The sequence below is a fragment of the Astyanax mexicanus genome, chromosome 1 (assembly GCF_023375975.1).
Source record: "Astyanax mexicanus isolate ESR-SI-001 chromosome 1, AstMex3_surface, whole genome shotgun sequence".
NCBI classification, from domain to species: Eukaryota; Metazoa; Chordata; class Actinopteri; order Characiformes; family Acestrorhamphidae; genus Astyanax; species Astyanax mexicanus.
In genome coordinates this window covers 115,426,127-115,567,415 of record NC_064408.1, presented here as the reverse complement: position 1 = coordinate 115,567,415, position 141,289 = coordinate 115,426,127, and the positions used below count along the sequence as shown (strand labels likewise).

General features: G+C 38.0%; 2 protein-coding genes across 3 annotated transcripts; both read right to left on the bottom strand.

The window, feature by feature from the left end:
* Positions 1-60,290: 60,290 nt before the first annotated feature.
* On the bottom strand, positions 60,291-64,714 carry bola1 (bolA family member 1). The gene is made up of 2 exons (XM_022668695.2): positions 64,636-64,714; positions 60,291-61,668 (listed from the first exon to the last, which is right to left on the bottom strand). The coding sequence occupies exon 2, from the start codon at positions 61,643-61,645 to the stop codon at positions 61,205-61,207; it is 441 nt and encodes a 146-aa protein (XP_022524416.2). The 5' UTR covers positions 61,646-61,668; positions 64,636-64,714; the 3' UTR covers positions 60,291-61,204.
* A 1,719-nt stretch (positions 64,715-66,433) lies between these two features.
* On the bottom strand, positions 66,434-129,708 carry sv2a (synaptic vesicle glycoprotein 2A). Of its 2 annotated transcripts, none has more exons than XM_007242151.3 (13): positions 129,475-129,708; positions 104,639-105,384; positions 88,973-89,153; positions 88,558-88,709; positions 87,122-87,255; positions 85,596-85,685; positions 83,459-83,569; positions 83,219-83,307; positions 82,309-82,473; positions 81,518-81,651; positions 77,874-78,077; positions 76,112-76,271; positions 66,434-72,786 (listed from the first exon to the last, which is right to left on the bottom strand). In XM_007242151.3, the coding sequence occupies exons 2-13, from the start codon at positions 105,234-105,236 to the stop codon at positions 72,603-72,605; spliced, it is 2,202 nt and encodes a 733-aa protein (XP_007242213.1). In that variant the 5' UTR covers positions 105,237-105,384; positions 129,475-129,708; the 3' UTR covers positions 66,434-72,602. The 2 variants fall into 2 exon arrangements, with proteins under 2 accessions (XP_007242213.1, XP_022524469.1); XM_022668748.2 differs by lacking the exon at positions 129,475-129,708 and adding an exon at positions 128,550-128,805.
* Positions 129,709-141,289: the final 11,581 nt, after the last annotated feature.

Sequence of the window (141,289 nt, the reverse complement as noted above, 5' to 3'; positions counted from 1 at the left end):
GAGAGAGAGCTCAGTGTGAAGCTCATTTAACCATCTAGGAATCATCTTAGTGCTAAAAACTTTTTAAGAAACCCACTCCTGATCTTATGATTTTATCTACCTTATTGTATCTCTTGTCTTCTCTTGTGTTTAAGTGGGTGGGGCTAATAAATAAGATTACTTTTATGACATAATCTAAACTGTGAGGTTAAAAACAAGCCATATTTGCAGCTTAATTGCCAGTTTAAATAGGTTCATCAAGCTCTGCCTGTTTTTCCAAACGGGAAATTTCAGTTTTACATGATATTAACCCTTTAACACCCATTAGCATTAAAAACTTTATTGATTTTTACGACTTATGATGTTTATCAATTAAGACAGCTTGCTACAAAAGGCTTAATATGCAATTTTCTCAATGGCAAATATCGTTTGCAAGCCTCTACAAGAGAAATGAACAACTGACTCGTTCAATATGTTTCTGTTTAGTAATGAAACTTTATAATATCATTGGTTTCACAAGTCTAGTGACTGAAAAGCACATGTGAAAAGAGATCAGACCACCAGACCAGACCAGTGTGTACCTGAAGATTTCATGGAACTTTAAGAACACATAGATTGGTACCACTTTAAAGTAAGTCACCTTTATAAAGGCTTTATGAATTGTTTATAAAGGAGTTCATTAATGTTATTAATTTGGTTGTAAATACGTAATAAGCTGTTACAACACATAAATAGAAAGGGTAACAATAGCCTGTTTTTTTTACCAAATAGTTCATTAATACTGTTAAACCTCATAATGAAACAGATCATAATGAAAGCTTAACTTATTTTGTCTTTTGCATCATTTAGAATTAACTTATCTGTTAATAACAGATGTTTATTTATTTTATATTATTTATTTATTTATTTTATATTATATTTATATATTTTATATTTTATATAATTAATATATATTAATTATGTTATTTCGTGTATATACTAACATTTAAAAGGACAATATAAAATGACTTTCTACGTTATTTTATACACAACTTTTGAAAAAAATAAGAGACCACTTAAAAATTATGAGTTTCTTTGATTTTACCAAATTAAAAACCTCTGGAATATAATCAAGAGGAAGATGGATGTGCGCAAGCCATCAAACCAAACTGAACTGCTTGATTTTTTACACCAGGAGGGGCATAAAGTTATCCAAAAGCAGTGTGTAAGACTGGTGGAGAAGAACATGCCAACATGCATAAAAACTGTGATTAAAAGCCAGGGTTATTCTACAAAATATTGATTTCTGAACTCTTAAACTTTATGAATATGAACTTGTTCTCTTTGCATTATTTGAGGTCTGCTTTAAATAATATATATATATATATATATATATATATATATATATATATATATATATATATATATATATATATATATATATATATTTGGAATTTGGGAAAAAAATGATTCAGAAACTGAAGTGGTCTCTTAATATTTTCCAGAGTTAATAGATATGTTAATAGATATAGCCACTGTTGCTCTTTATATGGATGTGTTGTAGCTGTTTATTCATGTTTTTGTTTTAAATATTTACAACCTTATTGATAAGCATTATTAAACTCCTTTATAAACCATTTATAAACACTTTATAAAGGAGCACTATTTTAAAGTGGTTTGTATGGATGAATATTGAATTGAATATTGAATTGTGTTGTATTTGTATTTTTAGATTGTTTTTTTTATTTAATTTAATTAAGTTTATGTACTGATAAACCTTTTTTTAATAACATTGACTGACTTTTCATTTTGGGAGATACTATTAAAACAGCCCTAATATCCATTTTGGAAGTCAGAAATAGAAATAGAGAACTGATTAATTTGATTAGTTTCTGTTTCATAATGAAACTTTCTATTTAACTTTAGTTTCACCAGCTCAGTGTCTGAAAGCGCTGGTAACATGTGTTGTCGTAAACGTACACATCCACGGCTCGGGCATAGGCGTGGAGTCAGGCACTTTTCAGAGCTAAACAGGGAACGGTACAGCATGTGGCTAGCATGACCTGACATGTCTCTGAAGCTGGAGGGGGTCTTGACCTTTGATCCCAGGCTCCAAAACTAGGAAGATGATAAAAAGGGCTTTGGATGGGGAGGGTGGCTCCTAAACAAGAGCCTCTGTTTCGGCCGGCCCAGGAATGTCAGCTCCATAAAAAGATGCCTACAGAGACAGCTAACCCAGAGACAGAGAGAGAGAGAGAGAAAGAATAGATCGATACAGAGAGAGATAGAGAGAGAGAGAAAGAAAGAGAGAGATGCATAGGTTGAACTAATCAGTGTTACTTATGTGTCCACTTAAATCATTAAGATTCATGATTAATTCTGAAGTTTTGGACAGTTGTTGGTGGACACGGCTATCAAGAATGTGAATCTTCTTGTAGACCACTAATATAAACATATGTCTTCCCTAGAAGAACCTCAAAACTCTTTATAACTTTATGTGGTTACTGATTTAATGCACCATTTGAAGAAAGAAACTGCTGTCCTTTATGTTGTAATAGAAGTAAACATGAGCTCTGTTCTGATTGGCTATATATATATATATATATATATAGAGAGAGAGAGAGAGAGAGAGAGAGCTCTTCAAAGAGCACTTACTCTCCTAACACCTCTAACAAACTAATTCTAACCTCATCTCCTTCTTCCTCTTCTCTACTCCTCTATCCCATTATTTCCCTCTGACCTCCTTAAGGCCCTATCTATAGATGTTTTATTTTTAACTTCTATTATTTTTGTACTTAACCTCTTCTATTATTTGCACTTCAATATTGTAAGTCGCTTTGGACAAAAGCGTCTGCCAAATGTAATGTAATGTAATGTAAAAAAAAATTAATGATAAAGACTATATGATACAACATAACAAGTGCATTTTAAGCTAAATTGTCATATTGTCACTGTCACATACATACAGTGTGTCTTTAAATTTGCAACTTTTTAAATTTGCTCCATTTATTGTGATTTTTTTACTCACTGTATTGAACAACTGCCAGGTTCATGAAAGTGCCCAAAGTGAATGACTAAAAAAGGGATTTTTGTGGGATAACAGCAATACACAGACAGTATAGATTCAAAGACTGTCTAGTCTGAAAACCTAAAGAACCTAAAGAAACCTAAAGAAATACTACATGGAACAATGACTAAATACCATATCATCGCTGTCCAATGAAAAACACTTATCTCCAAAACAGCAACTTTACAGGAGAGAGAAAAAACCTTGTAAACTTTCAATGAAAGTCAATGGAAAAAAAGAGTTTATTTCAGGTCATTTTAAATAATTTCTATTGGTCCGTTCATCAAGAAATTTTGGCACAGTGTAAGGGAGCGTTTGTCTGTTCAAATTATGTAGTAAACTAAAAATCGACAAAAATGGAGATAAGTGTTTTTCATAGGACAGCGACGATATGTCCCTTTACTGGAAGCCATGGACCTGAAGAGGAATTTAGCATACTTCTGCTGGGAGCTCCTCCATCAACCACACACACACACACACAAACACACACACACACACAGTGACATATATTGAACACATGTGCCAGCCACCACTGCAAAACCTGGGGAAAAGTGAGGGTTAAGGGCCTTGCTCAAGACCCAACAGTAGAGCCCAGGTATCAAACCCAATACCATGTATTTAAAAGCCCAGTGCTGTAAACACTCACCACTGACTGTATGGACTGAAGACTTTTACATCACTGTCTGGACTGAAGACTGTATGAACTAAAAAACATATGGACCAGAAGAATGTATCCTATTGTATGAAAGACCATGTGGACTGAAGACCTTAGAGAGTGAATGCAGCATGGACTGGGAACCATATGGAGACTGCATCTCACTGTATGGACTAAACATTGTATGGACTAAAGACTATGGACTGAATATTGTTTGAATGCATGGACTAAAGAGAATAGAGACTGAAGAAAGTATGGATTAAAGACCTTAGGGATTTGAAGTCTGTATGGACTAAAGACCATAGTGACTAAAGACAGTATGGACTGAAAACCTTAGGGACTGAAGACAGCATTAACTATAGACCTTAGGGATTAAAGACTGTATGGACTGAAGACCATAGAGATTAAAGACAGAATGGACGGAAGATCTTAGGGAATGAAGACCTTGGGGACAGAAGGCTGCATGGACTAAAGACCTTAAAGATTGAATGCAGCATGGACTGGGGACCATATGGAGACTGCATCTCACTGTATGGACTAAACATTGTATGGACTAAAGACTGAATATTGTATGAATTTATGGACTGAAGACCATAGGAACTGTAGAAAGCATGGACTAAAAACCATAGGGACTAAAGACAGCATGGACTATAGACCTTAGGGACTGATAACTGTATGGCACTTCGGACTAAGGTCCATATGGTCCTGATCACCATACATTAATGTATGGACTGAAGACCAAAGTGACTGAAGACAGCATAGACTATAGACCTTAGGGATTAAAGACTGTATAGACTGAGGATCATACACACCTGATGACTTTGTCATACTTTGGACTAAGGTCCATATGGTCCTGATCACTGTACATCACAGTATGGACTGAAGACCATATGGACCTAAAGACAACATTGATTGGAAAGTGTTTATGAATATTCAGTGGTATGTTTTGAACATATTATCAGTATTTACCCAACAACAGGATTTTATCCCATGATATTTCCAATTCCATTATTTTATCTTTATTAACTAACATTTCAGACTCATGAGATTTTGTTACAGCAGCAGTGGCTCAAATCCATTTGGTACAAGTCCACTCTTCCCTGTGCTCAAACGCAGCTTTCGCAAACCGCAAGCAGGCCGCAAGAAGGAAAACACAACATTATAAATCATCAGGCAAGGAGACTGTGACCAATGAGCTTAACAAGGCAGAATACTGGGCTGTAACAGATTTGCTTTGTCCCTCCTTCGCTCCCCCCGAACGCCTCCATCACTATAATGCAATGTTTATGGGCATTTTTACCCAAGGACTTAAGTCATGCGATCGGGCCGTAAATTTCTCCAGCAGGTCGGCCCGAGGGGGAAGCCTTGTGACTGCGTGTTACGGCGGTGGTGGAACAGGCGTGACACCAGGGGTCACGTCTGCTGATAACCTTGTGTTTTCTCCTCGCTGCTTTTTCCCCGCAGTGACAGCGGCCCGTGGAAGCGCCCCTGCCGCCCACGCAGCCAGGGCAGGAGCGGCGCTGACACATAGAAGGATACATCTTGAGGAGCGAGGCTTTGTCCGTGTCATCTCCGTGTCCACCAGCAGATAACAAGGCCTGGAGGAAGAGGAAATGAAGAGGAACTGAAAACAACGGAGAGAAATGGGTTTTAATCCAGATCTTTGGAAAAGATCAGGGATTCAGCTGCAGCTTTCCGCTGGGTCAACGTTTTATCGCATCCCGGTGTTACAAGCTCAGTGATGGAAGACCACAGGGGCATTACTGTGAGAGAATCAGTTTTGTCTCCAGTGACGACTTCTATGAATAGATCCATGTGTTAAAAAAATTAACAAAAGTTGAACTGAAGAGTTCTGAACTGAAGTGAAGGAACCTTGCGTTCGTTAATGTTAATGTTTTTCACACTAGAGGCTTCTTACGAAAGAAGCGTATTGGTGTTTTTCTTCAGCCGAACTGGACTTAACTTGCCCGGAGAGAAATAAAGAGGGGGTTGACCAAATTCCCTGCAGTTAAAATCTCAGACGGTGGTCTTTAACGCATTCTCCCTCCGTCTTTCCCTCTCCCTCTCAATCCCAATAAAAATCTTCTGACCACCAGTTGACCTTTTGCTGTTCTCCCCCTTCTTTCCAGTGCTCTCCCTGCTCTCTATTTCTCTCCCTGCTCTCTATTTCTCTCTCTCTCTCTCTTTCTGTCTCCTACTGCCTGCCGTTCACTGGAGGCCGGTGGGGGCCAGCAGCTGTGGGGAGGGGAGTGGAGGGGAGGGGGGTACTAGGTCAAAGAGGTCACGGTACTGGTAAAGTCATCATTGAGGCTCCAATGTGGGGCATCATTTCCCCCCTTCAAAGGCAGCTCCTGACGTCCGTGGGGGCCGCCCCGATGGCCCCGCTGTTCCCTGGGCGTTCGGGGGTCGCGACGGACGAGGGTTAATAAAGTGATACCAGGTGTTGGCCAGAGAAAATCCACCAAACTGGGGCCTCCTTTCCCACTAAGCAGCCCCTGTCCAGCCGGATGAGCAATGGCAGTCCGGCAGATACGGCCTGCAGCCACTTACGAAAACAACCACCACCACACCCTTGGTGTTCTGCTTAGTTGGTTCTGGACCTGCAGTGCAAATAACTAAAAGCACGCTTCCGAGTTGCGAAGCAGCTTTGGCGTCATGTGACATCGGCAAACAGCATCAAAGCCGGACAGCCCTTGAAGACAATGGAGGCGTTATCCAAACCAACAAAGTGTCGGATTATGGAGCACAAGATTTCAGACAAACGCAGAATGCAGAAGCCTTCCAAAATCCCACCGCAGCTTAGTGGGGGAGGAAACACAAACACTGATGATGAGTAGGACAAGCCAGGGGGGCGATCCAGGCCCTAAACGACTACCGAAAACAAAATGGCTTAAATGGCTGTAAAGATCAAGCCTGATGAATAATGGGAATCAGTGCAGCGAAAGCAAATTAGCTCTGACAACGAGAGACGAGCGAAAACAGAAGGACGTGGTCAAGAGGACGAGCCACTGCTGGCCCCGTGTTAAGCGGGGTGACCGCTTTGAAAGCTCCACCGTGCGCAGGTCTCACCAGGCCTCCGACCCCCGAAAACACTCCATCCCACAAAAAAAATGAGGAGAAATACAGAGAAGGGGGCCCCAATTAACGCTAATTAACGTCAATGACAAGCAAAAGGCCATTAGTCCAGCTAATCCGTGGTTTACATTTTCCCCCTGGAACCCTGCTGGCCAATTCTCACCCCAATCACCGAAAGAACACGTTGTTAAAAAGACCGGCATCAAAGCCTTAGCCTCTCTCAAAGTGCCCCATTAGTCAGAGAGCTGGACCCAAACATGGTTGGGCTCAAAGCTCGCAGAGCTTTCTGGTGGCAGGCCAAAGCGCCGGGGACTTGGAGCCCAGTCCGGTTCTCCAAATGTTCTGTTTGTTTGGGTCTTTTAACGACCCAAAGCCATGTAAAGAGCAGATGGCCAATGAGGCGAAAGATGTGATACTGTAAAATGTACTGCTCATTATACACTGCGCCCTGGCAGTATGTATCTGTGAGTGTGTACGGGTGTGTGTTGGGGGGGTGACTGCTCTCACACTTGACGCTAAGGGTACAGGGTCTGAATGTGGAGTAAAAGGGACGGAGGGAGAGGGAGGGAGGGAGGGAGTTGTAGCTGGTTCGAGGCAGAGTGACCTTTGTGAGATCAGTATGCAATAATGCCCTTTTCCCCTACTGAGTTGTGAAACTTCTGTTTTTGTGGAAAACTTGGACACACTGGAGCTGTGCTTCCCAGTTAGAGCAGTTAAGCGTAACAAAGGATGATGAAACGATGGTGGTTAAGAAATGTTCTTCTGGAACTTCTACTACTAAATTGCAGACACTGCTTTTTCTTGTGTACTGTAATAATCCAAAAGAGACATCGAGGAAGAACCTAGAAGCCTTTATAATGAAACGCATCTTTTAAGCAAAAATGGGTTCTGTATAGTACTGAAAAAGGGTTCCTACATTTGTAATACGTGTGAAACACTTTTAAAGATCAATGTACAAGAGCTTTTTTTATTCAGGGAAAGGTGTGTTCTATGTAGAACCAATGCCTACATGAACAAACCACTGAAGAACCCAATAGATTCAACTTTATAATGGGTCTAAGTTTGTAGTCCTAATAAGGTATTTTTATAATTTGTGACAATAGTAGAACCATTTTAGTGTTTCATGTGATATCTAAGATCTCCATCATAAATAATAATGATGATTTAACCAACCAAATGGCCATTTATTGCCATTCAGTGTTTTCCTTAATTTGTCATGGTTCTACATAAACTAATGCCTTAACTAAAAGAAATAGACACTATTGTTTTTAAGAGTGTGCAAATAACAACTTTAAAATGGTTCATAGGTTTGAAAAGATAGACAGATAGATTGAAAGATAGATAGATTTCAAATTGTAGAACTATTTTATTTTATATAGATCCATCTACATAGAACAGCTTTTAATGGTTCTATAAAATCAGTTCTACACAGTACTGAATGTGAGTTCTTTTACTTTTAGGAATAGCAATATCTGAGATTAAGGCTGGGTGGGTTTTTGGGTGGTTACTTTTTAAAATGTTTATTTTATGCACATCCTTCCTTTTTTATAGTTTGGATGAATTCTTAGTAATTCTGCAAAAAAAAAATAATGTTTTAGTATAATGACTTTTGTAGCTGTAAGTCTGCTATTGTTGCCGTCACACAAAAATCTAAAAAAAATAAACTTTACAGAAGAAGTTGAAATCTATCAAAAACTCTTTGAGTCAATGTATAAAGAATTTAATTCCAAATCATTTGAAGCATTTCTACTGGTCCATTTACCATTAAATTCTGACACACTATATTAAAGAACTATTAAATTATGCATTATGTCAAAAAGTGAAATATTACATTTTATTAAAACACAATGAGCATATAAATCAATACATTAAGAGACAGCAGTAAAAGCATTAGACAAAACATTTTCAAGACATTCAGAAATATTTTTTTTGTAACAAAAAGTAATTTAAATCTTTCTCATTATAATTAGTTGGCAAATTTAGTTTAATTTCAGTCCATTAGTCCTGTTAAATCAACCGGACCTGTTTACTCTGGTAATTTATGTGTTTGCCGTCATTTTTACCACAATTTATCATCTATAATTTAAAATAATTAAACATTGTTTTAATCTTCCATCCATATGTTGTTTGAACTCAAATGATTTAAGTCTGTTTTACATAAAATTGGATATTTCTAAACATTACTCAACTATTGTGAGTTAGTTGAACATTTGTGGGCACATATACTGTACTATTCAAACTGAGATCTTTGAGTTGAACCAACTTATAATAAGTTTAGTCTGTTGCCATTGGCTTCTGTCATAATCTATTTGCATACTGGGTGTGTCCAATAGTTTCTGACAGACACTCACCATCAGTGTGTTGTGACTCCCCCCGGGCTACCTAAAAATAAATCAAGTTCCACTTTAGTTGTAATAACTTGATGTTTTAAGTTATGCTAATTCAATTTTTATTTAGTTTTAGTTTTTATTTCCCATTACTTAACATTTTAAGGCAACAGGTTTCCTCAACTCAAAATATTTGAGCAAACCAGCTGCTTTGAACAATAAAGTAAACTCAACTTATCCGGTCTTACAGTATAACATCAATAAAAAGTTTAATTTACTTCCCCTTTAGTTGTAATAACTTGGTGTTTTAATTTATGCTAACTCAAGTTTTCATTCCCTATTACTTAAACTTTTTTTAAGGCAACCGGTTTCCTCAATTGCATTAAGTTAATTTAACTCCAAAAAACTGGCTGCCTTAAAAAATTAAGTAAATTCAACTCATCTGGTCTTACAGTATAACAAAAATAAAAATGTTAAATCAACTTCCTCTTTAGTTGTAATAACTTGATGTTTTAAGTTATGCTAACTTAAGTTTTCTGTACCCATTACTTAAACTTTTTTTAAAGCAACTGGTTTCCTTAATTTTTTTTAAGTAAATTCAGATTATCTGGGTTTACAGTGTACATCACTATGTATCGGTGGGCGGGGCAAAAAAAAACTATTAAACATTATCTCATTTCATCTCAGAACATATTCATAATAATTTCACATTAGAGTTTTCTGTAAGGAAGTTTTCAAATATCAGTTTTATTCACCACCACTGTGAACAATTCAGAGCTTTCAGAATAGAGCATTTCACACCAACCTCTCTGAAAGACTCGATTTACATATTAATGAGTGAAAGTGGAAAACGTGTGGAAATCTCTCACTGTATTCTCTCTGCATTATAAAAGATTATAAAAGTTTTTTTTTTTACACTTTTTGACATAATGTGGATCTAGCAATTGTTTTTTTTAATAGTGTATCAGAATTGTATGATGATTTAGCAGTAGAAATGCTCTAAATGACTTGGAATAAAACCTTTTTACATTGACTGAAAGTAAAAAAAAAAAAAGGGTTTTGACTTCTTCTGTAAAGTTGACATTTTTGAGATTTTTGTGTGACAGCAACTATATGAGACTTAAGAGAAAAAGTTAATCATAGTAAAACTTGAATCTGAATGAACATCTCAGTGTCTGTGAAGTACAGATAACCTGAGAATGAGAAAAAAAACATGTTATATAAATCATGCATATTAAATATAGAGTAAATGTAAAGTACACATAGAGTACATACAGGGAACATGTAGTGAAAAATAATGCAAATTCAGAAAAACTGATTCAGAATAAGCATAGAGTAAATATAGTGTATATAAAGAATACATGTAGAGTAAGTATAGTGTATATGTAAGGAAAATGTGTAAGTACAGAGTATAGAGTAAATGAAGAATGCACAAAACTAAAACTATAAAATATTAAGCAAATATAGTGTACATATAGAATAAATGTAGAGTACATGTAGAGTAAGTATAGAGTAAATGTAGAGTACACAATACATACATATAGAGTAAATGTAGAGTACACAATACATACATACAAAGTAAATGTAAAGTAAATATTAAGTAAATATAGTGTAAATATAGGATACATATAGAGTAAATGTAGAGTAAATATTAAGTAAATATTAAGTAAATATAGGATACATATAGAGTAAATGTAGAGTAAATATTAAGTAAATATTAAGTAAATATAGGATACATATAGAGTAAATGTAGAGTAAATATTAAGTAAATATTAAGTAAATATAGGATACATATAGAGTAAATGTAGAGTAAATATTAAGTAAATATTAAGTAAATATAGGATACATATAGAGTAAATGTAGAGTAAATATTAAGTAAATATTAAGTAAATATAGGATACATATAGAGTAAATGTAGAGTAAATATTAAGTAAATATTAAGTAAATATAGGATACATATAGAGTAAATGTAGAGTAAATATTAAGTAAATATTAAGTAAATATAGGATACATATAGAGTAAATGTAGAGTAAATATTAAGTAAATATTAAGTAAATATAGGATACATATAGAGTGAATGTAGAGTAAATGTAAATATTGAGGAGATATAGTGTGATAGAGTAAATGTTGAGTAAATGTAGAGTAAATTCAAATATTGAGTAGATATAGTGTGATAGTAGAGTAAATATTGAGTAAATGTAGAGTTACTATAGAGTAAATATAGAGTAAATGTAGAGTTACTGTAGAGTAAATATAGAGTAAATGTAGAGTAAATGTAAATATTAAGGAAATATTATGTGACAGTAGAGTAAATATAGAGTAAATGTAGAGTAAATATAAATATTGAGGGCATATAGTGTGACAGTATAGTAAATATAGAGTAAATGTAGAGTAAATGTAAATATTAAGGAAATATTTTGTGAACGTAGAGTAAATATAGAGCTACTGAAGAGTAAATATAGAGTAAATGTAGAGTAAATCCAAATATTGAGTAGATATAGTGTGATAGTAGAGTAAATATTGAGTAAATGTAGAGTTACTGTAGAGTAAATATTGAGTAAATGTAGAGTTACTGTAGAGTAAATATAGAGTAAATGTAGAGTAAATGTAAATATTAAGGAAATATCATGTGACAGTAGAGTAAATATAGAGTAAATGTAGAGTAAATATAAATATTAAGGAAATATTTTGTGAACGTAGAGTAAATATAGAGCTACTGAAGAGTAAATATAGAGTAAATGTAGAGTAAATCCAAATATTGAGGAGATATAGTGTGATAGTAGAGTAAATACTGAGTAAATGTAGAGTTACTGTAGAGTAAATATTGAGTAAATGTAGAGTAAATGTAAATATTAAGGAAATATAGTGTGACAGTATAGTTAATATAGAGTAAATGTAGAGTAAATATAAATATTGAGGACATATAGTGTGACAGAAAATGTAGAGCATATGTAGATTAATTACTATCTGTTGAATTGAATAGTAAATGTAGAGTGAATGTTGGCTTTATGTAGTGCACATATAGAGTACATATAGATTTAAATGTAGAGTAAATATAGAGTTAACGTCTCCCTCCTGGTTAAACGAGTGGAGCATGTGGTTCAGAAACACAGCTTTTAGCATTTGTGTGTCACAGCTAATCCTAAACAGATACACATTCCTGAAGCCAGAAGATCTCCTGAACTTTATTCCCAGTTTTATGTGGAGCTAAAGTTTAAAATTAGTCTTAAATCTGATTTTCCGTGGGGGGAAATGGAGAGCTGCGGGCGGCGGCGGTGGAGGAGTCGTGGGAGCCAGTAAAAGGTAGCGAGGGCCCGGAGAGAACGTGTTTGGCTCTGAGTGAAACCTCAGAAGCCTCCGGAGCTAAAAGGCAACCGGGAGATGTCTTAAACAAAAAGCTGTTGGGACAAGCTCACACATACACAGCCACCTTTCCCTTTAGGGCAGATCCCTCCCCTCCCCTCCCCTCCCCCGGCTCCGAAACCCGATCTGTCGGCATGCAGCTCGGAATTCTTCAATCGCCCTGACATTTGACCTCTGGCCTTTTTGGCAGCACAGAGAAGAGAAGATGAAGTGTCCAAGCCTCTCTTTCTCCAACACAAAAAATCTCCTGTTCTTGCAAAGCCTCCCTCCCACACACACGCACTCTCACACACACACACACACACACACACAAAACCTCTCTCTGGACTGCTTCTACCCATGTACTCCCCGGTTCCTGTGAGACCCCACTATAATTACTCATAATATCTGGGTAATAGTCTGTGACATCAAGGGGACACTTTAAAAGCATTGTGTCCTCCTCGTCTCCATTCAGCCGCCCGCAGCCCGCCGCAACTTAAAAGCCCCCTAAAAACCGCTTCATGAAGCATCGCACTATTACTGGCGCATGTAGCCACTCTGTCATTTCGCTCTCGGATTGAACGATTACAATGTCATCTGTGTTCCTCGGCCTGAAAGGGTCTGTTGTACGAGCTCGCGCCGGTTCCTGCTCAACCGCGCCGTGCTGCGTTTTTAATTCCAGCCATGAGCTCCACAACACCGCGCCTGTTCAGGAAGTGTCAGGACACTTGATATATTGCGTCATTGCATCACGGTGGCCTTTTCTCGCTTCTCGCGCCGTTCCGTAGTTTCAGTGTCGCTTCAGATTGTTCTGGTCGGGACCTTCCAGTGTCTTGGGGCCATAGCTTGGCACCAGCTAGTTTTATAGCATTTTACTGGCTGTCAGTGCTCTAAACAGTCTTCTGAGAATCAGTGTTGATCAATCAAATCCTCATTGTATATGGCCACCATCATGTCTACATATCAATCTTGGTTAAATGCTAAAAATACGTTATTATATGATTACTGTATATTTGTATGTCTGAATATAAGAATGTTTGCTGCGTTGTGTTTTGTGTACTATTCATTTTTTACTCTATAGTTACTCTACATGTACTCTATGTTTACTTTTTGTGTACCCTTCACATACTCTATATGTACTCTATGCTTTTTCAACAGGTACTCTACATTTACTTGTGTTTACCATATGTATACTCAATATTGTCCTGCATGTACTCTATGTGTACTTATTTCGTACGTTAGGCTGCACCCATTGTTCACCTGATATATGACAAATATATTTGTTTTATTGATTTATTTAGCCTTTATTTAACCATTTTTAAAATTTAAAAAATCTAAATCTCTTAAGAAAATAAATCTCTTGTTTGAAGGAGACCTGGCCAAGACGGCACACTATTAGTTGGTTGGTTGGTTTGTTGGTTGGTTGGTTTGTTGGTCAGTTTGTCGGTTGATTGGTTGGTTGGTTGGTTGGTTGGTTGGTTGGTTGGTTGGTTGGTTGGTCGGTCGGTTTGTTGGTTGGATGGTTGGTCAGTTTGTTGGTTGGTTGGTTGATTGGTGGGTTTGTTTGGTTGGTTGGTTTGTTGGTTAGTTTGTTATTTGGTTGGTTGGTTGGTTGGTTGGTTGGTTTGTTGGTCAGTTTGTCAGTTGATTGGTTGGTTGGTTTGTTGGTTTGTTGGTTAGACAGTTTGTTGGTTGGTTGGTTGGTTTGTTTGTTGGTTGGTTGTTTTTTTGTTTGAAACTATGATTAGTAAAATGTGGCAACACTTTTGTTCAAATAATGTATACACTGCATATGAACATGATGCTAGCAGGTCTCAAATCTACTAGATTTAAGACAAATGGTCTTTAAGACAAAGGGTTCTTCAGTTTCATACCTACAGCCTGCAGATAAAAGACCAGTTGAATCACATGAGTTCAAGCAGGGGAGTCACTGAACTGCTCCAGGCTCTGTCCCTCCAGGACCTGAACTGAAGAACCTTTAGACTCCAAACAGTCAGTTCTGAATTAACCGGGATCAGTTAAAGTCCTTAAAATTTCACTGTTGATGCATACACAGCAAGTCTTACTTTCTCTTTCGTAAACATATCTATATATCTATAGAAAATCACTTATTTACTTTCCTAAGGTGAAGAAACTTAATTTTAACAGTGTATTAAAAGTAAAGACAGTAAAAGTGAATTTTACTGATATTTTTTTGAGGACTTTCCACAACTTTCCACAACCTAAAAACACTTGAAATTGTTAGATATTAAATTTCAAGTGGAAGATGGCAAAAATGCTGTTATGTTAAAAGTTAACATAACATTAAAAGTAAACATTTTAATACTTTGACTTGTTCAAGATTTGTTTATTGCCTTTCTAATCTGCAGTGTTTTTAAATGTTTCATATTAGAGAATTCTACTTTAGGTAGAGCATAAAACAGTATGTGCTGTAAAACATAATTAATTAACTAGGTCTATTTCGACGAGGCGTATGTTTAAAACAGTTTAAAGCAGTGTAAAAAGTGGGATTAAAAAAAAAAGCTGAGGCATGTACCGTTTGTATTAACCAATAAAACTCAACATTAAAATATTAATATATTCATTCATTCATTTATTCGTTTTGGAGAATTTCTATTGGTCCATTTACCATTCAATTTTGATATAACTGTCAGATTCACAATGTCAGAAAGTGAAACACTAAGATATAAGGTTTTTTAGTAGTCTTGAACTTATATTCCTCTATTGCTAAATGTACATCATTATTTGTAGCTTTGGTCAAAAGCATCCGCTGAATGTAATGTAATGCAATGTAATGTAATGTAATGTTATAAAGTACAGAAACATAAAAAAGGGAAAGCTGAGTGGTGGAGTACATCTTCTTCTGCCTCTCATGTCCACTGAAACAAGAGAGTCATGAATTAATTCTTAAATATTCATAAGATGTATTCCACCAATTTATGTTCAATCCCTGAAATCCCAAACTATATCTTTTAGCAACATCTTAAACCTGTTCTCCAGTCTTAGCTCTAATGTATCTTCATGAGACGGGTATAAATAAGACTGTAAGACCTCCGGGGACCACCATGTGGTTTGACTTATTCTGTTATTTAGGGGCGTCCTTTCAAGCCAGGTACCACAGTGGTACCATGGTGGATCCTTAACTGTGGCAAATCAATGAAGGAAAAGCCTCCTGATCCTCTTCCCTAAAACCCTGAGCGTGTCTGATTGAATGGAGGCGATTTCTACGCCTGCGCCCGCGGAGCCGCCGCCTGAATGGAGGCTCTGAGGGAAGCCGCGGTGCTCCGTCACCCCTGCTGCCCCCGGGGCAGATAGAGAAATAACCTGTAAACTGGTTATTACGGCTTTCCCCTGAAAATAACACACAGCGGCTTTCCACCTCAGCACCCGTGCTGACGTGCTGAATGTTCTCTACCTGCGGCGGGGTCATCGCCAGACTGACGGGAACAAAGTATGGTGTTACTGGGCGGTGGGATCCCACCGTGTGACCCTGCGTTCCCCACCACAAAAGGGACATCAGGTCCTGTCCTAACACTGTCCCCGGGGATTCCTGGGAACGTTTCAGGCAAAGGCGAACACCACGCATCTGTCCAGCGCCTGCGGGGACAGCGCTGAGGCATTCCTCCACTGGACTTCCCGCCCCAGAGAAAAAGAGAGGGAGCAGGGCAGTTTTATGAAGCCATCCATCACCGCATCAATGGTGTGGCAGCCCCAAACAGCCACCCCAGGAGCAGCTGAATGGGAGTGGGCGGAGCGGTGGGCCGCGTTAGCTGGGCCTGCCGCTACTGCTGTGATCTTTCACTCTGGCTTGTGTGAGGAGGCAGCGGGGAAAGTGATTAGACTCCCACCCCTCAGCCCTCCTCTCACAGCCGGCGGAGAACCCCGCCGCTCTTTACAGCCTTTACTCCTTACTGTTTACTCTTTACTGTTTACTCTTCTATTAGAGACAAACACACAAAACTACTACTACTACTCAATCAGATTCAACACGTCTAAACTCTAAACTCTGAGCGCTGAATTAAATTTACTCAAAATCTATGGGAATGGAAAATGCAATGGGAAATTAATTACCTAATTTTCTGAAAGTAAATTTAAAAAAACTTTAGACTTCAGTGAACTAAAAAGAGATTTGCACTTTAATGATACACAGCTCTGGAAGGAAAAACAGACCACTTCAGTTTTTGAATCAGTTTCTCTGATTTTGCTATTTATAAGTATATGTTTGAGTAAAATGAAAAGAGTAAAATTGTTGTTTTATGCTATAAACTACAGACAACATTTCTCCCAAATTCCAAATAAAAATATTGTCATTTAAAATAACAAAAAACAGATGCAGAGCTTTCAGACCTCAAATAATGCAAATAAAACAAGTTCATATTTATAAAGCATTTCTTAAAAAGTTCAGAAATCAATATTTGGTGGAATAACCCTGGTTTTTAATCATGTTTTATGCATCTTGGCATGTTCTCCTCCACCAGTCTTACACACTGCTTTTGGATAACTTTATGACTAGAGACTAAATGTGTGTGTTTTATCAAATTAAGTATGTATTATAATAGGATTGTAACAGTTTTTGTCTAAATAAAGACCTTTGTATACAAGTCTATGTATTTTATTAAATTAAGTATGTATTGTAATAGTATTGTAAGAGATTTTGTCTAAGTAAAGACTTTTTTTTATTAAAGTCTATGTATTTTATGCAATTAAGTATGTAGTTTTAATAGAACTGTAACAGATTTTGTCTAAATAAAGACTAAATGTGTGCCTTTATCAAATTAAATATGTATTGTCTATGTAATTATAACAGATTTTGGTAAATTATAACTTTTCTTGAGATTTCAACCTTTTTTGACAAAATTATGGCCTTCTTTTTCAAGAATCTTACTTACAGTGACGACTTCAGTCTTAGAAAAATCGCTTCACACTTTCTAATGATTAAAGAACTGTAAATGTGTGAGAACTAGATGTCTAAGATACACTGAGAGGAGTTTTTAGATTTTATAGGTAATTTATGGGGAATGCTGATGGGAATTTTTTATCATGGGAAGTACAGAGGTTTATTTATTCATGCTCATACTGATTAACCAGGCCTGTCCGGGTCTAACGCTTACTTAGTCCTCAATTTGTCATCTAGTTACTGATCAACCGCAGGTTCCCATTAACGATAAGAGCGGAGGAGCACGAGACCGGGCTCAGCCTTTATTCAGAGCGAGTTACGCCTCTCTGAAACAGGCTCTGGGTGACCTCAGCCTCTCCTTTACAGAAGAACACAGGTCCCGGGTCGCTGTCGGGACGTGACTCGGCCTGGCCTTTATTGTGCTCTAAACTCATCAGAGCTCCGGCACTGGGAGAAAGACTTCTAATGGAGTCACTAATTGGCCAAATAGGTTTATGGGGCATTCAGGTAGGGCTGGAGAGTGTTAAGTTGTCACAAACCCCTGCGAGATGCAGAGATTCCCAGCTGAGGCAGATTAGGAGACCTCATCTTGACCTCACTATCTGCTTTTGAAGCTCAAAGACACTGTGCTCAGGCTGAGTGTGTGCTAATGTAACGCCGGATAACCTGCAGGAGTACAAACATTACACAGCTTCACATCTCACTGAAGATCACCTTCAGCGCACAGCTCACGCATGCAGCGCTACAGCGGGAACCAATGTTGGAATCAAGATGTTAAAAAAATATATAGAGAAAAAAAATTCTGGCTGCAGATAAAAGTTTTTAAAAAGTTCTGTTAGATCAACAGGAAATGTTAGATGTGCCAATTATAATGAATGAAAAAAACAAAAATGACCATTAGAGTACTACATCAGTGATGGTTTGGAGAGTCATGTGATCTGCTGGTGTTGATCCACTGTGTTTTATTATCAAGTCTAAAGTCAGTGCAGTTTTGTTTTCCCACAAAATCTTACAGAACTTCATGCTTCCCTCTGCTGACAACTTTAATGGAGATGCGGATTTCATTTTCCAGCAGGACTTGGCACACTGCTCACACTGCCAAAAGTACCAATTGGTCTTATTTAATATTCTAATTTCTATTCTAATTAATATTCATGTTACGAACTCTGGTGTAACATGAACTTTTGTTGTAGTAAAACATGGTAAAAAGTATTTACCTTTGATGAATAGCACACCTCCGTTCTCCCACATCGTTCCGAAATCCAGAAATTTTAACAGTTTGTCCAAACTCCCTTCAGACTTGGTGACACAGAGCATAATCTGAAAAAGAAAACACACATATGTATATATATATATATATATATATATATATATATATATATATATATATATATATATATATACACATAGACTCTGCATAGTGTAGCAGCTGGCACCAGGAGGCAAGCTATGCGGAGTCTATGTATAAATATATATGTCTGTCACTATCAGTACAGTGATGGCGGTGCTCGGAGCTGAAGCTACTGTTATAGGATTTTTTTTAAGTTAAGTTTTTAAATGTCAGGGCTCTCCGGATTCTAGCAAAGAGTTTTGGAGCTACTTTGAGCTGGATAACAGTGCAAAAAGTGATTTATCTGGGCAAATTATGCTCTGTGTCACCCAGTCTGAAGGGTGTTTAAACAAACTGTTAAAATTTCTGAATCTCTGAACGCTGTAGGAGAACGGAGGTGTGCTATTCATCAAAGATAAGAACTTTTTTTTATCATGTTTTACTACAACAAAAGTACATTTTACACCGGAGTTCTCCTCTAAGATTTGTTCTTTTAAATTGAAAGTAGAAGTGTTCTTGAGTTAGAAGAGGGCAAAATATTATAATAAATGGGACCACTGTGCTTCTGCAAACATCTCAGCAATGTCTCATACATTCATATTAAAAACAGGGTGTCTGGTAGGTACTGGGACCCTTTTCTAGCCATAACAGCTTTTGATGGTTACCTGAGCAACCACAATGCTGCTGATGGTGCTGATACAAGAGCTACTGCAGACACAGAGATATCAGAGCAGCAAATTCAGCTTTCGCCAGCTCATTTACACATCGTAAATCCAAAGAAATGCAGAAATAGAACTGAAAAGAGCTGTCGAGATAAAAGAGAGCACTACAGACTGCTCCGCTGACTAACATTACCAGATTTATCTGCTCTGAAAAGAGACCACACCACAATGCACATGTTAAGAGTATTTTTTTAAGCATGCTCTGTGTAATTACAAATTACACATACAAGCTGTCACTTTAATCAGTCATTATCAGTGATGGGAATAACGACGTTGAAATAAACGGCGTTAACTTACGGGGGCGAGTAACACAACAGTAACGCAATAGTAACTTTTACTGGTAACTATTTACTTTTATAGTGGAGTAACTCCGTTAGTAACTCAGTTACTTTTTTGGAGAAGTAACGAGTAACTATAACTAATTACTTTTTCAAAGTAAATATTTTATAAGGTTCTCCTTGTACGTACATTTATTCAAACCTCACATCACCAAACACAATACAGATGAGCAGACATATATTTATATTGTAAAAAATGATTTGATTGCTTTTAGTAACCATAGTGTTAGTGAGGTCATTCTTCCATTTTTTATTTCCATCACTGGAGACACTTCAGATCTGAAAGGGTTAAAATATTGCAATAAATAACTAATTTTAAATAATGTTGTCTGTGCAAAAATAATGTAATGTTAATTATGTAAATGTTTTTATCTCCACTGTGTTCAACTTAGCAAAATAACAGAAATTGTATCTAATACATTAATATATAAGTTTGAAAATCAGCTGATCACGCAGCATTTGACTGCGTCACCCATATGTGTGTATCTGTTGTTAAGGGACAATAGACGTCATTGTGCTTGTTGGTTGAAAGCATATGACCCCTGTCAGAACTAAACCCCATGTCTCTTAAATGGAAATGTTACAGAAGAGGAAAAACCCCTTTAACTTAACCCATCTTAACCCTTTAATGCTCTGCTCCACTGTTCTGTTAGAGCACATTCAGCTGCTATATGCTATTAGAGAAGGTGTTGAACTGAACCATCTGTATCAGTGAAGGTATGTTAGACTAATAAAATCTATTAGAGGTCAATAGAACGCCTTTAAGTTAGTAAATCGAGTAAATCACTCAACACACATGTGGACTGTTTTTGGTGCTATTTTCCAAGGTAAGCATATTTAATTCGGCATATTATAGTTAAAAACATATAAAAAGTCACAAATGTTAAGAAAGTTAACATGTTGTTGCACTTTTTAAATATATATATATATATATATATATATATATATATATATATATATATATATATATATATTTTTTTTTTTTTTTTTATATACACATACAAGCTGTCACTGATTAAATATATAATATTTATAATATAACTGATGAAAGTTATATATAACTGATTAAAGTGACAGCTTTAGTATGTTATTTATATATATAATCGAAATATATTTAAAAATATATATATTAAATATATATTAAATATATCATATATAAATATATAGTATATATATGATATATTTTACATATATATATATATTAAAATCGAAATGTATTTAAAAATATATATTAAATATATATATATTAAATATATATATATGATATATATTATATATATTAAAATTGAAATGTATTTAAAAAGTGCAACAACAATATGTACATGCTGCTTGCTTTTGTTAATGGCCCAAACAAATAAAAAATACACAAAAATCCACTGAAAAAATTTAGAGGATTAACTATTAGTGGAGGTCAATGTAAAAATATATATTTCAAGCAATTCTGGACAATTTGGGCCATAATCAGGAGCAGAAACAGTGCATTTTTTATTTTATCTTACATATCATATCTTTATTTCATATTGTGTCAGACTTTCAGAAAGAATGGACCAAAAGAAATTGGTACAAATTTGGCCAAAACTTGGAATCAAATATTTTTGCACTGAATTTCAATTTAAGTTAAGTTAAGCTTAAATATATACAGCTCTGGAAAAAATGAAGAGGCCACTTCAGTTTCTGAATCAGTTTCTCTGATTTTGCTATTTTTAGGTTTATGTTTGAGTAAAATGAACATTGTTGTTTTATTCTATAAACTACGGACAACATTCCTTCCAAATTCCAAACAGAAATATTGTCATTTAGAGCATTTATTTGCAGAAAATGAGAAATGGCTGAAATAACAAAAAAAAGATGCAAAACTTTCAGACCTCAAATAATGCAAAGAAAACAAGTTCATATTCATAAAGTTTTAAGAGTTCAGAAATCAATATTTGGTGGAATAACCCTGGTTTTTAATCACAGTTTTCATGCATTTCTTGGCATCATGTTCTCCTCCACCAGTCTTACACACTGCTTTTGGATAACTTTATGCCTTTACTCCTGATGCAAAAAGTCAAGTAGTTCAGTTTGGTTTGATGGCTTGTGATCATCCATCTTCCTCTTGATTAGATTCCCATTATTTTACAGAGCTGTATGATATATTCTAAGTCTTATTCTGTAGATATGCATGGTTAACTGTTGGTGCTGTTAAGAGTGTATATCTAAACATGTGAAATTCACAAACACAACCCATCCACTGCACACCCCAAACCCCCCCCCCCCCCCCCCCCACCCCCGGCTGGAGAACATCATGGTCTTATCAGTTCAGCTTTCTGAGTGAAAGTCAGTCGAGTAATTATTCAAAGATCAAAGTGGGAAAAGCACAGTGACCCAGAGGTCACGCACATCTGTTAAATGTACTATAGGGTTATCATTATCATTATCATTATTATCTATTAGAGTTTTTGTTGTTTTGTTAAGAAATGCCTCATAATTTAGGCCTATAATTTCTGTTATTTCTTTTGTTCTTATCTTAAACGCTGAATTGACCTTTCCAGCTCTTAGATTCGACACTTTATCCTTAAACAATGGGACGGGCTGAGGTCCCGAGCTTTCTGCCTCCAGGAGAAGCTTAAACATTGGAACTATTAGAACTATGCATTTCCTCCCGAAAGCACTTTTTTTTAAGACTAAAGAGCTGATCCCCCCCGCTCCCCGGGACGGCACGTCTCAGAGAGCTTTCTTAAACCCGGTTCTGGATGAGCTGTCGAGAAAGAAAGAACAACAAGAGGTGAAAATAAAATAAAATAAAGCCCCGAAAGGTTCCTGCCCCCCAGCTGAGGGCCCACCCCCGCCGAGCTCCTCCGCTGAGCGCCGCTTCAGCCGCACCTCCCCTTCCCTTTCAGGCCGGGACAATGCAGCAGGCCGTGTTATTTAAGGCCCTAAAGAGCGGGTCCTCCTCGCTGGCCCGGCACAATGGCCCCCCCGCCGAGGGCTTTCTTCATTTAACCTTCCTAATGACAGGTTTCATCCTCTCTCTCCACAGTTAAAGGAGGAGCAGGGCCTACCCACCATCTTTCCCCGACTCCCTCTTTCTTTTCACGCCCTCTTCTCCTCTCTATCTCTCTCCGTTCCTCAACATTCAGAGGAGGAAGAGAAGGAGAACTGTCCGCACTGACAGCTCCTTTACAGTAAATGACTGCGTCGTCACTTCCTGTCGGCCTCCGCATGCTGGAGGAGCCTGTTCAGCGCTCACGTCCAGCAGAGCCTGTGTTATGCAGAAGACACAAAGCTGCTGATCTAATTAAAAAAAAAAAATGCTGTGTGTGTGTTTTGGGTGTTTTGGCTGTGAGTGCTAAGCCTGTCACTTGGTCACCATTTTTTGGTCGATATACAGTACTGTGCAAAAGTTTTAGGCACCAAAGCAAATTACACTAATCCATTTATCTCAGCAATATGAGTGTTTTTACCTGAAAAAAGCACCAGACATGATTTAAACAGATGCAAATAAACATTGATACAGTAAAACGTAACAAGGAATTCTCATTATTAAGTTATATTCTGTGAGCCAAGCTGAAGAACAAAGTGTAGTTTCAGATTTCTGTATATGTGTATATGTTCAGTTCCGTTAGCAGCTTACCCGATTTACCACATTTAACAATTTACCAGGTGTTGATTAATATGATGAGAACTAAAAATAACTCTATTAAACTCAGATGAGGAGGAGAGATTAGGAGATGTTTTAAGGAAAACAGGGCTGTAAAAGTTTGCTGTTTGTATTTATTGTATTGCTTTAGTGTTTTACTGAGCTAATAAACACTTACTTCACAGATAAGAAGCTTTTTCTTTACTGAAATTCCCACAGGTGCCTAAAACATTTGCACAATACTGTATTGTCTCAGAAATAATGATAAGGAGGTAAATAATAATATTGTCAATTTAGGCCTCTTATTTAGTGATAATACAATTGCATAATAATCGTTAGATATGCATTCACCATGCATTATATCAGACACTGGGATGTAATTTAATGGAATGTAAAACTGGTTAAATATTGCAAGCAAATAACAATCAAATCAAATAAATGTGTTTTTGTCAAAACACTGGGTCATTAACCTTAATTGACTAAACACAATAAAACACAATGGGTAGTACTAAGGCAAAATAAAACAAAAACAATTAAGCTATTGTGATTTTACGTGTGAAGTTATGTTCATATATTTGAGCAATAATACACAAGAGGTTTGTGCTATAATGTGTAATATTGGCACCGCTGTGCTGCAGTTGTAGGCATGGGGCCGCAGGTTGTTTTTGCTGACCTCAGTACTGTCCATTCAAATTTATTGTGTTTAGTCCGTTATGGAGAGAGTAGAGCTGCACAAAACATATTATTTCAGCCTCTTTATTGCAATGCACAATGATACTACTGGATAGAAAAAAAAATTACACTCTTCTAATTTTCCATGATATACTTGTATTACATCATATATCATATTTATGCCTGTACTACAACACAAACTAAGCTACGCTTCAGCATTCTCACAATATAAAAATATATATTTTTCACTGCTGGAATTGATTTTTTTCCTAAAGAGTTTTTGTTTCAGAAAGATTTCGTTTAGCACAGTTCTTATTTTGTAAACTTTACATTTTGGAGAATCTTGTGATTTAGAAAGTGTTTAATATGTGCTGGAGAATATTAGATAAATGTACAATGCCTAAACTTTTTTTGGTTGGACCGTCTTTACCTTTGATTGCTGTATCCTGAATATGGCCGTGATCATCAGGGAAGAGATATAAAATCCATTGATGGAATAACCTGGTCTAAATTCAGTATATTCAGGTAGTCAGCTGACCTCATTCTTTCAGCACATACTGTTGCTGAACCTAAACCTGCAGAACAACTACAGCATCAACCCCACATCATTTACTTACTTAAATCCAAGTAGAGACTTTTATTTTGGGCCAGACAGTGTGTTAAGAGACCAAATATCAGATTTTCCAAAGAGGACTCCACATTTTGTCTGTGCAAATCTCTACAGAGCATCGTCTGCACTCCTCCTCCTGCAGATCCACCTTCTCCCAGACTTCACCTCCAATCCACATCCAGCACACCTCTCTCAGCCAGGTAATCACGCAGCTCTGAGGTAATAATTAAACGGATCAGACGGAGAATACTGAATTCTTTTGTGAACAACTGCTAAAGAAAACAGCTGATTCCTTCATTTAACACCACTTTGTCTTAAAGATCTGTGGATTCCCAGAATCAGCATTCCCAGAATCCTCACTCAGCACTTTCCCAGTGAAACCCGCACCCACTGAAGCAATTAAGCAAACACAGTTGACATCTGACATTCGGGGTCGACACCTCCAGCCACCCCATCGGGTGTACGAAGAACCCCCAGCCCCCCCAGCCCCACCACCACCCCTCCACCCGTCCACCAAACCCGAGACATGTGGTCCACGCAACAAGTCAAAAGATTATTTTTATAGTAATATATAACCAGTTTTGTAGCATTTACCTCTGTACAATATTATATATAGTTTACTAGAGATGCACCAAATATTTGGCCAACAAATTAATTTGGTTGAAAATAGAATAGGTGTTTGGCTTAATAAGTGAATCATTTAAGCGTGTTTTGTATTCTGTATATTGTCTTATGTGGTATATTGCTAAATGTTTTTGATTTTGGCCAATATTTCATTTTTTATGCACCCTACTGTGTTTACGTTCGAATATGATGCAGACACTGAATGAGTTCACAGCATTCAGTAATTAGTTATTTTCAGCAGATAAGAAGCTAAAACTGTTGGGTATTGGGTTTTATTAAACATTCCTGCTGCGGATGCATTTTTCATTATCTAGTCTATTTTAAAAAGCACAAAGCTACTCAAAACTCAGTATGGATTTTGCAGGGCATCTGCTTACATTGGCCAATTAAATTCCAATATTAGCTATTTTACAAAGTTTTTACTTTTTTTTTTTGCTTAGTTGAGACAAAGAAACAACAAAAACACAACTGTCTGCTTTCACTTTTAAGGGGACTAGGACATGTTTTAGGGATGCTTGAGCCCCCCCTAAGGAGGGGCTGGCTATAGACATGATGCTGGAAGTTGATTTCAACTATTTTAAGTTGTACATTTTTTAGCAGACAGTGGAACAGTTGATTTCTAATTGTTTCTATTTGTGAGATTTTATTTAAACTTCTGTACACTTCTTTCTGGTGCAGGTTTAATTCAGGCTAACGCAGGCAAATCCAGCTAACAGGTACAACACAAACTGATGCTGATTTAATTCAGGTTAACACAGGCTTACACAGTGAATTCACAAAACTGGGGTCACTAGCCTCGATGCTAAGGCCATTCTAATGATTTACTGAACTTTTTGTTTAACAGTTGTACTTTCAGTGTGTACTCAGATGGGTAGTCCAGATTAGCCAGGTGTTTTCTTTGTTGATCATTTGGAAAAGAAGACTTTTTATGGAGGCAGCATCACTGACATCATGTCCTGTGCTTTTTTTTTAGGTGACAGGGTTAAGTGACCAGTGTGTAAAACAAGTAAGATATAGGTTATAACCTATAATGGTTTAATAAAATATTGTTAAGAAAATAGTACCCCAGATATCACACAGAATCATCGGCTGAGATGTGGCATTGGCCATGTGGAACCTGACCAAATGTGGTTCCTACTCGGCAAGTGGGGTGTTGGCACATGCAGCATGAACTGATTCCCATATTATATATTTTAAATAGGTTGTTAATACATGAAGCTCAGGATGATTGCCATATTATACTCTGCAAAAGGGATCATTGGTGCAAGCGGCATAGTTTTGATTTTATACTCAGAAACCGAGGTGTTGGCACATGCATCAAGGGCCAATTCCCAAATTACACACGGCAACCGGGGTGTTGGCACAAATGGTTTGGCCAGATTGGTGTATTATACTCGGCAACCGGGGTGTTGGAACATGCAGCATGTGCTGAATCCCATATTATACTCAGCAGCCGGAGTATTGGCACAATTAGCTTGGGCATATTGGTGCATTATTATTACGACCCCTGGTCGTATTGGTTTTTCTTCGTGTGCTCTCTGTGCTGTTTGTGTTTAGTTTTTAGTTGCAGGACCGTGATTGGTACACTCTATAAAAGGGCAAGAGAAATCCTGACCTGAGAGAGACGTTCAGGGCTCCTCACCTTTTCTGACCTGGAACAACTTCCTGCTCAGACCAACCCTGCATCTATATTTTGTATTCTGTGTGTTGCTTTAGTTTTTGTTACAGTTAACATTAGTCTTTGGGTAAAGTAGGGGGTGAGTGCCATTTTGTTTTGCTACCGTTTTCTTCTGTTTTGGTGACAGGGAGTCAGGGTAGTTTATGTATTTAGTTTTCTTTATTTTGCAGGTTCAGTTAGTTGTCTTTGTTTGTTTGTTGGTTTCCTTTATTCCTTTTGGCCTATGCTCACTCCTGAAGTCATATTACCTTATTTTTTATCAATAAAATCATCCTGTTTTAATTCATTTTTTGTGCCTGGTGTTTGGTCTGGTGAGAGCCCACTCTCATTTTCTATTATGGCCTGACCCTACACTGGGTCGTAACACTTATACTCAGCAACTGGGGTGTTGGCACTTGCAGTATGGGCTGAATCCCATATTACACTTGGCAGCCGGAGTGTTGACACAATCAGCTTGGGCAGATTGGTGTATTATACTCAGCAACTGGGTTTGTTGACAGATGCAGAACTCAGCCTGGATGTTAGTCGAGCATTCGGGCCAGAATTGGGCCTAGATTCAAACCCTAGTTAAGCTTGGAAATGGCCTTTTTTTGGAGTATCTTTATATTTCAAGGGAAGGTGAGTTATAAAATACTTCAGAATATTTCATACTGTCATTCTAAAAAAAAACTCATATCTTCAACATAGTAACTTTACAGAATAAGAAAAAAAAAAAGTCCTTTTTGAAGCAGTTTGAGTGGTTCATTCATCATGATTTGTCAACAAGTGAAAAACTGCAACAGTAAGAGAGATACAAAACAAAGGAAAGTGAGTTATATTGTTTTACACAGTAACAACAATTACTAATACAGTGTCTGCTCACTTTTATACAGTATTACTCAGTACAGTGTTCTATGTAAAGGAGGTTACTGACAGGGCTAAAGATGCTGGGGATGCCACCGTGGTGCAGAGGGGGTGACAGGGGTTAGTAATTTTAGCACAGGAAGGTCAGACAGGATCACACAGAGCAGGGTGACATGGGCAGAAAGGGGCAAGAATCAGGGGAACCCAGCGAGTGTCCTGCTCTGAGGGGGTGTATGAGTGTGAGTGTGTGAGTGTGTGTGTGTGTGGGGGGGGGGGATTTTACGGTTGACCTTCTCCTCACGCTCTTGTGGGTCTCTTCACCTCGTGTCGATTCTCTTGACCTACTTGGCCGTCCAGAGCGAAGCACTTAAAGCAGAGAGACGTCACTCCACAGCAGCCTCACAGCTGCCCTGTGTTACTCAGTGCCAGTTCACTACGCTCATTCACACCGCCGACACGGGCACCAAACACCCGCCCCGCCGCACGGGGCCGAGGGTCAGGTTGCTACATGCTAAACCCAAACATTTTTTATCTCTGCAGTACAGAGAAATAACTGGCTCCTAGCCAACGGTCATTAGCACAGATAAGGCTTTCTAAAAATCAGAAATTCTGTGAATACTTTAATTTCAGACCTTTAAACTCAAGCTGATCCTGAGAAGTACAAAGTTAGTCAGGTCTAGGTTCAGCAACAGTATGTGCTGAAAGAATGAGGTCAGCTGACTACCTGAATATACTGAATATAGACCAGGTTATTCCATCAATGGATTTTATATTTCTTCCCTGGTGATCACGACCATATTCCAAGATGACAATGTCAGGATTCATGGGGCTGGAATTGTGAAAGAGTGATTCAGGGAGCATGAGATCATCATTTTCACACATGGATTGAGAGAAAGTTCACCACAGAGTCCAGATCTTAACCTCATTGAGAATCTTTGGGATGTGCTGGATGGAGAAGAGCTGCTTTGTGCAGCGGTCAGACTCTACCATCATCAATGCTGCTGCAAGATCCTGGTGAAAAATTAATGCAACACTGGATTTAAATAAATCTTGTGGCATTGCAGAAGCTTATTGAAACAATGCCACAGTGAATGCGTCCCGTAATCGAAGATAAAGGTGGTCCAACCAAATAAATCTCACCATCCATATAAACTCATACTTGCATGCTCATAGATTAGCTCTCCAGCTAATGCCTTCTTCAACAGCCTCACATCACCCAGCACAACTCTTTCACCAGAGCATTAACTGAGCTTTCCCACCACAGAATGGTAAAAGCAGGCGTTTGAAAGTTTGGCTTGAATGTTTATATGTAGCTCCTTCAACTACAGACCCAGCACCTCTACCTTGGAAGGCTATGTGGTTATCTCCACGGCACATTGATCTTTTTGTGTGGGAAAGCTGGTCAGCTATGTTGCAAATAGCTCTAAATAATATTGAATAGACTGTTGGAGTGTGGGTTTAGCATATAGCTAGCTACTGTGTGGTCAGTGTACACATCTGTGTCTACTTTAGATTAAATTGAATATACAGCTCTGGAAAGAATGAAGAGAGCACTTCAGTTTCTGAATCAGTTTCTCTGATTTAGCTATTTATAGGTTTATATTTGAGTAAAATGAACATTGTTGTTTTATTCTATAAACTACAGACAACATTTCTCCCAAATTCCAAATAAAAATATTGTTATTTAGAGCATTTATTTGCAGAAAATGAGAAATGGCTGAAATTACAAAAAAAAAAGATGCAGAGCTTTCAGACCTCAAATAGTGCAAAGAAGACAAGTTCATATTCATAAAGTTTTAAGAGTTCAGAAATCAATATTTGGTGGAATAAACCTGGTTTTTAATCACAGTTTTCATGCATTTTGACATGTTCTCCTCCACCAGTCTTACACACTGCTTTTGGATAACTTTAACTTTCACACATGGATTGACATCCTCTCAGTCCTGAGTCAATACCATCAGTGCCTGATGTAGTTCTCTAGGTGGACGGTTGTTTCCGGTTGAGAGTACGCTGTGCGTGATTGGCTGCTGTTGGCTCTCTGAGGTGTGTGTGTGGATGAATGCTAAGTGTAAATGCTTGAATGTAAAATGTGATTGGGTGTCTAAAAAGACGTTATAAAAGCGTAATTTAATTCTTTCATTCATTCATAAATATGATATGACACCATTTAATATGAACTGACCGCAAAATTTAACACAAATGTGACTTTTTGTGAACTCTTGAAAATGAACTTTGCAGAAAAATTGGATAATGGCACTAGGGTTTCTACCACCACTGTTCCACACCCTTTATTCCCTTGTTTCTCCAGCAGAGATTCATGGAATAATAAATGGCTCAGAGCTCAGGATGACCGGAGGGAAGAGCTCAAACTGGTGAAGGTCCACTCTCGCAAGATGCGTGACATTTTCTGCTCAGACGAGCCCAAACAAAGAGGAAGTGAGTGTGAGGAGGTGTGTGTGTGAGGAAGTGGTCGAGGTTGGGTGTGTGTGTGTGTGTTCGGGGTGTTGGAGCCTTTGAGAAAGCTTGTCGGTGTGTTTAGTAAACAGGGGCAGTTTGACCCCGGCCAGGTCTGGACAGGAGTGTGAATGGAGACGGCACGGTGATTTGGGGCGGCGGAGCGGCCGAGTGTGACGGCGAGGTGCTCGGTTACCTCACACTCAATACAGCACAGGAAGTTTACACTGCAGATTCTCACGCTCACACTCACCATCACCTGAACACCCAACACACCGGAGACCACCTCTACACCATCAGACCACTACAGACAGACACAGAGATCAGACGAGATAACAGAATGAGAGATACAGAGGAAGAGACAGAACGAGAGAGGAAAGCTAAAGAAAGTAAGAGACAAACGAAAGCAGAGTGGAGAAACAGAAAAAGAGAAAGAAAGACAATAAAAGAAAACAAAAAGAAATAGAAAAGAGTGAGAGAACAGGGCAGATATAGAGAGGTAACTAAATAATGAAGAGAAGTATAAAACAACAAATAATGGATAAAACAGAAAAAGAAAAAAGAGGATACACAATAGTTGAGTGAGGGATAATCTGTAGGCAAAGAGAGAGAGAGAGACAGAGGCAGAGACACAGAGAGAGACAGAAAGAGAGACAAAAAGAGAGAGAGAGAGACAGAGGCAGAGACAGAATGAGAGAGGAAAGCAAAAGAAAGTAAGAGACAAAACAGAGTGGAGAAACAGAAAAAGAGAGAGACAATAAAAGAAGACAGAAAGAAATAGAAAAGGTGAGAGAGAAAAGGGTAGATACAGAGAGGCAACTAAAAATGAAGAAAATTATTAAAAAAACAAAGAACAGATGAACAGAAAAGGAGAGAAAATAGGAGACACAATAGTTGAGTGAGGGATTTACTGTGGACAAAGAGAGAGAGTGAACGAGAAACAAAAGAGTAAAAGATAGATACAGAGGCAGAGACAGAACAAGAGAGGAAAGCAAAAGAAAGTACAAAAGCAGAGTGGAAAAACAGAAAAAGAGAAAGACAGATAATAAAAGAAAACAGAAAGAAATAGAAAAAGTGAGAGAACAAGGCAGATACAGAGAGGCAAATAAATAATGAAGAGAATGATAAAAAAAACAAATAATGGATGAACAGAGAAAGAAAAAAAGAGGCTACACAATAGTTGAGCGAGGGATAAACTGTGGACAAAAAGAGAAATAGAGAGACAGTACAAGAGAGAAAAGTAAAAGAAAGTAATAGACAAACAAAAGCAAAAAAGTGAGGGAAAAGGCCAGAAAAGGGTAACTAAAAAACGAAGAGAATGATAAAAAACAAAGAACAGATAAACAGAAAAAGAGAGAAAAGAGGATACACAAAGAGAGAGAGATAGGTAGATAGAGACAGAACAAGAGAGGAAAGCAAAAGAAAATAAGAGACAAACAAAAGCAGAGTGTAGAAACAGAAAAAGAGAAAGAGAGATAATAAAAGAAGACAGAAATAAACAGAAAAAAAGTGAAAGAGAAGAGGGCAGATACAGAGAGGTAACTAAATAATGAAGAGAATGATAAAAAAAATAATGGATAAACAGAAAAAGAGGATACACAATAGTTGAGTGAGGGATAAACTGTGGACAAAGAGAAACAAAAAAGTGAAGAGAGAGAGAGAGAGGCAGAGACAAAAACAGAAAAAGAAAGTGAGACCAATTCAAAGGCAAAAAGAGAAAAAAAAACAGGAGAGAAGGAAGTGAAAGGAAGAAATAGATAGAAAACAAATGTAAAACATATTCAAGCAGAAACCAGAAAACAAATAAGAAAAAAGCAGAGACAAGGGAGAGAGATAATAATAAGGAGAAGGTGAGAATAAAATTAAGAGTACAGAATATTGAGAAAGAAATATATAGAGACAGAGCAAAAGAGAGAAGAAAGAGAGAGTGAGAACAAAACGATGGCTGAGAGACATAAAGAGTGAAAAGAAAGTGAGAGGCAGAGCATTGGAAAACAGAAAGAAACGATTAAAAAAGAGAAAAATAAAGAGAAGAGGATGAAAAAATACGAAGTTAGAGAGATAAACAGCAAAAAAACAGACCATAGCTAAGAGGCAGAAAGAGAGGACAAAATAATAAAGGTAAGAATGAAAGAGTGAAGAATGAGAGGCAGAGACACAACAAGAAAAAGTGAGAGACAGACAAAGATAAGAGGAGAAAAAACAAATAAAGAGAAGGAGGAAACAGAAAAGGAAGAAACAGAAAGCCAAACATTTAAACATAAAATAAAAAGGCAAAGTGAGAATTGTAAAATAAAAAGAAAGAAAAAAAAAAGAGGAAGTTAACCTTTATAGTATGAACGAGCAGGTCAGTTTCCTCCCCTGAGGAGCACAGAAGCACTGCGCTGTTAAAATACCAATCCGCCAAAGTCAGTTTGGCTCTTAAAGGGGATGACAAGCTGTGCATTGCGCCTATAGATTGATAAATTGGAGCCCAACATGTTCAAATATATCTGGACTGAATTAATACTTTAAGTCACACCCATTGCTCACACAGGTGTGCCAATGCACACAAACAGCTTGTCCAGACCCTGTAGAGAAGTATTGTCAAATAGAATATTTAGGCATGTGTCCCAACACTTTTGTCTACATAGAAAATTGATTTAATTAATCTATAGCTTCTTTATTTTTTAGAGTGTAGAGGAAGAGAGGGAGTAGAGAGGGAAGAGAAGGAGAAACAGAGTCACAGCAGGGGCGAATAAACGTAAGAGAGTCACATGACCATACTGACCTTTATCATGTAAGCAAACAAACTGCTGGTCCGCTCAGTGTGGGGTCACTGCGCCCCCCTCGCCTCGGGTCACTCTGTTATTAGCAGACGGTTAGATGGTGCAGCGCAGTTTAGCACAGTTTTCAGGAATCCCCCTCATTAAAAATGTAAGGGGGATATGTTCTACACAGTGAAAGCTCTCAGCGTGTTGTGTTTGCAGTGGTGGAAGATGCTTTCAGTAGATTGAACACAGCCTTCAGCACAGGCAGAGGTCAGTGGCAGCGCTGCATTACCCTGGTGAAAAAAATATATATATACTTAATTGTACTTAAAACATATTGAGAAATGCTTAAGTATGCAGTAAATATAAAAATAGTACAAAAGTACTTACTTAAATAGTGCTAAGTGTCCTTAACTGTTTTAAAATTCATCAAATGTTTGAAAGTAAACTTCCAATATAGCGTATTTTGAATAAATAGACTACTATGCTACTATTAGTTTAATGTAATTCAATATACTTCTAAAATACTTATTTTCAAATATGCTTTTGTACATTTTCAGCAAAGTGTGTTAAGAACAACTGTTACAGTAGTTCACTTAAAGTACAATGTAGAATGTAACTTTTTAGAAAGTTAAAATAAAAAAAATGAAATTACTTGCTATTTACAAAAGACAGGAACAAGAAGCATAATTGTACTCTAATTTAAATAGATCACATTTATTTAACATTAATTCTTAGTACATTCCTAATATATATATATATATATATATATATATATATATATATATATATATATATATACAATAGTGTTGTTATACTCATTAAATGCATTATAATTTTACTGTAAGCATATTTAAAATACTGGATTACATACATGAAGTTGTCATGGTCAGAACAGAATAGCAGACAAGCGCAGATACTGATAAAAACAATAGATGTTTATTATAAGAATAAACAGATGTATTCAGGGTCGATACAGAAACAAGGGTGATCACCAGTAGACAGAGCAATGAAGACAAAACCATACCATAAACGAGAGACAGTCCAGAGTTCATACACAAGCAATCCAGTATCAGAGATAATCCAAGAGGCGGTGGTGAAAGCACAGTCCAGGTCATACACAAAACAATCCAATATCAAAGGCAGAGGCAAAAATCGGCGTCGGGAAACAAAAGGCAAGGTCATACACAAAGTAAACTGAGACAAGAGATAAGTAACGCTTTGTATGAGGATAACCTACAATACGCGGCGATGAAGTCTGTTTGGCGTGCACCTTTATAGTGCCAGTAATTAGTATTCGGGGCTTCCTGGTGGAAGCAGGTGAGGTGTCACGTGATCAGGTGAGTGCGTGATGTCAGCGGGTGGTGCATTCTGGGTAGTGTAGTTGTTAACCTGAGAACCTCCGTTAGAGCTGGGTGTGGAAGGGACAGAGGAGCTAACAGCACCAGACGTGACAGTACCTCCCCCCGAGGGAGTCGAGACGGAGACGGAACGGGGACGACCACGACGACGTCCACCCGACGGGCAGGGAGTACCGGCGGGAGGAGCAGGAGAAACCACAGAGGTGCCAGACAGGCGGGGGATGCGAGACTGGGAACCCCGACGCACCGGAACCGAGGAGGAGAGTGAGCGCTTGGGACGCCCACGGGGTCTAGGAGCAGGTTTACCAGGGTGACGGGCATGAAATTCGGCCAGAAGAGCAGGATCCAGCACATCCCCAGCGGCAACCCAGCAACGCTCCTCAGGGCCGTAACCCTCCCAGTCTATGAGATACTGGAGCACACCGCCACGCCTGCGGGAATCCAGCACCTCTCGAACCGCATAGGTAGACGAAGCCTCCCCCTCCACTGCCGCGGGCGGCACGTCGTCTGGAACACCCTCAGCCAGCGGACCTGGGACAAGAGGCTTGAGCAAGGAAACATGAAATGAGTTATGCACTCTGTACTGAGAAGGCAACTCAATCTTATAAGTAACGTCATTGACTTGTGAAAGAACTTTAAACGGGCCAATATACTTGGGTAGTAGTTTCCTACAGGACCCCTCAAACCTCAAGTCCCGGGTCGACAACCACACACGATCTCCGGGCTGGTATTGGGGGGTGGTACCTCGGTGTCTGTCAGACTGCTCCTTGTATTTGCGCAAGACCTCAGAAACCTGCTGATGTGTTTCCTCCCACACCTGCTCACTCCGCTTCATCCAGTCATCCACGGCGGGTACATCGGAAGACACAGCTGTCCACGGAGCTAACGGAGGCTGGTACCCCAGAACGCACTGAAAGGGTGTAAGACCAGATGTGGAGTTAGTGAGTGAGTTTTGGGCTATTTCCGCCCAAATGAGATACTGAGACCACTCTGTAGGATGTTTGAAACAGTACAATCTAAGAAATTTTCCTAATTCCTGGTTAACTCGTTCACATTGACCATTGCTAGTGGGGTGAAAACCAGAGGTGAGACTAACGTGCACTCCTAAGTGTTCAAAAAAGGATTTCCATACTCTGGAAGTAAATTGAGGACCCCTATCGGAGAGGATGTCCTCCGGAATACCAAAGTGTCTAAAGATGTGTGTGTATATAGCCTGAGCTGTCTGAAGAGCAGTGGGTAGTGCTGGAAAAGGGATAAACTTTACTCCCCTAGAAAATCTGTCAACAACAGTAAGAACAGTGGTGTAACCCTCAGATTCAGGTAGGTCTGTGACAAAGTCTACAGCAATGTGTGACCAGGGTCTGTCTGGGACGGGTAGAGGAACTAGCTTACCGGCTGGAAGGGTTTTGGGTGTTTTGCATTGTGCACAGACAGAACAGGAAGCTACGAATGAGTGTATGTCAGCTCGCATGGTTTCCCACCAATAGCGAGCTGAGATCAGTTGCAGCGTACGTGTAACCCCTGGGTGACCAGAAGTAAGGGCAGAATGTGCCCAGCCAATGAGTCGTTCGCGAAATTGCTCAGGTACAAAAATCTTGTGAGGAGGACAACCCTCCGGAGGTGGTGTGTTAACTGAACCTTGCTGAATAAGATCGTCAAGTTCCCATCTAATGGCAGCTATACGAACTGTGGGTGGTAGAATGCGTTCTGGTTCGGAAGGGTGGCTACCCTCATTTGACGAACTGAAAACCCGGGATAATGCGTCAGCTTTAGTATTACGGTGACCTGGACGAAATGAGATAGAAAAATCAAATCGCGAGAAAAACAAGGACCAACGAGCTTGACGGGGGTTTAGACGTTTAGCAGTGCGTAGATATTCCAAGTTTTTGTGATCAGTAAGTACGGTAAATGGGTGTGCAGCCCCCTCCAGCCAGTGACGCCACTCCTCTAGAGCCAATTTGACAGCCAATAACTCTCTATCCCCTATACCATAGTTGCGCTCAGCAGGTGACATTTTACGAGAGAAGAAGGCTATGGGATGTAGCTTAGGCGGTGAACCGCTGCGTTGGGAAAGAACAGCCCCAACGCCAGTATCAGATGCGTCGACCTCGACTGTAAACGGTAGTTCAGGTTTGGGGTGCATGAGAACTGGAGCTGAAACGAAAGCAGCTTTTAACTTATTAAATGCCTGGTCGGCTTCAGGAGACCATTTAAGGATCTTAGTGGCGTTCTTAGTGAGTGCGGTGAGTGGGGCAGCTATACTGCTGAAGTTACGAATAAAACGCCTATAAAAATTTGCAAATCCCAAAAAACGCTGGAGATCTTTGATGGACAGGGGAGTGGGCCAACTAGTGACGGCGTCTACTTTACAGTCATCCATAAGAACTCCCTGGGAGCTGATAACATAGCCGAGAAATGCGACTCTCTGAAGATGGAACTCGCATTTCTCGGCTTTAGCATAGAGATTGTTCTCCAATAAACGTTGGAGGACCGAACGAACATGCTGCACGTGAGAGTCAAAATCAGACGAATAGATCAGAATGTCGTCTATAAAAAGTGTGACGAACTTGCCAATCATGTCTCTAAAAATGTCATTCATAAATGACTGAAACACGGCGGGGGCGTTAGCGAGACCATAACTCATAACCATGTATTCATAGTGGCCATTAGTAGTAGTGAATGCAGTTTTCCACTCATCCCCCTCCTTAATGCGGATTAAATTGTACGCACTACGCAAATCGAGTTTGGTGAAGTAAGAGGCGTTGCGCAACTGTTCAAGTGCACACGGAATGAGAGGCAGGGTGTACGCAAATTTTTTAGTGATAGCGTTTAAACCTCGGTAATCTATACAGGGCCTCAGTCCACCGTCTTTTTTCTTCACAAAGAAGAAACCCGAACCAACAGGAGATTTTGACGGGCGAATGAAACCCTGAGCTAACGCTTCGGAAACGTAATCTGTCATAGCCTTCTCCTCATCGAGAGTAAGGGGGTAAACTCTAGCTTTGGGTAAGGTGGCACCCTCCACTAGGTCAATGGCACAATCACATGGGCGATGAGGAGGCAACTTAGTAGCATTGTCTTTACTGAAAACCTCAAGCAAATCAGAGTATTCGGGAGGAATAACAGGAGATTCAGAAACATGGGGACTTTCCACAGTAGTGGACTGAATAACTAAACTATCCAGAGCTAAACAATGTTCATGACAGTGAGCAGACCAAACCGTGATATCCCCATCGCGCCAGGAGACAGTGGGATCGTGAGTCTTCAGCCATGGCATGCCCAGGATAACAGGATGTTCGGTGCAGGGAAGCACGAAGAGTGGTAGTTCCTCATAATGGAGAGCGCTGGCTTGAAGAGTGATGGGCAGAGTCTGCAGGGTAACCGGCTTGGAGTGAACCGTCTTTCCATCAACAGCATGGATGGCTAATGGACGTAGAAGTTCTCTGGTGGGTACTCCATGCTCCTTAACTAGGTCCAGACTGATGAAGTTCCCCTCCGACCCGGAATCTACAAGCGCTGGGACAGAGAGCATACCAGTAGGTAACATAATATTTACAGGCAAAGAAAAACATTTAGAGCGAAGGATTGTGTTATGCTTACGTACCACGTTAGCGCGTGGAGAGCACTCCACGCGCTGTCCCAGGGCTGGAGCTTTCACAGGTCGGGTCAGGAGACCACACTCAGCCTTGAAATGCCCGGCCTCCCCACAATAAAGGCATAGGCGAAGCCGGATTCGACGCTGTCGCTCCTCTGGAGTTAGCCGGGTTTTCTGGATATCCATGGGCTCTGGGGCAGGCAGCGCAGCTTTCTCCGGAGTGAGAGCGCGGGTCAGAGACACAGGAGTGTGTTGAGTGCGAGGACTGATCTTGGGTCGGCGCGAGAGAAGTTGATCCAACCGGATCGACAGTGAGATGAGCTGATCCAGGGTCAGTGAATCATCTCTGCAGGCTAATTCCCTCTGTACATCTGGGTTAAGTCCGCATCTAAACACGTTGATCAAAGCAGCGTTATTCCACCCACTACCAGCTGCAAGAGTGCGAAACTCCAGAGCGTAGGAAGCCACCGGCTTCTGACCTTGCTTTAGAGCCAGCAAAAGTTCTCCATTAGATTGTCCATAACGCGAATGATCAAACACTGAGCGGAAAGTAGCTAAAAACTCAGTGTAACTAGCCCCAGAAAGTTCTTCCCAAATAGCTGTAGCCCACTCGAGTGCCTTACCAGAAAGCCGTGAGATAACAAAACCGATCTTAGCTTTATCGGTTGTAGGCGGTGAATTACTGAAAAACACGGAGCATTGTAAAAGAAAACCGCTGCATTTTTCCGGATCCCCATCAAACAACTCCGGTTTAGAGACAGAAAATCCAGGCACAGAAGAGTTAGCGTTAGGCATACTGGGGGTAGCTAACGGGCTAGGGCTAGGCTCAGTTACGCCTCTGAGGTGAGCTAGCAGCTCAGCTAGTTGTTGCTGCTGCGTGGTTTGCTGGCGGGCTAGCTCCGAAACAGCTTGGGTCACACCAGCGAGCGTTTGCTGGTGCTGACCGAGTAGCCTCCCCTGGTTGGCTAAACCAGATCTAATAGCCTCAGTATCTGCTATCTGATCTTGTACGGCCGCGTATTCTGTCATGGTCAGAACAGAATAGCAGACAAGCGCAGATACTGATAAAAACAATAGATGTTTATTATAAGAATAAACAGATGTATTCAGGGTCGATACAGAAACAAGGGTGATCACCAGTAGACAGAGCAATGAAGACAAAACCATACCATAAACGAGAGACAGTCCAGAGTTCATACACAAGCAATCCAGTATCAGAGATAATCCAAGAGGCGGTGGTGAAAGCACAGTCCAGGTCATACACAAAACAATCCAATATCAAAGGCAGAGGCAAAAATCGGCGTCGGGAAACAAAAGGCAAGGTCATACACAAAGTAAACTGAGACAAGAGATAAGTAACGCTTTGTATGAGGATAACCTACAATACGCGGCGATGAAGTCTGTTTGGCGTGCACCTTTATAGTGCCAGTAATTAGTATTCGGGGCTTCCTGGTGGAAGCAGGTGAGGTGTCACGTGATCAGGTGAGTGCGTGATGTCAGCGGGTGGTGCATTCTGGGTAGTGTAGTTGTTAACCTGAGAACCTCCGTTAGAGCTGGGTGTGGAAGGGACAGAGGAGCTAACAGCACCAGACGTGACAGAAGTAGTATGTTTAAATGTTACTTAGTACAGTTAAGTACACTTAGCACAATTTAAGTGAGACTTTTGTACTATTTTTATACAATTAAAATATAATAATAAAAAAAGTTCCATTTTAGCTCTCTTTAAATATACTGATTAATAATGTGCTACAAGAACACTTTAGTGCACTACAGCATAATAATGCTTAGTATACTTTAATACACTTTTTTCACTAGGGTATACAGGCTATGTTTGTTTAAAGCTGCACTGGAAAATTACTGTATTGAAGGTTTATACCCACCAGTTATTACTGTGCAAACATCTGGCACGTACACTAATTAACCATAACATTAAGGGTGAATTCACGCTAGGCAATCCATGCCATGCCTTGGCACGGTTACCTCCCAAAGCACAGCTTGACTGACTAGTGTGATCGCCACAACCGTGCCCTGGTTTGCTTGAAGAGGTGGCCAGAGCATGGTTCACTTGGATCTGAACACAGTACTTATGCATTGTACAAGCATGGAACAAGATGATGTCAGTGATGCAACATTCCTGTGAACAAACATGGCAATGTTGTGCCGAATTCAGCACCCCCGCCAGGAAAAGCACCCCCTCTCTGGAGCACACACTATGTCGCTATGTATGTTACCGTGAATGAGATAACCGTGATTTTGGCGCGTATTTCTAAGGAAGTTGAAGCAGATTATCAAGAAAACCTGCTCCCAAGAGAGAGGGTGCTTTTCATGGCAGGGGTATTGAATTCAGCACAACAACAGCAAGCCCACAGAGTGAGTGCTCCAGCACGATTCAACCGATACACCCTTTAACCACTACCTGTTTAATATTAGGTAGTTTCCACTCCGTGCCACCAAAACAGCCCTGAGCCACTGAGGCATGGACTTTACAAGACCTCTGGAGATTTCCTGTGGTACCATACACCAAGACACCAAGATGTTAGTAGCACAACCTTAGCAGTACGTTCTCTAAGCTGTGATGTGAGACCTACATTAGCATCAGTGTGCCCATGACTCTATCGCTTGTGTACCGATTGTCCTTTCTTGTAACACTTTTTCGTAGGTGATGATCACTGAACACTGGAAACACCCTTTTCTGGACTGCTTGATCACTTCAAAAAAAAAAATCTAATTTCAAGGCAATAAAGCTTTTTTATTCTTTATTTGTGTCCAAATTTAGGAAATAAAATATATGCATATAATTAGTTAATTAATTAATTAAGATATCAGTTTTTTGTTATTTGATTTAAGTCTTATTTTAAAGATTTAGAATTTTTTATACAGTGGTATAAAAAAGTTTGGGCACCACTGAGAATTTTCCTGATTTTCCTTTATAAATCATTGGTCGTTCTGATCAACAACTTCAGTTGAATATATCATATAGCAGATGAGCACAGTGATATTGGAGAAGTGAAATTAAGTTCATAGGATTTACAGAAAATGTGCAATAAGTTTTTATAATAAATTTGTTCACCCCAACAGAAAAATTACATCAATATTTAGTAGATCCTCTTTTTGCAAAAATAACAGCCTCTAAACTCTTCCTATAGCTTCCAATGAGAGTCTGGCTCTGATTGAAGGTATTTTGTATCATTCTTCTTTACAAATCATCTCCAGTTCAGTCAGATTTAATTTTTGTCCAAGCATGACCTGACTGTTCACTTGCGCTCACAAACTATAGTGCACTACCCCTCCCCCCAACCCCTCCTTCCCCAAAACACATTTTTCTAAAAGCCAAAATGACTATATGTTCTATGTTCTATTAAAATGTTAATGTTGATGATATAATTTAGGATGCACTAGGCTGTTTCCTGTTTCAGCTGTATATATGCTGATAGTAAATGAATGTATTTTAGTAGAATAAAGTAAATATATTAAAGAAGTTTAGTTGGACTGGAGTTTGTCTGGAGTTCTCTTGAGTCTCTGCACCGATCATCTTCATACTAGACTACATACGTCTGCTCTGTTCTTGCTGGAGTGTGTGGAGGGGGGATGGGGGGGGGGCGTGTGCAGGTGTGATGGATCACAGTATAAACCAATAGGGAGTCAGAATGGTATATGTTTATACTTCTCTACATCCAATCACAATCAGATTCACTCTATCTGGATGGAGAGATTTACCTGGATGGGGGTTTAATGGAAGGTTGAGAAGCCAGAATGAAAACAAGCTGAGATTAAATAGGAGTTACGAGGCTATTTTTTAAAATGTAAGGAGTAGAAAGTTCAGATAAGTGTGTGAAAATGTAAGAAGTAGAAGTAAAAAGTCGTCTGAAAAATAAAGAATTCCTTAAGTATAGATAATATAGATAACCATCACTTCTACCTTGGAAACACCTCTAAAATCAATCAAGTGCATTGACTGCATTAGTATATATGCACGTATCATTCCCAGCTATCTTTTTAATTGGCTTAAATTCATGATCCCTGCTTTAAATTCACCAGCACGCTTTTTAGCATCTGACCCATGCTGGACACGTTGACCAGCGGCACGCCCGATCATTAATTCCTCCAAGAAGAGCTAGGCGTAAAAATGCAGTAAACCCGAGCGTGACCTCTCCTCTCCTCCTCAAATGTTTTATTTGCCTCTTAATCACCGTATTAAGGCTTTCTTTCCTCTCGCCTTTGCTCTCTCAAAGGCCTCGTTTCAAAGGCCTAATGAAAATAAACTGGAGGGCCTCAGAGCCGGTCAGAAAACAAGAGGGCACCTGGAACAAAGGCCAGAAGAGCCCGGGGTCAAGCGGCCTGGTGTCCACACCGTCTCCAGCGGACGCCGCATGGGAGGACAGCGCCGCTCGTGCGATCGCAGATCCGTTTTTTGTTTCTGCGAAGATGGGATAGAATATATCAAACGGGCTGACAGGAGAACAATAGGACGCGCCTTTGTCCGGCCAAAGTGAGGAGCTTTGGAGGCTTTTCAGTGGAACACGCATCTGTCCTAAAGGAGATTAAGCTTTGGGGTTTTTGGCACTCTGGACCTCTGCCCCAATCCAACTGCGCCCATATGGTTGGACAAAGTGGTCATTTTACTTAGTGACTCTCACAAGATAGCACCTCACAACTTTTACAGGCATGACCTGCAAGAAGCCCCTTTTTATGATGGGATGTGCATAAGAGCTCTAAAATTCCTCAAAAGACTCACTCCCCAATTAGACTTACTAAAGTTGCTGCTTCATTGCACCACTTGGTGGCGCTAATCTAATAATAAATAGGGTAAAACTGTGATGAAGAATATTGGTGGTCAAATTCTGTGATACTGACATCAATAAACATCCTTAATTCCTGGTATTTGCTAATTTAGATTATTTTATCCCCTTCAGTAACACAGATGCTGTAATATATATATATATATATATATATAGATAGATAGATAGATAGATAGATAGATAGATAGATAGATAGATAGATAGATAGATAGATAGATAGATAGATAGTCTTGTGATATATCGAATACAATAGAATCACAGTATTGTGATATCATTGTTATCATGAGCAACATATTGTGATAATATCGCATAATGCAAAATGTGAGTTGGAGAGGTTCCTAATGGAGTCTTAAATCTTAAATATTCGGTAACACTTTATAATAACTTTCATTAATATACCATTAACTAATGATTAATAACTAATTAATTAAGAATCTAAAAAGTTGCTATCACAGTTGTAGATACAAATAAACGCATTGGCAACGTGAACTGCAATTGACAAACATTTGCCCGGTTTAAAATTCGCATTTACTATCAATTTATTAATGTTCTAATTCTGATGAGCTAATGATTTGCTATCATTTTAATATAAATATATCCATGCTGATAAATAATCAGTGTCACGAGTGAGCATTTGTTAATATTCAAATTCTGAAGAACTACTGCTTTGTTCACATCTACTGATCATTAGTTAAAAATATATTATATATATTATATTATATTATAAAGTGTTACCAAATATTCTCAAACAGTACCTACTGATTTTACGGTAGGAGAGGTTGGGAGTGTTGATAACTTGTATGTGCTAATAGACATTGTTAAGCTTTTGTCTACAAACCATTGTCAATTCTCTGTTTTGTATCTGACAGATTTTACACTCATCGTCACCCAGTATGAATCAACTGACAGGAATGAAACTTGGTGGGTAGTCATGCCAGACTGTCATGGAGTGACCCAGAATGTCAGCGGGTCATCTTCAGTGGTCAGTCCGTCTTTTGTCTCAATGGAAACAAAGCAACAAATCCATAGCAGAAACCCTGTGATTTATTGTCATTTGTCACACGCCCAGAAGGTCTGGTGTCATGGTGTGGGAAGCAATTTCACCCAATGCCACATTTGGTCTTCATTACAGGCATTTTGACAGCTCAAATTTAGGCTAATGAGTTCCTGCATGTTTTTTTTTAACACACACATTGGTAGGCCTTTTGCAAACAATATGTTGTCCCAGAAATTATTGTGATATACGATATTGTTGGCTATTAAATGGCACTAATACAATAATAGCATAATATAATAACAAAGAAATTACACCCTTTTAAAGGCAATGAACTTCCCATTCCTGTTAATGGACCTTATTTTGGAACCCGAAAAGTTCCCAGCTTAAACCAAAGCAGTTTATATAAGGTTTTCATGACTATTTACATTCTAGATTCTCACTGAAGGCATCAGAACTATGAATGAACACATGTGGAGTTTTATGTACTTAACAAAAAAAGTGAAATAACTAAAAAACATGTTTTATTTTCTGTTTTTTTTTTCTTTTTCAAAATAGCCACCCTTTGCTCTGATTACTGCTTTGCACACTCTTGGCATCATTCTCTCAATGAGCTTCAAGAGGTGGTCACCTGAAATGAAATGGTTTTCCAACAGTCTTGAAGGAAGGAGTTCCCAGAGGTGTTTAGTAGCACTGGTTGGCTCTTTGCCTTCTTCACTCTGTGCTCCAGCTCACCCCAAACCATCTGGATTGGGTTCAGGTCCGGTGACTGTGGAGGTTCAGCTCATTTTTTTGTTAAGTACATAAATCTCCACATGTGTTCCTTCATAGTTTTGATGCCTTCAGTGAGAATCTACAATGTAAATAATCATGAAAATAAAAATGAAAACGCATTGAATGAGAAGGTGTGTCCAAACTTTTGGGCTGTACTGTACTTTGGTTCAAGCTGGGAACATTTCAGATTCCAAAATTAGATAAGTGCCTCCCCGGTTTGTCCCAGCTGGCCCACATTGGACCAGCGTAAAAGCTTTGCCTCAGCCCTGACTCAAAATGATACGCTGACAGTGAGAGGAAAACTGAGGCAACATAAACCTAAGAGACACTAAAGTTAAGCGACTAGTGCTGCACAGAAACGTTACTATATTTCTTTCTATGTTAAGTTTGTTTTGGGTGTTGATGGAGGCCATTTTTCCTAATAAAGGTACGTTTTGAGATCATTCACTCTGTGAATGTCTGTGTCTCTCTGTGCTTTTGCACTACCAGGTCATGCCCACAGTCACAATATATGTAAGTGCATTTTGTAAGTGCAAACACAAAGGACGATATCACGATTATTAGAATGATTAAGGTCATGTTCATTTATTGAATAATAATTGATAAGTCGATAATGTAATTATTGTGACAGGCCTAAACATTGGCATACTGTTATTCCAACAGGACAATGCCCATCCACACACTGCTGCTGTTTCAAGAGCTTGTCTTGAAGACACTTGAAGATACTATGCCAACTATGGCCAACAGCATCGCCAGACCTATCCCTGAATCAATCAATTCCGATTGTGCGCACCAGAAAAATAAATTAAAATACCTTTAATAAACATACAAAAATAACCAAATGCACCATAAACTATGCTGGTTGAGAGCTGACAAACCAGCTAGATTCCCAGTACAGGGTATGGTTTCACCAGCAGTACCATTTTCAATCACATTGAACCTCAAAGACCAGATTAGACTGTCCAAAATGGGCTGAGAGGGTGAACTCTTACAATATATACAATATGTAGTATCTTCCTACAGGTATGTGTTTACTTTAGGCTACCTTTTACTGACATGCTGCAGACACTTTGGCTAGTTATAAAAAAAAATGCATTTACAACTCACAAATTGACTCGTTCCCTCAAAACCTGCCACTATGTAAGAATTAGTGATTTAATTTGTTGGGTTATGTTCATTTTGTTTAACATTAAGAAGGAAAAACTCCTTATTGTATATTTAAAAATAAAGATGCTTCAAATGGTGGAAACACTTTACAATAAGGTTTTACAAATATCAGCATTGACGGCAGTAATAAACATTGTTAAATGGTTCAAATGACAGTCCCTAAGTTGTTTATGTATATGTATAATTGCACTAAGGATGCAAAAAGGACTGTCAAAATGTGCATTGTGTCTCTTTTTAGAGTAAATGAATCTTGTGAAGAATCTGATGATGAACCTGGCAATGAATCTGGTGAATTCTGGTTCTCTTCAGCTCTAATTTTTCACGAATGAGAAGATAAAGACTGAGTTTGCTGTTCTGATATCTCCATGTTCACAGATTCACATTAATAGACTTGATAAGTTAAATTATTAAGGGTGTTTCCATTTATTTTATGATAGGATGATAATGTAATTATTGTGACAGGCCTATTTAAAACAATACATAGTGTTGAAATGAAATATAGTGAATAGTATGTGTAATTTGTTTTTTTCTTCTTTCAGTAGTTGATGACATAAAACACTGACAGAACTACTAGGCTTCTTCAGTATACAGTATATTGCTCTGAATCATAACAAGTTAAAAATGACAACGGTCCAGGACTGGACAGTACTGAATTCTAATTAAATACCCCTGCTCTAAAGGGTGATGTCGATCAGCACAAGGCATCTGTGTGCTGAAGTATATGAACAGAATCGCTGCGCTTTCCTCAGAGCACACTGTGATGCTACACGGCAAGACTGCATCAGCAGCAGTTTGAAAAGTGTCAGCGGCTGATTTCATATGTATCTGAGGAGGCATGTGTTAATCTTCACCCTCCTTGTGTTGGGAGGGTGACAATTGGCCTAGCTAATTTGGGAGAAAAAAATGGGAAAAAGGCTTTTGGAGATTCCCCTTGTCCAAAAGTGACCAAGACTTGCCTGTATCAATACTTTTTTAAAGAATTTATTATTCCTGGTAACTTGTATCCTCCTTCCAATAAGCACTGCAATCCTTTCTTCACTTTCTTCACTACCTTTCTTTACTGATGAGTGTAAATGAAAGTGTCTGCAGACAATTATCCCCACAATTACCAATCCTCCCACATCTCCACATCACCCAGCCTGGCCTGCTGGATCCCAAACAAGGTAATGTCCCGACATGTGAATCCCCCATCACCCACCTGTGCGGACTTTGCTCTAATCCCGGCTGATCCCCTCTCTGCTTTGAATACTTGGACTACTGAGTGTAACTAATTCTCCCACACAAGGATATTGTCTTCCCCCTTTCGCCTTTGTCTTCCTCTTCAGAGCCTCTTATTCACCGGCCTCATTCGTTAGGCCGGGCAGCCGGACCGAAAGAGAAAAAAAAAATCCCTCCAATCAAAAGGGCTTAATGAGCTGTTACCATCACCTTAAATCTAATTGTGTTCTTAGCCTGCAGAATGACAAAACAGATAAACAACCAGGCCAATGAATATCCCCCCCCCCTGAGTTTTCACTATGTGGTGACTCTTCGTTAGTATCTGCACTACGTGATTATTGTTCACGAAGCACAGAACAACAAACGGTACCACTTTAAAATAAGACTACCTTTACAATGGGCAGAGGTGGAAAGTAACTAACTACATTTACTCACATTACTGTAATTGATTAGATTTCATGAGTAATTTGTCATTTTTAAAGTGGTTTTTAAAATAGGTCATTTTACTTTTACTCAATTACATTTTGACACAAGTAATTCACTTCGCTACATTGGAAAACTCCCCATTACTGAGTAAAAAATAAAATGCTGGGAAAAAACAAATCGTCTGAATTAAAAAAATAATAAAGTTTTGTTCTCCATGGCAGCGCAGCTGAACTTCTCCATGCAGTGTTTATTATGGTTAGCGGGAGAGACGCTGTGTGGATCAGCTGGGGTCTGTGCATTAAAAAATCTGCTTGGATGTTAAAAAAAAACTTGTAAATAGCAGTTAAAGCATAAAACTATAAAAATACAGTTATTGTCACCTATAAGACCATAACTTTTTAGTAAAGAAAAAAATGGATCACAGAAACCTATGCCACTTGTTTTAAAAAAAAATGTTTTATGGGGTGGTCTTAACAAATACTGCCCAAATTATTTAATTTAATAATTATTTAATTTATGATTTGTACTTTTTACATCATATAAATAAAAGTAAGTATGTAACTTTTACTTAAAGTACATTTTAAATTGAGTACTTTTTCCACCTCTGACAATGGGTTTATTAATATTTATAAATTAGGATTCAAATACTTTAAAACTCATTAATAAGCAGTTAATACAAATATAACAAAAAAATGGCAACAGTGAGCTGATTTGCAACATATTGATTCCACACTAATTTTTATTGTTAAATCTCAGATCTTTCTAGATCCTGATCTTACTTTTTGTGTTTTCCATCAATCAGCGTTTAAACCCATCATATTTATATTAATAATTTGTAATTATGTTTACCTATTTACTATAAATTAAATGACTGAGTAAGCAAGGGATCACTGATGCCTTTCAATTGATGTGTTGTAACTGCTTATCAAAGGTTTTCAAGGCATTTACAATCTAATCATTAATAATGAATAATCTAATTTATAAACCATTTATAAACCCTTTATAATACGGGTAGTCTTATTTCAATATGGTACCCAACAAACTCTCACACATTTCACCTAAACACAGCGGGATGATCCAAATTACTCCTCTCAGAAAGAGACTTTTTAGAGATGCTCCTTGTTCAGATAGTCCCTGTCCAGCACACAGAGTACCGACTGCTTTTACACTTATCAGCCCAATCACGGTAATGGACGCTCAGCACCGTGAGCAAATGTTAAACCCATCACCCGAGAACGCCGCACAAACAGCACATGCGACCGGAGCAAAGCTGCAGACGCCGATTCCACAGAGACGGACAGACCCTGGAGGGGCTTTTTTTATTTTTTTTCAGACAACCATTTGGTGCTCACCCCCCCTATCCACCACACCCCATCTGTAACCTCTTGACCCCTGAACCGGGAAGGGTCAGCAGTGTTAGAGCAGCCCAGGTCCAGCAGCAGGCCTGTAAATCAAGGTGCTCACGGGAACCCTGTACCGGGCAGGATCCCAGAAGGCCCTGGCACCATCGCTCTCCCCGCTCTGACGCAGGGCCGCACGGGTTCCCACCGAGACCGCGTCCGAGTCGGGATGTCCCGCCGCGACCCCGCTGCCACCCAGATCCATCATGACTGAACCAAAAATGAGAAAACTGAAAAAAAAAAAAAATACACCAAAACTCATCAGCAAATGTAGCAAATCGTCGCTGTCCAGTGAAAAACAAGTATCTCCATTTTTGTCGATTTTTAGTTTACTACATAATTTGAACAGACAAACTGTCTCTTATACTGTGCCAAATGTATTAATAAACAGACCAATAGAAACTCTTCAAACTGACCTGGAATAAACTCTTTTTACATTGACTTTCATTAAAATTTTACAAGGTTTTTTCTCTCTCCTGTAAAGCTGCTTCTTTTGGAGATAAGTGTTTTTCATTGGACAGTGACAAAATCTGACCTGGACAAAAACATGGGGCCTTGGAAAGGCCTCCACCTGTATTTGTATCTATATGTTGTGAGGTGTTATCTTGTGTGTGAAGATGTACTGCTGTCATCATGCTCATAATTGCAAGGAACAGGAATTATTGGAGTTGGAAGGAGGTCTGATAGTGGGTACAGATCGACAAGACATTTAATTTCTGAATTTCAATTTACCGGGAATATGTTTTAGAAGGTTACTATTACCACCCACAGTGGGCAGCTCAGAAACAGCTTAATGTTTTATACTGACTGGCTAAAATTATCCATGTGAACAGCCCTGCACAAATCACATCCACTGTCCCATGAGTTTTGGCATGTCAGTGAATACCTCTGTTTGGATAATTTGGGTATAGTATAGTCAGTGGGCCCAGATTAAATCTAGTTTAATTAGTCATTTTAGTTTAAGACTAAGCTCTTTAAGTCTTATTTTGACACATAATTTGTAATAATTACCACATAATTATAATAATTAGCAATCACGCTAGCTAGCTAGTACATAGCTATTTGTTTTACAAAATACAGTTAATGTTAGCTTGCCCTAATCAATGAAAGCATAGCCTTTAACATTAGACACTGTTAATTGCAACAAACTGTAACAATATTGATACATATAAAGTAATAAAATGCTAGCCAACTCAGAATAAACCATTATAATCATTCATCCTGTAAAAATAACAGTTCTGAAATACACTCTTAGCATCCATTAGGCTAACATTGCCTTGTATTTAATTGCTAATTATCAAAGCAACACTAATGGCATCCATTATGTTTATATTAGTTAGTATTAGCTGGCTAATTATCAACATAATACACTCTAAGGACAAAAGTATTGGGTCGGTGGCTTATTTATTGTTTCTTCTGAAATCAAGGCGATTAAAGAGAGTTTATCCTGCTTTTGTTGGGGTAACTGTCTCTACTGTCCAGGGGAGATTTTCTGCTAGAGTTTAGAGCTATTGCTGTGAGGATTTGAGTGCTTTCAGTGACAAGAACTAGGGTTATTGAGGTCAGGATGTTGGATGATGATGACCACCTCACCTCATCCCCAAATCCCCAACCCCTACACAATTCATCCCAGCTAACATTATTGGATGGAGCACCATCATTGCGGAGAACACAGTTCTACTGCTCCACAGCTCAATACTAGGGGGTTTATATCCATCTAGGCCACACCTGGCATTAGGTATGGTGCCAACAACATGTTTATGTTTATGCTCCTTCCTCCAGAGTCCTATTCTATTGGAAATACTTCTCTTCTACATGGTTTATAGTAAGCTGTGTCAGCAGTGGGTGCAACTACCTTTTAAAGAGTGTCCACAGACATTTGGGAATTTAGTGTAATTAACCCATATTAAGCAATATTGGTGCCAAAATCATGTTTTTTTTTATTGTAGGTAATTGGCTATTAATATATTTAAAGGAGAACTCTGGTGTGAAATGGACTTGGGTTGTAGTGAAACATGATAACGAGTATGAACTTTTGTTGAATAGCCCACCTCCATACAACCCCAGCATTCTTAAATACAAAGCTTTTAGCCAATGCTCCCAACAGGCTTACAATGCGAGTGATAGGGGCACAGCGCTGCTCATGCAAATAAATCAACATTTTTACACAATTTACCAACCCACTGTTTGTCAGTGGACTTATCATGACTTAATTTCATGGTGGTGGTGCCCAGAGAACTACCTAAAGGAACTTTGCAAATAAACAGTGTTATTATAAACTATCTGTGCACTTTCAAAGTTCCCAGTGCCTCATTTTAAGGGTGCTTTCACACCTGCCTCGTTTGGTCCGAACCAAAGTAGCAGGTGTGAAAGGGGCCGCGAACCACGGTCCGGACCACAGGACCAGTTTTGGTCCGACCAAGAGAGGTGGTCTCGGTCCGGATCTTCTGAACCATGGTCCGGTTCGCCTGCAGTGTGAAAGCGCTTTTCTGGATGGTTCCAACTTTCGGACCAATTACAGGAAGCTGAGCAGGCGTTCCTCAACAAGGGCAGCAGAAGAAGAAAAATAATACAACTACTACTGACTGCAGCCTGCGGGAAGGCAGAGTTAGACGTCCAGCGCGTCCAGTCCCACCCACTTTGTCCACGCCACGCCTTGTCAGTCTCGCAAGCTTGTAATGTATACACAGTATTTAAGCCGGACGACGCGGCGCATTATATTTAAAGTCGGCTAAACTGCCCTGTACAATGTTTACTTCCGTTCAGAGGCGGAGCTAAGACATGATGCTGACAAAGTGGGCGGGACTGGACTGCATGACTCTAACAAAGTGGGCGGAGCTGGACTGCATGACTCTAACAAAGTGGGCGGAGCTGGACGCCCCAGACCTCCAACTCCACCTTCCTGCAGGCTGCAGTCAGTACCCTCTCAAAATAACCGGAAAAGCAGGAAAAATGAGCCGTGGATACAGCTGCTTCAGGACTAGCACGTTCGTTTGGTGAATTTGAACTAACATAGAGTTCTGTGCCTGAAGCTGCTGCTGCTGGTATAAAAAACACAATAGCAGCACTACTATGGAGACGAAATGAATCTGTTCATTAATTTTATCCTTATCCTGGAAAGGCTTCCCGCCGAATGAACCACCTGCTGAATTGTGAACACACCAACGTCAGACACATGTCCTTCTAAAACCAATCAGCGTCAGGTTAAGGAAAACGCATCGATACGTAAGTGATGATGAAAGGATGTAGGAGTATCACACAAAGGTCTTTGGTGCACTCCCTAAACTGCAGTGTGAAAACAAAAATAAGCGGACCAATTATATACAATGTAGCAAACACATGAACCTTGGTTACGGACCGGACTTTCAGGTGTGAAAGCACCCTAAATGTCTGGGCCGCTAAGAATTCTACCAATGAAGTGCAGAGCTAATTTGTTGTTAATGGTAGCTTGTTAATGGTTTAAAAAAAAAAAGGAATATCTTTGCATGGGTAACGCTATGCCCCTATCACCAGCATTGTAAGCCTGTTAGGAGCAATGGCTAAAAGCTCTGTATTTTACTTGTTATCATGTTTCACTACAACCGAAGTCCATTTTACCCCAGAGTTCTCCTTTAAGGTTTACAAACCTCATACACAGACATCCCAAGTTGCAAAAGTTGATTTCAGGGAGGTTACCCTCCGCCAAAAAAAATTGCACACACACCAAAGGATAACGAAACTTTACTTTTATATTAATTAATTAGGTACCACTTTAAAATAAGACTACCTTTATAAAGGGTTTATAAATGGTTTACAATTAGTTTATTAATAGTTACTAATTAGGTTGTAAATGCTTTAAAAATCATTAATAATCAGTTATGTGGCTGTGGATTCACTATTTGGCAAACAACAGGTCTACGTACCTTTCTACGTATGTGTTATAACTGATTATTAATGATTTTTAAGGCATTTACAACCTAAATAGTAACCCTTAATAAACTAAACCATCTATAAACCCTTTATAAAGGTAGTCTTATTTTAAAGTGGTACCAATTAATTTTACTTTTTTTTTATTAAATTTTGAGTATTCAGAGGTGAAATGAGTTTTATATTTTTTTCTTTTTGGAAGGCCCTGCCTCTGCTTTCCTTTTTTATTTTTTTGGAAAAAAAGCCTTTATTTGACAAAAATTGACAGTTACAATATCACAAAAAATTGCACAACATCAAAAACATTTCATATCATATTACAATAATTATTAATATTGCCTCCGCCATGATCTGCTTTCTCTCACTCGCTGAACAAATCCCGTCCGGGAGGGGGGAAAAACACTGCCCGCCCACACTAAAAACTGATTGGCTGTCTTACAGACTCTTTGCAGAGAACAGGCCAATCAGAACCCTCTCTGTTTTCTCTCTCTCCTTCCCACACGCGATTAGAGAATAAAAGTCTGTGGTCTGTGAGCGCGTTTGGGGCGCTCGTTCTGAATTCCGGGAGATTATATGTGACTCGCGGGCATCAGGGAGCCACTACCGAAATGCGGGAGACTCCCGCAGCTTCAGGGAGACTGGGTTTGTCTGCGTACATCATATATACTTAAAACATTTAAGTAAATTGTTTGAATTGTTAAATGTTTAAAACAGATCTTTACAAACAAAAATACACTTTTAAAAGTAGTACGTTTTATCTCCATTAATCCTACGTTCTGTAAATAATATGGTCAGATTAGCACAAAAACACATTCACGCACTGTCCTGTAGTGATGCTAGACTCAGGATGTTCAGTAAATGTCACTTATGGACTTCATGAGTTAAAGTGTAGGAACTTTTCTCTCACACACACACACACACACACACACACACATATCACCGTGGGCAGTAGTAATCAAAGCACTAAATCAGCATGAACAGATAATTCACCATGTTAGCTTGTAACTGCAAGCACATGCAGCCGTATCACACTGCAGGATTTCTGAGGGTTAAAAAAAAAACAGGGCCATATAACCCCACCTGTGCTGCGAGCTCTGCTTCCTGCTCTGGCTTCTGTCACCCAGATGGAGGCCGCGGGAGCACCTGGAACCCGAGCACACAAATCAGGCTTTAGCATTCAGCACTCTGCTTTAACTTGTGTCGGGGTCGCCCTCAGGCTCTCTCTAATGGACAGGGCCGTAAAATGGTCACGGCGCTGTTTTTCCAGCCCAGCCGTTACACCAGTTGCTGGTCGCCGGCTTTGGGACACGACAGGTTGACCTGATTCACATGGATGAACTGAAATGAGCTGTTTCTTATTTATTTATTTTTTTTAACAACCTTTTTTTTTACTGTAGTGCACATGTTGTTCACCATTTTCACTGCAACGAATGGTAGCTTTTTAACCCTTTTACTTGAAAAAAAAACCTAGTTAAGGCAGAAGGTACTCTTAGGCTTGACTTATTCATTTCTACTTGTTAAATTGGTAAACAAAAAAAATTCTAACTTCTAATCATTTAAGTTAGATTGTTTTATGTAGCTATTCCTTTTTTATTCTTAATTCTAAAATTGTGCTCATTATTATCATCAGCTTATACATATACATTATTATTTTATTTCACACAGCAATTTATTTACATTATCTTTCAGTAAAAAAAAAAAAAAAAAAAAAGTACTCTGCCACAGGCTCTGTGCAATTACACATTTTCACCAGAGGGGTCACTAAATCCCCAAAACCTACTGACTGTCACTTTAATAAAGAATATCATTAAATATATTATTATTATTTAGACTTTATTTTCTCAAATTTGCCAATAGAGCACTAAACTACAATATGTTTATTTATTTTTCTTAAGCTTAAGCTAAAATACACATATTTGTTTAATTATGCCACTGAATTATACTTACTATACATAATAATAAGCACACATTTGCCATTGCCTGTTTTTTTATTTCAACAATTATTTTATTATTAATTTTTTTGTTGTATTATGAAATATTTATTCAACCCAAAATAGTTCATGGTGACATACATTGTGTGTCACAGAGCCTTTAAAAATTGTGTAAAGTTCCTTACAGCACTCTGTCCTTCACTTCACAGTGTGTGAATGCGTGATCATGTAGGAGAGAGCAGGGTCAGTTTGCTTCTACAGGTCTATGGTTTCAATCACTTTAACAAATTTAATAGCTTTAGAAATGTTTTTAACCCCATTTAACTAGATTTGACTTTGTGTTCTAGTCATAAGATTAATCTTAACACAATTCCTGTTGAAAAATTCAGTTTTTCAGTTTTTGTGTAATTATGTGTTACTTTATGTAAGTTAAAAAAATAAATATATATATATATATATATATATATATATATATATATATATATAGGAGATGAGGTGTGTTAGAATCATGAGTTGAAGAAAAATAAGAATTGAAGGCCAGTGTTTCTGAAAACTACAGAATGAAAATAAGATAAATGTGCAGTACTGTAGATCATAAAGCTGTCATTTATATTGCTGTGGGAGGAAATGTATTTAATAGAAATCAGTTTTACATAAGTTTACACAGTGCTAAAATAAAGATAGTTTCATCTAGTAGTTAACTAGAAGTAAGTATAAGATAGTAAGTCATTATTATAAGATACTAAGTCTGCTATCTATTATCAGTAATTGCATTGCATTTAGTAAACGCTTTTACTTAAAGCGACTTACAAATATAAGGTACAAAAGTCAAAATAATGATTTACTATCTACTATCTCATAACCATGACTTAGTATCTAATATCTCATAATTATAACTTACTATTTTATAATTTTGATATATATATATATATATATATATATATATATATATATATATATATATATATATATATATATATATATATATATATTGTTTGCACAAACAAAAAACAACAGACACATGACATGGGCTTAAATAATTAATATTTTTTGTTACATTTTTGTTTGATTAATAATTAATAAATAATTTACTTACTATCTACTATTTTATAATTATGACTTTCTCTTTTAAAATAATGACTTACTATCTACTATCTCATAGTTGACGTACTATTTCATAAAACACTTACTATCTTATAATTATGACTTATGCTTCAAAATAATGCCTCGCATAATTGCATCAGTCATTATATCTCTTATAATCTACTTACTATCTACTATCTCCTAATTATGACTTATGATCTTATAAAAATGACTTACTGACTGTTTCTTTTAAGTGGCAGAAATGGCATTCCATACATTTAACATTTCTCATGAACACTAGGCTTATACAGTGTAGTGGTTTAGCATTTCTTGTGGAGTTCCACAGGGTTCTATCACAGGGCCTGATGCTAAAAATTACTGTGCTATATTTGTGAGAGTAAAGAACTGAAGTGTGTTGTTTAATACAGGGTCTAACAGGGTAAGCGCTAAACATGAACACGTGTACTGAATATAAATGACTGGTAAAATACATCTAACAGCTTCTGCAATAAAGTTAAATTATTAGAATACATGTCTCAGACATGAGGCTCAATCTTTTCATGTGTCAGTTCTGTCAAACAGTGGCATCTGCAGTCAGTAATCTTAACATTTGCTGCCCTCTGGTGGAGAAATAATGTCCATGTCTTATTGTCCTTTTGACCCTGAGGAAGGAATAGGTTCCCTATGAGCAGTTACTTCGCTGTCGAATAAAAAACATGTATCTCCAAAACAGCAACTTTACAGGAGAGAGAAAAAACTTATAAACTTTCAATGAAAGTCAATGTAAAAAAAGATTTTTTCAGGTAATTTTGAAGAGTTTCTATTAGTCTGTTCATCAAGAAATTTTGGCACAGTGTAAGGGACAGTTTGTCTGTTAAAATTATGTAGTAAACTAAAAATCAACAAAAACGGAGATGCTTGTTTTTTACTGGACAGGGACGATATAAACTCTAAGATCTCTTAAACATACATGCCACGAGACAGGAACTAGTAATGTCCAATTACTTTAGCCAAAGAATGCTGTTCTGACCTGTGGGATAAGTGAATTCTTCTGAGTCACTTTTCTGTATGCCAACACTTGTATAAGTGATCTGGTGAGTGAGGTTGAAAACTGGCTGGTCTGCTCATGGCAAGAGGACATGAATTATGGGAGTTGGAGTGAGATCTATTGGGTGGACATGGACAGGAAGTCCCATTTCTAAAGTTATGTGGGAATTTAATCCACAGGATCACGTGTGAACTGGAAATACATCATAGAAGGCTAATATTACCACCTACAGATCGTGACTGGTAGCACCTGGTTATAATTGTCCATGCATTCTCAAGCCTTCCCCTATACTAGTGCATCTCAAAAAATTTGAATATCATTGAAAAGTTACTTTGTTTCAGTAATTCAGTTCACAATGTGAAACTCATATATTATATGGATGTATTACACACAGAGTGATCTATTTTAAGTGTTTATTATTTTATTGTAGATGATTAAAGCTTACAGCCAATTAAAACTCAAAAATCTGTGAGTTTAGACTTGATAAAACACAGTGGATCAACACCAGCAGATGACATGACTCTCCAAACCATCACTGATCATCAGTAAATTTTACATTTCATTTGTAAATCATGGGAGCAGAGTCTGGAGGAAGAGTGGAGAGACACACAGTCCAAAATGATTGAGGTCTAGAGTGAAGTTTCCACCAATCAGTGATGTTTGGAGAGACATGTCATCTGCTGGTGTTGATCCACTGTGTTTTATTATCAAGTCTAAAGTCAGTGCAGTTTTGTTTTCCCACAAAATCTTACAGCCCTTAATGCTTCCCTCTTCTCACAATCAGAGTCAGAATTTCCTTTATTGTCAGATGGTCACAAGTACCAGCGAAATTAGCCATCAACCCATCCAAACAATAACATACAAGAGGGAAACAGGACAGAAAGACAGGGTATGGGCAGGCGCAGCCATCAACTTTTACGCATATCTGGATTTAATTTTCCAGCAGGACTTGGCACACTGCCCACACAGCCAAAAGTACCAATTGGTCGTATATAATATTGTAATTTTCTGAGACACTGATTTTTGTTTTTTTATTTGGCTTTAATTTAAAAGCATCAACAATAAAAGAAATAAATACATTCACATTTTAAACTGAATTACTGAAATTAACTTTTCATTGATATATATATATATATATTTTTTTTTTTTTTTTTAAATGCACAAGTATACTGCTATCCCATGACTTTTAGCGTAGGTAAATCTCTGTGCGCCACCATCTTAAATTCAAGTCACAATAAGTCAACCATAAAGCACGAACGAATAGGTAGGATAGTTGAGAAGATTACAAAATGTATTCCTTGCAAATGCATGAATTCCAGAATTACGGATTCTACCAATGAAGTGTGGAGCTACTTTGAGCCTGGATATAAGCTATTTATCTGCAGGGGCAAAAATATGCCCTGTCTCACTCAAGGTAAATACATTTTATCTTGTTTTAATGCACTAAAGGTCCATTCCACACCTAAGTTCTCCTTTAACAAGAATCAAAACAGAAAGGTAGGGGTAAGAAGCAGGGCAAAAAGGGGTTAAATGGGATTGGGCCTCACTGTCTGACCTCTGCGTCCACAAGACTACTTGGGCAACCATCATATAAGTGGGATAATAGATTACTGCAATTGCTGAAATTGTCATGCACCTCACACAGCACTGAGACTAAAGCTGATAAGAGCTCAGCGGTCCCATCTGCACCATCTGAGCCGCCCAATTTTCCAGATCACAATAGAAAACTACTGCATTGGGTTCCCCGGCCACAGAGGATGTGCTAAAACGAGCTGCCAGTACAGAATGCTATAGACGCAGTAATGTGTCCTGTCAACCATGAACTGAGTCAGTGACACTGAATTAATCCACCTACAAGCTACACACAGCTGGCAGCGCCTCCTCTCACGAGGACTCAGGCAACACCTGGGATTCACCCGAAAAGAACAATGAGAACAGTGAAGGGTAGGGGAACCCTAATTACCCAACATTTCAGCAAGCATTAACACTACTGAGACATTCCTTTAACACTTGAGGGCCTTAGTCTCGTTCAGAACTCCCAAAATTATATTAATTCTCCTACATTTACAGAATTTGTTGGATGCTGTTCTCCAGAGTGACTGTAATCTGAATCATGTACCACAGATAACAGATTTAAGTGTCCCTAAGGAGTCCTACCAACAGATCCATATTAGTGTAATGTAATGTGCTTGCTCAGCCTAGTGTTTAGATGGAAGCTGACAGTCTATGCCTAAAACAAAAACATAATAAGGGCTTCAATATACCAATTAGGCTTGTATAATATATTATAATACCGTACTTGTGCATCTCAAAAATATGTACTCATGTATTATATAGATGTATTAAACACAGAGTGATCTATTTTCAGAGTTTATTTCTTTTATTGTTGATGATTATGGCTTACAGCCAATGAAAACCCAAAAATCAGTGTCTCAGAAAATTAGAATATTATATAAGACCAATTGGTACTTTTGACAGTGTGGGCAGTTTGCCAAGTCCTGCTGGAAAATGAAATCCGCATCTCCATTAAAGTGCTGTAAGATTTTTTGGGAAAACACTGCACTGACTTGATATAAAACACAGTGGATCAACACCAGCAGATGACATGTCTCTCTAAACCATCACTGATCATCAGTAAATTTTACATTTCATTTGTAAATCAAGGGAGCAGAGTCTGGAGGAAGAGTGGAGGGACAGTCCAAACTGCTTGAGGTCTAGAGTGAAGTTTCTACAATCAGTGATGTTTGGAGAGTCATGTCATCTGCTGCTGTTGATCCACTGTGTTTTATTATCAAGTCTAAAGTCAGTGCAGTTTTGTTTTCCCACAAAATCTTACAGCACTTCATGCTTCCCTCTGCTGACCTTAACTTTTATGGAGGTGTGGATTTCATTTTCCAGCAGGACTTGGTACACTGCACACATTGCCAAAAGCACCAAATGGTTTTATATAATATTCTACTTTTCTGAGACACTGACTTTTGGGTTTTAATTGGCTATAATCCATAATAATCACTGTGTGTGTAATATGTCTCTATAATGAATTTCACACTTTAAACTGAATTACTTAAAGTAACTTCTCAATGATATTCTAATTTCTTGAGAACTAAAATATTATTAATTCCTTTTCAGTTTCAAAAACAGTCTGTCCATTTATGCTGAAGTTATTTTATATTTAGGGTTGTTTTATATTTAGCATCTTTTTCTACATGAGACACAAACACAGAACCGCCAATGATATATTATTTTACATACCTGAGTTAATCCATCATCAATATGAGCAAATTTGTAAAAAGCACATTAGGGTATCAGTAACATGCTTATGAAGCTGGTGCTTATTGACGAGCTGGGAAGATAAAAAGCAGGTAATCATAGACTTTTTCCTGTTTTGTACTTCACTGTGTGAACCAGTGCACGAGTGAACACATTTAGAAGGTAATTTAAATAAAAAATAATTAAATTGTTAAATTAAACTGTTTACTTTCTAGGGAAAATAAGAGGTTTTAAAACTTACCATAAATACGAAAATAAATTAATTACAATTGCTTTTGGTGTACAGCCCCACACAAAAACACCATAAATGGACCTTAGGGTAAAAAAAAAAAGAATAATACAACAAAAAATGTGTATGGTATGATCAGTGTGATTTAATACTATGAAGTCAATATGACTGCAATACAGTATTCAGTTTCTATCAGTCAAGTCTAGTCAAAACATGAATTTGTGTATTGTTTTGCAAAAAAGTATGACTACAATGCAAAAACCTTGCAAAAAAAATGTCAACTTTGGGTCTAGCAGTTTTTCTATATGTTAGGTGAAGATTTTATGATGAATGAACTGATCTCAATGCTTTTCCAATGTAAAGATCTAATGAAAAATCTAATGAATTCCAGTGAAGTTTACATTATGGAGATCCTAGCTTTTTTCTGCAAGTTATGTTTCTATAATAAGAAGGAAGATTTGAAGGTCATTTGGGAGGTCATTTGTAATTAATTACAATTGCTTTTGTTGTACAGTGCCACACAAACACCCTAAATGGACCTTTAGGGTAAAAACAAATACAAGAGAAAATGTGTATGGTATGATCAGTGTGTTTTAATACTAATTATAAGTGCATCAGAAATGTAATAAGAGTCAATATGACCTCAGTGCAGTACTCAGTTTATATCAATAAAGTCCAGTCAAAACATGAATTTGTTATTATATATTATATGATGTTGTGTTATTCTTTATTGACCCTTGTACATTGTGTATTATTCTGCAGAAAATTAAAGATTGAGATGCAAAAAACTCATATATACATTTTTACTTTGGGTCTAGCAGTTGTTCTATATTTTGTGTGAAGATTTTAGGATGAATGAACTGATCTAAATGCTTTTACAATGTAAAGAAAATCCAATGAATTCCAGTATAGTTCACATTTTGGAGATCCTAGCTTTGACTATAATAAGAGTGAAGATCTGAAGTGTGAGCCCACGTTCAGGTCTTTCAGGAAACTGAGGAGTTAAACTCTCCACTCTGTGGAGGAAACGTCCCTGGGGTCAGCTCTGTCCAGCCTTCAGCTTCTCTGCCATGGTGTTGTCGTGTTTGGAGCCTCCGAGGCAGGGTGGGCTCTTTGCCAGTTTGGGGTCGCTGCTCCACTGCTGAGGAGTCTTGGCCTGGATGGCGAGAGCGTGGACGCAGGAGCTCAGCTCCTCCTTCAGGGCCTCGTTCACCAGGCGGTGGCGCTGCAGCAGAGAAAGGCCATCAAAGCACGGGCTGACCACCAGAACCCTGAAGTGGGACTCTGAGCCCGGGGGGACGGCGTGCATGTGGCTCTCGTTCAGCACCTCCAGGTGCTTCGGCTGGAGAGCCTGAGTCAGCTTGGTCCGAATGGCCGACTCCACGGGCCGAGTGCCACCGGGCTCCATGCTCGGCCCAAAACGAGATAACTGTCTCGATAAGGCGAAGGTGAGAGAGGCGGAGCGAACGCTGGACAACATCAGCAGGTCAGGAGTGACCAGGCCTGTGGAGATCATAAATAAATACAGCAGTTCTATTTAAATATACCAAAAATTTATTTAAAAAGCACATCTACCTTAAAATACACTACATGGGACAAAAGTAATGGGAAATCAAGAGTATTAAAGGAGAAATCCGGTGTTAAACAGACTTGAGTTAGTCTACCTTCATTCACCCCCGGAATTTCAAAATACAGCACTTTTAACTGATGCTCCCAACAGGCTTTAAATACTAGAAATAGGGGCATAGAATAACCCATCTTTTTTTGTTACACCATTAACTACAAGCTCAAAATAGCGCCACACTTCATTGGTAGAATTCTGAGGCCTGACCTTTAAAACAAGGCACTGAAAACTTTAAACTTTGAGTATTTTAATGGTACAGACAGGGCAGCAAATAGAGGTTTATCTGCTCTTATTAAAACAGCAAAAAGTCCTGCAGTCCACTTTCTTTCTGCTCTACTTTAGGACTATATCAGTTATTTCATAATCATAACACCGATTATTATAAAATTATTCTAACAATATTTCTGTTTTATTCTAAAACTAGACTTTAAGACAAATACATGCAGAAAAAAATCATCACCTGGATTTAAGTAAGTAAATGATGTGGGGTTGATGCTGCAGTTGGTCTGCAGCTTTAGGTTCAGCAACAGTATGTGCTGAAAGAATGAGGTCAGCTGACTACCTGAATATACTGAATATAGACCAGGTTATTCCATCAATGCATTTTATATTTCTTCCCTCATGGCACGGACATATTACAAGATGACAATGCGAGGATTAATGGGGCTGGAATTGTGAAAGAGTGGTCGCATGCAGTCATCTGTAACTGTGCCAGCCTTAATTTATAGAATTAGAGCGTGTATTTCCTCTTGAATCCTGTTGCGAAAGACATTTTCTCTGGTTTAAAGTACAGCTGAGTGCTCGCTTCTGATTGGGTCAGCCCTGCCCCAATTTTAGTAGTGGGTTCTGATTGGACAGTTATTACATTTCATTTTGGAACGAATACCATGCTGCTCCTAGACGTAATGCAATCCTGTGAATTAGAGGTGTGCCATATTGTATCATACGCAATAATATCGCCAACATTTTTAAAGATCGTGAACGATATTATACCCTGAAATATCGTGCCATATCACCCACCCCTAATTATCTCATCAGGGTACTACTTTTTTTGCTGTTTTTAGCAAAAGAAAAATTAACACTGTTCTCATTTCCTATTATATATCTACTAGAGACAAATTATATCTGTCCAGTATCATTATTAGCATTATTAGTATCTAGTGTTGGGAAGTAAGGGATTACATGTAATGGCGTTACGTAATCAGATTACCAATTATGAGTAACTGTAATCCGTTACAGTTACTGCTTCAGTAAGTGGTAATCAGATTACCGTTACTCTGCTAAAATAAATGGATTACATTGCGGTACTTTCCTATTTTTGGTCTTCCAATCCAACACTGACAAAACGCAATCACATTCACATAAATCACGACTTCAGAGTATTCTATGATTCACAACCTCCTGGTTGTGCTAGTCTGCGCAATGGAGCCTGACGACGAGAGCCTGCCATGCCCTGGCATGGAAATCGACTCGGCGGACATTTTGAATAATTACAAACAAATAAATATTGTTTTTGCTGTGAAATCGCTCTGATATGACAGGGAACACTCCTCCCTATGTGTGTGTGCAGCGGTGTCTGTGTGAGCCAAGGCAGCGAGACGGGAAGAGAGGCAGACAGCGGCTCCGCACACACATCTTCATATATTTCTGGTTATAAAGCAGTCAAGGAAATGGTTATGTGATAATCCTGGCAAAGAAACCACCTGCAGAAAGTGGCAAACCTGCAAATAGATAGCTTACAGTTGTTGGTACATTGTTTGGTTTTTAATAGTTTTTAATGGTTTTATCATCAATTTATAGAAGTGTTTCATAAAATTGTTTGATGAAATGGTTTTATAAGTATGTTTATAGGGTGATTGAAAAGGCTGTTTTATTTATTTATCTATTTGTTAACTGGAAATAAAAATTAAAAAAACAATATGCAATATGTGGTTGCTACATTCATTCAGGCTTAAAAAAACGACAATATTTAAAGTAATCCAAAGTAATCAGATTACGTTACTCACTTGAAGTAATGTAACTGATTACGTTACAAATTACATTTTGAGGGATGTAATCAGTAATCTGTAAGGGATTACATTTTAAAAGTAACCTTCCCAACACTGTTAGTATCATGACATTGTGGATCACTGACCAATTCTTGTACTTTTTTAATATCTCAGTTAGGGGTGTGTCGTATCATATTGTATGCAATAATAGAATTTATTTTCATTTTCTTGCAGTAGTGTATTCTTGAAATAATTATTTTAAATCAGTGTTCTGTCATATCGCCATGAGTATCGATAGGGTGAAAATACCATGAAATATCGTGATATTATTTTAGGCCCATATCGCCCAAACCTATTGTGCATTGTGAATTTGCGTTTGAACATTCGCAGCAGTGCAACATAGTGGAATACAATGGAGTAGAGTTTGTGTGCAATTCTGACACAAATTCAGCGTTTGATTTTGAAAATGTAAATTTTTACGCATTGTTTTTCTATAAAAATATCAAGTGCAGTGAGATGTAATGTAACAGCGGATTTACGTTTAATTTTGTTGCATGTTCTGCATGTTGGTGCAGAAAAGCAGTGCAGCTTGTGGATTGTATTTACATTTTACACTGTAGTGTTTACTTTTTAAATTGGCACCAATTCCTCTCCATAGTATCACAGATTAAACAGTTAACACACAGACTCAGGTAGGATTCTGCTGTTATTTAATAGCTTAAGTCAGTCAGGCTCCCTGTAACAAATTCCCCCCACAGTACTGGGTTCACATTGAGGTATTAGTTAAACCCCACTCCCCAGTATCTCAGGAAAACGTTTAAAATTGTAATTATCATGTTTTATTGAGTTTTTTCTCACCTCACTTTTATTCAGCGTCCTCTGTTCTCTCAGCTCTTCTTCTCTGTAGAGGAAACTGATCTAAACACACTGCAGCGCCCCTGCTGGTCAGGCGGAGAACTTTGAAGTACAAATAAATAAATGTACATATAAATAAATAAATACATATTTATATACATAAATACACCCAAGAATAATTTTATAGATAAACAAAAAAAATAATACATTATTTTTGTTATGGGCATTCCACAGAATCGGTGGCATTTCTGTCCCCAGGAAATTACATATATAAATGTGCATACAAAATAACTTTAAAATACATTTTATTTTTAAGCATAGTGTCTTGTACATTAACCCAATTGCAAAAGTAAGATATGGTATTAAAACATTAATAAAAAAAAAGACTTAGAACACTTAAAAAATAGCATTTGCTACCTGTCCCCACTCTCTACCTATAAACTTTACCATGAAATATAATTATTGAAATCCTTCAGAGATGTAGTTTTTTTTGCATTGTTCTGTGACTCCAAATCTCATCTATGCTCTAAAAATATTTTTTTCATAATAAATCCATGATTTTTAAGTTAAAATACACATTTTAGTTGTGTCTCTGGTTTTCACTCAGTCCTGTTATCGTAAAACACATTACCCCCTCTGAATCATCTAGATCATTCTACAAGTCTCATCTACAACAGGAAGTGACAACAGATGGTTCTTCTGAAGATCATGGGAAGATCAAACTTAAGTTCCATCATTAGTTTTTCTGTATGTTTATTTTTATTGTAACTATGACTGCAGAGCTCAATCTCAACACTCTCTCCTGTTACCTAAATTAATTCTTAAATCTTATTTGTTTATTTTTAAAACACAAATTATGGGAAAATCACTAGAATGAGCTCAGTGTCCTCATGCTGTAAGCATAGCTGCCATTTAGCTATTTTTCATGTTTTTGTTAATTCTATGCTAAAAACCCATTACTGTTACTCAAAACATAAAAAGTAACAGGAGTTCCAGTGACCGGAACGAGTGTTTTTTTTTTTTTTTTGTCATAAATATAAATTATTTTAGCATGCCGTCAATCATTTATTTAAAATAAAGACTTTCTTGAGAGAAAATTAAAGGAATTTGTGGACTTGCTTTTAAACATGCTTTTTATGTGTGACATGAGTTTTGTAGCCATCTTTGGCTTAGAAACCTTGTAAAATTTTAAGTAAAGCTGCCTGAGTTTGACCAGAACATGTTTTGAATAGTTAAATATGTTATTAGATTCAGATTTGAAAAAAGATTTTTAAAATAATACGTTTAATTTGGAAGAGTTACAACAAGAAACTGGCGCCCATTCGTTGGAATATATATTTCTGCATATATTTATTTATGTATTTCAATATATATATTTTTTTCATTTATTTATTTCAACATTTCTACCTTTTTTATTTATTTCCACATTTATTCATGTATTTATTTATTTCCACAATTTTTCATGTATTGTATTAATGCCACTATAATGCTATTATAATGTGCATTATTTTATCTAAGAGAGATTTATAAGCTAAGAAGAGCTGGAGCCCCCACCCTAATCATGAGCACCGTCTACTGGGGGGCCATTGAGTGCCATCCTGTTTTATCATGTGGTATATGCCCTGCACAGCATCTAGCTATATATTTTCTGATTTGGGGTTGTACATTTAAATAGTTATTTTGGGTGAAGAATAGGATGGGCTAGACTTATTGAACTCAGCCACCTTAGACTTAAATCAGCTGCCAGTAATTAAGCCAATTGGAAACTTTTCCATTGTGTCAATAACTACAAAGCCAGTGGTTTGATCTTCATGACATTTGTTTATTATCCATATGTAGGTTTTCATCATTTCGCTGAAGAACAGGGTTGGTTCACTGCACAGGTGCAGCGCAGGTCCCAGCATGACTCGGAAAATGAGAAGTCTCTCACGAACCTTTAATACAGAACCATTTTGGTGTAACATTGAAATAGTCTTCATGTTCAATGATAATGTCAACGTCGTTACGCCATTGTCATTCTCATGTACAAAAAAGAAACGGATCACAAAAATGAACAACATACAATAGTACTCTAGTTCTTGTGTTCAACGGTTTTTGTCTTTTTCACTTTTTTATTGTTCCACATATTTATACTTTTACATACAAACAACTACAATCTCTACAGCACAGTACAATGATAAGGTGATAAACTCTGTCACATTGAAATCATGGCGATACATTGTAATCGACAAAAGCATCAAAAGACCTATGGGATATTTGTAGAATCACTGACATTGGCCTTTCAGATATTAATTTATTTATATATGTATATATATGTATATTTATATATTTATATTTCTCTCTATATATATTGTTTTCTTTAAATCACTACACATCTCATTGCATGTGGCCTGTTCGTTTTTCAGTGTGCTTTTACTTTTCCCAATAGAATGGGGGGAGGGAGGGTGCGGGGGCTGGAGGGGGCGGAGCAAAGAAACCTGTCAGTCACTTTTATTGCTTTGATTTCTTTTTGCGCACACGATTGACTGCTAATCATCGAAATACGAAACAAAAAACAAGAAACAAAAACGAGAAATCTGAACAATCATTAAAACACCCAGTAACAATCCAAACAGGTGAAGTTCACAAATTTCAGGACTGCTATTTTATTTACGTACAAATAATCCACAGCTTCACTGAGATCGTTTACTGTAGATCAGCGTGTTCACAGCGTACGACAGCGATATTGACATCCTTGTCTGTAGTTCAATGAACGGACCAAAGACAACACGGAGGAGACGTGACGCCTAAGATTTACATGCTGTACAACCGCGGATGGAAACAGGTATCGGCAGAGACTCCGCCTGACTGACTTGGCAGTGATAGCCTGCTGAGGAATGGCAAACTTGAGAAATGATGCGGGATGTGCTTTTTCATATGTAACCTTAAAATAATGTTGAACTGGATCTGATTCCCTGATAAATAAAAAATAATAAATAAACGGTGCTACACAAAGTGCCTAAATGGAACTTTGCAAATATAAGCTTTTTATAAGCTTACGCTTTCAAATGCACATGAGTAGTGCTGTCACAATTACTCAGATTAGAACTTAATTTTGTTCATTTTATAAATGCATTAAACATTATGCCATATTAAACATTTAATTTGCTAGTATTTCCCACGCCCTTAGATGGAAAATAAAAAAGGGGCTCAGAGGTTTTGGGCAGGAGTTTGGGGCAGCTTTGCAGGGCTGTAAAGCTGAAGCCCCGCCCACGAGAAGAGATACAGGAAATGGCAAGAGTAAAGGGAAGAAGGAGGAAGATGGGGAGGAGGTGGGTGTGAAGTTGTTGGACACGCAGGGAGAGAGGAATTGAGGGTTTATATAGGGTGGGGAATAAGAGGAGCAAGGGCGTGGATCAGTCTCCCAAAATTAAGTTATATTCATAACTCCACTTAACTATTAAATTCCTTAAAATACTTTTTAAACATGTTGGGCCATGTGTTATTCAACTTATATACAAGGTATCAGGCTTGTGTATAAACCTGTTTCTGTAACAACTGACAATTTCTTCTGTACTGGACTAATTGTAATTTTTGTAGTTAAATTTTATACTACAACCACATGTTTTAATAAATGGTTAATTTATCCAACATAATTTAATTTCCATTAAGATTAAACTTAAGGTAAAGTCAGTTATCAATATTAACAATATATAAAAGAATATATATGAACTGCAATTTTTAAATGCAGTGCAAAGTGTATTAATAATATGTTTTGTACATTGTTTAGGGCAAAAAACATGATTAAATCAAGATAACTGCAAGGTTATTAAATTATAAATGACAGTGACAGCACTAAACACTTTAATAGTGCCATCCTCTGCCATCCTAGTGCCAACCTTTTTTTTGCAAAGCTCTATTTAGGAGACTCTGTAGGGTATAAAACGTGAGTTTGTTGCTCTGTTTCGTTTGTAACTGAGTAGATCATTGTGCAACTCTGGTTTGGGTCCTATATGAGTGGCAGCTCTCTAGTTTTTTGCTCCTGCTCAGATTGTCACTGATGGTTTGTTTCTGACCTTATAGTGAAAAAGTAAAAGGCAGGTTCTTGAGTGATTTGTACTGGGATCCCTTAATTAAAGTCTGATTTGCTTAAGTTGTTTTTGCTGGAGCACAGAGAAGCCTGACTGGCCTGACTGTGGGACGCTGAGTTTAGGCTGTGGCTGATTGTGTGCTTAGAATCCATCACAGAACTACTTTGGTAACAAATCGTCATTTTTCTACACTGCAAATAATAATATTTTGGTAAGAGAGATTATCTAAAGTCTTGTCAAAAAGATACACAGATAGATTTCAGAAAATCTTTAATTTGCCAACGCTGGCTGAGGGTCATATTACCCATCCATGTGAGATCAAAGCCATTTGTGCTGTCTGGAACTTATGGATGGCTGTGGCATCACTGGGGAGCACTTAGATAGTTGCGCCATGTAAAGGATGTTTTTTTTTTATTATTATGAGATTGGTTTTAGATATTTTTATTGCTTTAAGACATTGCTCTACTGGTAATACATAGAGTAGTATGTATGAGTCGTTTTACAAATTAGGAGGCCAGTGATTCAAATATTCAAATATATGTTCAACATGGCATCTGTTCACAGACAACATCCAGCCATTTAACAAAATAGCCAATCAACTTTCAACTTGATGTGGTAATTTTTTTTTTTTACAATATGTCATAAAGCAGAAATTTGACCTACAGCGTCTAGTATTTTGATCTCTTTTTGTTTAAAGAAATGAAATCCTGTTCTTTTTTCACCAGAAATAACTGACTGGCCTTTTTGCAAAATAGCCACCAAATTAAAAGACTTTCCTCTAAGGACCATAAGCTTGTATTTGTTACTTGGCCCATTCAAGCACTATATTCTACCGGTCAAATTTAAGCAAAAAAAAAAAACTAAAAACATTTACAAAGGAGCTGAGAAATCTTAGAATATCTTATTGACAATCTCATAATCAGTTGATACCAGCCAGAAGATATCCTCATTTTTTTCTACTTTCATTTTTTGCAGTGTATTTTAATTTAATGCAAGGAACACCAAACTCCAGTGTCCTTTTTTTTAGTCTGAGTGCGTCCAGAATATGGCTGCTATCCTACAAAATGGCAGTAAAGAAGAGTGACACCTCTGCATTTTCTTTGTGATTAGCACTATCTGCAAACAGAAGCATCTAAGACTGGAAACCTGCTCTTTATTTTTTGCTAGACGTATCTGTGTAATTAACGGAAGGCAGTCATCAGTTGTACTCTAGATAAGAGGAATTGTACGGACCGAATGATCTGAAGTTCTACGCTGAAGTAAACATAAACCACCAGATTGGAAAATGAAACAAACAAAAAACATTAATTTCAGTTCTTCCGTTCTCTTTTTGTGCTGTGTTCACTCAGCTTTCTAAAACGCCCCAGATTTCAATTCAGTTTATACTGACAAAAAGTTTGACTAACTTTTTAATGTCCAGCACTTTTTAAAATGATAAATCTTATACACTCTCATTCATTTTTTTCAAGATTTTTAACTGTGTAGTGATGAGAACTTCACGTCAAACAACATTACAGCAATAAATTTACCCTGTGTTATGTGGCACAACCTGTTTTCTACAGACATCCAAAGTAAAAAAGACTATAAAATCAAAAACTCTCGCAACCATAGAAATAAATGCATACAAATATTATTCTGTGGAACACCTCAACGTTTCACATGCAAGCACGCACACGCACACATACGTACGCACACACGTACACACGTACACACACACACACACACACTCACATACATACGTACATATCTACGGGTACCTCTTAGTCATCGTAAGAACGGAAAAGAACATATGGACAAAACACATCGCGCATGAATTGCATTTGTGTTTGACTTGCTTCCGTCAGGTCTCTGAATATTTGCTTTTGTTCAAAATAAAAGTACCTTAAACCAATATATTTATATATACAGACATCAAGTAGAACCTATCTAAGACATTATGGTACTAGATTTCAACATCTGAAACGGAAAGAAATAGATTTTTATCTATTCAGAGTTTTTCCCTATATATTTATATATTTAACATTAGCTAGAGTGTTCAAACAGACAGACTGAACTGTATATTTATATTCAGTACATCATTTACAGCATTTTCAAAATAAAACCTATTGGTTTTTTGATAGTCTCATCAAACCGTCTTGTGCTTGATTTGCTTTTTTTTTGCCCCTCTCAGATTTTTTCATTTGATTTTTTTGTCTTTTTCAAGGAGACTCATGTGGGTGGAAGAAAAGACGTGTTTTTTTCATCACTATAGTTTTTCGCACGCTGCTGATCGGTAAATTCCAAAAAATCAGAAGCTGTGCACATTCAAGGAAAAACACGAGGATGGAATGTGAGGAGGGGCCTGTTATGGAATACATATATTCGTGAATATAGGGGCAATGGTTGTTTTCTAGTTTGGAATGGGACATGCATGCCCATACAAAAAAGTCTGAAATCTACTGAAAATATACTACAATATATTCTATTTATATCTTGGAATATATTGTCAACGTATAACCACATATCCCCCTTTTATTTCTAAAGGGGCCAACATTTTATTAACATCTTCTTATGTCACATTTTCTTTTTTACATTATCTCAGAAATCATCATGGGTAGAGTATGGGGATAGAGATAGAGCACTCAGGTCATGTAGGCTGTCATACTGTCATAAACCATATATTATATTCTCATTCATCTTCTCAAAACTTTATATCAATATCAATAAAGCCACTTCTGAAAGAACACCAGCATTCTCTCTCTCTCTTTATGGCTCTCTATGACTCTCTGCGAATCTTTGATTCCTCTCCTAAACCTTACAAAGTTTACAGTGCGCTCATCATATTACCATATTACGATCCGACTCTACCATCGAAGATCCCTACCTCAAAATAAAAAAAAAAAAAAAAAGAAATAACGACGTGATCTAAATGTGAGCTTCGTCACGCCCACCGATTCAAGATTTCACGCCGCTTCCTTTCGGTAGGATACCGTGAGCGGAAAATAACAACAACAACCAGCACCACAAGAGAGCAAAGAACACTCGAAACACTGTCCGTGCAGAAAATAACAACCCCAACGACCCCCAACAACCCCATCAACCCCCATCAAAACCAAAAACAACGCCCATCACTCTCACTCTCCATGATTTCCCACGACAGAATGGCTTGGACTAAGATTAAAGGGAGAAGTTAAACTCATCACAGGCCGGTTCTCACATAAAACTCTCACAAAACTACAAATAAACTTTGGAATGTGTCAAAAATGGCAGTTGTTCAACACATACACACACATATATGCACACATTTTGACATATATACACACTCACACCCACACATATATACCCACACACAACCTTTGTTTTCCCTGTAAGGGCGCTAATAACAGATAAGGACGGGATCAGTCCTCAGACCTCAGAGTATAATAGCCCTGGACTCAAACCCGACATCCTTAAAACCATGCCACTTGACTTGTTACAGACGAATGAATACAGGCGAAGTGTGAATTTGAAATCTAGTGTATATGAAGAGAGCAACCTGCACAAGACTGGATTAAACGATTACTAAATGGGTAGATGGCTTTTCTGTGGCGAGATTAATCTCCCAACTTCATGACCTCAAAGGGAAAAAGGAAAAGGGAAGGAAAAGTGAGCGGTTCTACAATCTGACCTGTGTTTGCTAAGAACTGTCGCTGTTTGCTGCTGAAAATGATTCAAAATGAATTTGCTCAGTAAAAGTTCGACACAGAAACAGAAGGGGCTTAATGAAACAACATCTACAACTGATCTCCTGTAATGAGAGGATTTTTAAAAAATGGTAGATTTTTGTGTGGTATTCTCCGCTGCTCGCAGCGTGGCTCACTCAATGGGGTTTTGGGAAACACTTCCTATTCAACGTCGCCACCTGCTGGCAGGGAGGCTGCACTATTGAAGCACCTGCCCCCGCGTCTCCGGAAGCTTCAGCGCCAGGAAGCTGCCGGCCGCCAGCGCTCCCGAGGCGAAGAGAATGGGCACCGCTTTGGTGATGCCCACGAAGGACTGGAAGATGCTTATTCCCAGCACTGCGGCCAGCTTACACAGGGCATTCAGAAAGCCGAAGGCAGTGGTTCTGTAAGAAAACACAGTGAGGAAAAGAGTTAGAAGTAGGGTATTTAAACCTTACAACAGTGGTTTATAACCTACATCCCCTTCCTTTCTCAATTTAAACAAAGTCAAGACTTGCTATTTTAGTTCTGCACTGAAGCTACAAATAAAATATACAGTGCTAATTAAACTGGGCTCATTTCAAACACTGCATCACCTTACATTTCAACCCAAAACCCAATGGTGAGACATTTAACACCCAATCCCTTTATCTAAAAATGTGGATATCTAAAACAGCGAATAACTGCAACTTAATTCTTTCTGTACCACTGTGTTTCAGCTCCTGACACAAAATTTCAACAGAATCTACAGTGGTTGGAGAATGAAACTGAAACACTTGGTCTTAGACCACAATAATTTATTGTGGTGATGGACAGTTCTGGTGGAAACAGGAGAGTTAAGGTGCACATTGAATTCTGCCGTGATTTGGGCAGCCGTGGTTTTATGTTTTTTGGATACAATCCGGGTTAGCACCCGAACATCCCTTTCAGACAGCTTCCTCTTACAGCATCCACAGTTAATCCTGTTGGATGTGGTTCGTCCTGCTTGGTGTAATGCTGACATTACCCTGGATACCGTGGCTCTTGATACATCACAAAGACTTTCTGTATTGGTCACAGATGCGCCAGCAAGACGTGCACCAACAATTTGTCCTCTTTTGAACTCTGGTATGTCACCCATAATTATGTGTGCATTGCAATATTTTGAGCAGAACTGTGCTCTTACCCTGCTAATTGAACCTTCACACTCTGCTCTTACTGGCGCAATGTGCAGTTAATGAAGATTGGCCACCAGGCTGCTCCAATTTAGCCATAAAACCTCCCACACTAAAATGACAGGTGTTTCAGTTTCATTGTTCAACCCCTGTTGGAAGTTGGAAGATCCAATGACTGTGTAAAACATGGACACCATGGTTCGGCTTCCTTTAGTTATATAGAAACAAAGCTAAAACTGTTCCCCATATTTGTCAGATTTCCTGCAAGTCCTTCCAGCCCAAGCTATCAATCCCTTCACTAAAGTGTAACATGCTTCGTTAGCTATTCATGCTAATGTAGCAAGTTATTCAGGTCCTGATGCAGCTCAGCATCCCTAAACCAGCACACTACCACCACCATGCTTCACAGTTGAAAAGGCAGTTATTTTTCCCAGCATGCTTCACAGCTGGAAAAGCAGAATTATGTTTTCTCATTACATAATACAAGGCCCGTGTCAGGCTAAAAGACGACTTCTTCTTAATGTCTTTTTTCATAATTTCTGCATATTTATATAGTAAACAAACTAATTCAAAATGGTTTCAAAAATAAGAGAATCTTATCAAGTCAGAATTGCCCATTTCAGAAATGGGAAATAGAAGCAGGTGTCTAAAGGGCGAAATACCTCTAAAAGCTCTCACACAAAATTAAATGATATCAGATTAGTTGCCTGATGGCTGGGAAACTGATTTACAGTAGGTCTGAGAAGCTTTCAACTTTTCATGATGGAATTTTTAAAGGCCAAAAATTCCAAATAATAGATTTAACCCATGAAAGAGTATAGATTTTTCCATCATCAATTTGTCACTTTTTTCACTCTCTTTAGATAGTAAATAAAAAGACTAAATTTGTGGTTTTTGTGTAAAAAGCTGTCAGATTCGTCTATAATCAACTATTCTGCACCACATCCCACTGTGAATCACAAGCTTACATTTTAACCACAGATTGTACTGCACTTTTTAAAAGATCAGTGGAATTCCCTGATGTAGACATGAGGTTTACACAGAGCAGCTCCAGGGCAAAACTGAAGAAACACATGTACAACCCTTTAAGCATGTCTTAACTGACTACATCTGGGATACCTGTTCTTCCTCTACATGCTACACCTTACCATACTGAACTCTTACATGTATACACATAATAATTATAATCCCAAATATAGTAGACACAAAGCTTAAACCATTTCTCAGTTTTATTTTTACCTGGAGAAAGTCATTTGTGCATTCATTTTTTTCAAGAATTAACAGCATTTGTAGTCAGTCAATATAGACTAGCACCAAGAAAAGAGACCATATTACACCAGATTATCATCCCTGAATTTGTTGGCTGTTCCTCATGCTGGTCTCAACCTTAAAGGCTCATTTATGCTCCAAGACTGGGAGAACATATGGGACAGTCTACTGCCCAATATTAGCCAAGCCATTTCATCGGTTTTTAAATCAGGTCTATAAACTTACATGTACAAACTGGCATTCGAATAGCAAGAAATTGTGGTAATATAATTTTTTTTAAATGTATGTTTTCTTTCTTTTGTTTTATTTATTGCTATTTAGCTTATTGGTTTTATTTTGGTTTAACTCATGTATAGTTTTATTTGTGTTTTTCCTGTTTTATGTGTTCGTATCTTTCATTAACAAGATGTTTAAAGAGTGCTTTAGTAATAAATCTTACTTTCTTACCTACCTTTAGTTATAATTACTGGACAACATAATATTTACTACAGATTATTTTAGTTTAGTAACAGCTGCACCTTAATAATACATACTGGTACTTTTATTTATTGTATTACCTATTGCCCTGAATCCTTTATCAATTGCTGCACTGGAGATCAAGTATAGCAATGTTTAATTGTACTGTACAACCCTTTATCTGTACAATGATAATAAATTTGAATTGAATTGAACTGAAAAAAAAAATGAAAGCCTTGCTAACCTTGATCATTCTCAGACAGTGCACAATACCTCTGCATAAAACCCAATCAAATATTACATAAACTAATAAATGCAGCATTAAAACAAACATGATGAAAGCTTGACCACATGGGGGAGCTGTGTGTAACAGAAGGTAAACCCTGTGGCAGGCACCATGGTTACTGCACATCCTCCCACAAATAATGCGTAGTACTCAGAGCCAGGCCAGCTGGGATTTCAGACATTTTGAAACAGCATTTTCAGATATTCCCCCCAAAGAGTGATGATGATGATGATGATGCATCAGAGCTGCAGAGAAGAGGTGGCACTGCAGAGGCCATGCAGCTAATGCACTGACGAGCAGTCAAAATTCTACACATGCTCTTTACTTATCATATAAATATGGTTTATAACCATAAAATAACCTAATTTCAGAGAACCTGTAGCACATTTTCAATATTTTTGCAAAAAGTCTAATAATAAGATAACATAATAGCGATATTAAGATGATCTGTTTATTTTAATATTATATACATATAGTTAAACATCTATACATATATATGTCTGTGTGTGTGTTTTAAATAAATACATGGCATCTGTATTTTTAAAAGGTAGGAATTCTGAGTACCTCTTGTCAGACGGGTACAGTTCTACTGTCAGTACGTCCAAGGAGTTCCACGACGCAATGCTGATGCCTCCAAAGAGACAGAGGAGGGCAATCATGGCCGACTCGCTGTTTCCAAATGACAGGAAGAAACAGCTGACACAGGAGATCACACTGGAACCGGCTGCAGAGGAGAAAACAGGAGTGTGTTTTTATTCTGAGGACAGTAACTGCAGAACATAAACACAATATTAATATATATAATATGTACTGTTCAGTGTTTTGTCTGCTACATTTACTCCATGTGTTTTCAGTAGACAAAACACAAAAGTACAAATTGCTGCACACATTCACTGTGGCATTGTTTCAATAAGCTTCTGCAACGTTACAAGATTTATTTTAATCCAGTGCAAGATCTTGCAGTAGCATTGATGATGGTAGAGTCTGACCAACCACTGCACAAAGCAGCACTTCTTCGGCACATCCCAAAGATTCTCAATGAGGTTAAGGTCTGGCCTCTGTGGTGAACTTTCAATCCATGTGTGAAAATGATGATCTCATGCTCCCTGAATCACTTTTTCACAATTCCAGCCCCATGAATCCTGATATTGTTATCTTGGAATATGCCCGTGATCATCATGGAAGAAATAAAAAAAATCTATTGATGGAATAACCTGGTCTATATTCAGTATATTCAGGTAGTCAGCTGACCTCATTCTTTCAGCACATACTGTTGCTGAACCTAAACCTGCAGACCAACTGCAGCATCAAACCCACATCCTTTACTTACTTAAATCCAGGTGGCGAGCTTTTTTGGTCAGGCAGTGTATTTCTGTAAGTCTAAAGTCTAAATATAGTATCAAGTGATTATAAAATTTCATTACTTGATAGCTAAACTGGCCTCATATTTACATTCTTTTCACTAATGTCAGGCAGGCATGATCAATCTGACTGGCAGCGTTTTGGGCAGCAGTAACATCAGGGCAGCAGATTTGTAAGGGCATGACAAATTAGCATAGACCAGGTTGGGTTACAATAATGTAGGAACTGTAATTTTAAAAAGATTTTATATGAAATAAAACTTTAAAACAAAGGTAAAAACATTGTGATAAAAACAATATGTTATAAGAAATATGCTCTTAATCTAAAGATGCTCTTAATTTTCTTCTGTGGTCATTCTTAACAGCCATTAATACTGCTTATAAAGATTATTTTTTTTATTTTCCAAATTCATTTCAGTTCGTACTAAGGGTTTTATGAGAAAAGTAAAGAAAACAAATGAGAAGATCCTTCAGACGATTTTCAAATAGTAGCTAGTTACATTTTCTACATTTGTTAGATATGAAGTTTACTGCATTTATTCACAAGTTTATACACTTGCAATCCTTACACAGCAGTGATAGTGTTTAAAGGAGAATGTTTTTGACCCACATTTCTGAGCAATAATGGTTATTGATCTCGTATAAACTAGGATTCGGTTTGGCTGGTCTTTAAAAAAGAATTTTAAAACAACCCTTGTATTTTATGTTTCTTTTGGTTAATTTATTATTTAGATGGTAATAATAAAAGTCAATTTAAAGAAGACACATTTAATTAGGAAGAAAAAAAGTTGGTGGGTCCACTATTATTTTGGATTGTGTATTAGAGTAAGCAGCAACATATCATTCTATCATTTCATTGTGATCATTTCATCACAATCTATCATTTCAATCAAACCTCACTGCATTAATATCCTAACACTGATCTGTTGCATTCATGGCTGACCAGTCACAGAGCTTTTTTTTACCCAGCATCCTCAGGCGTCCGATCTTGTCCATGAGCAGAGCAGACACAATGTTCCCGGGCAGGACTGCCAGCGTGCCCAGAAAACTGACAAAGTAGATCATGTAGGCGTTGTTCTCGTCACTGAAGTCCAGCAAGCAGCCCTCTTTGTTATGCAGGAAGGTGCTGTTGATGAGACGACTGTTGACCAGCCTGTATTTAAACAGATCTGGAAAGAGGAAGAGACGCAGCTTATTAAACCAACACTAAATGCCACAGCACTTAATGTCTGCTTGTGTGCAGCAGAAGCGGCTAATAAATCCACAGCAGATGTGCATTCAGTTCAGAGCAGATTGTTAAAATGAATATTTACATATGAATAGTATATAATAGAACAGCACCACAGAGTAGTGTTTCATTCTCTGCTGCTGCTGCTGCTACAGAAAAAGCAGCTTTCTCTGCTTAACCCTCTCAGGCACTATTAAAGAATATATATATATTTTTTCAGATTTACTAATATGGAAATGTTACAAACCATTAACTTAAAACATTTTTTAGGTGCAGGATCAAAGGTCATTTTTAATTACTATACACTAATGCCTTTACCTATATTACTTGCATGTTTTATTTAGCAGGATTTTCCAAACCATCCTACTACCACCACCATGCTTTACAGTTGGAAAGAGGTTCTGACTCATTCCAATAAAAAGCATTACGTTTGCAATAAATTTACATTTTCAGATGTAACATGACTTAAACAGTAAACAAACTAATTCTAAAGGCTTCAGTAAGGGGGAATAAAAGCACACATCTTAAAGGGCTTAATACCTTTAAAACCTCCCACACAGTGGGTAAGTTTTTACATGAAGAGATATCAGATTAGTTGACTGATGGCTGGAAAATTATATAAAAATATCAGATTTACTGATATGGACATGGATATGGAATTACAAACCATTAAACTCATATTTTTAGGTGCAGGGTTAACTGAATAGCAATGCTAAGGTAGATTTATGACTAAAAGTGCACCGGATTAAGCACATTTATGATTAGAATGCCACTACTGATGTAGCTAGCTAGATAAAAGTGTGAGTAGAATAGCCCTGCTGAGGTAGCTAGATAGCAAATGTGTGATTAGAATAGCCCTGCTGAGGTAGCTAGATAGCAAATGTGTGATCAGAATAGCACGGCTGAGGTAGCTGGTTAGCTAAATTTGTGATCAGAACAGCACTGCTGAAGTAAATGTGTTTCAAATGTTTCAGTTCTGGCCAAAAAATGAATTTTAATGCATCCTTACATAAATTGTCCCCTGAGCTGCTCATAATATCAGTGTTAAAAGGACTTAGCATGACCCAGCTTTGCAGAAAAACTGCAGTTTTTACATCACTACCTGTGTGCTACAGGTTTTACTTTCACTACAAAACATCAACAATTATAGAAAATGTAGAGATATTTTCTTTAACAACAACTGCAAAGTGAGAAATCTAGAAAAACAGAATCACTGTGCTTCAAAGGGTTAAGAACTGGGTTCAAGACAAGAGGCCAATAAGCCTATAAGAGAATACCAGTCTTCAGTATGTATCTAAACTGGCTCCTGAAGGGGGATATTTAGATTGACGCAGCAGCAACAGATTTTGCTCATACCTTAAAGAGTCAGAATTGCAGCCTTTGTTGCTAGGATACCTGAAATGATTTCAGCGCATTTCATACTTCCACTGAATGAGGTCATTTTGACTGATGGGGGATGCATCAGCCAGCAGTCCTCTATTTAAGGATTATAGATGAGAGAGACTGGGCTCGGCTCCTGTCTGATTTACACTATTGACTATGCCCGTCTTCACCATTAATGCAGATACATTCAGGAAGCACTGCCACGTCAATACACAGCCCCAATCTGTCTTTTCTGGGGTTTTAAATTAATAACAGTCTTTGTTGTTAGTGGGAGGTTACAAGATTGATCCTGGGTGATGCCAAGACCAGCTGTGGACGGGGATAAAGTAGAGCACACCTGGCATCATAGCATTTTATACTGTAATACAAACTCTAGTAATGTAGTAATATTGGACAAAACCCTATAATGTCATAGGATACTACAAATGATGAACCTGAAAATTACTAATTAACCTGACAATTACTAAAAACCCAATGATGTAATAAAGTATTACAAATAATCAACTTGGAAATGTCATAAATACACAAAAAGAGAAATGAAATGAAATTAAACTAAATTCCAATAATGTAATAGAGTTTTACAAATATAAATTGGACAAATATATGACAATAGATAATACATCCATGAAAAAAATATCTGTACCGCCAAAAACAAAAACTCATTGAATACAAGTCAATATGGACACCCATCATTACCTTCCTCCAACAGTAATCAACCTACAAAATTAACCAATACACCATTAAAACAGCTAAATTGAGATTCTATACCCAACCCAACCCAACTGTCTACTTAACAAATAATCTCCTTTTATTTGTGCACACACACACATACACACTCACACTTACATATCAAAGTGACACCTGGTATTTACTACATTAATTAATTATTTTTCATTTAATTACTGAATCACTCTCTACAAACATTTAACCTTATGTTTTATCCTTAACTATTTTTGTTTGATTTTGTTGTTTTTTTCTCTTCTCTTAAATAAATAACCAATAAAAATGAAGTCTTTAATGGGTAATACTGGAAAACCCTATAATATATTCTATAATTTAATAGGATAACACAAATGTTCAACCTGAAAATGTTAGAAACTTCCAATAATGCAATAAGCTAATACAACCTAAATCAATAAATAAATAAAAACACAAAATAATTTAATAACCTACAATTACTAATTAACCTAACTAATTAACTAATTAAGTTTTACAAATAATGAACTTGGCAATGTAATCCATTTAATAAAATAACCTCCAAATATTGTAGAGAAAAATAAATAAATAAATAAAACCCAAACAAGAAATAAAAATGAAATAAATTCCTACTTATGTATAAGGTAATTATAAATTATTAACCTGAAAATTGAATAAATCCACAATGATACTATAGGGTATAACATTTATTGTAGAAATCAAAATTACATTAACAGCCAAAATTCAGTGGTGCATTATTAGGATTTATTTGTTTTTAAAATATTACTATAATTTTATTACATTTCTCTGTGGTACTGCATTATTGAGGATTAGTCCTTACCTTCCCAGTTCTGACTATCGGAGGCTCTAGTACTTTTGAGCAGATTACATCACCAAGATCCACCTACTTTGAGAAGGGCTATTTGACTATTAAACAAATCCGCCAACTGTGTAAAATACCATGACTACATCTTGTGGCAGCTTAGTTATCTTCACAAAGCACAGTGCAGCCAGCTGCTAGATATTTCTGACTAGATCCCCAACCTCGCCCCCCTCTTAGCCCATAAGCTAGGACTCCCACTATCCCACAATGCTGCTAGTGTGTACATACGGATGTGAGCATAGCCAATCAGAATTTTAACTAACCTTTTTTTTTCTTTCTGTGGCCTAAATGCTGAAAACATTAGCTCTATCAGATGCTCTATTTACATGTAGGCGGGGCTTCTCAGGCCCAGGCTAACACTGCAATTAGGAACAGATGGAGGGCTGGATGGCTGCCAAAGAAAGCTATCCTGTTCTCACCTGTGTTGTAGAAGAGGGTGGCGATGAAGGTGCAGTTTTTAAAGAAGGTGTTGGTGGAGGTGATGTCCTCGAAGTAACACTCCTCAAACAGAGAGTCCTCAAACACCATAGACTTCATCTTCAGGTTCAAAAACCTTTAAAAAGTGCGGAGAGGAAGCTTAGACTAACAGAACATCTCATTTCACATGATGTGATATGGAAAGTGGAAACGCTGGCTAATGGGCACATATAAATATGATGCAAATACTGTGTAGTTCGGCCCAGTTTTCTGAAGACTTCACACAGAAATAAGTGTGCTCATTAGAACCTGCTGTGCTCATTAGAAAGCGTGGTGTACACTGGAAACCATTATCATTATAAAATGCCTTTTTTGAAAGTGGGCAATTAGAGGATGTCGTGCACCTGGGCAGCACATTACAGTTTCTGTTAACATCCACTGGATGATCTGAACAGTAGGCCTTCAGGACTATCTCCTATCTTACAATTTCCTTACATTAGTACATTAGTTCCTAAGAAAATCATAACAAAAAAATCTCTGTTAGATTCACAATGTTTTTGAAGCACTTAATTGTTCACAGTTCTGCTCAAATCTTACAATAAACACATTGGTGAATGTCAGGATCAGTGTGAAAATAGTTTTATGAAGAATCTGATACTTTATGAATGTTTAGCTTAGCTCGCTAAGCTATGGCTAGCTAAGTAAAGGGGTACAGAACCAATGCTTCAAAAAAAAATATATATATATATAGTTTTTGCACGTCCCACAACAGTTGCTCCTGCCGAGTGCTTACTTGTTGTTAAAGTACTCTCCTTGGCGATGGATCTGGTTCTCCAGGGTGAAGTTGAAGGTCACATGTTCCACTTTCTCCTTGATGAAGACTTTGGTGCGTGAAGAGTACTCCTGCTTCTGCAGGTACTTGATCATGTCAGGGAACCACACCGTCAGGCCGTAGTAGCTTTAGGAGAAAGATCGGGGTGCCATGAGACAGCTCATTAAACGCTAATGATTCCAGTAATTACATGAGTATCGTTTTTATAGAGATACAAAGATTCACTGGAGCCAGGACAGCCAGTGCTAATCCTCCGAGCTTATATGGAAAAAAGCTAACAAGGCTAAAGTTAGCAGTGCGTGAAAAACACCAATTAGCATGATCTCATTTGTTTAATGTGAACTGAGCTGATAGTTTGCTAGTGTTTTTAGCATCTTTACTAAAAGAGGATTGTAGAAATGCTTTGGTCAGTTCCTACCCACTAGCTTGGTCTCCCTCACCCTATCACACAATACCAGCAGAGTGATAGGCTAGCAGCTAAGTCAGCCATCTAACAGACAGCCACGTCAGCTGGGCTCACACTGAGTGATGGGGTGAGGAGAGGGCCATCCTTGCCGCTCAGAGAGAGGGAAGCAATTCATGATGGCTGTAGGATGGTTATGGGGCTTTAACTTACAACCTAAGGGCCTTCCTTATTTCCACGGTTAAATTCTACAAAAAACATAAATAATACACTAATCTTGTTTAAAATGCTGAAAAGGTTTTTGTTGATGTTTCTTCTTTGTATTTTAACGATCAACTCATCTTCAACAAACTTTTTCCAGTAACAGACAGTTTGATCAGCGTGCTCAAATTTTGCATATCACTGTATATAAAAACTGCTCCAAGTTTATGCTATGCTCAGTTTCACGGTAGCATAAGGAGTCTTTACCTGAATGACATGGAAAACCACACAGCCATCATCATGTAGGTGGTACGGCGGTACTCAGGATTGAAAACGGTCAGGAAGTTGCTCCACACCTGCAAATTTAGACAATGATTTAGCACTGGTCTAATCACAAGTCCCTGTACCGTGACAACTGGCATGTCAGTGTAGGTATATCATTAGTCTTATTGACTCCAGGCATGGTTAAATGTAAGTCAATATTTGTAGTTCTAATATCTGATGTACCTGATGAAAGAGATTGGTAAGCTTGATCCTCCAGCGCTGGTGCCAGGCTGTGGCATCACCTCCCATATCCACCAACTCATCCATCTGCTTCACTGTCTTAATAGTGGTCACCTAGAAATTTCATTTTTACATTTTAATATTAGACAAATATAAAATGAGTAAATATAAAAAAACAGTTTTTATATGATGATTTAATTTATCAAGGGAAAAACTATCCAACCAAAACCAGCCCTGTGTGAAAAAGTATTTGCTCCCAAACCTAATAATTTGGTTACGCCACCCTTCACGACAACAACTGCTATCAAGTGTTTATGATAACTAGCATTGAGTCTTTTTACATCTCTTTGGAGAAATTTGATTCACTCTTATTTGCAGAGTTCACATTAGAGGGTTTTCCAACATAAACAGTCTGTTTAAGATCATCCACAGCATCTCAAACAGACCACTCCTCCAAAACCTTCATTTAGTTTTTTTTTTATTTATTTGAGCCATTCAGAGGTGAATTTGTTTGTGAGCTATGGATCATTGTCCTGCTGCAGAACCCAAGTACACCTGAGCTTGAGGTCACAAACAGATGACCAGATATTATCCTTTAGGATTGTCTGGTAAACAACAGAATTCATGGTTACATCAATTACAGCAGCTTGTCCAGACCCTGAAGCAGCAAAGCAGCCCCAGACCATCACACTACCACCACCATGATTGACTCCTGGGGATCATGAAGATGTTTGTTGGCAAATGTAAGACAGGTCTTTGTGCTGTTTTTGGTCAGCAGGGTTTTTCTTATCAAAGTCAAAGTCAAAGTGGTTTTTATTGCCATTTCAGCTATATACAGAGTACACCATGGTGCACATAAACACAGTGTAGACAGAACAAAAGTGCAACAGTACAAAAGTGCAGACAGACAATACAACACAATACAGACAAAGGATTAATAAATAACAAGACAGTGTGCAAATTATGCAGTGTGCAAAAAAGACCAGTGAGGTAGTAATTACCTCTATTACACAGTGTGCAATAGAGTCCAGTGAGGTAGTAGGGTTTTTAGTGCTTTCCATTTTCTGGGGTAAGTGGGGTAAGAGTGTGTGTGCATGTACAGAAAACCATCAGTTCAGTCTCTGCAGTTAAGGAGTCTGATGGCTTGGGGGTAGAAGCTGTTGCAGAATCTGGTCGTGCTGGACCGGATGCTGCGGTACCTTCTTCCCGAAGGCAGGAGGGAGAACAGTTCGTGTGAAGGATGGGTGGGGTCATTCACAATGCTGGTTGCTTTGCGGATGCTTATTATTTAATTATTAACACCTGACCTTAACTAAAGCAAATGAGTTCTTTAAATGCTGTTCTGGGTTATTTTGTGACCTTGTGGATGATTTGTCTAATTTCGGTAGGTTCATCAATGTTCCATGTTTTCTCCATTTGTGAACAATAGCTGTCACTCAATTACTTTTTCACAAAGGGTTAGGTACGTTTGGATTAAATGAATCACTATTTAAAAATTGACATTAAAAACAACATTATACTGGTGTAAGAACGCTTGGTTTAACATAGCAGGTAGCTCAAACATGACAAAAGCATAGATTAAAAAAGTGTACATGATTTTACCAGCCAAATGTTTAATGGATTTCTACATTCATACATTTTCTCATATTTGTAATGTTTTATAAGGTATGAACATGAATTAACATTAATTAGCAATCCGTATGTGTGCACATTCATTTATATATTTTTGGATGGTGAACAGGTGGTGTTCACACGTCACATATTACAGCTTTCCTGAATGTGATGAGGCACGTCTCAAAAAAATGAGAGGATGCTTGCATACAACTTGCAGTTTTAAATCCAGCATTACTTAGTTGCCAGCCCCCAATTCAGTTCGTGCCAGATACGTGTCAAACATTATCCACAGAAACAAACTGAAAGTTTGGGATCAAACAGAAGTTTGCATAATTTTATATAACTAATTCCAAAACTGAAAAGTATCACATAAATGGGTGACACTTTGATCTCCTCCACTGCTGTAACAGATAACTAGAAGCTCATTAGCATGACTGAATAATTCATTTTTTAATTGGAGCGATTCAGAATCCCCGGTTTCTAGGTCGTTTCTCTGAGCTGTTGTAGGACGTTCGCTGGTACTTACAGAGAAGACCCTCTCAGGGTAGCCCTTGGCCCTCATGTTGGTGTCATGGACTTGTTTCAGGATCATCCAGGCTTCATCATGTTTCCCATTCTGTTAAAAGATGATGTTAACTTACATTACTACCTCATGATAGGCAGCACAACAACCAGAACACCAGATAGAAAATGATTATATGCTGACTGTAGTAAGACATACACGACTAAGGCACAATCCTATTTTTTCAGAGGCACACTCCAAACAGAGGGCTAAAAATCACTGGCAAGATGGTGGCACAGGCGACTAATTTTTTTTTTTAATAAGCATAAAATAAATCAGTAGAAGTTCATCCCAATATCCAAACTATCTTGGTTTCCCTTGGCTTTTCCTTGCTTATTGCAATCAAAAAAGGTTAGTACTCCCTATCATGTTTTACTAGACCCAAAGTTAATTTCACACTGGAGTTCTCTTTTAAATGGTGCAACAGACAGTAGAGGCTGCAGCATTTATGTTGGAATGGAAATTAAAAGAAAATAAAAGCTACTAAAAGTGCAAGAGGATTTTACTCTGTTCCAAGGGGAAGGCAAAAACAAGGGGTAGGGGAACAAAAAAGAAATAGGATTGGGCCCAAGACTGCTTTACCAAGGGGGCCCAAGACTGGAACTCTTTACCAATGTGTTACTAGCTTTAAAAGGCAGCTAAAAACCTTCCTGTTTAGCTTAGCGTTCTACTAGCTTCTGTTCTGCTTAAATTTTTTTTTTTTTATTTGATTGACTTTGTTGGTCTTATCTATTTTATTCTATATTTTATTTTAATATGAATGTCTTTTAATTACTACTATTTTATTACATTGTTATTTTTTAATTGTTTCATTTGTTTTATATTAATTTTACATTTTGCTGTTTTATTTCATTTTATTGTGAAGCACTTTGAGCTGCATTTTTATGTATAAGAGGTGCAATATAAATAAAGCTTATTATTATTATTTTTTTTTATTATTATTATTACAAAGAAACTTTTTGGAATAAGGTGGCCCTAAAATAGAAAATATATATAACTGGAGGTATAATGCTAAAATAGATAACAAGTTAACGCTGTTTTTAATAGAATCTACTTTATGGATTCCATATTAGCGAGATAGGTAATAGCATACTGTTACCTATAATATGGTAAAACTGGAACTATCCCTTAAAGCAGTTTTTAATAGAACCCACTCTATGGATTTCAAATTAGCAAGATAAGTAATTGCATACTGTTATAAAATGCTATAAAATATAAAAATGGTAAACTGTACGTAACTACTATAAAACAGATTTCAATATTGCTTATATTGTTTTTGCAGTCTACATAATGCTAAACTGGTAACTATGCATTTCCATTTACTATAAGCCAAATTATTGTAATTCCAGTTCAAATTCAAAGAAGCAACATTTCAGACAATAAAGATGTCTGTGGTAGACTGTGGTAGTGTGTGTAAATTTGATTTTGGGACAGTATAAGATGAATGTGATCTGTCATCTGGAGTTTTGTGCTGCTGCTGAGTCACTGACCTCCAGGAAGAAGCGTGGGCTTTCTGGCATGGTGTTCAGAGCTGCGATGGCAGCCACCGCGGGGAAGGCACAGACCAGCACAAACACCCTCCAGCTATGGAACTGGTAGGCTGAACCCATCTGGAAGCTCCATCCTGGTTGGAGAAACAAAGAAAGAAACAGATGTTAGCCAAAGCCACAAACAGGACCATGAACAACATCTCATCCCAGCCCTGTTTCGTCTGCTTTAGAGCTGAATTTCTACCTTTAAAGAGTTAACTAGACACTGCTATATTAGGCTCAGGGAACGTCTGAAAGTGCCTCCAAATAATTTATGTTTGAATCTTTCTTGGGGATTCTAAATTACATAACAGGGAATCCTGTTTCACAGCATTACTCCTCAGCCTGCTGTACTCACTGGGAATACTACAGCCGTGGAGGATGATAACAGTGGTGAGGGCAGAGCTGTTTTACTGGAGCAGGGGATGACAATAATTGTGGTAAAGTCAGAAATGTTACCATGATGTTAATTGTGACCATAAATAACAGTATTATGTTATCATTAAGGGTTTTAATGTAACTAAATATAATAACTATGGTAAGAGTGAGGGTTGGATTGTGATCATATATACTTGTAATGTCAGCTAGGGAAGATTGTGAATATATATATAATGATGTAATATATATAACAATAGGGGTGGGATTGTTGCCATATATAATGATAATGCAAATAGCACGGGTAAGATTGTTTTTGTATATAATGATAATGTAAATAGTGAGGGTGAAATTGTTAACATATATGAAGGTAATGTAATTACGAAAACAATGGATTATTAAAGGTACGATTGTTAACATATATACCTATGAGGTCATTAGTAAAGAGGAAAGCATTTGTATGTCATTAGTGACGGTGGGATTAATAATATATATAAAGATAATGGCTTTAGTACATATATAATTGTTATCATATATATATATATATATCATTCATCATAAGTCATTAGCGAGGGAGGAATTGTTACCATTTGTAACAATAATGTCAGTAGTGTGGGTGGGATTGTCACCATATATAATGATAATGAAAATAGCAAAGGTAAGATTGTTAACATAAAGATAATGGCGTTAGTAAGGGACGAACTGTTTTAATTTGGATGGGATTGTTACCATATATAACAACGTTAACAGTGAGACAGAAAGCGTTGTGACTATGATCATACAATATACATCACTCATTATTAGTGAATGCAGAATTGTTACCAACAGAATATGTATTTATAATGTCAGTAGTGAGGATGGCACTGTTAATATACAGTATATAACTATAATGTTAATAGTGGGGGGTGATATTGCCACCATATATAACAATAATGTCATTAGTGAGGGTGGGATTGTTCCCATACATTATGATAATGATTTTTTTTGTAACTGTAATGTTAAAATAATGGAAGTATTATTACCATAGTGGGGAATGATGGCCCATGCCATGGCTGAAGCGTAGATTCCTCCAATCATCCAGAACATGCAGAGCCAGCTCAAGTGCTCTCCACGCTTCTCCTGAGCCAAAAACTCAGAGTAATATGAGAAGACTATGGGAATTGAACCTCCAATCCTGTAGCCAGGAACGATTGAGAAAGAGGGGTAAAGAGACACACAGAGATAAGAAAAAAAGTACTTTTACTTTCTTCAAAATGTATTTTTTTTTTACTTTTTTTTTTTAATTGAACAGTTTTTAGAACGATCTGGGAACAATAAGTAATGCTAAAATAATGTCCTTTACCTGACTGCCATATAAGACATATTGGACCTATGTATAAGTGGATTATGTGCTACTGTACAGTGTTTGTAAGAACACAGTAAAATATCATATTTTACCCAACACCGGAGAGCAGGCGGCAGAACAGGAAGGAGCTGTATCCTTGGACGAAGGAGGAGAAGAAAGCAAAGACGCTGTTGATGGAGAGAGAGATGAGCAGAGTCTGCCTGCGACCAATCCGATCAGCCAGACCACCCCACACGAATGCTCCCACCATCATACCCAGATATACAATGAGACCTGAGAGCCAAAAAGAGAGAGAGAGAGAGAAAGAAAGAGAAAAAAGACATTCATTAAATCAAATCAAATTTAATTGTATTGCGCTTTTTACAACTGATGTTCAACCTTTAAAAAAGTGCATAAAACAAATGTTTGTCCAGTCATATATATATATATATATATATATATATATATATATATATATATATATTTAACATACCAATTAAAGTTGTTGTTAAGCCAGAAATTGAATTCTCACACTGGAAGCCTGATTTGGCTTCTTTGCTAATGAAGCTAACATGCCAGAAAAGACTATTTTCCCCAAAATAGCATTGCACAAATAATATAACCCTTTTTGTGTTGTTTCATTGATGCTGTATTCTACTAAACAACACTTCTGCTTTTTTTATAAGAATCAGTGACTTTGCATTCAGGGTAATGCCCAGGCCATTTCTGCACTCAAACAGTCAATGGGCCCTATCTTACACCCTGCACAAGGCACGTTGTGATTGCTATCTTACACCCCGCCAACAGTCTTTTTTTGTGCCTGCACAGATGAAACGGCATTAGAATGGTGGTCTGAAAGTGAGGTGTGTTCAGGTAAATTTCCAGTGTATTGCTATCTTAACAACGGAAAGGACAGGCACACCACTGACTGATTTAAACCCTGACAACAGTCAACAGTCAGACGTTCATTCCTATCTTGGCTACACAGGTAAGTCATGTAACATGTACATGTATGTACATGTAAGTCACTCGCGTACACCCCCACTTGTTACATTCAACTATAACATCAAAAGTAAACAAATTACTAAATATTTGCTAAATAATATATATAATAAATATAATTGCTATCAATAAGGTATGAATTTACTCTTGCAATTTTAACTCACTGTCTTAAAAAAAGATTGTCCTGTTCAGGTGCTGAGGCTGTAACACAGAAGAAGCTGTACATAATTTTATTATCGCAGTTAAAGCCCAGGTCCATTTCTTAAACATTCAATATACCGACATTAATTTTATTTAATATAGTGTTACAGAGTGTCTCTAATATGATTTAAGTATGAGGGGTGCTATAATCTCCTTGTTTAGATTAAGGCATTTCATTTGAAAAAAGCAGGCGGAAACTGATACTCTCTAATCTAATGTCTTTTTAGCTAAGAAACTATAAATACACACTTTGAATATGCAAAGGTTTGAATGTCCCCTCTACAGGAAACAAGTAAAAAACAACATATTACAGCACCACTGCAGTTAATCTGCTGAATTTGACATGCTGAAAAAAACATTCAATACATTTTTAACATTCAATACATTCTCTATTTAAATATATCCACCTTCTTGGTCTCGTAATGGAAGTTCCCACATCATCCCATCTCGTTCCTGTTCCCTGTCTAACCAGTGAAGTGAGGTCTGGCCTTCTAGTCCTAAACATAAGTCTCTTAAACTCCAGTCCAAGTTTTTACAGTAAAAAGTCCAGGTTTTTATTCATTCTGGAGCTTTAGACATTTTCTGGATCATAACGAAATTCTCACAATTACAAAAACATACACAAGAAACTTAACACTTCAAATTTGAACTGACTTGGAATCAAATATTTTTTTAGGCTAACTTCACTGTCACCACAAATGGGAAATGAGGCTGGATGCAGTGGCAGAATTTATTTATTCCAAATAAAACATTCCAAAAAATAGTCATGGGTCAAACCACTGCCAGACATGGCAATCAGGGGCTGAAACAAAGATGTGGTAAAAACACCAGGCAAAAGGTCAGAATGTACAGTTTACATGAGTAAAATACCTTTAAAAAGACTTTACAACGAGTCTACAGCTTTTAGCGTAGTGTAATGGTAACAACGTGTTATTTTGTGTAGACCGCAGATCCCACTGTTCTGATTGGATGTTACTCAGATTGAAGCAGAGTTTTTATACTATAACAGTTATCATAAAATATTATTTAAAAATGACCTGCAATACATTGTCTAGACTACAGTACACAATGCATTGCAATTTACCATACCATATTGTGATACGTATTGTATAGCCATGTTCTTGACAATACATAGCCCTAGTAATAATGCTTGCTCTTTGTTTCGCTGCAAATAATTTTAGTTGTGTTTTACTAAACAGATCGGCTCTAATTTATTGTCCAGATGGAAGAAGCTTTGGCCAAACTCCAGTCACACATTTACTACGGGAGTTGGCTGATTCTGATCTATACAGAATCTTCCATCCTTACCGCTTACAGTGCTAACGAGCAAATGAGCCGGGCCTGAAATATGCACGTGTGACAGCTCGGCTCTCTCGCCCGCTGATTGTGTGATTTGGGGTGTGAGCCCGGCGATGAGTCACCGCGGCAGCAGACGAACAGTCATTCGGCCGACGGCGCCACCATCGACGTACTGTCACTGTCTTTAACAGAGTCTACCTCGCCGGTCCGGTGCTTTATTGATAATCTCGCTGCTTCTGAATCGCCTACATTTGTCAGAGCCGTGCGGAAGCCAGGCAGGCCATTTTGCTCGTCTCAGGGTTCAGGAGACAGCGGGACAATGCTTATATAGATGTAGCTTTCACTTGGAATTACCTTTATTATATAAGATCTGTGTTAACAGGAACGCTCGGCCAAGACTAATTAACATTTACTGCTAAGAGACGCTGACAGTTATTTGGCTGAAATATATATTAGTCAAGCTAGCGTTTCCACTGGGATATACTGAACGTGCACAGTGTGTAAAAACCCCATACACACAATATCAGGAGAGGTGTAGATGATTTTTGGCCAAATACACCAATTACAAGTGTATTGAGGCCCAAAACTGTATCAGTTATATCAACCATAAGCTACAGGTTTGCTATGGTAACTGAACTATAGGATAAATCTGGCCTTAAAAGTTAGTAAAAAAATCTCTGTTTCAGTCACAAAAACCAAGTTTACATCATTCCACAGTGATGACTTTGGGCCAACTACTATAAAGTTTAGACATATATTGGTCAGTTATTGCAATAGCAAGTGTATTATTGGGCCAAACTGTCCCAGTTCTATCAACCTCAAGCCACTGGAACTAAACTCAGGCCTTAGAACTCAGTATACTATGTGCATGTTTGTGCAGATTTTCCATTTTAGGCCTAACATATAGATAGATAGATCGATAGATAGATGTGCAATGACATTTATTATGAAAGTGACTGATGTAGAAATATAATATAAATGTGCATCCGTGACAAATATAGTTCTAAAAAGAGAATGTGAATATGTGTTACGTGCAACGAGTGCACGTGTGTTTTGGTTTTCTTTTTGTCCCCCCCGTGTCTCTCGCTCGCTCGCTCTCTCTCTCTCTCTCTCTCTCTGTGTAGGTTACGTTAATGGAGAAAGGTGATTGGCTGAGCACCAATGAAGATCCTCCTCCAGCTTGGCTGCATCTGCCAATCACACTCTGCACTGAGACAGGAAGAGGCGGGCCTTACAGTGTAAGAGGAGCCTGAGAGGAGCCGCATGGCACGCAGCAGCATGGAGCGGTGTGAGCGCATCCGAGGTGGCAGATACAAACGCTGGTTGTGAGAGTGAGAGCGGTTTAATAGTGTGTGCATCTGAGTGAGTGTGTTTGCTGCCCAGTTAATGTTGAGGTAGTCCTGTTGAACAGTTGTGCTGTGAGTTTGTTCATTCTGATCCTGTGTAGATCCTTTGTTGCACTCTAGTCCAATTGTGCTGAGTTTATTGATTCTGATCCTATGTATACTTAAATCTACACTCTAGCTCTTAAATCTAAACTTTGGTAACAACTCATATTGTTTGAGCACACTAATTATTGTACCTCACTTCTGTTTGTCTACTGTGTGGACAGGTAAGATGGGCGCCCTACATTTACACACACGCAGGAGCACTTTTGTTTAAACACACTAGGTTAGGGGCGGGTGCTACTTCTGTATTTTGGTTAGTTTAGCTCTTGGTTAGGTAGTTTAGTTTGGTTTTATTATTTTCTTTTCGTTAGCACCGTCCTTTAGTCCACTTTTAGACATTACAGTTTCTGTTGATTTATTTTCTCTTTAAGATACACTTTCTAGTTTTGTTATCAACATACTTAATTGCTTTATTCTCTTTATATTCAGTTTATTCACTTATTTCCTGATCCATTGTATATTTGTATTTATACTTTGACTTTTGTAATTTCCTTTTGTTTTACCGCCAATTGTTGTCCTCCCACTTCCTCCTCATCACATGCATTATTGTTACTCCTCCTCACCCCTAGACAAAAAGGGGAGGAGCATAACAATATGTGAATACCTAATCATGAGTAAATGTACTTGAATGTAAGTGAGGTTGGGGAGGTGATAGTGTAAAGAATAAAGAATTAAGTGGTTAAATAAGGTCTGTGTGGTGTGACTGGGTTAAACTCAGTCGGCATGTAGCTAACCTTTTAAAATGTTCTTATTTTCACCAATAACTGGCCCGCCTGAGCCAGTTGTATCTGTGTGACAATAGCCAAATCCATGTCTTCTCACAGTGATGTTTCTTTACACTGACTCAGGTCAGTTACAGCAATGGTAAGTGTATTATGGGCCAAAACTTATTTAGTTATACCGCAGCCACAAATATGTGGCACAACGTGCAACCTATTGTGTGAAATGTAAATATTTCTATTTTTATTATAAGGCCAAAACTAGCCCAACTATAACCAGCTGTGGCTGTATTTCAGTATCTGGATTAACATAATTCCATAGCTATAAATATAAGAGTAAAAACTAAAAGGATAAATGTGTTCCAGTACTGTACCAGGACTTATTTTCTATCTTTGTACCAAGGGAAAGGACCACCATTCTAATAATAACTGGTCAGTGGTGGACCGATAATGGTCCCTTTCCAACAGATGGGCTTCAGTCTGTAATTGTACACCTACAAAGATAGACGCCGCTCTCCAGAGGGGGCTGAGCCTCTGCCCTTCTGCACTGAGACTGCATCAGTCCCCTTTTAGCGCGTCTGTAGGGCTGAAACTAATCTTCAATAGCATTCGACATTTCTAACTCAAACTAAAACTACGGTAAGGCAATAATGAACCCACTTAAAACTCTGTAGGGAAACAAATGTTTGCTCATCAAGACAAATGTTATAGCTCTGCCTGCTCTGAATTAGTAGTTATCTAGTTTTTCTTAGCTGCATTTATAACTAAGAATATATGAGAGCCAAGCTGATTGTTGTAGTGATGGTAGTGATGGGCCGATCTGCATTTTTTAAGTTACGATACACAACGGCGATACAAATTTCTTGTCTGAAACAAAAGTCTTTTTGTTTCATTTCTTGTTTTTTTTTTCATTTTGTTTCACTTGTTTCATTTTTTCTTTTTTATTTATTTACACTATTATTGTCTGTCATCCTTAGGAACACATCATGAGGTTGATATAGGTTGAATAGACTGCACAGCACATCTAGGAAAACAAAAATGTACATAAATACATTTGATTTAAATGCAATCCAAAGCAGTTTATTAATAAAAAATAATTTAAAACAGAATAGCAGGGGTATTCCTTCTTTGCACCTAATGATTTAGGTAGTTACAATCCTCCTGTGATCCTGGCAAGGAGGGATAATAATAAGATGGATGGCCTGAACCACTGAAGAAGATTTATCAGTCTGTGATGCCTCCTCTAGATGTTTCCCCGATCAGCACAGCACAGCACAGAAAATCTTATAAAATATAGCATCAAAAATGTAGTTTTGGAAAACTTAACATTAATGGGATAACCCAAAAAGTGCACATTAATTGTGAACAACTGTAACTTATAATATAACAACAGTAGAAATGCTTTAAACATGAAGGATGAGGTTGGAGGTCTTTTTTGTCAAATTTTAATCTGACAGCTACAATAAACTGAGGTTTAAAAGTATTCAAAAGGATAACATACTAATATGCCCACTCATATAAACTAAGGTGCATTACAAATCTTGCTGTGGCTTTGAGGTGATTAAGTTTTCTATAAGGCTTCTTCTGCCTATCAGCAAAACACTGTAAAGAGGGTAATGTCCTTCTCCTGCAGTCTGAGATAAAGCAGTGAGGAGAAGGTCACTCAGGCTGTGGAGCTGCGAATTTGTGCAACTGTCCACACTCTCTCACCTTGGCCACACAACAGGCCACCAAGGCAGATAGCCGACGATGACAAGTGGAGATAGCCATCACTGCAATGCAGCAGCGCAATGCTAATGTTATCTGCCTCCACTTTCCTGGCTTAGGCCGCCAAGGCAAACCATGGAGCTGTCCACGGTGCTGATTTCAAAGACCCACAGCATTTCATCCCAGCAGCTGCAGAGTACAGATCTGAGGCTGTAGATGTTTCAGCATGTCCAGAGGCAGGCTAAACAGAGAAGCGCTGAACTCTGGGGCAGCAAAACGGGGACGGGTTTCCCCAAAAATGGGGGATCCTGAGTAGCACAGTGTTTACCCTATAAACAACATTAAACATTAAATTTTTTTTTCTGGGTGTTTTGAATGGCCCACCCTCTCTCACATCATTTAGCGTAATGATAGCACAAGATGTGTAAGGATATGATGTACTTTGATGTAACATTATTGTCAGTTAGTGTTTTCCTTCAAGCATATTAAGCTTCAAAATATTTAGCAGCAGTTCAAAAAGATCCTTCATGTATTTCAGAGTAAGCACATGCTAGTTCTTTCTTTCCCAAACTAAACATTCCTTTTGTAAGACATTCTCTTAAATTATATAAGTCCTTTTTTGTGTCTCATTTGTTCACAATAAATTGTGCATTATTGTACACATTTTGAGACCTCCCACTAAATATGTTGAGAATTATTGTCTCAATTGTTTTAAATTGTTTTCTTGTCACTGTTGTTCCGAGACCTCCCCCTGACAGTGATTAGTCCTTATCATTGCCTAATTTGCTCTGACACCACAACCACCACCCCCCATTTGCGATTTGTCCTGGGGCTTACTTTTGACCACACCTGGTTCAATTCAACACCTGACTGGAACTGATACTAATCATTGCCTCATTTGTCTGATATCCCCTTTATCATAAATGGTCCAAATCACTCACTGTTGGTTTGAGGCCTCCTCTCCACTGTTAAGATTAAGACCCTTAACAATGACTGATCCTTATCTCCACCTCATTTGTTTTAAGACCTCCCTGTGACATTGCCTGGTCCTAGTCACCTCCACCCTCTGACCAGGATTGATCCTAATGACTACCTACTTGTTCTGAGACCTCCTTTTGTCTGTGATGTTTCTTATTGCCCTAGTGGTCCATGATTCCTGACTTCTGTTCTGAGTTCTGAGACCTCACATTTACTATGATGTGTCTACCACAGACCCTGATTGGTCCTAATTATAGCCTCATTTGTTCTGAGACCTTCCCCTGGCTGTGATTGATCCTAATCACTGCCTCGTTTGTTCAGGGACCTTCTCCTGGCCATGACTGGTCAAAATCACCAAATAGTCACTGGCCATTTTTCCAAAAACCACCAGTTTCTGACCACAAATTCAGTCTTAATTGAGTATTTTCATGGCAACACTAAAACTACAGTATGTAAAACCCCCAGCAACAGTAGTGTTCCTGATGAACTCATGCCAGCATGTGCTTTTCTTCTGCCTAAAAGGGTTAACTGTGATGCTGCTCTCCAGGTGCCACTATCTGGACTGACCGCGTGCGCTGTGGTTAACCTCATTTTCAGCATCACGCTTCAGTCTTACAGAAGGGCCTCTGCTTCACACTACCATCACCACAGTGACGCCATTCTGGATGGCCAATCGGGGCTCAGCTGTTGCTTGGTGATGGCTGAGTGGGAGGAGCCCATATGCGTCACCGCCGTGGGAGTCTCAGAGGAGGTGGGAGGGTGGAGGAGCCTGGAGACAGCTGAGCTACCACCAAATAGAAAAAGAGGGGGAGGGAGAGAGAGAAAAAGAAAGAGAACGATGGAGAGAGTGAGAGAAAGTGTGAAGGGAGAGAGAGAGTGGGGGAGGGGCGAGTGAGAGAGGAAATGCAAGGGAGGCTGTGTGAGTCTCCAGCATAGTGACAGAAGAACACACAGCTTCAGCCTGAGGAGGTAGAGAGAGAGAGAGAGAGAGAAAGAGAGAGGGAGGGAGGGAAAGATGGATAGGGGAGGGGTGTGGCACTATTTATAGTGTTTTTCCCCATTTCTGCGAGAGCACTGTCTGCTTCCCTCCCTGTATATCTCTCTCTTTCTCTCTTGCTGTCTCCCTCTCTCGTTCTCTCACCCACCATCTCTTTCTTTATGCTCCCTCCCTTCTCCTATCTGTCTCTCCTCTTCTCTCTCTCTCTTTTTCTCTCTCTCTCTTTCTCTCTCTCTCTCTCTCTGCGTCACAGCCAGATGTGCCGGAGGCAGGGACTTCTTTATAGCTAAAGAGAGAGAGAGAGACAGAGAGAAACAGAGAGACTGTTCGGCACCCAGCGCTCCGTGACAAAGAAAATAGACAGAACACAAACCGCAGACAGCACCAGACCGCCTCCTCTCACTTCCTGCTCCAAAAAATCCCTCTGTGCTGCTGGTAAAATTAATTATTCCACATGTTGTTCTGTATCCTTACTGTTCAATGATGAATGATTGACCTACCAATGCTCCAAGCTGGACAAGCTTTACAGTATGTTATCAATAAAATCATTCCAACAAATAGAGTTTAAGCAAGCTTTAGTGAGGGCCATCCTACCCACGCAGAAAAAACACCAACACTTCCTTGAGTTCCAAGAGGATGCTTTATCCAAGTCTAACCAGGGCCTTTAGGACACAAAGTTCCAAAATTTCAATGGATGTAGTCAGTGTATAATTTACAGTACTTATCAACAAAGGGGTGCATCATTTATGTGTTGGGCCTGTGGTACAGGAATATATTTCACTGGTAAAAGAAAGAAAGGATCCAGACAATTCTGAAAGCTCACAAAGCACAATAATGATCCTAAATACACGTCAATGATCCACAGATCTATCTCAACAGGTGCAGGCAGACATCACATAAGCTCAGATAATCAGTACATCTCACAGAACTAGAAGCCTTTAGAAAGGATGGGCAAAATTTTAATACATCCAACATAACACACATATTGATTATTAAGGCCCAAACCACCACATGCTACTGTACACACGTGTGTTCCTACTGGACCTGACTAATGCTGTCTATTTATTGGTTTTGTGTTTTTATAGTGCGTGTGTGCGAACCCCACAGCAGTGTGATAGAAGAGAACTGACCATATCCATGTTTATAAGCTCAGTGGTGAAACATAACCCCAGGCCATTCACCACAGCACAGATACAGATTCCCTAGAAAAGGCTTTCTTTCTATCATTCAGAACATGCTGACTGCTGATTGATACATGGAAATATTGACTTACTGCAACAAAGCCAGAATTTCTAAACTGATGTGTTTCTATGTGGTGCAGTCACAGCTTCAAAAAGATCTGATGATCCCAAACTCCAAACTATCAATGTTTATTAAGGGTGAGCGATATAGCCCTAAAATAATATCACAATATTTCGTGGTATTTTTGCTATAACAATACTCTTGGCTATATGACCAATACGCAAACTGTATTATTGTTTACAATATGATATGGCACACCCCTAACTGAGATATTAAAAAATACAAGAATTTTATCAGATTTGTAACAGAAATCAATGATCCAGAATGTCATGATAATAATAAAGCACTCTAAATATCTCCATATATCCAGGACTGAAGTAAAATAAATGATACTGGACAGAAATATTTGTCTCTAGTAGATATATAATAGGAAATGAGAACAGTGTGAATTTTTCTTTTACTAAAAACAGTAAAAAAGTAGAACTCTGATGTGATAATTAGGGGTAGACGATAAGGCACAATATTTTAGGTTATAATATCTTTCACAATACTCAAAAATGTTGGCAATATCATTGCGTTTGATTCGATATGGCACACCCCCACTGCCCATTTACTATTATTTAAAATTTTTAATGAAGACAACCATATTTACCATTTGTCTGCCATCAGTGACCAAAAACACATACACACTAGTGAGCACACACTTGTAATGTGACAAATACACAAGTAACACAGCCATGACCTGAAATCCACCTGAATATCATGACCTAAATATCAGCGCAACTATCTGCAACCACCTTGCAAGCCCTTAGCAACAGCAACTAACTTGTGTATATATATATAGATATAGATATTTATTTATTTTTTTTAGAATGGTCATTTTATTATATCAAATAATTTAATATATAAAAGGTGTAGCCTGTATCCCAACACCCAACATCATCATAGCAACAAGCTAGCAACCATTTATCAACACCAAAAATATCATCAAGAATACAATACAAAACATTTTTAGCACTTAGTTTTTAGTAATTTACTATTTACTATTAACTATTTACTATTAACGTTTGTCTATCTGAGACAAATAATCATTTTAGCCAGTACATGGGCATCTAGGTGACACCTGCTGTTAAAAAAAAATCCAAAAGCAGAAAGAATCACACCTCATTGTGAGGATAGCTGCAATTTCACACAAAAAGAACCAAAGCAAATTTAAGCTACCCTAGTAGCTTACTAGTATGATAAAAAATGTATAAATTCTAATTGATAAAATGTACATTTTTAGAGGAAGTCATGAAAGGAGGTTTCTAAGATTTGATCAAGGGCAAATAATTCCTTTCTTTACAGACGCTACAGTCAGATACCCAGTGCTCCACACATGATGTTAAAGGGTAAATGTGGAATGAGTTTGGATCTGTCTAGAAATGGTCTAATTACCAGTGTATTGTATTCCCTCTGAACCGAATGAGGATATTACAGGAGCTGATGAAAAATGGTCTCTATGGTAATGTCTTCCACGCAGCAGATCGTGTGTGAAATGAAGAGTGGAATGACATGCAGGGATGGCCCGCTGTGTGTGCAGAGAGCGAGGAGATTCTACAGCCACTTCCAGCCCACACACACACACACACACGCTGACACACAAACACACACACGTTGACACACAGACACACGTTGACGATTCTGATTGGAGAGTGTCATGTGAGTGCTGGCACTGCGGAGCTGCAGCTGGGGGCACGTGTGCTCATGTGGAGCTCTAGGACCCAGTGGAGGAGTGGAGGAGAAGCCAGTAGAGCCATAGAGGCACTCCAGCATGAGTCAGGATGGTTGTGTAACGGGGAGAGACCAAGGGCCTTGTGCAGACATAAACACACAAATACACAAATACTCTTGTGCACACATACACACACAGTAATGCACTTACATGTTTAAGTGGGGCTAATTAATATAAGGGCATGTTTTTGTTTAGTGATAAACTACATCACAGTATTTTAAAAACAAGAATTTGGGGCATAAATTGGACAATACACCCACTTTGCTTATTAATTTAATGGTGCTCACTGCTCCAGAATGTCTATAACTTGACAAGTTCAAGGCCTCCTAACTTCCTCTAAGTGTGGTTGGACCGTGTTTGATTGACACAACTTAGTGGAATGAACAACAAACAGTACAGAAAGAGAAAAAGAGTACACATCAAAAAGAGAACAGATCGGAAAGAGAACAGATCTGAGAAGGAAGATCCTAGAATAATCCTAGTTTCCGCCCGTTCTCGTTTTTCTGCCCATTCTTGGGCTCTCTATCTCCAAAAGGGTTGACGACACGGGTTCGATTTCATGTGAGGAGCGGTGTGTGTGTTTATTTTTTTATTTTTCCTTTCTTCTTGGGTTTATCTGCTGTGTGATTAACTGTTTTGCAATTATGTTCAACAATCCTCTGAGCTAGAGAGCTACTAGTCTGTAGCACTCCATCCCACTACACTTTATTTTCTAAAACAGATTTTTTTAAATTGTGGCCTGCCACTTAATGGCTTGGAAAATATCTGGCCCGTGGCCAAACTTAATTACTGACCCCTGCTGTAGAAAATCTGGAAGGCGAATAAAGTTAAGCAAAGTCTGCACAGGAGAGACCAGAGGCAGAGCCAGACCTCCTACTCATTTGCGAGACCTGCCCCTTTCTCACAAACCAGGTGTCTTGGGCCATCTTTATTGAATTTGCAGCTCAGCCTTAAGGACCAGAAGCAAATGTGATTTTTGACTGAATATCCAGTTTGTACAGCACCTGTTTCCACAGTAAAAGTGCGGATTTAGGAGCAGCAAAATTCTGTGTAGTCCAAGTTTAGGCCTAACCACTGCTTGGGACTTGGTTCCAGTCAAGGTTTTCAATCACTTAATTTCTACATCAAACCCCAAATTCTTACGATATAAAGTAAGACAGAGTAATATTTTAATAACTGAATTTAGGGGGAAAATAACAAGTGAGACAATATTAGAACAGGAAGAGCTAACTGGAATTAGAGCTGGAGATGGAAAGACAGTTCAGAGCAGATACTGCATTTAAAACATTCTGTGATAGAAAGAGCTACACAAGATAATTCAATCAGCCAAAAAAGGCGATTGACTTGTGGTGGCTTTACTTTTGAGAAATGTTGCATTGTCCATGTTTTCTACAGCCATGATGTGGAAGCTGCTGGAACATGATGGCTTTAGACTGGCTATGGACTGAAAGACGGCAGCCCAAGAATACATTCTAAGATGGTTTGCCGCTCACCATACTCATAACGAATTTATAAATGAATCAATATATGATACCAAACAGAATGTACTCAAAATGTAATTCTTAAATATATATTTTGTAGCTGTCTAATAAAAAACAAGTACCGGTATCGCTACATTTTTTGTCATCGACGAATAGAAATTCTCCAAATTGATTTGAAATAATCTCTTTTTACATTGACTTCATTAAAAGTTGGAGGTTTTATTTCTCTCTTGCAATGTCGCTGTTTTAAGATACTTTTTGTACTGAACAGCGACGATATATGCAAAAAAAGAGTTTGTATAGTATTATTAATTATATAATTTTAAAAAAGCTCCTCCAGTCGTATTGATCACGGTAACAGAATTGTACTGAATCATGATGAAACCTGATTCCTCAAAGTCAAACTGAAGTGGGTCAGAGCTTTCCAACACCTAATACAAAGCTTTCAGAGGAGACTAAAATATCCCTGCAGTGACTCACACTATCGTGACATCTCACTCACTGTATGTAGAGCAATGTATGTGTGCCTGCTTACAGGTCTATACACACAAGAAACGTGAGCATGTGCAGTGATGCAACCACTAACTCACACGTTTACTCACACACACACATACACACACTCAGCACAGAGTACCAGTGGGAGAACCAACACACACACTATATCATACACACTGAATGGACTTTTATTCACAACTACTACTGCTACAGATAATACGTACACTATATTAACAAAAATAATGGGACACCTTCTGTTTTTTTATGGTATTTTCTTAAAATACTGTGGCTTGCAATAGTATTCATACCCCTTGAACCACAAACTTCAATGTATTTTATTGAGATTTTAAGTGATAAACCAACACAAAGTGACACATAATTGTGAAGTGGAATGAAAACTATAAATTGTTTTCAAAATTTTAATCTCAGAATAAATTAGTCATCCCAAGCATCATCCAAAAATGGAAAAAGTGTTCTACACATGCAAACCAACAAAGACATGGCTGTCCACCAAAACTGACAGATTGAGCAAGAAGAGAACTGATCAGAGAAGCAGCTAAGATGACCATGGTCACTCTGGAGGAGCTGCAGAAATCTACAACTAAGGTGATCGAATCTGTCCACATCATGTTTGTGGTTGTTAGGTGACAAAATGTGAAAAGGATTAGGGGGTGTGAATACCACTGTACGTGTTTCTCTATTTCGTAAATTCTAATAGATGTCAATGTAAAAACATTTTATTTATTATCATAAATGATTAAGTAACTTTAGAGCATTTCTATTGGTACATTCATCATGGAATTTAGACACGAAGAACAGCTGTTAGATGCACATTACACCAAAAATGTAATAATATATTTGTATATTTCCTTCTTTTCAGCTAGAGTAAAACCTAACATACAAGGTTTCTGTTTCTTTTAGAGCACTGCTTGTTTATGATTGGAGGTCGTTTCTCAGCCAGCATCCTTCTCTGGAGCTGCAGCACCCGCTGCATTGTGAAGCCGTTTCTTTCCTGCCTGTTAATTATAGCTCTGAATGCGTCATCGCAGTGTGGAGTTCAGACAGCGGAGAGCAGGCCGCTCTTCACTGCGTGTCCTTCACTCAATGGATCTGACAGATGGTGTATTGGCCATGAAATGTGAACGGACATTGGCCTGCAGGAATATACTGTTGATCGCTGTTCGAGGCCTGTTTCTGTTTGCACATGATTTAATGATTTAATGCACACTGCACAGAAGCCCAGCATTCTCTGTCATAGTGTAAGCTATAGGCAGGTGTGCAAGGTATCTGCATATTTTAGAAATTAAAATGTTATTAATTTCATGAGTTTTTTTTAATTTGTCTAAATGGAAAAATAATAACATTTTCACACCAAAAAACAGGGCCCTATTTTAGCACTCCGTAGGCGAGTCGTCAACCGTGCTCCAAACAACTTGATTTTGCACAAAGGGCATAAATGAATTCTCTTAATTAATCATGGGAGCGTTTATGGCATATCGTGAACTAAACCAATCAGCGTGTCACTTGCCAATCCCCTTTAAGAGGCAGGTGCCCTCTGACTTTGGCGTATTGCTATTTAAACAGTGCAGTGTTTTTTTTTTTCACGTTTATTTATCATCTCTGTGCTACTACACACACCTAGTGTGCATCGTATTTATATCCTAAGGATATTTTTCTAGAATTTCCCCTCTGGGATCAATAAAGTATCTATCTATCTATCTATCTATCTATCTATCTATCTATCTATTATGCGCTGTGAAGGTGTACAAGCAGGTCATTTAAGGGAACAGCAATGTTATTTTATTCTGTATTCTATGTAAAAGCTGGGTTTGTGGACTGCGGCACTTACGTCACCAAAAAAGGAATGATTTTCATGGCTTGCACTTGCGCCATTAAAATAGCAAAGACACTTACAAATATATCTACGCTGATGGACATGGTGGTCTGGAAGTGAGGTGTGTTCAGGTAAAATATTGCTATATTGCTATCTTGGCAACAAAAAACACAGGTGCACCAGTGAAGGATCATAACCCTGACAACTGTCAATAGTCAGATATAGACTGTTGGCAGGGTGTAAGATAGCAATAAGGACAAGTAAACAATATGAACTTTGTATTTGATTGTTTTTCAGTTTTAAATCAACCCAGAACTAGATGGAATGGTAGCCATGTAAACACTGGTAATACTGTACACCGCAGTATTTTGAAATGGTATAAAACAAGTGAATACTGCCCAACCTGACCAAAGCCCTACCTACTGTTCAGTGTTTTTTTGCTTAGTGCTTTCATTTATTGATTTTACAAGAAATCAGGTCAGCTTGTCAAGCTTAAAACCTTATACTTGTCTAATGGATTTCCAACTCATTTTCAAGAGGTGATTTGTGTACCACCTGTGAAAACAAACCTTAGAGCAGGAGAAGGGTGACAGATGACTTACCCAGCATGCCTTTGTTGGGCTCGGAGAGACACATGTCTTTCTCAGCACTTGGCAGCACGAAGCCCACCACGAAGATCTCCACGCCGTCGGCCATGAGAGCCAGCCCCAGCACAAAGTAGAGGGTCCACTGGAAGCGCCCGTGGCCGCACTCCTGCAGGATGGTCTCGTACTGCTGGGCCAGCTCCTCCTGGTCTTTGCGCCTCTCGCCCTCGTACTGCGCCATGTCCCGGAACTGTGAGTGGGGGGCTCCGCCTGGCTGCCCGTCGGCCTTGCTCACCGAGTCGTTGCGAGGGATGCCCTGGTATTCGCCCTCGTAGATCTCGTCATCCTCGTCGTGGCCCTCCGTGGAGTCGCTGTGGGCACCCTCGTCGTCATTGGCACGGCTGTTGCTGCGGTAGTAGCTGCCGTCCTGCGCCTGGACGGGGTAATCATCGTCATCGTCTTCCTCCTCGAAGCGCGTGTACGATCGCTTGGTGTACTCATCGGACATCTTGTCCACGTGGCGGCCCACCTTCTTGCCCGCCTGCCGTTTCACCTCCTTAGCGATGTCTTTGGCGCCTTTGATGAAGGCTGTCCGGTCTCGGTACCCCTCATCCATTGCTGCGAAGGTGTGTGGTACGCGTTAGTCTGTGGTGGTTGGAGGAAGGTCAGCAGAGGTCCGTTAGCAGCAGTGGGTGGTTGTTTAGGAGTTCAGCACCCTGGACAGCGATTAAAGCACCAGCTGGGGTGCAGTGATCTGCAGCAGTCTGTAAACAGAGAAGAGAACAAGGTGTTCACAACGTACAATTTACTGTCAGATGTGTCAAGTAACTAAGTACAAATACTTTGTTATCTTACTTTAGTTGGTTATCTATACTTTACAGCAGCAATTATTTTCCAAACGATTTTCACATAATTATCTGAACTTTCTACTTCTTACATTTTAAAAATAGCCCTGTTACTCCTATTTCATTTTAGCTCATTTAGTGCTCTATAGGACCCTGTGGTGTGACCTGAGCTTTTCCCCTAATGGCATTTTCCCCCTTACATTACAAGCATTTTAAACCCTAGTATCTATACTTCTACCTAGAGAGTAATGAATGTCAATACTTTTTACACATTTGGTTACTGTTAATAAATAAGAGTCAAAGAAGACCTAATTTCTAAATATACTTTTAAATAGGGCCTGAAAGCAAAATTATAGGAAAAAAGTTTGATCCATATTTAGTCAGACCCCCTTTTTTTCCAAGTAAAAGGCTTCAAGATCTGTGAAATTTTTCAGTCATTTTGCTGTTCTGCATTTTTGAGGTCTATCTAAAACGTTTTATAATGTTTCTTTGTACATACAGTATATACTCAACTATAAATATAAGGACTTCAAAGGGTTCTTTGAGTGATGCCATAGAAGAATCACATTGTAACAAATATGTAACAGAGATGTGATTGTGAATGTTCTTCTGGCTCACCTATATCTGTTTATAGAACCATTTAAGAAACCTACCATAACACATTTTTGATGGACGCAATAAAGCAAAGCTAAAGAAAATAAAAAAACGTTCAGAATAACTTCACAAAACTGTCCAAACAAAGCTGATCAATTGTTACAAACCCAGCGCTAATGCTAATGCTAATGCCTATGTTTGGAGGTGTAAGAGCCACTGAGTGTATGTGTGTGTGTTAGGACGCACTCGCTCCAGAGGCACAACAGTTGACCTTGGTCTCTCCCTTTCTGCCTAAAAGCAGGGGTGAAGACTTTAAAGGAACATGCTGTGAATCTGACAGTTCCATCTGAACAAACACTGCAATTAAAATGTTCCCGCGGGAAAATTACAAACCATCATTTCCTGACACCTTGTACAACCTGCTGAAATTAGTCGGGATCCGTGGCCGGTATTAATAATGTGACATAGATAATTAAGTAACATCACCGCTGTCTCCGAGGCACTTAGGAGCTTTGCAATGAAGCTGTACAGAGAGAGGCCTTTCAAAGCATGAGACGCCACAGCAGATGTGAGATATATAACTTTATATTACTGTTATCACGACACATTATGTCACAATGCATTTTCATGGGTACTGTCAGTACTTCTAGATCACTGAACGGCTGCATACAGCACAAACAGACAGATTTAGACCAATTATACAGAGCCTGTAAACAGCAGCCAGGTGCACTGCATAAACCACACACTAACAAGCAGCTGACTGAACATCCGATTACACCATTATCTTATTATACCATATTTTACTCAGTCTTTTCCTGCTGTTGCTCCTAAATGAGTTTACATTTTCAATAAAATTGATATTTCATTCACTTTCTTATAGCTTGTTTTAGGGCTAAACCTCAAACTGTGGACCAATAATGTTATCTAGTATAACGTTACATTTTGTTACAAGACATCCTCAAATATGCTCTTAATTCATAATTTAATAATATTTTTTCCTAAATAGTTTCTTAAGTGACACTGTTTTCTTAAGTAGACACTGTAGATGTTACTAGGGATACCATAGCAACCATTAAGCATCACCTACACAATTACACTATAGCAACCATTTAAGACACCATAGCAATCACTTACTATGGCAACCACTTAGTAACAGCAAATCAACCACCTATCAACCACAACAAGAACCTGGGATAACAAAGCAAATCCACAGTAGCCACAACTATGTAACCCTGATCAAGCAAGCATTTAGCAATACCATAGGAAATGTTTGATGTACCATATCAACTGCACAGAACCTACCTAGCAACATTATAGCAACCACCAGGCAACAATTTAACCTTGATCAAGCAAGCATTTAGCAATACTATAGGAAATGCCTCATTTATCATATCAACTGCACATAACCTACCTAGCAACACAGGAACCCCATAGCAACCACCAGGCAACAATTTAACCCTGATCAAGCAAGCATTTAGCAATATCATAGGAAATGCCTGATTTACCATATCAACTGCATAGAACCTACCTATCAAAACCATAGCAACCACCTTGCAGCTATTTAACCCTGAACAAGCAAGCATTTCGTAATACCATAGAAAATGCCTGAGTTATCATATCAACTGCATAGAACCTACCTAGCAACACCATAGCAACCACCAGGCAACAATTAAATCTTCATCAAGCAAGTATTTAGCAATATAATAGGCAGCTCATAATATATAATGTCAACCATATAGAACCTACCTAGGAACACCATAGCAACCACCACAGCTATTTAATCCTGATTAAGCAAGCATTTAGCAATACCATAGAAAATGCATGATATATAATATCAACTGCATAGAACCTAACTAGCAACACCATAGAAACCACACAATGGGCTAACAATACTAGCCTAGGAAATACCTGGAAGTGGGAAGCACTTCTGCTGCACTTCAGCTTTTTTTTCATAAAATCAAATTTCTAGTCACTTACAATGTTTTATATCACAAATAAAACATCTAACTTTGATTAATATAATATTGGCCATTTCTATCAAGAAAGAACATCTGAATCATTCATTTTAAATTGAATAGATTGTCTGTGACAGACTTATTTTTTTAGGACAATCCCCTATGTCACTCTCCTTCACGTCTTTCTTCTCTGTTTCTGTCTCTTTTCCTGTCTCTCTTGTAATCAGGGGGGTAATTGCTTTGCGGAATGGTCTTTTTGTGGTGTTTCTTTGCCCAAACAGGCCTCATCAGCTGGCCTAAGCAGCCTGGGCGATCTCCTCCCACCTCTCTGACCACCCTGTGTCCCTGGAGATAACGAGGTGGTCAGACCACCGCCTGGCTCATCTTTGAGAAACACAAACACACACAATCTATTGGGCTGCAGGGACACTGCTTATTCTGCCGTCTGTTTGAGCAGCAGCTGCAGCCGTACCCTTTACTGATAACTGAACACAAAGGAACTAACAATTAAAACACCGGATAACATCAAAAGCACGAGCACAGAGTTCCCACTGCCTTTTATGAGCCAGCAGTTTATTACAGCAGTTATAATATGTCCAAATGTTTGTGTTCAACCATTAAACTAAAAGCATTCAGCTACTTTAATTTAAGAGTGTGCATTGCTGACAGAGGTGCAACTAGCACACACACACACAGCTTGTCTAATTCCTGTCTAAACCAAGTATTGTCTATAGGACTATATTTGGGTAGATAAACATGAACCAACTGGCACCATTTCTAAAGCCAGACATGAGCTAGTGGGGTATAAAGTCTAAATCATCCAACATTTTGACCTCACTAACGCTTGTTGTTTTTGCTGGGAGGTTCATAAAATTAATTTGATTAATCGAATAACTGTTTTAATGCAATTTTCAAAATGGAATAATCCAAATTGTAAATTTTTACATATAAAAGCTGCCAGAGGGAATTTCAGAAGACAGACATTTGCTACTGTCAGAAACCTGTACCTGTACTTAAACTTGTGGCACTGATTTTCATATTTTGCACTTTTACTTTACTGGACTACAAGGATTTTATCTTTTCACAGTGTTTAATATCAAAACGGCATCCAAGGTTGAAGAGGGCTGTATACTAATTGTAAAAAACTGAAATTCACATAAAAGAAACAATAGTGCATCACTTTAAATGGTGTTGTCAGATTACAAATAAAACAACAGATATATGGATATATATATATTTTTTTTTACAATATTGCCTATCCCTACTTGTCACTGAATGCAATCAAATCCTCTCAGTAATGCTGCAAAATCTAGTAGAAAGCCTTTCTTGTATAGTAGAGACAGACTTTTTATAATACCCTTAATTTCTAAGGCAACACTGAATGTGCTAGTGTCCCAAAACTTTTGTTCATACAGTGTATTTCTGCAATAACAGGAGAACCACTGTAGGCAATAAGATGAGACTGCGTTGTTTGTGTATATGTGTGTGTGTGTGTGTGTGAGAGAGAGAGAGAGAGAGAGAGAGAGAAAAACAGCATGACTTCTACTATGTACGCACCTGACCCTGTAGAGAAATGTCCCAGTTGGCAGTAATAAAGTAGGACCTGCCCTTACAGTGTGTCATCAGTCATAGCACTACGGCCTTTTACACCACCTTCCATTCCGAATGTTAAAGGAGAACTCTGTGGTGAAATGGACTTGGGTTGTAGAAAATATGATAATAAGTAGTAATAACTTAATAATAATAACTTTTGTTAAATAGCCCACCTCCATTCACCCTCAGCATTCCAAAATAAATAGCTTTTAGCCAATGCTCCCAACAGGCTTACAATTCTAGTGATATAGGCATAGTGTTACCCACGCAAATTAATGACTATATTTACTCCATTAACAATCTCAAAATACCTGACCTTTAAAAACGAGGCACTGAGAGCTTTGAAAGTGCACAGGTAGCTTATTGAAAACAATTGTTTATATACACAGTACATTCAGGTAGATCTTTGGACACTGCTATCTTGAAATTAAGTCACAATAAATCAATTGACGAATACAAACAAATAGGTAGGATAGGGGAACAGAATTCATGCATTTGCACTGAATTAATTCCTGTCCTATATATTCATTCATGCTCCTCACTTGACTTATTATGACTTAATTTCTAGATGTGGTGCCTTGTTTAAATGTATTTGGGCCCTTACAATTCTACCAGTGAAATGAGGAGCTACTTTTTGTTTGTTAATGGAGTAAACATTTCTTTAACATGGGTAACACTATGCTCATATCTCTAGCATTGTAAGCCTGTTGGGAAAATCAGCTAAAAGCGCTGTATTCAGAATGCTGGGGAAGAAAAGATGTGGGCTATTCGACAACAGTTTGTACTTGATATCATGTTTCTTTACAACCCAAGTCCATTTAATCCACTGCTCATATCTAGTTAGATTAAGGAATGTAGTGCTATTCAACTATTTGAACCAAAATTATTTAAACAGATTATTTCATCAATATTCCCTATTGTTCACCCCTAAAGCTAACTTGCTAATTCTGTTAAGTTAGGGCGAGAACATTAGACACATCTGATGACAGCACGTGTCGCACAATTATTATGAGATGCTGTGCACTTCCTGCTCCTGATTTAGCAACACAGCAAATTGAGAAAGAAAGCGTCACACAGGTCTGCTACAGCACGGAACGGTACAGCAAGTAACCATTTAGTCCTGCAGTGAAGAGCAGGCCAAAGGTAAGCAGTGAGTTGAATGCTGATAAGGCATCTTCCTCACAAAGCAAAACCCTGCAATCCCAACTGCTGTTATTCACAAAGCCTAAATATTATTATTATTTAGTTGTTAAAAACTGAAATCAAAAGAGGAAACTGATTGGGAAAATCCACTAAGATCCTAACATCTTGGAGGAGAAGGTCGGTTGGAAAGCATTCTAAGGAGCTTTTAGACTCTGCAGTGTCTTGGGGTGAAGGAGAACATCATTAACATTCTGGCCAAGTGACAGCACATCAGTATCTGGCACACTGGAGTGTTTATTGTAAGCTTACTTGCCCGCTTGGACAGAACTCCAGACGTATTAGTGTGACCTCTCTGTTTAAATAAAGGTTAAACGGTGTAAAACAACATTGCACAGCCTCGGTCCAGCCTGTGATACTGAAAGTCATTACTAGCCATGAGCAAAAACCTGAGACTTTCTCAATCACAAGCAGCTGAAGAACCAATAAAAGCCAGCTAGACTTACTCGTAGTAATGAATATGTGAAATCAATACAGTGTAGTGAGTCTGTGTCTGTGGATATTTATGCTCTGTGCTCGGGTAGAGGGCACGCGGGGAGAGAGTCTTGTTGATGGAATAATTTATTCATCAGTACAGCTCAGTTTTTCCCTCTTACATAACTCAATACACAGAGACATCATGCCCTGCACTCTACACACCAAAACAATCAGGCTTCTGGTCAATTTCTGACCATGACTTTACCTACTGGTTAATCATCTCTTCACCTGAGCATCACTACCACTCATTACTCTGCACAATCAGCACATATCAAGAAAATCTGTATGTATGCTGTAGCCAAAGTGTCCGTGTATCGATCCGACGCAGGAGGAATGCATGCTGGGCAGACTAATGAAGGTAATGCAGAACCAATCTAAAAACATAAACTGTAAGTTATTAGTCAATAATGTAGCAGGAACTGTAGTTTGTTTCTGAGTATTGCTATAGTAATGTTAGTAGAATGTGAGGAAAGGATTTGATTGCATTTAACATCAAGAGTGAGATCATTAGTGAGATCAGGATGTTTGATGATCACTACCCCACCTCAACACCAAATCTTCTACTCATCCCAAAAATACTGGATGGTGCTCCATCATTCCAGAGAGCATAGTTTAATCCTCTAGCCCACCACTGGAATTAGGCATGGGGGTACTAAGTGAAACAAACTACAATTTGACTGTTTAATATCAATAAAACGAAGACAATGACGCCTTCATCTGTTTGAGATGGTGATTTGGGATAAGCTGGAGCTTCACAGCATGAAGGCAAATCAGCAACTATTGTTCAGCACTGAGAAAACTGTTCCAGATGACTCTGCATCCTGAAGACACTGAGAAAATAGCATTCCAGCTAACAGAGAACGTTATAAACACGTTTGGCAACATTTTAAAAAGGTTACAGGAAGGTTAGCCTGTAACATTATAGAAATAATGTTCCAGGAATGTTCTAAAAACGTGCAACATTAAAAAGTTATTAGAACGTTTCTCACATAATGTTCTCAGCTAGAAGAATACTAAAGTTAATAAAATGTTATAAGTAACATTCCCAAAAGTAAAAATGACAACACTGACAGTGACATTGCAGCAGCATTACCAGAACATTTACAAACTTTCGATAAATATCCAGAGAACTGGACAGATTTAACATCTTATGGTAAACGTCCACAAAACATTATACTAACCAAAAATGGTTAGCTTGGAAGAGTGTACAAAGCTAGGAAGAGTGTAGCAGTATATAAATTGATCATAAATTGTTACCTCAGGGGATGGATTGGGAACACACATATTGTGTGTATAAGTTGTGAGATGTTGGTTTGTGACTGATGCTGAACACTGCTTAGCATGCTTATGGCAAGTCGATGTGAACATTTGGATTTAGAGCAAAGCCAAATAGATAGAACATTCAATTTGCTAACGTGTAAGTTCCTAGTTCCTGTATTGTTACATATCAGGCATGTCAGCGTATGGTGGAAGGTTATACTGAAATTGCTCATTCTTATGAACAAAAACTGCAATTCTGGAATCACAGTTACAATATCAAACGGTACAAGACATAAGACATATAAATAATATATAAGAGCCTCCAGGTCTGACTGCACAGTCTAAAAAAAGTGGACATATGATCTGGTCCCAGTAGGATCTGGCTGGTTTTAAAACTAGACCGACTCTGAGGCTGAAAACTCCCCAGGCTACTGCATTAAAACCACAGTCCACCCCTATCAGCTTTATTCAATCAGCACGAAGGAAAGCAGAGACAATGGACCTCCTCCACTCCACTAAATCACTCATATATTCTCCAAGTACTGTACAGGAGAGTAAGTAATAGACTCTCTCTCAGCATTTCCAACTCTATATTTATCCTGCTTACATAGACAATCATAAAATTAAAATACTTTTTCAGTAGACAACTTGTAGAATACTGTAGTCATGAATTAGGCCTTACACCTTAGTAGGCTGTGGGCTACACTGTATATACAAAATTACTGAAACCTGGGACTGAGTTTATACACCTTTTGTTAGAGTAACTGTCTTTTAATGATGGGAGATTATTTAAATTCATTTAATTGGTCAAATTATTATTTTAATGTCCTATTTTTATTATCCAATTCTCAAAAAAGGATAATCGAGATCTTTCACATCCTTTCACATCGCATCTTTCACAACCATTAAAGAGCCGTTCCAAAGCTTTCTGTCAGCAGTCCCAAAAAATAAAAATTGCTTTTTTTTATCAGTATAGTTGTTTTGGCATTTTTCTACAGCCATTTTGTCATCAGTTGTTCAGACTGTTTCACTATATGCCTCTCTTCCTCTTGCAGCATTTTAAGCTAGCCAGTTTTACAACACACAGACGCGCCATCTCGAAATATTCTGTGTGATATTTTACTGTCCATTTAACAGACCATGTTAGCCTAGAGACCTGTTTACATATAGAACCTGCCAAAAGGGAATCTCAGCAAACATGTATATGTTACGGTCACTATTTTTTGAAGAACTCTTTCATTAACTGAAACTGTATTTCTGTATAAGGAGGTTATTTTTGCTCCTTTTTAATATAAAAGCTGTATGTAACGTTGAAGGAGCTGAAGCTAAATTAAACTTTTATTTTATATTGGTTTCATGTTTTATTGTGCTTTTACAGTTTTTACTCCCTTAAATAGAAATGTAAAACAAATATTTGACAGCTCTAAATGCTGATGTTTGTAACTTGTATGTCATCGCTTTACACAAAAAACAACTGAATACTGTCTTTGTTAATTTGTTATGAAAGAAATCCAACATTAAGCAATATATAACAATGTATTTAAAGAATATCAATATATATATATATATACAATGCCTCTAGGATTGCTGTGCATATTTGATTGCATTCAGTGACAAGTGCATTAGTGAGGTCAGGATGTTGAAAGAAAACCCTCATCCCACATCAGAGAAGCAGGCTTGGGACTGGGAGGTCAATCGTTTTATCCCTTCCACTGATAGGAAAAGGGCGAATGAAGAAACAGCACTTTTCCTTTTTTTCATCATTCATGGCTCTGGATTTGGGTTCTCATTGAATTAATACAGCAATTTTTAAAAGATTTAGAAGAAAATTCTATTTTCTAAGTTCTATTTTCTCGTACGAAACCTCCCCCAGGTGTCCGAACCGCTTGTTTGCCTTTTATCTACAAACAATGACTGAAGACCTCTTTGTATTTCTGTATCCATCATTCGACTCTTAACACTAACACTGCATATTTTATGAATTAACACCAAAACACTTTTGTAAGTCATTGTAAGTCTGAATAAAGCATTTGCAAAATTCCCTTAATATGAATGCAAAACATGTTAGTAAATACATTTTGCATTCATTGTGAAATTATTGTCACAGCCATATTTTCTGTTAAAGGAAGCAATAAACACTAACTATGCTTTATGGTATATACGCAAGATATAATTTGACCAGGGTGCCAAACTTTTGCATTAGACTAAATATACTCTATTTATCTGCAAAAACATTTAATTGCTAGAAGTCTGAAAGCATGAAGTTAGTGTTTACTTCTCTAAATGCTGAAATGCGTTTTTAAATGAGTGATGAAAATGCATTGCTTGTTTGCAATATGGAGATTCTCGTTTGCAGGAGGATCTTTGGACAATTGATTGCCCTCAATGACGAGCAAAGTCAAGCTGTCACATATTAGCCTGTCTGTCCTGTGTTTTTCCCTCTTTTGGTTTTCTGTGCTCCTGCCCTGTTTTCCTGTCTTGTGTTTCCAGCCATGTGCTTTTTTGAGCACATGGCATTGTTTTGTTATTGTTCTAGCTCCGCCCCAGCCCTGCCCTAGCTATTAGTGTTCTCACCTGTGTCCTGTCTGTAACCCCGCCCCCTCGTCATCCAAGCCCAGGTGTTTCTCACTCTCCTCCTGTATTTAAGCCCCTCTGTTTGAATGTTCAGTGTCGAGTCTTTTGTATCCTTTGTACCTTTTGTATCCTCGTATCCTTGCTATCCGTATGTATCCTAGTCTTAGTTTGGTAGTCTGTGTTTCTTAGTCTTTGTTCTAGTTTTATATTCTCCCTGCCTTGTTTTTTTTGTAGTTGTTTGCGTTACCCGTGTTTTGTTTACTGTTTTATTTTATCTTGTTTGTTTAAATAAAATATTTGCACTTACGTCCATCCCTCCGTCTCCCTGCGTAACACAAGCTATTCAGCTGCTCAATAAACCCACCCTAAGCTTTATTGACCAGGAAACCACTAGCATTAGCACAGCTTTTGACTTGTCAGAGATCTTGTTTTTGCTCTTAAAATCCCTCTCATACTTACCTCAGTTTTGGATGGTAAGCTGATAAAGGTCTAAAGGCAGAGGAGTGGTAAACAGCCTTGACTTTACAGAGTTTCTCTTTTCTAACGACTCAGCGGGGAGCAGTATCCTTCCTCAGAGCCAGCTGCTTTCATTTCAATTAGACTTGCTCAAACATACATCACTGCAGATACACCCAAAACAACCATGCAGCGCTGTCATAAAGCCAAATCCCCTCTGCAGAGCTATTTCACTGCTCGGCTATTTACTTATTTCATACAGGGGTGTAATATCGGGGTGTAATGGTACGGGTATTTGTAACAAATCTCCATTGTAGCAATCAATGTCTTTAATTCTTGTTTGGCTGCAAACAGACGCACAATAACACACTTCCAATTAGGACCCCCAACTCCCAACACAGGACCCTGTTTTACCTCTAATTTCCTATTGTAGATCAGTCTCTAAATATTACCAGGTATTATAAAGAATAGGCCATCAAGTTAACAGTGGCACACCTGTGTTTTCCACCACCAAGATAGCAATACGCCAGAATTTTACCTGAAAACACCTCACGTCCAGACCACCACTTTCATCGGCATAGATATATTCGCAAACTCTGTCACTATTTAAACGATGCAGGTGCAAGACGTGAAAACAGACTGCACCTTTCACAGGGTGAAAGATAGGGTCCAATGTTTCAATTTCTCTAATAATGGGGTCACATCTGAAGAATTCTTACATTTTAAGCTAAAAAAAAGACTATTAGGATTTTTCTCTGCTGTTCAATATAGTGCAGAGTCATTTTTGACACTGTGTTCTCACACTAGGTCCGGGTGTCTTGTACTTTGCCCAAGCATGATGAGCTCGAGCAATCACATTAGTCTCTAAATGAATTGGGGATGATATGAGTTGTGCTTGGAGACGAGTTGTGCTTGGCTATAGCACAGATTGTCTAGTGTGAGTACACCCTTAGACAACATACGAGTTAAGTATTATAACTGTATTTAACTATAGCTCTCATCCAGGATAGGTTAACGTCCCCAAAGAGAAGCTTATCAATGGTTCGGAAACCTTAGTACAAAACTGCCTCTGTTGCTGGTTTAGTACAGAGTACACTCAAGGACCAGCCCTCAAATGCCAAGAATTGCAGATATTCCATCCTTTACCTATTAATCAAGTTTAATGACACAAAGCCAAACAACGGTGTCAACTGTCAAATCAGCTAGCAATGATGAGCCCAAACACAGGCAAATGCAGGACCAGGGGCCAGCGATAGACAACATCTTTTCTACACCTCATTAGGAGGGCCTAGATTGTAAATCTGCTATCGTGTGAGGGGTAGGCAAGTGCTCCATCTCTTGTTTAGTGGATAATGAAAGACCTAATTATGTAATTGAATTTTTTGAAGCTGTGTTGATGGTGCCAGAGGGAGCAGTGCTCTCACTCTCAGCCAGAGACTACAACAGAGCTGCACAGCCACACCAGAAAGAAAACGGGGACAGCAAGCAGTCGTCACTGCGCCAAAGTCTGACTGCATCAATCAGCTACTGCTACTGCTGACAAATCCCAGCAGAGCCCAAGAGAAAACCTGAGGCCAAGCATTAAAAGTTTAAATCTCCATCACGCTCATTCTAAATGATTAAACTGTGTATTTCTAAATCAATGTAAATGATTACACCATGACACCTAATGAATGCTACTGTAACCAGAGAAAAAACAAAAATGGGTGAGAATGGATTTGGTTAAAAAGAGATGTTTTACTGTTAACCTGATCGTTTTGGATGCCGTAATACCACAGGAAATCTCATAAAAGTAATAAGATTCCTCTCTGGGTCACCGAAAGGGCTCAGACAAGTAAGAGAAGTGAGAGAATTTTACAAAACCCATGGGCCACAGCTCATCAAGGACACACAGCTAAATTTAATACACCAGTGCACATAGAAAAACATAGCTTTGGCTGCTTCAGTGAATAAATGAGTAAGTCACTTTATGCATATTGTTTTTAAAAATGCATAAAATGCCATTTTCATTTAGCAGAGATAATTTAAGGCAAAACTTCTAACAAGGCTACTCAATAAGTGAATAGTAAATGTATTTATTATTCTAATTTGGTAGACCTGCCCACTTCTCCTAAACCAAGTACGCCTCATAACATACTCATTGCCAAATACACATCAAACACTGTCCTGAAAGACCTCAATCACAGTGCTGTCATCTGTGCAATATGAAGCAGATTCCACAGCTCTTTCAGCTGTCAAGTACAGTAATCCAGGGAGGTCAGTAAGGTTAAGCCTGTAAATAAAATCATGTGGTCTTAGTGTGTTTTTTTCCAGTGTTTGGACATTGTTTTTGATATGAACTCGCTAATCGTAAGGATAATCCATTTGGCAGAGATTTCAGTTTCAGAGATTTAGAGTGCCTGCCCTTCTGCTGGGTTCATTCAAAAGACTCTGGCAACAGACAGCCATTCACTGAATATTTTAGTGCACCAGATTTTGGGTGTGGGTGGATGATTCACACCAGGCAACCAGAAGAAGCAGACCAGGAGAGAAAGCTACATAGAAAGACAGGAGACATGTTTTTTTGGAAAAACATTTAAAATGAACAATCATGTCAAGGCTCATCTGGAGTTTTGCACCCATAAAGCAGCAGCTGATTAGAAGCCTTGATGAGTCACATCATGCTCTGCATAATGTTATCACCACCCACCATCACCACCCTCATGTCAAATTCACACAAACGCACCAATACTTTCACAACATCTGATGCCCACCTTCAACCAAGGCAGAACTTCTTTAGCCTGACAGTAATGTGCATCCTAACAAATAACATTTAGCTAGTGTAGATTATCCAACAAGAGCTGCAAACTCAGAACATCAGAAGAAAGCACCATTTTTTATAATGCTATATTGACTTATTAAAAAAAGTCAAATAATAAAATTGTACAATGAGAAACCTTGCACAGCAATCCAAGATAGCCCACTATAAAATTATAAAACCTGTAAAAAGTACATATTAAAAATATAGTAATTAGTGTTGCATAGTAGATAACAACACTCCCCAGCCGGGAATCAGCACCTCACTACACCAACATATGACTTAAATGTAAGAGTTCTAGATAAGTCTGTCAATTAAGTACAACAAATGTAAGTGTATAAAAACACAAAAATCCACAAAAATACTGTCTAATATTTTGTGTACACCCCTTTCTATTGAATGCATTCTGCAACTTTAAACTGCACTCACCGCTGATACAGATGTGTAAATGTTTGTAGAGGATGAGCTGGGATCACCCCACCGATCACCCAACATCCAGAGTTAACTGCCCTTTACATACCCTTTGACATTGAAATGTTAAATGTTCTGATATTTAGTTAGAAACCATGTAATATGTTGTGTCTGTCACTTTTGGTGACCAAGCTGAAAGTAAAAAAAGAGTGAAAGAGCAGCCCTTAAACCTCTCGCATTGTGTTTCTGTCCCCATTACTTTGTGAAATGCATTGCAGTTACAAATTAACGATTAGTCAACACTGAAATTTGGAGTCTACAATTTTTTGTAATCAACATTGTGGATTATGACAACTAATCGCTGCAGCCCATAGACTGTGTATAGCTGCACAGAGCATCGTCTCTCAAAAGTGAAGCCACCACAAGTCAGACGCCCCCTGCTGTTCGGTTTCAGAAAGCTGTGTAACCCCACCCATCCCTATAGGTTTCAATGGCAAAACAGACGACATTCAAACGCGTTTTTTTCTAATAAACTATAATTCTACCTCCTTTTTTTAATGCAACAGCTAGTGTAACCTCTGCTTATATTGTCAGATTTTATATCCCCACAGAATTCGTTTTTTAAAAACGTTATTTAGCTCTATTCAAAAAAGGTGTTGTTATTTTAAAAAGGCTGGTTATGGGCGGGACCAATAACAGACCGTGAGCTCCGCTCCACTCCGCTCTGCAGCCTGTGACCTCGAGGCAGCCCTCAGGGGTTATTTAAATGAGTAGACTGCTCTCCACAGTCTTTCTCTCTCCTCTGGTCTCTACTGTGCAGACTCGGGTATCAGGATCGCCAACATGACGGAAGATTTTGGTTTTATTTTCATTTAATGAATGGGAACGGTGACACGACGTCCATCTTTTTTTATAGTCTCTGCAGTCCTACTGAATGCCACCCAATCCTCACAACAATGTCTTTGTAAATATCCCTAAATGAAAAAACAGTTTTATCAATAAAGTATTGGCACTTATATTACTTCAATCATTCTTACAGTAAGAGAGACCAGTAGGAACATTTAAAATATACAATATCATATAACTGAGTGAAAATCAGTTAATTGATGAACTGTTTAATTCAGTTATCAAAGTTATTAAAATATTTGTGATAGTCCTTAGTATATTGGACAAACTGTAGGTGAATTTATTGATCACAGGTTCTGTCCAGAAAATAAGCTAAATCCATTATAGGTTGTTTCAGGTCAGTTATAAGTGGGCATAAATTCACATATTCAATTTCAAGACATCTGAAATTGCATTTAATATGGATTCCTATGCACACATGATGGAAATAGCAGATATATTTACTGGCATGCAAAATGTTTGTATCTGCATTTTAGACAGTTGTATGATGTTGCTAAGTGCTTGCAAGATGGATGGTGGTTGTTAAGTGGTTTGTTGGGTGTTAGCTGCATTTGTATTCAGATGCTATGCAGAAACCATGCATTCAAATCACAAAATCATACCAAACAGTCTGCCAAGACACACAGCGAAAATCTGTCAGAAAAATACAATGACATGAATGATATAAAATGGATAACAATACTGTTGCACAAAGCACCTTTAATCCTTTGACATGCACTAGACAAAATATTTAAATCCACCATATGAAAGCAGCATAATAAACAATGAATTAAAATATAAAGCTAAATTAAATCAAAAACAACCAAGCTAATAACAGATTAAACACAATTAAACAGCCTGCCTAAGCTGCAGCTGATGTGTAGGCATTTGGAGTTTCTTATCGCTGAGAATTTTGGTATGTTGTAAGCATCCTAGGGAGTAAAAGAGTGTTGTTGCGCAGTGGAGGCACTGGCCCATGTGCAGAGAAAGAGCAAAGGGTCTGTGCTCGCTGCTGCTGAGCTGTCAGCAGAACTAATCTATGCTATGACTCACTGATGAGAAGACTCACTGAAAACCTCGCACAGAGCAAATGCAGTGTTTTGCACTGGTTTCAAATTCGTGGTTGTTTTTCTCATACTGCTGCTAAAAAATACAGCCGTGCACTATAAAGTGCACAAAATAATCACACTATTACATCCCTGCAGAGCTGAGTTATACATACAGTCACTAAATACAAAAAGAGAACACAGCTCCTATTTAAAACAAAACAACAATTACATGCTAATTTTAATTAGCTGAATGTCGGGCATGTTAAAGCCTTTATGACCTTGAATTTGCTGCAAAGTACACAATGTTCTGGAAAAATCTGAGCAAATCCGACTCATGCAAGAACATTTCTTAGGAGTACAGAGTGTCTTAAGTCTGCACCATGTTTAATCCACTACCTTAACTGCTGATAAGAAGTTATGTTGTGAAATCTCATTTTGGCTTCAACAGCTGCTGGCTGATACAGATTTAATATTACTTTCCAGGAATGGATGAAATGGGGTGTGGACCATCAACATCCTGGATTTACTAAAATTCTCACAAACTAGTAAAAACAAAGACTTCTCTGGACAGTAGAGACAATTAGAAGAAACAACAAATAAGAATACTTTTGTTCATATAGTGTATTATATGTAAACATTTTTGTTGTGTAATTCTCTTTTTTTGTGTCTTGATCTGTGTGAAAAACAAGGTTGCGCTATATGTTTTTATGAATAGATATTCTTTGGTTGGTTTCCCAGACAGAGATTGGGCCTAGCCCCAGAATACATTTTTCTTTCAAATGAGAATCCCTATTTAGATCAATGTGTGGTCCAGAATTAACATCAGTCCCTAGAAATCTGGGAAACCAATATATTATTATTATTCATAATAACACATATTATGACCTTGTTATCCACTAGCCTCAAAGCTTAAAAAGCTGTGATTTATTCAATATAATAAAGAGTATTATGTACCTAATTATATCCCTAACCTTTCCAACAATAAAAAAGCGACTAATCACCAGTTTTGCCAGGTTTCTAATAGATGTTGGAGCTCTGCTGTGACAATTTGTCTGCATTCAGTGACAAAAGTGGTCAATTAGTGAGGTTATGATCATCCCCAACTTCCTCAACCAATGCCAATCATCATTCCAGAACACAGTTTTACTTTAGGGACATACAAAGATAAAGTATTTTGGTGTGTGCGTACACTGTGAACCTCTACCTCACTCTACCTTAATTACCTTTAGCAGAATGTCCTATTCTTTTGGCAGTACTTAACTACAGGGACTAGACTGGGTGCAGCAACCTAAAGCAGCTAAAACACTCAATTATTAGGGGTGTCTACTAATATTTGGACACATGTATTTGTTTGCTATTCCTCTAAAATAATGTATTTATTCCGAGCAGTCTAATTGAAACACAATGAGGCAATGTAGTACTTTCTGAAAACAAGATACCAAAGGATGCTCCATCTCAGTGTTTCCGTTTCCCTGGGCCCTCCCAGCAGACAGGACTTGTGTGTTCAGTGCTGATTCTATAGACTGCTGGATAAACACAGCCTAAAGGCTCGGATACACAAGGCTTTCTCCACAGCCTTTCATTTAGCAAACAGCCCAGGCTGAAACGTAGCAAAAGCCTCAGAGGGAAGGAACTGCCATCTTGTTAGCAGGTAGCACTAAACGCTACTGAACTTTCCCGTAGCTAGTTTGTTAACAGATCTGCTTAGGGTGACATATATGCATCTGTTTCTCTAAACCAGTTTTCACCTCCTCACAATTGTTTTCTGAGCCTGTGCAGAACGAGGACATTTCTGCAGTGTTCTCGTTTACAGGGACAGAACACACTCTGCCACTGACGCAGGAGACGTAAGGCACAGAGGCCACAGAGAAGCTCAATTCATCCACTGTATTTCATAGAGACCTTGAGTAAATGGCAGGGTGGAAATGGAAACCGGGTGAAAATGAGTGTGCTGTGAGAGGTGACGAGGTGAAGGAGGAGAACAGAGGAAGGAAAGGAAAGGCATGAAGAAAAGAGAGAACAAAGGTAGGATATTATAGAACAGAATAGAAAGAGGTAAATGAAAAAAACAATGAAAGAAAGCAAAAGCAAAAGAGAACCAACAGAATAAAACAGGAAAGAAAGGGTTGTGCAGATAACAAGACTAAAGAAAAAGGGAACAGGACAGGAAAATTAAAGAGAAGATAAGAGAAGAGGAAGGAGAAAAAGAGGGAAGACATGTGTGAAGAGAGAATTGAACATAACAGAAGAAAATAAAATATAAAAGGAGTGAAAAAAGATAACTGGTCAAGAGAGTAGAGGAAAGTAGAGATGAGAACAGAAAATTAGAGCAGAGAAAAGAAGATTTGAATAGAGAACATTAAGAAATAAAACAACGTAGAAAAAAAAGAAAATGGAAAAAAAGAGACCCTTGATAATTAAGAGAAGAGAATTAAGAGAAGATGAGAATTACGAAAAGAGAAGAGAAGATGGAGAGATACAAAAAATAAAAGAGATAAGAAATAAGAGGATATTATTTATAAGAAGAGAAGTGAAGAGAAGGAAATAAATGAGAAGAGAAGAGAAGAGAAGAGAAGAGAGGAGAAAAGAAGAAAAGGACATAATTGAAGAGAAGAGAAGGACATAAATGAGAAGAGAAGAGAAGGACATAATTGAAGAGAAGAGAAGGACATATTTGAGAACAGAAAAGAGGGACATAAGAGAAGAGAAGAGAAGAGAAGAGAAGAGAAGAAAAGATACATAATTGAAGAGAAGAGAAGAGATGAGGACATAATTGAAGAGAAGAAAAGGACATATTTGAGAACAGAAAAGAAGGACATAAGAGAAGAGAAGAGAAGAGAAGAGAAGAGAAGAGAAGAGAAGATTAGCCATTGTAACAAATCTGTGCAGTGCGCTGTCACCATGGACACACTGCGCTCCATCAGCTGTGCTCACCCATGATCCACACCGCATCCATTTTAGCCCCCGCCACCACCATACACAAGCACATGCTCAGAGCCCTTATCCTCTGCTAACAGCTCTTATTAATATGCTGAGCATCTCTGAGCTATACTGTATGGGCTGGGATTATGTAAGGCATTTAGTCTTCATAGTGAGAGAATAGATACACATTTAAAACACACCTCCAGGGACCCTTTAACCCTGGATCTGTGGAACACTGACAACCAGTTTTCCTGTCTGTTTCTGCTCTAGGTCTAATGAATCTTCTCATGTCTAATTTATATCTGGGGAGCTTTGGTAAGTCTAAACATATTTATAAAGATTTGGAATTCCTTTAAGCATGATTGTGAACATGTCATAACCCTAAATAACTAATCAAAATCTGAGATTCTGGGGGAAAATGATCTAAGAGTTTAAATTATATAATTTTTCTGAAATTGCACAAAACAGTTATGTTTTATTTTAACATGTTTCATTTTTAACATGTATTTCTGACTATTCACTCAACTATTAATTTGCATGCTACTTTATACAGTGACATGCCAAAACTAGTATGGTATCCCATCACTTTTGCCATGTCCAATGGAATCTGAAGAATTGCATTGAATGTGAATGCGATGTCTGACTGGAGTCACAAAATAACACCTCACAACTGCAGGTGGGGATGTTCTCAACCTATCCCCTAAGATAACACTTCATGATCAATTTACCTACTAACCCATGACTTCCGGCACATCTGTGAACTAGCAATGTGCTGTTAACATCCAAATAAAGTAATATAAACCTAAGACCTAAAAACACTTGACAGACAACAAGAACTAAATTCATTCATACAGACTTAAAATAAGGTCTGCTTTTATACACTAGGGGGGCAGTGGATATTGCCCATGGGAACAGAAGTATTTCCCCTGCAGAAGAGCTTCCTTCCACTTCTCCACTGCAGGGATTATGAAAGAGAGATTATGATGCTGCTACACCCAGCCTTCCTTGACAGCCATACTGCAGTTCCTGGACGTAAAATTATTCCTGATACCTTTAAACTGAAGCTAACCAGACTATACTTTATATATAACACTGCCAAATCACATGCTTTAGCATCTCTGAAATAACTTGGTGGGAATGTGGACAAAATATTTTTTTAAACAATAATGTACATTAATATATCAAGATATAATTACAGGCAATGACTGCAAAACAAATAAACAGTAGTGGCAATGGCAATACTGAAGCCACCACAGGTCTAACGCCTCTGCTAGCTGGTTGTACCCATCCCCATATGCTTTATTGAAAAAACAGCCACTATTCCATCCAACTGTTCATCTCTTAACAGTCTCTCCAGTGTCAGATACTTCCAACAATTACTTTTCCTTGTGATAATATGAGCACATTTCTATATGACCGGGAGAAACGGAAGGGCCTGAATTGCACTCTTTCTGTTCATTGCATGGAGTAGCTGAGAGGTAGTGGAACTTCAATGATCTGCACTTTAAACCTGTGTTCACGCTGGCAGGTGACAAGTCACTTGTGTCGCCCCACGTTTGTCTCTTTTGGGTGTGTTTGAGGCTGTTGCAAGTGGGCGGGTATCTGCATGGCCGGTTAGAATGCTAGCAATCTACCTTTCGACCCATACACTACTTTCTTCCAAGCTTCTGTATTTGTGGAAAAATGCATCTCTGAGCATCTTGAATATCAGGATTATCCCTGGATACGGCCAAGACACATAAATATGCAAGTGTAAACACACCCAAGATGCATTTAAAACATACAAATATACAAATTCGATCACTCAAACCACTTAAGACATTTGAGCCAAGTTATAGAAGTGTATCCACAAACATATCTTCAAGACGCATTCAACAACAGTAACACCAGCAATAATTGATGCACAATTTCCATTGCACATAGCAATCAGATTTTAATTAAATTAACTGGAAGCTTATGTGACTGCCAAGTGTTAAAGCATATATTTTAAATCTTATCAGGATACAATCCATATGCTAGTCACATGAAGTGAATAGGTGTAACATGGTCATTGATTCCAAATGTTCCTAACTTTATTTTAAAGACCAATATTGAACTGGCTTGCTCTCCTAGTAAGACATATACCACAAGCTTATTGATAAAGTGGCATGCAATGGTGGTAAAATCAAACCACAATATGACTTACATTGCCCTTTTAGTAGATAATCAATTTTTATTAAATTACAGCAGAATCAGACCTGTAATTCTTTTATAATGTTACTGTTTCTTGTTCTAGCTGCGTGGCCTATGTGGCCCATTCAATAGATTTTATCCTCCACCTCCACTGCACACACACTCTCACCTCTCCAAACGCAGTGGCAAGTCATGACTTGGTCAGTACAGAAATAGCTCCACCAATGGGTGGCTGGAAGCAAGATCATGTGACATGTGGACCCCAGCCGGGAAGACCAATGAACTCATTAAAGCGAATTCTACCTGCGAGAACCTTGCCTTCTACCATAATTCCTTGCTTCATTATCGTTTCTCCGAGGGGTCCTATCAAGGTTACAAAGCCAAGAGCACAGCAGCACAGAGAAAGTACACAACAAGCCTTGAATAAGAGCTTGGGCTAAAAATACATCCCAAAATGAGACTCAGAGGAGCAGAAAAGCAAAGACAGGTAGATGAACTCATGATGAACTTACAGAGAACAGCTATCAGGAGAGCCCTTTAAAATCTGTCGCTAAAAGCCTATTAGATCAATGTTTGGAACAAGTGTTCAGTTTAAACACCTGTAATCTGATTCAGAATTTGCTTTTGGGAATAAGTGTTCACTTAGAAACTGGCTTAGGAACACAGAAAAAACATTAATTTTATGATTAGACACGAGAATATATAATCCAACTATACACACACTTTATGAAAAAAACATGCATAGTAGGCCTGTCAAATGAATTACATTACTTTATCATTTAAAAATATATAATATCATAAAATGACAATAATATTCGTTACTGCAATTATTTCTATTTAAAAAATGATTATCAAGACAGGCCTAATTCATAGCCTTATATATTGTGGGGCGGTGGAATTTTCAACCGTAGCTTATCATCACGATGACAGGCTATTCATCAAACCCACCAGTCCATTACTCCCACACAGAATTTTTTTCAATCTGACAAAGCAAAAACCCAAAAGAGCATCACCTACTCCATTTACGAATTGTGGCCATATTCAGGCAAAGCACTTTATATCATATTTTTTTCAGTTTCAAGGTTCTACTGTTCAACAATTCTGTGCTGGGTCCTTTATATCCCTCTATCCCATGCCTAGCATTTTTGTTTAATGTGACAAAGCATAAACTCAAAAAACATCACCTACTCACTTTTGACATATTTTTCAAGGTTCAAGGTTTCAAAGTCCTAAGATTTCCACAGTTCTATGCACTGTATATTTGTTTAATCAGACTGGTTTCAAGGTTCTAATTTTTCACAGCTCAAAGCTGGTGGTATTTATACCCCTCTTTACCCCTCAATCCCATGACTAGCATTTTTGGTCAATCTGACATGTAAAAAAAATGTAAAAAAAAAAAAAAAAAAAGCATCTCCATCTCCATCCACAACTCTGCTCTGCAAAAAAATCCAGCACAAGACCAGGTGGTCATCCAAAAAGAAGATATCCTATGCTAGTAGGCTAGCTTATTAACAAGCTCTTGACCAGCATAGGGTATTTTTTAATTTCTAGATGACCAATTGTTTTTATGCTGGACTGTTTAGCAGTGAAATCATGACTGTACCCTGGCAAACCTTTTCAAGTCATGTCTTTCACTTTCAAGGTTGATAGAAATGGAAAATACAGCATTTTGTCTGAGAAACCCCCATCCAGTCTGGTTTAATTGGATGACTGGACAATGCAAAAACCCAAAAGCATCACCTACTACATTAACAAATGATGACTTTCTGCGGGCAAACCTCTTTATGACATATTTTTCTGTTTCAGGGTTCTACTGTTCCACAATTCCATGTTGGTGGCCTATATTCCCCTCTATACCGTTATAGCATTTTTGGTCAATCTCACAAATGTAAAAACCTCAAAAGCATCACCTTCTCCATCCACAACCCTGCTCTACTAAAAATCCATCTCAAGACCAAGTGGTCATCCTCCACAAGGAACATACCCTATGCTGATTAACTGGTTCTTGACCAGCATAGAATATGTTTTTTTTTTGGATGACCATGCTGCTCATAAAAACCCTCAAACCATGAATTTCTCCAGACAAACGCCTTTATGTCATATTTTTCTGTTTTAGGGTTCCACTGGTTCATAATTCTATGTTGGGGGCCTTTATGGTATTTTTGTTCAATCTGAAAAACGTAAAAACCCCAAATGCATCACCCTCTCCATCCACAACTTTGCTCTGCAAAAAATAAATAAATCTAGCTCAAAACCAGGTGGTCATCCACAAAGAACATAAATTAGCTCTTGACCAGCATAGGGAATGATCTTTTTCTGGATGGCCAGCTTTTCTTAAACAAGGTTAGCAGGGATTGTTTAGCAGGGAAATCATGCCTGTGTCCAAGCAAACCTCTTTATGCCACGGCTTTCAGTTTAAAGGTTAATATATATTGATGTAACAGAGCAAAAATGTCCAAAATCATCATCTATTCACACTTGCTAGCTCATTAACTAGCATTTGGTCTGAGAAACCCCCCATCCAGTCTGGTTATAACCACAGGTTGCCATCCTTTAGCCTACGTTTGCTGCAAGGTCATTTTGATGCCTAACATCACAACAGGCGTATTATCGACCCATTTTCTCAGTGTATTCACCAAACAGCCTTAATAATCAACCCACACATGTATAAATATGGCTAGCTACCTCTCTACCTCATTAATTTCGCAGTGAGACCCTTCTTAAGCTAGCTAACCTCACCTCACTCTCTAGGATCGGCAGACTGGAAGGTGAAGGGGCGAGGCTAAGGCTAACGGTGCTCCTCACTGAACGCTCGATGAAATAACCGATTAATTAGGAGGAGATTCCGTTTTTTCATCACTTTGCGTCAGGAAACCGTGTACTCTCGGCTGATGGATAGGATACGCTGGGTTTTAATCGGTTTTAAGGCGAAAACTGCGCATTTTTCGCTCAGAAATCAACGGAGAGCTGCTGAGAGACCAACCGTCATCTCTCAGAAATTTGAATGGCTGAGATGCTGCACGCGACGCGTGACTGCACTGATTTTTTAATATATATATATATTTTTTTATTTTATTATTTTTATACGTACATTATAGGTTAAAACATAGTAAAACCTTCAAATCTGAAGTGCGAAAATATTAATAATATTTTATAAATTATTTCGAGACGTGTAACATGATTTGGACAGGTGTGAAAATATGCTAATTATGTTTTTTTTAAGTATAATTTTTAGTATTTTACTTTTATATTGTTTTATTTCTGCATTTTATAGGTCATCATGCTAGTATAAATTATTATATTAAACAATGCCCATGAGTAAAAAGATTTTATCAGCTACCTTAATTTTTTTAAATATCTTTGTTTTTTTTTTGTTTAATAATGAACATAAGAGGTAATAAATAAACGTTAACATGCACATAAATATGTATACATTTTTCAAAAAATATATATAACGTTATTCTCATTATATCTACCATGACATCTTTTTTGACAGGTGTGAAAATGAGTATGTGCTAAAAATGAAATTATTATTTTTTATATATTTATATTTTTACAACGCACCAGGTTAGCTAAAATAAAATGCATTCACCAAGCTGTTCCACTAAATCAGCTAAAATACAACGTTACTCATAATAAAAAATGATTAATCATTTCCACTTACCTTTATTATAGCTAATTGGCTGCTCGTGGTAACTGTTAGATCCCCTCAATCGTCGTCAATCTCCCTGTTTGGGTTGTTTTAACAGCAAAAAAAAAAATAATATACACGCTATTTTAAATGTTTTTCGTGATGATGAGGGTGATCTGTCTGGCTGCTTCAGTGTATCCCTAGAAGAGGAGAGCTGTGTGTGTGTGTATGTATATGTGTGTGTGTATGGAGGGTGCTGCCCTACTACACCGCGCACTTCTTGGAGTATCTCCCCCCGCATCTCTCACGCAGGACTGTTCCATTCACATGGAGGGGGTGCTCATAAATCATATATTCGCTTAATGTACATTTTGTAATGAATTATACAAAACAAATATGAGTAATTGAACTTAAATAAGCATATATTTGTATATATTTAAAGTGTGGTTCCTAAATGGATCAAGAAAATTATATTTCTTTCCTGTACATAGGGGCTGTCATACCCGCTGGGAAGGTACCAACAGCTATATTTCTCATATAAATGAAGGTCGTATTCTGCACATATGTACCAAGTAAGGACGTAAAAAGGGGGGAGTGGGAGTGCACGTGCGCACACTCGTGCCCATATTTCAGTGGTGGAGACCATCGGAGACCACTGGGGAATTTTTTTCGTCACGCTTTCATTTTTTTTTTTTTTTTATGATGATGATGATGAGGATGATGATGCTGATGATGATGATGCACAAATAAGCGCCCATCCAAATTTAACAGCCATTCAGTAACATGTTTTTCATAATTGAATGAAAATATGTGAACATTTGAACATGTATATATATATATATATATATATATATATATATATATATATATATATATATATATATATATATTTATATGTACACATGCATTGTGTCACAGCTGCATTTCAGCTGCACTGTTGAAATGGCAGCTGAAATCAATATATCTAGCATGGATGTGGTAGAGATGGATCAAGTATCACTAGGGTGGGTGCAGGTTTTGGGGGGTAGAGAGTTATATGTCAATATGGGACACAGGTTGCCTTGTACAACAAAGCAAGTCATTTATTTAATTTCTCATTAAAATGAAGGCGAGTTAGGTTTTTTGTTTTATATTTTTGTCTTCGAATAATCTAGCCAAACAATTGAGTAATTTCTGTAATAATAAAAAAGATGTTCAATTTGATTTTCTAAGCTTGGTCTAATAAAAAAAAAAAAATTTTTTGTATTTATGCAAGAAAATACAGCTTACAAAGCTAAATTGTTCCATTTGGCTTTTGTTTCAATCACCCCAGCTAACAATTCTTTGGTAGAACAACATCTGAAAATTGTAGTTAGTGTTTTTAGAAGATTCATTCTGTTAAGTTTTCTGGATGTACCCTATCTAACATTCTAACATTGCTGCAACATTTCTTGTGTCAGTCTTTTAATTTTTTGTTTTACTGTAATGTTAGTCTAGCTGGGAACATTATGTGAGAAACGTTTTAATTACACTGTGATGCAAACCATTATTATACTACACATTTTTAGATCATTCTGGTACATTATTTCTGTAAGGTTACAGGCTAATCTTTCTGGTACCTTTTCAAAACATTGCCAAATGATATTTTTTTTCGTTTTCTGATAGCTGTGACCCTATCGTCTTTTGGACATTTGGAATGCATCAATTGTTTTTGGACATCCCTTCTAATGATTGTCTTCAGAATTGTCTGCATTTGAAAAAAAAATCACAATCATTACTACCCACTGCACTGTGCACTGTGGGTGGTAATGTCTTCAAGGACGTATTAACGGTACATGCGACACATGGTAATGTAGATTGAGGAATTATAAGTGTCCTCACAACTTTGAAAATGAAATATACATGTAATGCATCTGTCGCCATGCCATGAGCACATTGACCCTTGATCAGCCTCACTCACGAGATAACACCACACAACTTATAAGTGCTATACAAGCAATTTTATGCAATTGTGCTAGTTTAACTGTCAGTTGAATTAAAGCAATGGCAACAAGCTAAGCATCACTGATATAGAGTGATTTCAGGTATTGCAGGTAATTCTTTAACAGTACAGTTTCTGTTTATTCATTCTTCCTTTAAATAAAACTGTATTTTTGTCTGAAGATAAAAAATGAAGGTTTGCTTGCACAGTTGTAATTCTAGCTGAAATGCATCCAGCTTGTATTGAACAGTGGTGGTTTCAGGTGTTATGAAGCCTGGGTTCATAGAAGACAGTGTGTGGGGTAATATGGGTAAACGGGCTATAGGCTCTACAGTATATGACAAAGCCATTTCCTTTTGCCCATTTGGACAGAATTCACTGTTATATCAGTACTGTGTATGAGTTTAAGGCACCAGTGAAAATGAGATGACATTTCAACATGTCTGAAATGCACTACACACCATAAAACCAGACCTTTAGGACGTGTGATAGCAAACCATTGTTTATGGCACTGATCATGGAGAATCCACACACACACACACATTCTGCTTTAAACATGAACATACTGCTTGCAAAAACAGAAACCACGTTATGTTTGTATTTCCTATTCTACTAACCAAGTTAAATGAGGTGTGAGGTTTTTACATTACCTTTTGCATTGAATTAAACGTTATGAACTGGTTTTTACAAGCATATTATTTTTAAATTGACCAAAAGACAAGTAATAAGAGGTTTTTAAATGTTTAATAATATTTTTTGTCATGTAGGTTAAAGTGTGTTTCATGCTGACTTATTAGACACTGTCCTGTATGACCCCATGTCCCTAATACATTTACATTTATAAAATTATTTGGCCAATGTAGTGTTAGGAGTCTTGCCCAAGGACTCTTATTGGTGTATCAGAGCATTTAGTCAACCAGACTGGGAACTGAACCCCTGTCTCCCACATGACGTGGTAGCTCATAATCCACTTATCCACCAGTTATCCACTGCACCACACCAACCACCAACCACCACACAGTATATGAACAAAGGTATTGGGACGTATGCTCATTCATTTAATTCGTTTCTATTGAAATCAAGCGTATTAAATCGTTTATCTTGGGGTAACTGTTTCTACTGTCCAGAGAAGGCTTTCTAACAGTTTTTGGAACATAACTGTGAGGATTTGATTGTATTCAGTGATGAGAACTTGAAAAGATATGAAAAGAGAATATTAGATAATCACCACCCCATATCATCCATAAATCCTCAACTTATCCTATTCAAAATATTGGCTGGCCTTCATTCCAGAGAACACAGTTCCACTCAGTTCCCCACCCCACCCCCCACCACCACCACCACCTTTAACTAGTCCACCATTGGTTGGCATTAGACATGGTGCTAGTAGGTTAATGCTTATTATCTGCTCCTTTCAGAGAATACTATTCTATTGGCTGCGTGTAGCTGAACGCTGCAATCCTTACAAGGGGTGTCCACAAACATGTGGACACATAGTGTAGCATTCACCTTTTCAATGGCTCTTCTGCAATAAAAGACAGAGGATCCCCCATTGATATCAGTAGCTGTTTGTTGCTAAGGGAGCCGAGCACAGTCTTTATTAAGGCACACAGTAAAGGCACAGCAGGTGAGACCTGTGGCCAGCGCTGGATATTTCAGCTGCAGTGGCTCTGATCCGACTCGCCGGGGTAATTCAGTGCTTAGCAACAGGCTGTGTGATGATGTGACCGGATTGTCAAATAAGGATTGCCTTATGCATGTTGCTGCTACACGACACAGCTGAGGTGTGAATGTGGTGACGCTTGTCGCTTTTTAGGGAAACTCACAAACGATTCACCTATACTGAGTTATTACATCACAACTCATGAGTCATGTCAGTAAACCACGGGTAATCTAGTTAAAATGCACAGATGCAAATATACAGACATAGCCTTTTAGCTGTGCATCTGTTAAGCTTACATACTCTGCAAGAAACCGATTTTTTTGCTCAGATCAGATTTGGCTATCTTGACGGTTCACATTCACAAATGTAAGTGATCTGTATCTGTGTGTAATGTTAATAAATCTGTCCCTGAAACGTCTCATGTGCACAACTCGTAGCTTTATAAAGGTGCAATGAATGTGTTAGCAGCTCATATGTGGAGCATATTTTAATCGAATGTAGAGAAAACTGCTGGTCTGAAGTACATGTTCAGGTCGAGGAGGTGAAAAAAGTCTTTTGCTGTTTTTGCAGCTATAGCTGCACAGCTGCACCAAGAGATGTGTTGTGGGTACGAGAGAGAAGCACTTAGCGCATGCGTAAAAGCAAAAAGACGCATGAATTCTGATTTGACCGTTCACATTCATGTCGCATGTCCATAGATCGGATACGTATCTGATTTAGGACCACATATGAAAGTGACTCAAATCTGATTTGAAAAAATCTGATTTGGCACGTTCACACAGCCATGAAAAAATCTAATCTGAGCCACACTGAGCAAAAAATCTGATTTGAGTCACTTCAATATATTTTTCTTTGGAATTTGGGAGAAATGTTGTCCGTATAATTTGTTTATTTTACTTAAACATATACCTATAAATTGCAGTTTTTCTAGAGCTGTATATATAATAAATATATAGTACATATACAGTATCTCCAACAACTGTATCTCAAATGAGTCTTGGTTCTTCCAAGAGAGTTTTTCCTTGCCACTGTTGTCACCACAATAATTGGCATCTCTGTGTTGCTGCTAATAAGCGGTGTGGACATGTTTTTCTCTGTAAAGCTGCTTTGTGACAACTACTGTTGTAAATAGCGCTATATGTAAAATTGAATTGAATTTAAACAACCTTAAAAAGCAACACCTTAACCACAGGACCTTTAAGACTGAATCTGTTTAATCCACAGGGACAAAATGTCCACATAAAAAGTGGATCAAAGTAATATTACTAAATAAGATTAAACTGAATAAAATCAGGGCCAGCAATCAAAGGTCAGCCAGGTGCAGTTCCAGGGAAGAACAGTAGGTGGTGTGAGAAGCTAAATAAAGAGAGAGTGATTGATTCAGTAATAGAACTGCCTCCACACTGAGCTATATCTCTTCTCTACAGGCCACTGTCTTTATTCTGCTGCTCTGCTTCAGTCCATTACTTCACAACAAGTAGGAGGAGTAATAGCCTCCTCAGCGACTGAAGTCCTGCCCAGCTGTATCCTCACAACACAGCAGCACAGGGTTAAAGTTCAACAGGCCTTCAGCAGCCTGTTAAACCTGTTACTTCAAAGAAATCAGGTTAACTGGAAGTTTCGAGGAGGAAAGGCCAAAAATAGCCAGCCAAAAATATTACTGCAATCACATAATGACTCAAGAACAAAGTAATAGGAGCTATTAAAACCAAGCGAGGAGGAGGAAAAGAGGACCGAGTTCCCTGTAGAGCTTCCATTAAAATTATTATACCCAGTATGTCTCAGCACAGGAACCGTCTTTATCATTTCACGCTCTTCTTCTTCCTTTTTTTAGTCTAAAATTAAAGTCTAAAGCTCCAAAATTAGATGTGTGAGCAACAGCTGAGGCAGTGAACACAGCAGAGTTAAGCAGAAGTAAATGTGAAAGACTAAAGTGAAGTATGCAAAGTACAGTCTAGAATCTTAGAGTTAGTTTTACTATTTAGACTGAAAAAGTCTAAATAGTCTTGTCCCATGACTTGTGACATGTCCCATGGAAGCTAAAGGACACTGCACTGACCTATAAGGTATGTGTTTGTGGTTTCCTGCATTGAATGTTGATGTGATTTCTGCCAAAATTGTTTGTTTGTTTACATGGACAACTTTTTGCCAGAAGCCACCAGTCATGATCACTTCCATCAGCCGCCCTGTGTACGCAGGATTGCCTAGTATAATACGTCAGTTGGCCCAAGCCACCCAATCCACATGTGACAACACTCTGGTTGCCAAGCATAATATGTCAGTTAGCCTGTGATACTTTTGCCAACACTCCTGTTACTGAGTATAAAATGTTGCATGTTCCAACACCCCGATTACTGAGCATAATATGGGATTCAATCTGAGTTGCATGTTTCAACACTCTGGTTGCTGAGTACAGTATGGGAATTGGTCAGAGTATCATGTTCCAACACTCTGGTTGCTGGGTATAATATGTCAATTAGCCCGAGCCTTATGTTCGAACACTCTGGTTGCTGACTATGGTATGGGAACTGCCCAAAGGCTCATATTCCAACACCCCGGTTACTGAGTATAATATGGGATTCAGCCTGATTTACATGTTCCAACAACCCTCATGCTCCAACACTCTGGTTGCCAAGTACAGTATGGGAATCGGCCCGAGTCTCATGTTCCATCACTCCGGTTGCCAAGTATAATATATCAGTTGGCCGAGCTGCATGTTCCAACACTGAGTATAGTACGGGAATCGGCCTGAGTCTCATGTTCCAACACTCTGGTTGCCAAGTACAGTATGGGAATTGGCCCAAGTCTCATTTTCCAACTGTCCGGTTGCCGAGGACAATATGTCAGTTGGCCCGAACTGCGTCTTCCAACACTCCGGTTGCTGATTATAGTATGGGAATCGGCCCAAGTTTCATATTCCAATACTCCGGTTGCTGAGTATAGTATGTCACTAGGCCTGAGCTGCATGTTTCAACACTCTGGTTGCCAAGTATTGTATAGGAAACGGCCAAAGTCTTAAGTTCCAGCACTCCAGTTGTGGAGTATGTCAGCTGGCCCTAGCCTCAGGTTAACAAGTACAACATGGAAATTGGCCCAATTCTCATGTTCCATCTCTCAGGTTGCCGAGTACAGTATGGAAATCGACCCGAGTCTCATATTCCAACACTCCAGTTGTGGAGTATGTCAGCTGGCCCTAGCCTCATGTTCCAACACACTGGTTGCCAAGTACAATATAGGAATTGGCCCAAGTCTTAGGTTCCAACACACTGGTTGCCAAATAGATTATGGGAATTGGCCCAAGCCCCATGTTCCAACACTCCGGTTGCCAAGTACAGTATGGGAACTGGCCCAAGGCTCATGTTTCAACACTCCAGTTGCCGAGTATAATGTCAGTTTGCCAAAGCTGCAGATGTCAACTCTCTAGTTGTAGTGTATAAAGCACATTCAGACCAATTCCACATGGCGTAAAAGTCTACATAAAGTATTTTATTGAGGTTTTGGGCCCCCAGAACAGAACAGCCACACTTCCCCCTTATTATCGAAGGGTCAAGCACTTAGACCTGGACTGCTCTCTTGGTAGATGCTACACATGAACTCATCAGTTGCTTGTGGAGAAGAAAGGTGACCAGATCAGTTTTACCTCCTCCCTCTAGAGCAGTGAAAGATCTGAACAGATGTGCATTTCTCTTCTATAACATCTCTCTCAGAGTAGCTGTGGACAAACTGTTCTTGCTGACAGTCTAATCACGTTCTGCACTGATGTTCTCATTCAGTCAAGGAACAGCTCCTCTTCTGTTTTTCCTCAGATCTGAGCATGCTCTCTGTCTGCAGGCGTTTCAACACAATCTCCAGAGCTGTTTAGTACAGATCTACTACTACAGGTCGTAGATCATATGCGCCTATTGAAAATCTGGTACACTGTTAGTGACACAATTGTATTACGCTCTTTCTTCATTTATTCAGGTTTTCTTTTGATTTATTTATCTCTATTTCAGTTTTAAAGGCAGAAATAAAACCAGCCTAAAGCCTAATATAGCTCTGCTTGCCTCTTAAAGGTGGTTGAGGTAGAGCTATGAAAACCCAAATCTGAGGAAAAGTTAATTTTAGCCATGTCTAAGCACAACCATTTCTACCCCTAGATTATTATATTTCTGTACATTTACACTCATTTTACACTTTGGACAGTAGAGACAGCTCTTGTTAAAACCCATGATTTCAAAGAAACAGTGTTCCAATACTTTTGTCCGGTAATGAAGACATATTATTCATGCTGATGTAAGAGGAAGTGAGGCTGAGCTTCTTTCTGTTCTTCTGTTCAGTTCTTGCACCACGACAAACCACAACCTTGCCTAGCGAGCGTGAGACTGCAGAGTGAGGGTGAAACTGAAATAAGAATGAACTGTCAGGAGCTGATAAGATCTTCTGGTCAGACAGGTTTCAGTACAGACACCTGACCTGATAAAACAAGTCCCCAACCCCCTTATAAAACTTTATACATCTCTCAGTGTCTGAAAGAATATAACTAATATATATCTACACTAATTATATACTAATATATATATAATATAATAATGATAAATTGAAGTAAATATTTAACATGCACCAACAACTGATTGTCATTAAGAGCTATTTAGATTTTTTAAATAGTGGTTTGTTAATTTTAGATATATTTACTTTCATGTCAGATTCATGGCTGAAGCAGCTAAAGTAGCTTCTATTTCCACCTTAAATGCTGCAAATATAGATATATAGATAGATAGATAGATATATTCATACTTTTGTCATATATATTCATATTTTATAATTTTATCATTATTATTTGTTAGATATATTATTTAAAATTTGCTTATACATTTGTTATACTTATTTTTTTTGTCTTGCTGTATTTATTGTTGATTATTTATGTTTTATTCACTATATTGTAAAGCACTTTGAGCTATTTTGTGTATAAAAATTATATATAAAAGTCATTATTCTTATTCTTAATGCTATTAGTATTATTTCTGTGCAAAATCTAAAATTGGTTGATTATGGTATAGCCCAGAGTTACTACTTACCATATTTTATAGAACTTTTTATAACCTTTCTATTTTCTCATATATTTTTGTATATATTGTTGTATTTTGCTTATTCTTATATTTTATGTTTTATAAAATATTATTTTAGTACACTTTTTACTTGTATATTATTTTAGTACTTGTTTTACTTGTATTATTGTATTATTATTACACTTATTATTGTATTATTAACATTTGCTTGAATATGTTCTTCTTTTCCTGGCTGTATTATTTATTATTATTACTAATATTTCCTTATAAGACAATCCTAAATTAATCAATTCTGATGCATAAACTTTTTAAAAGTTTTTGCTTATTTTTGTTTTAGAATTGTACATGTCCACCTTAAATGCAGCAGATATAGATATGTTCATGTTCTTATTTCATATATATTCATACATTCTTCTTTATTAAATTTATTAGATTTATTATTTATCATGTATCAGATGTATTATTTCACATTTGTCACATTTGTTTCTTTGTCTTCCTGTATTTGTTGTTAATTATTGATTATTTTTGCATTATATTTTGAAGCACTTTGAGCAATTCTGTGTATAAAAAACAAAATAAATATTAAAATATAAAAATATAATAAATATAATAAAATATTAAAAATATAATTGTTTACTATTTTTTCTTTTACCATATTGTTGTATCATTAACATTTGCTTTAATGTGTTTTTTCCCCTTGCTGTTTAATTACGTTTTATTATAATTCGGTTTTTTTTTTCTTCATGAGACAATCCTAAAAAAAAGTAAATTCTGATGCATAAGCCTGTAGTTGCTGCTTCTGGTTTGGAATTGTCCGTTCCACCTTAAATGCGGCAGGAGCTGCTGCGGAATTTAAGGTGGAACGGGCAATTCCAAACAAGGAGCGTGATTTCGGGGGGAGGAGGGGGAATTACAATTGGCTCATCCTCCCACCTTCAAACGACACAGCGAGAGCTTGTCGTCTCTCTGTACGTGAACAGCTTTCAGATAGCTCGGTGTCGGGCGCGTCCTGGACTAGATAGAAGAAGCTCCAGCCATGCTGGCATGTCTTAACCCTGTGAGGCAAGATGAGGAAGCATCTCACAAGGTTAATCTGCCATGAGAGGCAACGGCATGGACATGTTCTGGAGAATTATTGCAGCTCTGAGCTTCGACTGCTGTAAAAACACTCCATCCTCATCTCAGAGGTGAGTACTGGCAACCTGTGCATGATGAGGAGCTAATAATCATATGATCATCACACACACACACACACACACACACACACATATATATATATATATATCTATATATATATATATATATATATATATATATAATACATCACATAATATATTATTATTATTATTATTATTATTATTATTATTATTATTATTATTATTATTATTATGGGGGTTATTTACAGACAGCACAACTGGGTTTCAATTATATATAAACATCATATCCTATCATTTTGTTCATCACCCAGTTTCTATGGCAGTATCTGTTGAGCATGATGATGATGAAGATGATGGTGATGATGACCCCCTTTCTCTAAAAGGCTGCTCAATAGAAATAAATAGAATTGATGAAAGGATGTGTCTTCATGACCTACATTTTGTACTGTTTTTATTGGGTTGCGCAATGTTTCCACTTCATACTCACTGGGAATGAATACACAGGTTGACTGCTTATACACTTCTCAAGTTGTGACATCATCGTGAAATCAATGGATTTCCATATTAGGAAGCTCAGGTACAAAGCTGGTTGTCTCTTTAACATAAGGAATACAAGGAAACACTGTAAACACTCAGTGTTTGATTAGACACAGTTTTTAAGTCTTGCTTTAAGCCATGTTACCCTATGAAAAAAAGGCTCTCAGATGATACTTGTGGGTAGTGCACCTCTTGGTGAGAGATCGCTGACTGCTAGACATGCCTCTACAATAAACTTGAAACATTTTGCCTAGTTGATTTTGATTTTGAGAGGAAACTGATAGAAGCAATATGGTGGATTAGATTAAAGCTGATGTCTGTAAATTTTGGGATTTGGGGGATTTAGGTCCCTCTCTGGTGAGAATGGGTAATTGCACCGAGCATACGGAAGAATCATTTTAAACTGGGCGGGTGTGAAGCGGTCTCCTTTCAGAGCGGATGAATCCGATTCCAGGTTATGTTCAGTCAGAGAGAGAGAAAGAGGGAGAGTGCTCAGTCAGAAACTTCACTTCTTCGTTTCTTAAATTTAACTATGGGTAAATGAGCTACTGAGCTCTGAGTTTCCCCTTCTGAAGTCTCCATTGCTCCACCATCCGCTCGTGTTCAGTAAAACTGAGCCGGATCCTCTTTTAGAGGCTGTATGTGTGACGTAAGTACGTAAAGACATGTGACGTGGCCAGAAGAACTTCTGCGAAAAACGACCAGACACCCCAGTTTTTAGAATGAATATATTAGGTTTAGCAGTGATGGTCATATTTTATCCCTTCTCCACTCACAAATGCTTCTTGGGCGCAATGAACACTGCACATGTGGTGGTCATGGAGCAGCACAGACAGCGTATGGCTAATATATCAGATTAAACTGCACCTTATCAGCTGTTTAGTTCAATTAAAAATGGAGCATATTTGATAGCTGGATCAGATCAAGACCGGATCACGTTCTCACCACAAACTTGGTGGCGTAAATAATTGTGCAAAAAAAAAAAAATAGAGCTTTACGGAGTTAACGCTTTGGCAGCCCTAGTTTATTTAGTATATATGTATGATATATCCAGTCACAACTACTACATTATCCACTTATTGTGCAATATATGGATAAACCTCAATAATGTTAGCTGACCTCAATATATTAATGGTGCCCATTGTGTTTACATAGTAAGTAAAGCACCTCAAAGGATAATAATATTGATTTTTTCATTTACTTCTGGGACTTGGCAGGTTTGTAAATATAGACTAAAGGTATGCTTTTACTGGCTGGTTTATGTCAATGCAGTGGCTCACATGGCCACATAGCATTGCATAGCATAGCATAGCATAACATAACAGAACAGAACATAACATAGCATAACACTGTAACAAAAATACTGCAATTGTTAGATAATAAATAAATCGATAATTATTTTAACTTGATAGTAGAACAGCCCTCTAAGTGTCCTCTCAGAGTGGAGTATGGCACAGTAGCTGAAATATTAGTAGCTTTTAGC

What these genes read in the sequence shown, in the direction of transcription:
- sv2a (XM_007242151.3), bottom strand. Translation starts at nt 105,236, where the DNA reads ATGGATGAGGGGTACCGAGACCGGACAGCCTTCATCAAAGGCGCCAAA. An exon ending in CACCCTCTTCTACAACACAG is followed by an intron (nt 78,078 to 81,517) that starts GTGAGAACAGGA and finishes TCCTCTTTCCAG; the next exon opens with ATCTGTTTAAATACAGGCTG. An exon ending in CTGTACCCGTCTGACAAGAG is followed by an intron (nt 72,787 to 76,111) that starts GTACTCAGAATT and finishes GTTTTCTTACAG; the next exon opens with AACCACTGCCTTCGGCTTTC.
- bola1 (XM_022668695.2), bottom strand. Translation starts at nt 61,645, where the DNA reads ATGTTGTCCAGCGTTCGCTCCGCCTCTCTCACCTTCGCCTTATCGAGA.